The sequence below is a fragment of the Pristiophorus japonicus genome, chromosome 13 (assembly GCF_044704955.1).
Source record: "Pristiophorus japonicus isolate sPriJap1 chromosome 13, sPriJap1.hap1, whole genome shotgun sequence".
Lineage (NCBI taxonomy): Eukaryota > Metazoa > Chordata > Chondrichthyes > Pristiophoridae > Pristiophorus > Pristiophorus japonicus.
The window spans coordinates 141382451-141526629 of NC_091989.1; the positions used below are offsets into that span (position 1 = coordinate 141382451).

The following is a 144179-nucleotide window of genomic DNA, read 5'->3' on the forward strand; positions in this document are numbered from 1 at the left end:
AATGGTATGTTGGCCTTCATAGCTAGGGGATTTAAGTATAGGAGCAGGGTGGTCTTACTGCAGTTGTACAGGGCCTTGGTGAGGCTTCACCTGGAATATTGTGTTCAGTTTTGATCTCCTAATCTGAGGAAGGTCGTTCATGCTATTGAGGGAGTGCAGCGAAGGTTCACGAGACTGATTCCTGGGATGGCAGGACTGACATATGAGGAGAGACTGGATCGACTGGGCCTGTATTCACTGGAGTTTAGAAGGATGAGGGGGGAATCTCATAGAAACATATAAAATTCTGATGGGACTGGACAGGTTAGATGTAGGAAGATTGTTCCTGATGTTGTGGAAGTCCAGAACCAGGGGACATAGTCTAAGGATAAGGGCTAAGCCATTTAGGACTGAGATGAGGAGAAACTTCTTCACTCAGAGAGTTGTTAACCTGTGGAATTCCCTACCGCAGAGAGTTGTTGATGCCAGTTCATTGGATATATTCAAGAGGGAGTTAGATATGGCCCTTACGGCTAAAGGGATCAAAGGGTTTGGAGTGAAAGCAGGAAAGGGGTACTGAGGTGAATGATCAGCCTTGATCTTATTGAATGGTGGTGCAGGCTCGAAGGGCCGAATGGCCTGCTCCTGCACCTATTTTCTATGTTTCTATGATAATGTCTTATGTTCATTATATTTGTTCAGCATGCAAAAGTTTCTAACGAAATTTCATTGTAAAAACAAATCTATAGTTCAAAGTTGATTAAAAAATATTCTTTCTTAACTCTACAGATGATTATTTCAAGTCATCAGTCTTTATGCAAGACCCATACCATCAGTAAGGAGAAGACTGAGATAACAAAAATGATGATGATACAGCTGGAAAAGGCAACCACACTGCAGCTCCCATAGGCAAACAAAGGTGAGGTCCAATTTATATACTGTGCTGTCAAACAGCAGAAAGACCTTTGGCAGGGTAGTCTACAGCACAGTACCATACTTGCTGGTAAATCTAGTGAAATAGGATAAGGATGTGTCATCCATAGTGATCCCACTACACTAATATCATGCTGTAAGATGGCATTGACCAGATACATTGAGCCAAATTATGGCCGAAACTGTGTACTTTCAATTCCCTTTTATAGTTAATATGTTCACCACAGTGGTGATGAACCAGCAATCCTCCTCGCATTTCAGGATTTTTCCATTTAAAACTCACTTCAGTCTCTGAAGCACCATCCTCAACACTGAACTCCACTGTGACTGATGTGCTACCATGTCAAGACCGTGATCTGGTGAGTAATGGGCCTTCACAAAGTCTGGCAGACAGTTTGTTGCAGATTCCGTAAAAATAAAAACTATGTCTGGCTTCATGAAAACTAATACGGTAAAAATGAATTCATTTCCTAACACAAATTTTTACACATTTATTCAGTTTGCATGTAACTTCGAAATTATATATCTTTCAAATAAATGTATTCTTTGTTAATTAATTTGATAAAGTTATATAGGGGTCACACACATTCTCAATAAACAATTTGTTACAATACAGTTTTTATATAATTATTTCATGAATTTTTTTCTTCATAGTAATTCCTCCAAATCAGTGAGGGCGACATTCCCCTGCTGTGCACCTCCCATTAGTGCCTCCATGGGCCCAAACGGGACGCAAACCTGTTTTTGCCCGGGGGGGGGGGTGTGGGGGGAGCGTGGGGGGGGGGGGCAGGGGGTGGGGGGAGGCACTACCGGCTTCAGCAAATTTGTGGGAAGTTAGCACAGATGCTAACACGGTAGCGCCGCATCCCGTTAGTAGTGCCCTCTGCCGCCACGCAACCGACGATCATGTCCTCACCATGCGCGGCGACCCTTTACCACCCTGCGAGGCTGCCGCGAGCGGGTCGTGAACTGGGCTGACCTCTGCTCTCGGGGCAGAAGTTAAAGGGGAGGTGCGCTGTGCTGCACACAGCCATTTTGCCATTTTAGCTGGCTCACTGGTCTGCCCGTCTTGCTGCTCCGCGCCATGGTCTGGACCGCCATCGTGCAGCCCGGCATTCCGTTTTGGGTGCCAGGTTGCGGCCACGGCACCACACTGTCTCGGTGGCCCAATGGAGGCCATCAGAGGCCCTGCAGAGTGCGCAATGTCCCCCCCCGCCTTTAACGGAAGGGGAGGGACATTGAAACGCGCCAGCACTACTCGGAGAAGCCCTGTAGTGCTGCCGATCCCGCCCGACTAGTGTCCCGGATACTGCCCCAACAGGAAGTGGAGTGTGCGACATTGCGCTCCACTTCCTGTGAGGGGCGGTAACCCCAATTTCGCGGCCAGGGCGGGATTTCCGCGCCAGGTACAGGAAGTCCCTCCCCGACTAGGTTACCACCCCCAAACAGGGCGCTGGGAATTTCTCCCCCAGTGTATTTTACTATTTCACATACAGAGAGCCTGCCAACATCATGAACTGCTCCACCTCTGGCACAAAAACCATGACAAGCATTGAGCATCATGGCTACACATCAGGCTCCTAGGTCAGAAATTGGATAGAATATATTTAGTAATAAGCTGCTATGTAGACGTTAAAATTGGGATGCCAGCTGTTATGTCTTTAATACTCTTATGAATGACTCCATGAGGACTAGTATTATACTTGAGCTGTTGTGACCTTAGTCCCATTTATTGTAACTCCAGAATGAGCCACAAGCATGGTAGGCAGCCTTTTATACTGGGCCCTACACACCTATGCAGGTGACCCTCAGGTCTTCCACTGCAGTGTCCTCTGGTGGCACCCTTATGTGACTATACAGTTAGTATACATGGTCTACATACATGACACCAGCAGTGACACGAGTACTTCTTTGCTCTATGATTTGGTAGCTCATCATTGAGGTGCAGTGACCTCCCAACGGGACAGGGTATATAATAAATGTTAATGATGTCCATTAAGATTTTTTTAAATTTGTAGTGTGAATAGCAATGGTTTACTTTCAAACTAATCATTTTAAAAGTACTAAGTTTTAAGCCATTTGGTTACATATTTAGCATCTCATTGAAACATATAAAATTCTAGAGGGCTTGACAGGGTAGATGCTGAAAGGCTGTGTGCCCTGATTGGAGAGTCTCGAATTAGGACGCATAATCTCAGGATAAGGGGTTGGCCATTTAGGACTGAGATGAGGAGAAATCTCTTCATTCAGCGGGTTGTGAATCTTTGGAATTCTCTACCCCAGAGGCCTGTAGATGCTCAGTCATTGAAAATATTCAAGACTGAGGTCAATAGATTGTGGATTCGAGGGGAATCAAGTGATATCGGGATAGGGTGTGAAAGTGAAGTTCAAGTAGATGGTCAGCCATGATCTTATTGAATGGCAGAGAAGGCTTGAGGGGCCACATGGCCTATTCCTGCTCCTATTTCTTATGTTCTTATGTTCCATGGTAATATGTCCTTACAATACAGTATAAATGCACACGAGGCCCATACTTGAGAAAAGGTCACTCTGTGACCAGATACCTTTATTACCAAGATCTCAAGGGACAGACGGTGGGTGGAGCTTCCCCTTTTATACTGGAAAGTTCAGGACTGTCTCCCACAAGTTCACCCCTGTGGTCAGTGTTCTCAAGGTATACAACTTAGGTCAGCTTATACATGGGTTACAATGACAGTTGAACACATGACATCACCTCCCCCCCAAAGTCTTATTGGGATCACAGGTTAAGTCTCTCTGGTGGTTTACGCTCCCTTGTAGAGCGCCTGAGTTGTGGCTCCGGTTGTTGGGCACTGGCCTGAGTGTCTGCTGTTTGCGGTGCCTCAGGTCTGTCCGCATTGCCCACAGTGACTGGGCTCTCCGCCACTTGGTTCCGGTATTCGGTCACCTGTGGTCGAGTAAACTCTATATCGTGTTCTTCCTCTGCTTCCTCTATGGGGTTGCTGGACCTCCTTTTAGTTTGATCCACGTGTTTGCGGCAGATTTGTCCATTGGCAAGTTTAATTACCAAAACACTGTTTGGCAATCACAGTGCCTGCGAGCCATTTGGGTCCTGCAGCGTAATTAAGGACAAAAACAGGGTCATTGACATCAATACATCACGCCCTTGCATTCCTGTCATGGTAATCACATTGTGACTGAAGCCTGCCATCAACAATTTCATTCATAGTGGGGTGTATAAGGGATAACCTGGTTTTGAGCGTCCTTTTCATTAGCAGCTCGGCGAGTGGAACCCCTGTGAGTGAGTGTGGTCGGGATCTATTGGCCAACAGGAGGCATGATAAGTGGCTTTGTAGGGAACCCTCTTGGATTCTGAGCATCCCCTGTTTGATTATCTGCACTGCTCATTCCGCCTGGCCGTTTGAGGCCAGCTTGAACGGTGCCGTTCTGTCATGGTTGATTCCATTGCCTGCCATGAAGTTCTGGAATACAGTGCTTGTGAAGCACGGGCCATTGTCGCTGACCAAGACATCCGGTAGACCATGGGCGGCGAACATTGCTAGTAGACTTTCTACCGTGGCAGAGGATGTGCTTGAATTTAAAATGGCACACTCAATCCATTTGGAGTAGGCGTCTACTACAACCAAAAACATTTTTCCCATGAAAGGACCTGGGTAGTCCACATGGATGCGTGACCATGGCTTGGCGGGCCATGGCCAGGGGCTAAGGGGGGCTTCCCTGGGTGCGTTGCCCAGCTGAGCACACGTGTTGCACCCGTGAACACAAAGTTCCAGGTCTGCATCTATCCCTGGCCACCAAACGTGTGACCTAGCAATTGCCTTCATCATGACAATGCCAGGGTGCTCATTGTGAAGTTCTCTGATAAACACCTGTCTGCCCCTCTGGGGCATGACTACTCAGTTTCCCCACAGTAGGCAATCGGCCTGAAACGAGAGTTCGTCCTTGCGCCTATGAAACAGTTTAAACTCCTCAGGGCATGCCCCGTACGTGGCTGCCCAGTCCCCATTCAGGACTCATTTCTTAACTAAAGACAGTAGCGGGTCTTTATTTGTCCAGACTTTAATTTGGCGGGCTGTCACAGGTGAGCCTTCGCTTTCGAAAGCTTCAATAGCCATGACCATCTCAGCACCATGCTCAGCTGCCCCCACAGTGGTGGCTAGTGGGGGCCTGCTGAGTGCATCGGCACAGTTTTCAGTGCCCGGTCTGTGCCAAATTGTGTAGTCATAGGCGGCTAACCTAAGTGCCCACCTCTGTATGCGGGCCGATGCGTTTGCATTTATGGCCTTGTTGTTGACCAAAAGGGACGTTAGGGGTTTGTGATCTGTCTCCAGCTCAAATTTCCTGCCAAACAGGTACTGGTACATTTTTTTTACTGCATATACACATGCTAGCGCTTCCTTTTCTATCATCCTGTAGCCCCTATCTGCCCGGGACAGACTTCTGGAGGCATAAGCTACCGGCTGTAACTGACCATTGGCATTTAGATGCTGCAACACACACCCGACACCATAGGACGACGCATCACACGTTAAAACTAGTTTCTTACACGGGTCATATAATGGTAACAGTTTGTTGGAGCATAACAAATTGCGTGCTCTATACAAAGCCCTTTCCTGGCTGTCCCCCCAGATCCATTCGCGACCTTTGCATAGGAGAACGTGTAGCGGCTCTAACAGCATGCTCAATTTGAGGCGAAAGTTGCCAAAATAGTTCAGGAGCCCCAGGAACGAACGCAGCTCCGTCGTGTTACGGGGTCTGGGTGCTCGCTGGATCGCTTCCGTTTTGGACGCAGTCGGTCTGCTCCCGTCTGCTGCTATGCTCCTCCCCAGGAATTCTACCTCTGGGGCTAAGAAGATGCACTTCGTCTTTTTCAGTCACAGCCCTACCTGGTCCAGTCTGCAGAGCACCTCCTCCAGGTTGTGGAGGTGTTCTTCAGTATCGCGACCCGTGATGAGGATGTCGTCTTGAAAAACCACCGTCCTTGGAATCGACTTGAGGAGGCTTTCCATATTTCGCTGAAAGATCGCGGCGGCAGAACGAATCCCGAATGGACATCTGTTATGCTCAAACACCCCCTTGTGTGTCGTGATGGTGGTCAGCTTCTTCGACTCACTCGCCAGCTTCTGGGTCATGTAAGCTGAGGTCAGGTCCAATTTTGAAAAAAGTTTGTCACTGGATAGCGTCGCAAAGAAGTCCCCCGCTCTCGGTAGCGGGTACTGGTCTTGGAGTGACACCCGATTGATGGTGGCCTTGTAATCGCCACATATTCTGACCAATGCATCCGTCTTGAGCACCGGCATGATCGGGCTCGCCCAGTCACTGAATTCGACTGGCGAGATGATGCCTTCCCTCATCAGGCGGTCCTACTCGCAATCTATCTTTTCCTGCATCACGTACGACACCGCTCTGGCCTTGTGGTGTACTGGCCTGGCGTCCGGGTTTATGTGAATCACGACCTTGGCCCCCATGAAAGTGCTGATGCCGCTTTGAAATAATGAGTCAAATTTATCCAGGACCTGTGAGCATGATACTCGCTCCACAGAAGAAATTGCATTGACATCGCCCCATTTCCAGTTCATGACAGCAAGCCAAGTCCTCCCCAGTAGTTCGGGACTGTCCCCCAGGACAATCTAGAGTGGCAACCTGTTCTCCAAATCTTTGTGGGTCATGACTACCGTTGCGCTGCCTAGCACCGGAATGATCTCCTTTGTGTATGTCCGTAGCAGTGCGTCAATCAGCAATAATTTTGGCCTCCTGGCCTTGGACACCCACAACCTTTCAAACTGTTTGATACTCATCAGGGACTGGCTGGCCCCTGTGTCTAGCTCCATTAATACTGGGATGCCTTTGAGGAGCACTTTCATCATTATCGGTGGCGTCCTGGTATATGAACTGTATATGTGCTCCACATGAACTCGCTGAACTTCAGCTTCCAGCAATTTCCCCCAGTATTCATTTGGCCTTGTCGGGCTTATAGCGGGCCCGTCCTCCTCGTACATCAACCTGGCTGCAGGCTTCCTGCACATACGTGCCAAGTGACCGCTGACGTTGCAGTTTCTGCAGGTATATTGCTGATACCTGCAAGCTCTGGTTGGGTGTTTGCCTCCACACCTCCAGCATGAGCTGGAGGTCCCATTGTTAGAAACATAAGGTCCATTACCAGTCGATCGTCTCTGACTGTCTCTGTGACTGTCCTTAAGCGCACCATTATCAGGTGTTGATGGTCCCATTACTGGTCGCATTGTCCACTGTGATGGCACGAATCGCCGTTCAGCTAGCCATTGTCTCTGTTGAATTTCCCCTTTGGGTTCGACTGTATGCTGGGGCATGTCCGATTGCCCTTGTCTGCCTATAGAACTGTGTGCCGCATTAACAATGTTGATTCCCTGGTCGTTTGCCGCATTTGAACCAAGACTTTTGCCATAAATCATTCTGGTCTCTTCCTCCCCTGAGATAATTGTCTGGGCTATCATAGCCGCTTCCAACGTCAAGTCTTTGGTCTCAATCAGTTTCCTGAAAACCCCAGCGTGCCCGATGCCCTCAATAAAAAAGTCTCGCAGCATCTCTGCTCTGCATGCATCTGGGAACTTACATAGGCTTGCCAGTCGCCTGAGATTTGCCACGAAGTCTGGAATGCTTTGCCCTTCTCGCCACTGGTGCGTGTAAAACCGGTGTCTCGCCATGTGCATGCTGCTCGCCGGTCTAAGGTGTTCCCCGATCAACTTACTGAGCTCTTCGAATGTCTGTCCGCCGGCTTCTTTAGCGCTAAAAGGTCCTTCATCAGGGAGTACATTCTGGATCCACAAACCGTCAGGAGATGAGCCCTGCGTTTGTTGGCTGAATCCTTTCTCAGCCATTCCTTAGTGACAAAACTTTGCTGTGGTCTCTCAATAAAATCGTCCCAATCATCACCAACACAGCACCTCTCGTCTGTGCTGCAAGTGGCCATGCTCGCGTGGTTTAAATCCCAGTTTCTCGTCGCCAATAATATGTCCTTACTATACAGTATAAATGCACACGAGGCTCATACTTGAGAAAAGATCGCTCTGTGACCAGTTACCTTTATTACCAAGACCTCAAGAGGCAGACAGTGGGTGGAGTTTCCCCTTTTATACCGGAAAGTCCAGGTTAAAAGTGTCTCCCACAAGTTCGCCCCCTGTGGTCAGTGTTCTCAAGGTATACAACTTAGGTCAGCTTATACATGGGTTACAATGACAATTGAACACATGACACATGGAAATCAATGTTTCACCAGCTGCATTTGAGGGGTTTCCAACAAGTGCAAAAAATTGTGTGTAAAGGTGTGTAACACAAATGGATTTCTGCCATGTTGTCATGCAACCAATAGAAACCTAGAGCTCACAAGGTAAGTTGTCATTGTGATCTAATTATATTGTCAAATAATTATTTGACATGGAAACTGATTTTTTTAAATCCTCTTGTAACAGATGGAACGGGATATCAACATTAGATAGACTCAAATATTTCCTTCATATAATTATTTTTGGTGATGTACCAGTGAAATAGTTGATAAATTAATCAATTGTCTGTCCCATGTAGAGATTTTTCTTAATTCATTAATATGGGATCATATTTCACAAATAGTTTGACAAGCAACACAGCGGCAGCTACATCAATGTCTGGTGGTGCCATATAAATCCCCTGGCTGTCAGAACAATATTCCAGTGATCACTCAGAACAAAACAAAATCACATGGGTAGCTACAATACAAACTGTGATCTCTTCTGGCCTAGTTAAAAAATAGAAACCTTAGAAAACCATTTGTACATGTCCAGAGCAGATGATTTTCCTGTTTCAACCTTTGAGATTATTGGAAAGCAAATACAGGAAATTGGGCTGGGAGAGCCAATGACCATAAGGGAGCTGGCATGAGATTTTGTTCATTTTCATTAATGGGCAGAAAATCAGGTAAGCTCCTTCCATCCAATTTTCCTGTATTAATTGCGACTGCTCCATCCAATAGCCCCAGTTCAATAACTTCCATCGGCTCCCATTAGGTTGAGGCTGGACGCACTGCTCAAAACATCCAGCTTGCGTTCAGGCCCCTGGTGGCGTCCAGGTGTCCGGGCCCCTGGCGGCATCCAGGCCTCTCCCCGGTGGCGTCTGGGCGTTTGGGCCCCCTTCGGGGATGACTGGGCCTCTACTTCCCTGTGGTGCTCCGGGTGTGGTCTGGCCAGGGCTTTGTGCAGCTGCAGAGGGTTGGCAGCGCCATGGAGCTTGGCCATCAAAAATGAGCTGGTCAACCACCTCAAAGACTCCCCCTGCGAGGTTAACGAATGCCTCATGACTCTTCGACACACCCTATCTCAGAACCAATGCGCCACAGTCATCAGTGCGTACACCCCAACACTCCATGCAATGGATGAGACCAAAGAGAGTTTTTATTCCAACCTCGAAACATCCCTGTCCCGCGTCCCTGCGGGCGAAAAATTGATCCTCCTAGGTGACTTCAACGCCAGGGTCAGCAAAGACACAGCCCTCTGGGGAGGCGTGATTGGCAGAGAAGGGGTAGGGAAAGCCAACTCCAGCGGTACCCTACTCCTGACAAAATGTCTAGAACATGAACTTCTCATCACCAGCACCCTGTTCCGCCAGAGGGACAAATACAAGGCATCGTGGCAACACCTTTGCTTCAAATACTGGCACCTGCTCAACTATGTCATCGTCTGAGCCGGGAATTGTAAGGATGTGCGCATCACCCGTGCCATGACAGGAGCTGACGACTGCTGGACGGACCACCGCCTAATCCGATCCATCATCGACATTAACAAAGCCCTAAAGTGGAGGGGGGCAGCAGAAGCAGTGCCGCAAAAAAGTCAATGCCGGGGCACTTAAAGACCCAGCTAAGAGAGCCCTTTACAGCCAGCGCCTCACAGTTAATCTGGCGTGCCTTGAAGACCCTGAGATGCTGAATGGCCACAGCGCATGGTCTGCCCTCCAGGCCTCCATAACCAGTGCCTGTGAAGAGATACTCGGTCACTCAACCAGAAGACACCAGGATTGGTTTGATGAGAATGATCAGGAGATTCAAGAACAGGAGAAGCAAGCACAGAGTATTTCTGAGTCTCAAGCAACAACCCAACTCGGGAGCAGCAAAGCAACATTACAGGCGGCTCAAGGCTGAGGTCCAACAAAATAACCGGGACCTAAAGAACAGGTGGTGGATGGAGAAAGCACATGAGATACAACAACTGGCCGACAGTCACGATATGCGAGGATTCTTCATCGCAGTCATAGAAACATAGAAAATAGGTGCAGGAGTAAGTCATTTGGCCCTTCGAGCCTGCACCACCATTCAATAAGATCATGGCTGATCATTCACCTCAGTACCCCTTTCCTGCTTTCTCTCCATACTCCTTAATCCCTTTAGTCGTAAGGGCCACATCTAACTCCCTCTTGAATATATCCAATGAACTGGCATCAACAACTCTCTGTGGTAGGGAATTCCACAGGTTGATAACTCTCTGATTGAAGAAGTTTCTCCTCATCTCAGTCCTAAATGACTTACCCTTTATCCTTAAACTGTGTCCCCTGGTTCTGGACTTCCCCAACATCGGGAACATTCTTCCTGCATCTAACCTGTCCTGTTCCGTCAGAATTTTATATGTTTCTATGAGATCCCCTCTCATCCTTCTAAACTCCAGTGAATAAAAGCCCAGTTGATCCAGTCTCTCCTCATATGTCTGTCCAGCCATCCCGGGAATCAGTCTGGTGAACCTTTGCTGCATTCCCTCAATAGCAAGAACGTCCTTCCTCAGATTAGGAGACCAAAACTGAACACAATATTCCGGGTGAGTCCTCACCAAGGCCCTGTACAACTGCAGTAAGACCTCCCTGCTCCTATACTCAAATCCCCTAGCTATGAAGGCCAATATGCCATTTGCCTTCTTCACCGCCTGCTGTACCTGTATGCCAACTTTCAATGACTGATGAACCATGACACCAAGGTCTCGTTGCACCTCCCCTTTTCCTAATCTGCCGCCATTCAGATAATATTCTGCCTTTGTGTTTTTGCCCCTTAAGTGGATAACCTCACATTTATCCACATTATACTGCATCTGCCATGCATTTGCCCACTCACCTAACCTCTTACCCTGCAGCCTCTTAGCATCTTCCTCACAGCTCACACTGTCACCCAGTTTAGTGTCATCTGCAAACTTGGAGATATTACACTCAATTCCTTCATCTAAATCATTAATGTATATTGTAAATAGCTGGGCACACCACGAGTCATTGCCTGCCATTCAGAAAAGGACCCGTTTATCCCGACTCTCTGCTTCCTGTATGCCAACCAGTTCTCTATCCACGTCAGTACATTACCCCCAATACCAAGTGCTTTAATTTTTCACACCAATCTCTTGCGTGGGACTTTGTCAAAAGTCTTTTGAAAGTCCAAATACACCACATCCACTGGTTCTCCCTTGTCCACTCTTCTAGTTACATCCTCAAAAAATTCCAGAAGATTTGTCAAGCATGATTTCCCTTTCATAAATCCAAGTTGACTTGGACCGATTCTGTCACTGCTTTCCAAATGCGGTGTTATTTCATCCTTAATAATTGATTCCAACATTTTCCCCACTACTGATGTCAGGCTAACCAGTCTATAATTACCCGTTTTCTCTCTCCCTCCTTTTTTAAAAAGTGATGTTACATTAGCTACCCTCCAGTCCATAGAAACTGATCCAGAGTCGAAAGACTGTTGGAAAATGATCACCAATGCATCCATTATTTCTAGGGCCACTTCCTTAAGTACGCTGGGATGCAGACTATCAGGCCCCGGGGATTTATCGGCCTTCAATCCCATCAATTTCCCTAACACAATTTCCTGCCTAATAAGGATATCCTTCAGTTTCTCCTTCTCACTAGACCCTAGGTCCCCTAGTACTTCCGGAAGGTTATTTGTGTCTTCCTTCGTGAAGACAGAACCAAAGTATTTGTTCAATTGGTCTGCCATTTCTTTGTTCCCAATTATAAATTCATCTGAATCTGACTGCAAGGGACCTAGTCAAGTCCACCTATGGTCCAAACTCCCAAGGCCCCACCCCACTGCTGGCCAAGAACGGGGAAACCCTCATTAAGGGCACCGAGGTTGTCAGGGCCCGCTGGAAGGAGCACTTCGAAGATCTCCTCAATCGAGACTCTGCCTTTGACACGAGTGTTCTTCACTCCATCCCGCAGCATGCAACCCACCATCATCTCAGTGAAACTTCAACATTGCACGAGGTAGGATAAGCCATAAAGCAGCTCAAGAACAACAAGGCTACAGGAGCGGATGGATTCTCCGCTGAGGCACTAAAGTATGGCGGAGAGGCGCTATTGGCGCGGATACATGACCTCATCTCTCTCTTCTGGAGGGAGGAGAGAATGCCGGGAGATCTCAGAGATGCAGTGTTCGTGACCATCTTTAAAAAAGGGGACAAGTCCAACTGCGGCAACTACAGGGGAATCACACTGCTATCAGCCACTGAGAAAGTTATCACTAGAGTTCTCCTCAACCGTCTTCTCCCTGTGGCTGAGGAGCTCCTCACAGTGCCCTACGGGATTTCATCCCCTACGGGGCGGACATGATTTTTGCAGCGTGACAGCTGCAGGAAAAATGCAGGGAGTAGCCCTAGCCCTTATACATGGTCTTTTTTGACCTTACAAAGGCCTTTGACACTGTCAACCGCGAGGGTCTATGGAGCGTCCTCCTCCGTTTCAGATGCCCCCAAAAGTTTGTCAACATCCTTCGCCTGCTGCACGATGACATGCAGGTCATGATCTTTACCAACGGATCCATTACAGACCCAATCCGCATCCGGATCGGGGTCAAACAGGGCTGCGTCATCGCCCCAACCCTCTTCTCAATCTTCCTCGCTGCCATGTTCCACCTCACAGTCAACAAGCTCCCCGCTGGAGTGGAACTAAACTACAGAACCAGTGGGAAGCTGTTCAACCTGCGCCATCTCCAGGACCAAGATCTGTCATTGAGCTGCATTACGCTGACGACGCCTGCATCTGCGCACATTCTGACGCTGAACTCTAGGATATAGTCAACGTATTTACTGAGACATATGAAAGCATGGGCCTTATGCTAAACATCCACTAGCTTGTCCTCGCCACACAGCACTGCCCCCCAGTCATCAAGATCCACGGCACGGCCCTCGACAACGTGGACCATTTGCCATATCTCAGTAACATGGCCTGGGCCTCTCTTATCTGACTGTCCTTGGATGCTGGCATTGGGTAGCCTCTTTATTAGAGTTACATATTCGGTTCTTGTCAGCTCGGGCTGATTCATGCCCTCGTTATGTGATGTAGGCCCCTCTTATCTCTATTTCTCGGGGCTCTGCTGTGTGGAGTTATCATGGTTTGTTATAGTTATCTTGTATCCAAGGCATTCCTGGCAGTGGGCATCACAGGGTTATTGCTCGGTCAGCCTCAGTCAATAGTTCACAGCTTGACTACCTGATTTACCATCATGCCTGGGCAGCCATTTTATGTGTGGCCACTTTAAACTTATATGAGTTTCGATATATTCAGCAGGTGCCTCATGCCTACAACAAGCCCCAGTGCAGAAACAGGAAAATTTGCCTTGTAGATTCACACAGTCAGATTATCTGTGCATTGTACGTACCAGTGATAAAAGTATACAGAGGCCGGAATCTTTACCTTGGAGTTGTGTTGCGTGTGTGTGGTCCGCATAGGGAGCCGTACCCGATGTTGTGAACAGCCCATTCTTCAGTGCGACTGTTACATAATGGCCCCAATTAAACCAGTAATGTGCATTTCCCAGCCATTTTAAATGGAGCGGTTCTGATGACATCATCGATGACTCGTTTCCAGCGCTGATATTTAAAGCAGCCTTGCACACATCTCATTTGAAGGTTGATGAAGGAGTGTTCAAGGTGATTTCCAGAGGTGTGAGTAATGTTGCAAAGCAGATCAAAGTGTGGGTCATGGATACACAAAGGCAGAGGGCCACACCAAGATTTAACGATGCTTCCCTCGATGTTCTGGTGCAGGCAGTGAGAGCAGGCAGGGAGGTCCTCTTCCCTGCTATAGCTGCAAAACACCATCAACTACACCAAAAGGGCATGGTTGGAGATCACAGATTCGGTCAGCAGCGAGGATGTGGTCAGGTGGACGTGGATCCAGTGCAGGAAAATATTCAGGCCTAGAAATTCTATATCACTCCGTTTGGGGCCGGTAATATCTGGGAGGTGCAAAACATTGCGGCAGGCACGGAAGTCCCACCTCACTCCACTTCCTTCTGGGAGCGGTAATGGGGCGCCACCTCACCAGTGTTACGCACTTGGCCGTGTAGCACTGCCGCGTCCGAGGGACTCTTCCCTCAATTAAAGGTAAGGGCCCAAGCTGCTTACTCTGCCAAAGAAGAATACACCTACCTGGACCACCGGACGAGCGAAGGTGCCGCGCGATCAGCGCAGCACTCAAGTAGAGTGTCGGGCTGAGCGATTGCGGACTGGACCAGACGAAGAAAGGGCATCAAGAGCGGCAACAAAAAGGTGAGGTTTTTTTTCAGCAGTTGGCCACCTCTCCGTTAATATTCATCCTGGTAGCAGCCGGTGGCCCGGTATGCGCCCCCTGAAGCTGTCGCTGTTATCGTCCGGTGCGACTGCAGGGGGTGAAACCACATTTAGGGGCCGGGGCGCTAACGGCCGATGCGCACCACGATGACGTCACAATTGCTGGCCGCAGGAGATTGGGGTGCAACGTCTCTTGGGGGCACTAACAGGAAGCGCAATGTAGCCCAATTTCTCCCCCTCAATGAGCTCATGAGGTCAGGGAAGGTGAGTGCAATGCCACACTCACCTTCATCCTGAAAGCCCACAACAATAGGGAGAGGCAGACACCGGAGGTGGCCCTCGAATATTTACTCAATTGACTGCAGCAGAGGAGATCTCTGGAGTTGCAGAGCTGCTGGCGAAGGAAGAGGGAGAGAGAGGGAATTCCCAGCAACCTGGTGACAGAATTCCATTTCATACAGCCAAATGACATACAACAGTTGTGATTGTTGTCAGCAGCCAGAGAAATGTCATGATGTTCATAATGGTAACATTAGCCATTCTTAATGTAAGACATCTAATTCATCTCTTCAGTCTCCCACAGGTCCATCAAGTGCTCCCCCTGCCCACCCATTGTCCAGCCAGAGGAGGAAGACGACTCCTCAGAGGAAGCTCCAGCCTCTGAGGCTGCACTATCACCAGACCCAAAGGTACTCAGCAACAACGTAGATACACACAACTTGGTGAGTCCTGTGCGATATAGAGTAGTTTTGTCACCTGGTATCTCTTGCATCACAAGTGAGCAAGAGCAGATGGTGTTGACAGGGACAGCAGTGGAGACTCCTTGGCAGAGGATGCAAGACGCTCCCAGCTCTGCTCAGCTGCATGCAGACGTTGAGCCTCGGTAACCATCGAGAAAGAGGGTGATCTTGGAGGAACAGCAACAATTTCATGAGGCTGTGGCAGCTTTTGCATCTGCGATGTCTGAAAATGTGCAGAGAATGGAGGAATCCATCTCGGACATGAGCACCACCATGTCGCAGGCGATGCTGATGATGTGCAGTTCCCTGGAATGCATGCCACATGCATGTTGCAGCAAATGCACCAATCACACGAGCACATGCTAGCTGTGGAAAACAGATGGCAGAGACTCATAGACCTCGGGGTCAAAATTCAGGCCCGCCAGAAAGCTGGCACACCTACCTTTTTCTAGATGATTTTACCACCGGGTACCTCGAGATGGACTCTTGATCCAATTTCACCTATTTGGCAATTTTTTTAGAGCGGACCGGAGGTCGTTCATAATGGTGTTGGAAGTGCAGCGGTAAGTGCTGGTGAGGGGCGGAAGTTGGGGTGGGACTGAGTCTCCACTGCTGTCAGTCAGCAGCAGAGCGATGGTGACGTCAGTGCGCATGTGCGTCACCACATCTCTCCCCTCATTTAAAGGGGTGAGAAGCAGCGATTTTTTTAGGTTCGACCATTGGGCCACCAGGGAGGGATTTGGCCGGTCCAGCGGCCTGGCACCCAAGAGGGGATGCCAGCCTGCTTGTTGGCGGCCCGGCCGAACCCGGGGCTATAACTGTCCGGCCGATCGGGAAGTCAGACGGAAAAAAAAACATGCCGGTCGCGGCAGTGCGCCCTTCCGTAGAATCCACTCGAATCCGCCGCATGGCTGCCGTAAAACGGTGATAATGGGCCGATCCAGACCCTGAATTTCGGCCCCCTAATCTCTGGGGGGGAAATGAACATAGGCTTGGGCGTTCATTGCCCCACTGCTGGGCAGCAAGGTGCTCTCCAGTTCCTTGCTAGCAGGGAAGTGAGGGTGGCCCATGAGAGGGATGATGGTGAGAGTGGACATAGAAGTGGGGGCTCTTCTCAAAGCACTCCCACTTCTCCTTTGTTGCCTCCCCCTCAGTCAGAGCCCTACATGCATTCTCATATCTCAATGGTCGAGTCTGCCCTTGCACAGTCATAGGAGGAGCAGGTTTTGGCAGGGACCTCACAGGCTCCAAAACCCAGAGGACGTCTGCCACAATTGTCTATTCAATCGCAGCAGGGAAGTGAGCAGCCTGCCTCTACCTCTGTTGAAGCCAGAGGGGTTGCACCTCGTAGAAATACTCAGAAAAGAACAAAGTCACAATCATAGATACACATTGGTATATGAAAAAATGTTAGTGATAAATTTCAGTTATTTTTATGACAGATAAATTTATGTCTTTGCATCATTTTTGCCTGTTACCTGGGAAGTGGCTTTGTTATATGGCTGCATTGGAGTAAGTTAAATAAATCTGGCCATTATAAAGCTGTCCCGGGCCTCCCGGGCAGCAATGTGCGCTGCTGCTGGTGCCATCTCCACCTCAGGTTCCTCCTCCTCCTCAACTCCCACATGTTCCTCCTACTCCTCTGAAGAGACTGTGCGCTCTGTGTCTTGTTCCTCCTGCAGCTCCAATCCTCATTGCTGCGCTATGTTATGCAGTGCATAGCAAATGACAATGATTCTGGAGACCCTGACTGGTGCGTACTGAAGGGCTCCTCCAGATCTGTCAAGGCATCTAAAGCATATCTTCAGCATGCCGATTTCTCTATGACACATCTGGTGAACATGTGAATGTCATCATAATGCTCCTGGGCCTCAGTACTTGACCTCCTCAAGGATGCCATGGGTCACATCTTCAATGGATAACCTTTGTCTCCAAGCAGCCAGCTGGTAAGTCTGGTTGGAGGTGCAAAGAACTGAGCGAGGGTGGACTGGCACAGGATGAAAGAGTCATGACAGCTGCCAAGGAATCTGGTGCACACATGCATGATTTAGACAAGCTCACATTGAGAGAGTGGAAGCCCTTGCGGTTCACAAACCCTCCTGGTTGATGTTGGGGTGCCCTGATGGCCACCTCTGTGTAGTCAATGGTTCTCTGCACCTGTGGAAAGCCAGCCTGAGCCTCAAAGCCAAGTAACACTGGCTTCATCAGTTGACATAAGTGGCTGACTTATGAAACATGACATCAGCGATGCATCTGTGGGCGGCCAACGGCGAGGTCCTGCAAATGTCTGCTGCAGATCCCTGGAAGGAGCCTGAGGTGAAAAAGTTGAGGGTGGTGGTGACTTTGACAGCCACTGGAAAGGAGTGTCTACCAGGCCCTCTGGGCAGCAGGTCTTGTTCCAGCAAGCTACAAATGTCTGCGACGACCTGGCGTGATAGCCTGAGCTTCCTAAAGCATTGCTGCTCAGTCATGTTGAGGAAGCTTTTCCTCTGCTGACCCCCTCTCTCCTGTGCTGCATCATGTCGGTGAGGAGAATGCTGCTGGTGTTGTGGTGTTGCTGGTGCTGCTGATGTGTCTGGTGTTGGTGCTGGTGCTGATGCTCAACTTGGTCCGATTATGAGGTTCAAGCTGAGACAGCATAAGAGCCACCCATGCTGATGTAATAGATGGCAAGTAAAGCAGAGATCAGAGCCACATCCTTCAGTGTTGTGATAGTGACTAGCAATGTGGTGAGAGTGGCTTCCAAGGTTGCTGAAATGAGCTGCAAACTGCAGGTAGCTAAATCTCTGCACAAAATGGAATCAGCAACAGCCTTTCCATTAGTCAAGTAATCAGGTGTAGTGTGGGAGTATTTATGTGTTTTTCACAGCTCTCAATAAATGGACTTGCAGAATGGCCATTGAGTTCTGGCTCACCTTCACAGGCGAGGTTCCCAAGTTGCATGAATCCTGAGCTCCTGAAGTTAAAGTCAAAAGCTGTTGTTAAAAACCCACTTAAGGGTTTCTGAACAAGCACTTAATACTTGATTGAGGTCGCCTACCTCTGCCAAGCAGGTCCGTGGCGCTCCTCCAAACCCGCCCGAGTTAATCGTGGAAGTTGGCAAGATGGCAACGGGTTCCCAATGCAATTTCTGCAAATTTAACTGCCTCACTCGCTCCCAAACTCACATGATTGACACCGGGAAAATTCTGGCCATGCTTTCACGGAACAAAGCTTCTTGCTGGATTCTTGTTTGATAATATTATATTTTAAGTAGTACTACCTTCGGTTTGAAAAATGTAACCAGGCAAAGCAGATAGGCCGGAATTTTCCCAATGTCATGCTTACAGGTTTGGGGGTGGGACAGCAGATCAGCAACAGCAACCACAACAGCAATGACCTGATGCTGCACAGGAGAGAGGGTCAGCACAGGGCTGCACCGCCCCGGAGCCGATAGCCCCAACACAGGGTGTGCAGGCAGAGGATGAACTTCCTCAACATGATTGAGCAGCAGTGCTGCCCAGAGGGCCTGGTGGACATGCCTTACCAGTGACTATCAAAGTCACCACTGCCCTCAACTTCTTCACCTCAGGCCCCTTCCAGGGATCTGCAGCAAACATTTGCAGGATTTCGCAGACAGCCGCCCACCGATCACTTAGATCACTGATGTCATGTTTCACAAATCAGTCAATTATGTCAACTCTGCCACTGATGAAGCCAGTGTTGCTGGGTGGGCACTCGGTTTTGCAGCTCTGGTTGGCTTCCCACAGGTACAGGCCATCATCGCTTCCACTATCTCAATGTGCAGCTCGTCTGCAACCATAAAACGATCATCATGCATATGTGCGCCAGATTCCCTGGCAGCTGTCATGAATGTGTCATGCTGCACCAGTTCCCCCTCCCTCAGCTCTTTGCTCCAGACAAACATACCGGCTGGCTACTAGGAGACAAGGGCTATCCATTGAAGATGTGGCCCATGGCACCCTTGAGGAGGCCAAATACTGAGGCTCAGGAGCATTATAATGACACATGTCCACCAGATGTGACATAGAGCAAGCAATCAGCATGCTGAAGATGCGCTTCAGATGCCTCGATAGATCTGGAGGAGCCCTTCAGTACGCACCAACCAGGGTCTCCAGAATCATCGGCATTTGCTGTGCACTGCACAACATAGTGCAGCAGTGAGGACTGGAGCTGCAGGCGGAGCAAGGCACAGAGCGCATAGCCTCTTCCGAGGAGGAGGAGGAACCTGTGGTGGAGATGGCACCAGCAACAGTGCACATTGCTGCCCGAGAGGCCCAGGACAGCCTCATAAGGATCTGAATTACTTAATTTTCTCCAATGCACCCATAAGTTCCGCCCCCCAATCTGCCCCCTGCCCAAACAACAACATAAATCATCCCTACAATGACCAAGCCATTGCTGTCACCCAAACCCCTATTGCTCGAGGTTAAGTAATGTCTCACTATTTACTCCAAGTGACAAAGCACTTCCCAGTTGCCAGGCAAAAATGGACAAGACCAGAAAGTGGTGCAAAGAAACAAATTTATGCCTATCAGAAAAATAACTGAAACTTATCACTAACATTGTTCATACATCGATATGCATACCTTTGAGCATCTAGGATTGTGTCTTTGTTCTTTTCCAAGTGCTTCTACCATCTGCTACTCCTGTGGCTTCAGCAGACATAGAGGCAGGCTGCTCACTTCCTTGCTGCAACTGCATAGATACTTTTGGCAGGCATCCTCTGGGTTTTGGTGCCTGCGATGTCACCGCCACAGTCTGCTCCTCCTGCAACTGTGCCATCGGGATCAGAGGCAGCATGTGGGGCTCTGATTAAGGGGAGGCAACGGGACATAAGTGTGAGCACTTTGAGCAGAGCTCCCACTTCCATATCCCCTCTCACCATCATCCCTCTCATGGGCCAGCCACACTTCGCTGCTAGCAGGGAGCTGGAGAGCATCTTGCTGCCCAGCAGTGGGGCAATGAATGCTCAATTCTACATTCATTTCCCCCACAGAGATGAGGTCTATGAGTCTCTGACATCTGTTTTCCATAGCTAGCATGTGCTCATGTGACTGGTGCATTTGCTACTCCATGTAGGTGGACATCCTTTCCAGGGAATAGCACATCGTCACCATCGCCCACGACATAGTGGTGCTCATGTTGAAGATGAACTCCTCCATTCTCTGGACACTTGTAGACATCATGGCTGCAAAAGCTGCCATAGCCTCCTACAATTGGTGCTCCAAGATTACCCTCTTTCTCGATTGCCCCTGAGGCTCAGCATCTGCATGCAGCTGAACAGAGCTTGGAGCATCCTGCATCCTCTGGCAAGGAGTTTCTACTGATCCTGTCAACACCATCTGCTCTTGCTCACTTGCGATGGGAGAGACACCAGGTGACACTACTCTATCTCGCACAGGACTCACCAGGGTTCTTGGGTCTCCTGACAGTGCACCCTCAGAGGCTGAAGCTTCCTCTGAGGAGTCATCTTCCTCCTTCGGACAGTGGGTGGGGGGGGCGGGGGCACTTGATAATCCTGTGGAAGAATTAAGAGATGAATTAGATTAAGAATGGCTAACGTTACCATTATGCATATGATAGCATTTTTCTGGTTGCTGACAACAGTCACCATATGAGTGACTGTTATATGCCATGTGGCTATAATGTAATTCTGTCACCAGGTTTCTGGGAGGTCACCCTCTCTCCATTTCCCTTCGCCAGCAGCTCTGCAACTCAAGAGATCTCCAGGGCCTCCTCCTCTGCTGGAGTCAATTGAGTGAATATTCGAGGGCCACCTCCCGTTCTCTGCCTCTTCCTATTGTTGTGGGCTCTCTTATCCTGCGAGGAGGGAAAGAGGAAGACTTTAATGGAATGACTGTAAGGAATTGGTGGACTACATCTGTAGAGGGTGACTATAAGGGAGTGGTGTGACATTGCCAAATGGCCCCCTTCTGTGGCATTACTTGATATGATTGCATTAGAACGAGGATGCGTGTCAGGGGTGGTTAGTCAGATGGGGATGTGAGTATGAACATGGGCAGAGAGGGATGGGTGGACCTGGAAGATAGGTTGGTGTGAGAAATGATGTGCAGGAATAGGCTTGGGAAGGCAGGGTGATGGGGTTGGGGTGACATGCACATCAGGATGTAGTTGAGTGTGGCATTGCACTCACCTTTCCTGACCTCATGAGATCATTGAATCTTTTCCTGCACTGGATCCATGTCCTCCTGACCACATCCCTGCTGCTGACATCCTCTGCGATATCCAACCTTGCCCTTTTGGTGTCTTAATTAGGGCCATTAAATAAAAGTCGCACTGAAGAACGCGCTGCTCACAACATCGGGTTTGACCAGCTACATGGCCGCTGCATGCAACCCAACTGCAAGGTAAAGATTCCGGCCCATGAGTTTTCAAGGGAGTTTTAATTTGTTTTTTGAAATTATGTATTTTTGGAATCTAGTTCTGTGTTGCTGAATCCAGCTCTTAAGAATGGTTTGGTATACATTCTAGACTGATCTACTTATCAAGTACCTCCAATAGCTGAGAAAAATTAAAGGTCCTGGACACAGAATATGTAAAAGGGATCCAGCAAAAGTAAAAATTGAAGATATTTAGGATGATTGTTGCATTAATGTTAACGAATACATTGAAAGCACAAATGTTATCTCAATTAACAGCAGGTACAAATGTCTCTGCATAGTTTTGACATTAATTGGATGGTCCTCTCTGATTCTGAGGATCAAGACACCAATTTAGCTGATGATTGACATTTGTGCTAAAAGATGTGATCAAGTTAATTTAGATTAATGCTAAAGCCAATTATTTTGTGACAGTAAAATATTCATATTTCACTTCACAACTTGTATATCTGTTTATTTCTACTTTACATAACTCTACAAATATAAAAATGTCAAATTAGTAGTTGTGTCTTGCACAGACTGTTTATGTAGAAGACATTCAAAAAGTAGGAATCCAGTCATTATTTAATTAAAGCTCAGAGATATTAATTTCCTGTATAATTTTGTTCCCATCAGATTTGCAGAAATGAGTTTCCATGAATTTCAAATATTTAATTGCTTGATAGCAAAAATCCAACTACAATTCCTAAGGAGTTAATTGAAAGCAATTTCTATCTAACACTTTGCTTGCAACAAAAATACTGTCATTACTTTATAGATAATAGAAAATAACCCAAAATCATGTCATTATTGTTTACAAACAGCCTAATATTCTATAAAATAACACACTATCCTGACAGCCATTCTACAACTCCTGTTGAAAGATGAATCAGACACTGGCTACAGCACTGAGGCAATATATTATGTTTTATTTCACTTAACCTCGATGCTGCAGCTCTAAGGTTACTGCAGTACTATTGGTTCTGTCTCTCTTCATTTGTGTTAGTCTCTCCCATCATACCACCCAGTATGGCTCAGAGACGTGGACCATGTATAGTAGACACCTCAAGTCGCTGGAGAAATACCACCAGTGATGTCTCCGCAAGATCCTGCAAATCCCCTGGAAGGACAGATGCACAAACATTAACGTTCTCGTCCAGACCAACATCCCCAGCATTGAAACACTGACCACACTTTATCAGCTCCACTGGGCAGGCCACATAGTCCGCAAGCCAGATACGAGACTCCCAAAGCAAGCGCTCTACTCGGAACTCGTCCACGGCAAATGAGCCAAAGGTGAGCAGAGGAAACGTTACAAGAACACCCTCAAATTCTCCCGATAAAGTGCGACATCCCCACTGACACCTGAGAGTCCTTGGCCATAGACCGCCCTAATTGGAGGAAGTGCATTCGGGAGGCCGCTGAGCTCCTCGAGTATCGTCGCCAAGAGCATGCAGAAATCAAGCGCAGGCAGTGGAAGGAGCGTGCGGCAAACCAGGCTCACTGCCCAACCTTTCCCTCAATGACTATCTGTCCGACCCTGTGACAGAGACTGTGATTCTCGTATTGGACTGTACAGCCACCTAAGAACTCATGCTAAGAGTTGAAGCAAGTCTTCCTTGATTCCGAGGGACTGCCTATGATGATGATGACCACCCTGCATACCTAAAAAGCTTCACTATTAAGTGTTACCCCATCCTTTTTGAAATGAATGCTTTTGCATCAAACTTCATCAGTGCAATACCAGAGGGCTACTGTTCCTTCCCTAAATGCAACAATTCTTATTTGTGTGGTATGTCAATAGCTGGATGTAATATAAATTGGAATAACTTTTGGTTGTGAATCTGGCCCATCAAAATCCACATATACCAATGTTATTGGAAATCAGAATATCAGCTGCAACAGCCCTAGTAGATTCCAAATCAACATCTCATTGAATGAAACACCAATGGTCCAACATTCCTTCTTTTCACCAATGGGAGAAATGCCTGGTTTCATCATCATTAACAAAGTCCGAATGAAATTGCAGAAATGCAAGACTCAAACATGTGCCAGTTCTGCAGCGAAGCACTTGGGGAGTGGTCCCAGGCCCAGCAGAGACACGACTCATGGAACCAAGTGGGCAGGCCTCAGCACATTTGCAGTTGAACCCCTGATCCTGCAGAAGCTTTAGAAGCAGTTTTTGGCCTTGCCTCATTGCACATTATGTTAATTAATATCAATTGGGCCTGCTCCATTTCCTCGTGTTTTTTTTTCTTTTTTATATAGCTTCATTCATGACTTCAGGACATTCCAAAGCATTTTACAGAAGTGGAGGGGCCAATGCTGGAGAACATCGGCAAGTGTGATCCCAACGGGAAGCTTGTGGACTTTCAAGCTGTAATAATGGTCTTAGTTACAAGGTACAGTGGAATTCCAATTCTATCTTTTCAATGTGTAGAAGATATGTAATATTCTATTCAAGAACAGCATCACTTATCTTTTTTCTCATTTTTTGCTCCCACACTCAATACTTCCAAGCTCTGGAACTCCCTGCCTAAACTTCTCTGCCTCTCTACCTCTTTTTCCTCCTTCAAGACGCTCCTTAAAACATATTTCCATGGCCGAGATTTTGGTCGCATGCGCTAATTTCTACTTATGCGGCTCGGTGTCAAATTTTTATCTCATAATACTCCTGTGAAGCACCTTGGGACATTTCCCTATGTTAAAAGCACTATATAAATACAAGTTGTTGTTGCTTGCTCCAAAATGATTTGCCAAAATACTGCTTAGAGAATCAGAAATCTACTTTAAGTCAGAGTTATAAATTGTCACCAGCCACAATATAGCATATCACAAGTGTTCAATAATGGGCAGTTTCTTTATCCCTGCTGGAGATTTCATTTGGATCAAGTCAGAGAAGTCTGCTTGTTTAACCTCAGTTGTTTTTATGCACACTGAATGTTTGCTTTGCATTTTCCTTGGTAGCCATCAAAGTCATCATTTGTTCAAGTGGATTAGCGAAATAATAAGTTATAGATTGAGCAAGTAAAACTGCACAGCATCTACATCCTTAGAAAGCTTAAGCAAAGGGCAGCTTTGTGGCTTATATAAAATCCTTTCTATGTTCTTTACCTGTATTCATTTTAAGCTTGTTTGCAAAGCGCCACAGAGATAAAGAAAGAAAGGCTTGCATTTAAAGAGTGCTTGTAATGGCCTCAGGACTTCCCAAAGCACTTTACAGCCAATTAAGTACTTTTTGTCGTGTAGTCACTGTTGTAATGTAGGATAGAAGTAATAATGATACAACTGTGTTCTGACTTCTTTTCTCAATGTAACAATTATCCCGAGTTATTTTGGTATCTTCTGTGAGCAGCAAACATGAAGAAAAATGATAAAGAGAGGGAAGATAGTTTATGAGAGTAAACTAGCACGAAATATAAAAACAGACAGTAAGAGTTTCTACAGGTACATAAAAAGGAAAAGAGTGGCTAAAGTAAATATTGGTCCACCAGAGGATAAAACTGGTAGAAGACACTAAAAACATCCCAATAATGGATAATCAAGGGGCTATAGGGTGGGAGGAACTTAATACTATCACTAATGAAGTAGTACTCGGTAAAATAATGGGATTAAAGGTGGACAAGTCCCCTGGACCAGGTGGCTTACATCCGAGGGTCTTGAAAGAGGTTGCTGCAGAGATAGTGGATGCATTGGTTGTAATCTATCAAAATTCCTTGGATTCTGGGGCAGTCCCAGTGGATTGGAAAACTACAAATGTAACATTCCTATTTAAAAAGGAAGAAGACAAAAAGCAGGAAACATAGAAACATAAAAAATAGGTGCAGGAGGAGGCCATTTGACCCTTCATGCCTGCACCACCATTCAATATGATCATGGCTGATCATGCAAGTTCAATACCCCATTCCTGCTTTCTCTCCATACCCCTTGATCCCTTTAGCCGTAAGGGCCACATCTAACTCCCTTTTGCATATATCCAACGAACTGGCCTCAACGACTTTCTGTGGTAGAGAATTCCATAGGTTCACAATTCTCTGAGTGAAGAAGTTTCTCCTCGTCTCGGTCCTAAATGGCTTACCCCTTATCCTAAGATAGTGACCCCTGGTTCTGGACTTCCCCAACATCAGGAACATTCTTCCTGCATCTAACCTGTCCAATCCCATCAGAATTTTATATGTTTCTTTGAGATCCCCTCTCATTCTTCTAAATTCCAGTGAATATAAGCCTAGTTGATCCAGCCTTTCTTCATATGTCAGTCCTGCCATCCCAGGAATCCCTGGTGAACCTTCGCTGCACTCTCTCAATAGCAAAAATGCCCTTCCTCAGATTAGGAGACCAAAACTGTACATAATATTCAAGGTGTGGCCTCACCAAGGCCCTGTACAATTGCAGTAAGACCTCCCTGCTCCTTTACTCAAATCCTCTCGCTATGAATGCCAACATACCATTTGCCTTCTTCACCACCTGCTGTACCTGCATGTCAACTTTCAATGACTGATGTACCATGTTACCCAGGTCCCCTTTTCCTAATCTGTCATCATTCAGATAATATTCTGCCTTCCTGTTTTTGTCACCAAAGCGGATAACTTCATATTTATCTACATTATACTGCATCTGCCATGCATTTTCCCACTCACCTGACCTGTCCAAGTCACCCTGCAGCCTCTTAGCATCCTCCTCACAGTTCACACTGCCACCCAGCTTAGTATCATCTGCAAACTTGGAGGTATTACATTCAATTCCTTCATCTAAATCATTAATGTATATTGTAAATAGCGGGGTCCCAGCACTGAACCTTGTGGTACCCCTACAGTCACTGCCTGCCATTCTGAAAAGGACCTGTTTATTGCTACTCTTTGCTTTTTGTCTGCCAACCAGTTCTCTATCCACGTCAATACATTACACCCAGTACCATGTGCTTTAATTTTGTACACTAATCTCTTGTGTGGGACCTTATCAAAAACCTTTTGAAAGTCCAAATATACCACATCCACTGGTTCTCCCTTGTCCACTCTACTAGTTACATCCTCAAGAAATTCTAGAAGATTTGTCAAGCATGATTTCCCTTTCATAAATCCATGCTGACTTGGACCGATCCTGTCACTGCTTTCCAAATGCGCTGCTATTATATCTTTAATAATTGATTCCAACATTTTCCCCACTACTGATGTCAGGCTAACCGGCCTATAATTCCCTGTTTTCTTTCTCCCTCCTTTTTTAAAAAGTGGGATTACATTAGCTACCCTCCAATCCATAGGAACTGATCCAGAGTCTATAGAATGTTGGAAAATGACCACCAATGCATCCACTATTTCTAGGGTCACTTCCTTAAGTACTCTGGGATGCAGACTATCAGGCCCTGGGGACTTATCGGCCTTCAATCCCATAAATTTCCCTAACACAATTTCCTGACTAATAAGGATTTCCTTCTGTTCCTCCTTCTAGCTAGACCCTCGGTCCCCTAGTATTTCCAGAAGGTTATTTGTGTCTTTCTTAGTGAAGACAGAACCAAAGTATTTGTTCTATAGTCCCCAGGGCCTGATAGTCTGCATCCCAGAGTACTTAAGGAAGTGACCCTAGAAATAGTGGATGCATTGGTGGTCATTTTCCAACATTCTATAGACTCTGGATCAGTTCCTATGGATTGGAGGGTAGCTAATGTTCCCCATTATAAATACATCTGATTCTGACTGCAAGGGACCTACGTTTATCTTCACTAATCTTTTTCTCTTCACATGTCTATAGAAGCTTTTGCAGTCCTCAGGTTTGCTGCTTTTTCTGGCCAATTTATACACCTCTTCCTTGGATTTAACACTATCCCTAATTTCCCTTGTTGGCCATGTTTGAGCCATCTTCTCCGTTTTATTTTTATGCCAGACAGGGATTTACAATTGTTGAAGTTCATCCATGTGATCTCTAAATGCTGCCATTGCCTATCCACTATCAACCCTTTAAGTATCATTCGTCAGTCTATCCTAGCTAATTCACATCTCATACCATCGAAGTTACCTTTCTTTAAGTTCAGGACCCTCGTCTCTGAATTAACTGTGTCACTCTCCATCTTAATGAAGAATTCTACCATATTATGGTCACTCTTCCCCAAGGGGCCTCGCACCACAAGATTGCTAATTAAGGAAACTATAGACCAGTCAGGCTAACATCTGTCGTTGGGAAAATGCTCGAGTCCATTATTAAGGAAGCAATAGCGGGACATTTGGAAAAGCATAATTCAATAAAGCAGAGCCAGCATGGTTTTATGAAAGGGAAATCATGTTTGACAAATTTACTGGAGTTCTTTGAGGATGTAATGAACAGGGTGAATAAGAGGGAACCAGTGGATGTGGTGTATTTGGATTTCCAGATTCGATAAGGTGCCACATAAAAGGTTACTGAACAAGGTAAAAGGTCACAGGGTAGGGGGTAATTTATTAGCATGGATAGAGGATTGGCTAACTAACAGAAAACAGAGAGTCGGGATAAATCAGTCATTTTTGGTTGGAAAACAGTGACTAGTGGGGTGCCGCAGTGATCGGTGCTCGGTCCTCAATTAGTTACAACGTATATTAATGACTTGGATGAATGGGCCAAGGGCTAGACTTTCCACTAGGTGGCCATCCCTCCAAAAAATGGGCCTTATTCCAGCAATGTAGGACATCTCAGCCTTACTGATCGCTGGTACATGGCCCATATTTCTTTTGCGATTTTCCACTCGGTCTTAGGCCGGCGATGTGGAATGGGCAATCTGATTTTTTTGGCGAAGTCGTGTTCGCCCACCGAAAGAGGAAGTCAAAAGCTTCCCTAGCAACGGCCTTCTGTGCATGTGTGAGATTTGTTTTTCGGCCGACTGGTTTTACCGCGTTTCTGGAGGTCAGGGGTCATCACACATGCTCAGAAGGGGAAGAGAAAGAGAGAGAGAGAGAAGATTGATAGAGGAGGAAGCAGGAAGGTTAGACTTGATATATTTGCAGCGATTCCAATTGAAAAATCAAATTTAAATCTAAATAATTGTATAATAGTATATCCATTCTGAAAATGACTTCGGAGACTGAATCAGAGAGGAAAAGGGCTAAACCCTTTAGTGATGAGGCAAACGAGGCCCTGATCGATGAGGTGCATGCAAGGTGGGCCAATTTAACAAGGGGTGTGCACCGCCACCCCTTGTCTACCGAAAAATCTGGGCGGAGATTGCAGCCGTGGTTTCGTCTGCATCCCATGAGGCGAGGGGGGCTGACCAGTGCAGAATAGCTTGGTGGCTGCAGCAAGAGTAAGTTGCATATTATATTTTATATTTTACTGATGCATGCAAACTTTTATTAGAACAATGAATCTCCTGCATTGAATCTAATTCTTGAATGTATTGGTTAAACTATGTTAACGATAATTTGCACTTAGTATTTTATAATTAATATGTAATGTTTTACTTTTGCATGGAAATTTGTATTAGAGCAATGAATGTCCTGCATTTAATTCAAGTTGGACATTTGTGATTGTATTAATGAAACCATGTTAACAATAAGTTCAATTTTCTATTTCAAATTTTATATTTAATATTTTGCTGATGCATGCATGCAAATTTTTATTGTAACGATGAATCTTCTGCATTGAATTTAAATTTGTCATTCTTAAATGTGTAACGTAAACCATGTTAAGATCCAGACAGTGATCTGAACCAGCAGCATGTAACATTTTAAACATATTAAACTGTTGTGACCTCAAGATACGACCTCATCTATTAGCTTATGCCATGCCATGCCATGCTCTTTTCTCATTTGCAGAAGAAGATATCTATCAACCATGCCGAGCAACGGCGGACGGGGGAGCGGCATTGCTCAGCTGCAGCCATTATCCGAAATCGAAGAACGTGCGGTCGCGCTGGTTGGCCGTGATAACCGTTCGGGCACCACCCGTAGTCTGGCTGAACCCAGCCATGAGTCTCGTGAGTAATTTGTAATTTGTCAAACTGTACTAAAAACAGTAATAAAAACTTAAGTATGTAACTGATCTAATGTCCTGTAATTATAATGCAAAATGCAATATACTTGTAATGTGCTTATGATGTACTAATGATGTCATGTCATTTCATGCATGCATAAGAAGCAGGGCATAAGAAGCAGGGATTGCAGCAGTACAGCTTTCTGGGGTAGTGAAAAGTATTGATATGTAACGTCTCTTGGTAATGTTCACCGTTATGTTCTAATAAACTGTGTAAATATGTCATCATATGTGTTTTTAAGGTAAACCTGATACATTGGTACAGGTGCAGTCGGCACCAGCACCTTCACCTTCTCAATCAGTGGAGCAGGAGGAACTTGAGGAGCTGTAGCTGGAGGAACCTGAGCACTTTCCTCACCTAGAGGAGGAGGAGGAGCAGGAGGATGAAGAAGAGCTGGAGCTCCTGCACGAGGCGGCTGTTGATGTGGGGTGGGAAGAACCTGCGGTCATCTCAATTGAGAGTGATGAGACACCAGGACCAAGTGGTGTGTAGCTGGCGACGCCAAGGCGTGACATATTGCACATGCTGACCACACGGAGATCGGGTCAGCGAGGTGAGCAATCGTCTACCTTGGAAGGGCAGACGGAGTGCTTGATCTCCATGTGCAGGGAGACAGTCGCAATAGGTAGCTTATCCAGGGGTTCCATCAGTTCTCCACGAACTTCTTCAAGTTTATTTAACTTAAGCATTAATGCAAATGCCAGGCCACTGCAGGCAAGGCAGTAACGTAACTCTACGCAAATGCAACTTTTGCTTAACGTTAAATGTAAATGTAAATGGTAAATAAGACTATCCACAATGAAAGGTCATGAAAACCGTTCATAAATGAGCTGCTAACGCAACAGCTCAGCAGCCGCGTAACTGCCACTGGGTACTGGTCTTCGGCCGGGAGAGGGAACAGGGCTAGATCGTTAGGCTGATTGCCCTCCCCTAGGCCCTCACCAGCTGTCTCTTCCTCCTCTTGCTCCTCGCTGGCTGGCTCTTCCATCTCCCCTCCTTCTGGAGGTGGACCTGCAGCCCCATCTGGCATTAGTTGTCCTCTCCTTATAGCTAGGTTATGCAGCATGCAACATGTTACATATGTAATAACTCGATACACTGAATACTGTAAACTAACACAGGTACAAACCTGGCTCTGCTTTATTAGGGCCCAAAGTGATTACATTACTTGATGGCTTGCCTTTTATACCTGGGCCGCACACACGTGCGTGCAGCCAAATGACCTCCGACAGTGGTGCCACCTGGTGGCTAGTAACCCCAATGACAATACCCCCCTTTAAGATATTAGTAACAATCTTTTTACAAATTGAGATGGTCTGGGGCTTTCTGCTCCCAAGTTGATCGCCTCAGTTCAACTCCAGCCTTGGGTAAGCGTTCTGAGTCTGTTATAACTGGGGGCTGGCTGGCCGATTTGATGGGAGTGGCAATGACCATGTCAGGGATTGAAAGTCTAGATTCATTGATGCCAGCAGATTCCTCTGATGACTGAGGATAGGTTGTTTAGTCACTGATTGTGTCTTTCTCAGACTGTTCCAGTTCATCCGTGTGCTACAGCTTTATCTGATCAACATGTTTCCTCCATGTTTTCCCATTCTTGAGCTTGACAATAAACACTCTGTTACCCTCCTTGGCTGTAACAGTACCGGCGATCCATTTGGGATCTTGACCATAATTTAGTACATACACAGGATCATTAACAGAAATGTTGCGTGACATAGCTGACTTTGACGTCTGTATTCAACATGATCGTTCAAGTCAGGGTGGACAAGAGAAAGCTTGGTCTTAAGACTTCTCTTCATCAATAGTTCAGCAGGGAGGACCCTGGTAAGTGTGTCAGGTCTTGTCCTGTGACTAAGCAATATGCATGGTAAGCGAGTCTGCAGTGAACCTTGAGTTACATGTTTCATACTCTGCTTGAGGGTTTGGACAGCACGCCCTGCTTGACCATTAGATATGGGTTTGAATGGTGCTGGCCACACCTGTTTGATACCATTGAGTTTCATGAACTCTTGAAACTCCAGACTAGTGAAGCAAGGTCCGTTTTCACTTACAACGATGTCGGGCAGACCATGAGTGGCAAACATGACTCGAAGACTCTCAATGGTAACTGTGGATGTACTGGATGACATGATTATACACTCTATCCACTTGTAATATGCATCCACCACAACTAAAAACATCTTTCCCAGGAAGGGACCTACAAAGTCAATGTGGATCCTGGACCATGGTTTAGATGGCCATGACTCAGACTCAGCGGCAATTCTGCTGGTGCTTAACTTAGCTGCATGCAAGTGTTGCACTGATGCACACATGATTCCAGATCAGAGTCAATTCCAGCCCACCATACATGAGACCTGGCAATAGTTTTCATTATGACAATATTGGGATGAGTGTTATGCAGATCATGTACGAATTTCTCTCTGCCTTTCTTCGGCATAACACCACGATTACCCCACAGTAAATCTAACTGAATGGATAGTTCATCTTTGCGACGGTTGTAAGGTTTGGTCTCATCACTCTTTTGCTTTGGTATGGCAGACCAATCACCACTAAGGACACAACATTTCACAACCAAAAATATCGGGTCCTGGCTGGTCCAGGTCTTAACTTGTTGAGCCGTGACAGGGTTTCCTTCACTTTCAAAAGCATCCATAACTAACAGTAGGTCTGCAGGTTGTGGCGTCTCCACCTCCAGTGTGGGTAACGGCAGACAGTTCAGTGCATCAGCACAATTCTCGGTGCCAGGTCTATGGCGACTGACATAATCATAGGCAGATAATGTCAGCGCCCACCTCTGGATGCAGGACGATGCATTGGTATTGATACCTTTGTTTTCTGAAAACAATGAAATGAGTGGCTTGTGACCTGTTTCTAGTTCAAACTGAAGACCAAATAGCATCTTTTTAACCCCATGCATACAGGCTAATGCTTCTTTTTCTGGCATGCTGTAGGCTCTCTCCGCCTTTGACAAACGTTTTGAAGCATACGCAACAGGTTATAGTTTACCCGACTCATTAGTTTGTTGGAGCACGCAACCATATGACGAAGCATTACAGGCCAATCCGCTTACACGGATCATAATGTACCAGGAGCTTGTTCGAGCAAAGCAGATTAGTAGCTTTCTCAAAAGCTCTATCTTGAAATGCAGTGGCTCTAATGAAATGCTCAATCTAGGTAGGAAATTACCGAAGTAGTTGAATAGACCAAGGAACGAACGCAGCTCCGTCACATTCTGAGGCTTGGGTGCATTTTTGATGGCCTTGATTTTTGAGTCCGTAGGCCTGTTGCTGTCAGCAACAATTTTCCTCCCAAGGAATTCGACTTCCGGTGCCATGAAGACGCACTGCGAATGTTTCAGTCTGAGTCCCACTTTGCCCAGACGATGTAGAACCTCTTCCAGGTTGTTCAGATGTTCGGCGGTGTCATGACCTGTGATCAGGATGTCATCTTGGAACACGACAGTTCTAGGGACGGACTTCAGTAGACTCTCCATGTTCCTCTGAAATATGATTGCAGCCAAGCGAATTACAAAAGGACACCTGTTGTAGATAAACAGTTCTTTATGAGTGTCGATGCATGTAAGTTTCTTCGACGTCTCGACAAGCTCCTGTGTCATGTAGACCGATGTCAGATCCAGTTGAGTGAATGACTTCCATTCGGCTAGTGTTGCAAACAGGTCATCAGTCTTTGGTAATGGTTATTGATCCTGTTTCGAAACTCGGTTGATCGTAACCTTTTAGTCTCCACAAATCCTGACAGTGCCATCACTCTTCAACACAGGAACAATGGGGCTGGCCCATTCATTAAATTTGACCGGTGATATGACCCCTTCACGTTGGAGTCTGTCCAGTTCGATTTCAACCTTCTCCCTCATCATGTATGGAACCGCCAGAGCTTTATGATGGACGGGTCTTGCATCCGAGTCCACATGGATCTGCACCTGGGCTCACATGAAATGGCCGATGCCTGGTTCAAACAGCGAGGGGAACTTGCACAGCATTTGAGCACATGAAGTATCATCCTCCGACGACAACGCTTTGATATCGTTCCAATTCCATTTGATTTTTTCTAGCCAATTTCTGCCGAACAGCATTGGATCATTGCCTCGAACAATCCATAACGGTAAATCATGAACCGCACCATCAAAAAACACCTTGACTACTGCACTGCCAATCACCGTTATGAGTTCTTTCGTGTGCGAATGCTCCCAAGATATGGGAAATGGTCCATGCTGTCCAGGGCCGCGCCATAGATCTTGATGATTGGAGGGAAGTGCTGTGCGGCGGTGACAGGCTGGTGGAGGACCTTTGTCTTACGATATTAAGCATAAGGCCCGTGCTTTCATATGCCTCAGTGAATACATTGACTATATCCTGGAGTTCAGCCTCTGAATGTGCACAGACGCAGGCGTCGTCCGCATACTGCAGCTCAACGACAGAGGCTGGGGTGATCTTGGATCTGGCCTGGAGGCGGCGTAGGTTTAACAGCTTCCCACTGGTTCTGTAGTTTAGTTCCACTCCAGCGGGGAGCTTGCTGATTGTGAGGTGCAGCATGGCTGCGGGGAAGATTGAGAAGAGGGTTGGAGCGATAATGCAGCCCTGTTTGACCCCGGTCCGGACATGGATTGGGTCTGTAATGGATCCGTTGGTAAGGGTCACGGCCTGCATGTCATCGTGAAGCAGGCGAAGGATGTTGACAAACTTTTGGGGGCATCCGAAATGGAGGAGGACACTCCATAGACCGTCACAGTTGATAGTGTCAAAGGCCTTTGTAAGATCGAAAAAGGCCATGTATAAGGGCTGGCGCTGCTGCCTGCATTTTTTCTGCAACTGGTGCGCTGCAAAGATCATGTCTGTTGTTACCCGTACGGGACAAAATCCACATTGTGATTCCGGGAGGAGCTCCTCGGCCACAGGGAAAAGATAATTGAGGAGAACGCGAGAGACAACTTTCCAAGTGGCTGAAAGCAGGGAGATTTCCCTGCTGCCACAGTCGGACTAATCCCCCTTTTTAAAAATGGACATAATCACTGCATCTCTCAGATCTCCCTGCATGCTCTCCTCCCTCCAGATGAGCGAGATGAGGTCATGTATCCGCGCCAACAGTGCCTCTCCGCCATATTGTCAACAAGGGCAGACATTGATGCGGAAGTTCAGCATCACCTCCAGTGTGCCAGTGCAGCCTTTGGCCGTCTGAGGAGAAGAGTGTTTGAAGGCCAGGCCCTCAAGTCTACCACCAAGCTCATGGTCTACAGAGCTGTAGTGGCACCCGCCCTCCTGTATGGATCTGAGGCATGGACAATGTATAGAAGGCACCTCAAGTTGCTAGAGATATATCACCAGTGGCGCCACCTGGTGGCCAGTAACTCCAAGCATACATACATGACAACACACCACAATAAACTCAGCGACCTGGTCAGGGTGGTACTGCAGGCTGCCACCAGAATGGTCCAGGAAACTGAAGCACTGCTTTCGGACTCCAATTGTCTTTTCGACAATGTTGTATGTCATTATGTGGCTTTCATTATAACGTTTCTCTGCTTCAGTTACGGGATTATGCAGTGGGGTCATCAGCCAACTGACAAGTCCATATCCCTTATCTCCCAGCATCCTGCCGTGACCTTCTGGCTGATTGAGAAACAGGTCAGGGATAGCACTCTCACGTGGGATGTGCACATCATGGATGCTGCCAGGAAATGCAACATTTACTGTCATGATTATTTGTTTGTGGTCCACAACAAGCTGCACATTTAGGGAGTGGAATTCCTTTCTATTACGAAACACCTCCACGTTCTTTAAGGGGGCTTTCAGGGCAATGTGCATGCAGTCTATTGCTCCTTGCACCTTGTGGAAGTCTACTATTCTGGAGAAACCCAAAGCCCTCCCTGTCTGTGCCTCCCTGGTCGTAGGGAAGCTTATAAAGTCCATCCTGCGAGCGTAAAGGGCTTCAGTCACCTGCCGAATACAGCAGTGTGTGGCGTGCTGAGATATATGACAGATGTCGTCAGCTGAAGCCTGAAAAGATCCCGAAGCATAGAAAGCTAGGACTGTAGTAATCTTCACCTCAACGGACAGTATGGTTCTGATGGTGCTGAAAGGCTGAAGATCCCCCTTGATGAGCTGGCAAATCTCATCAATGACCTCCTTCCGGAAGTGCAGCCTCCTAAGACACGCGTTTTCAGACAAGTTGAGGTAAGATTGTGTTTCTTTGTACCTTCGTTGGCTGTATGCTCGTCTCCTCTGTCTCCGCCTATGCATTTCTCTGCCACCTCTTTGATTGATCCTTTCAAAAACCAGCTTGTGAGCAGTTATGAGTAATGGCGCAGAAATATAGGCCCCATCACTATCAATAATTATTTTCAATTGCTATAAATGCACTTTTCACTGAAGAATGTACATCTATTAAACTACTCTCTCTATATAAGCCCCAGTCTGTATAACAATCTCAGTCTAATACTCTCTCTATTCCAGCCCCAGTCTAACTCTAGGCCCCATCACTTTCAATAATTATTTTCACTTGGTATAGATGCACTTTTCATAAAAAAATGCCTAATCCACTAGGCCACTATTATTAAAATTAAATATAATTATTTGAGTAGATCTATCTATACAGCTCCGATAAATAACTCACAACTATCTAAGTACGATGTTTTAGCTGCCTCCACTCTTCCTCCGATCTTCAAAATGGCGCCTTAATGCCCATTTCCTTCAGTAAAGCCCGGGAGAAGCAACTATTACCCAGCCATGTTCTCGGCGAGTGATCAACCTGGCAAAGTGCTGGCGATGTGCCGAAAGTTTGGATGGGCGATGTGCGGGCGATCAGCTCGCCGATCAGTTCGGCAAAGTGAGCCGAAACTTGGGGGCTTATTTTTCCAGCGATTTTTCTGGCCTAGTTTCCACTTTTTCCTCAAAATGGATGATCGAGGTCCATTTTGGGTGATATATGGCCCATAGATGGGCGATGTGAAGTGGAAAGTCTCGTAGCCAAGTTTGGTGATGATATAAAGATGGGTGGAAAAGCAAACTGTGAGGAGGACACATCAAATCTGCAGAGGGATATAGGCAGGTTAAGTGAGTTGGCAAAAATCTGGCAGATGGCATATAATGTTGGAAAATATGAGGTTATCCACTCTGGCAGTAAGAATAGAAAAGCAAATGTTGGAAAATATGAGGTTATCCACTCTGGCAGTAAGAATAGAAAAGCAAATTACAATTTAAATGGAGAAAAATTGCAAAGTTTTGTAGTACATAGAGACCTGGGGGTCCTTGTGCATGAAACACAAAAAGTTAGTTTGCAGGTACAGCAAGTAATTAGGAAGGCAAATGGAATGTTGGCCTTTATTGCAAGGGGGATAGAATATAAAAGCAGAAAAGTCCTGGGTATTGGTAAGGCCACATCTAGAGTACTGCGTACAGTTTTGGTCTCCGTATTTAAGGAAGGATATATTTGCATTGGAGGCTGTTCAGAGAAGGTTCACTAGGTTCATTCCAGAGATGAGGGAGTTGACTTATGAAGATAGGTTGGGGAGGTTGGGCCTATACACATTGGAGTTCAGAAGAATGAGAGGTGATCTAATCAAAACATATAAGATAATGAGGGGGCTCGACAAGGTGAATGCAGAAAGGATATTTCCACTCATAGGGGAAACTAAAACTAGGGGACATCATCATCATCATACGCAGCCCCTCGAAATCGAGGAAGACTTGCTTCCACTCTAAAAGTGAGTTCTTAGGTGACTGAGCAGTCCAATATGGGAATTACAGTCTCTGTCACAGGTGGGATAGACAGTTGTTGAAGGAAAGGGAGGGTGGGAAGACTGGTTTTCCACATGCTCCTTCCGCTGCCTGCGTTGCTTTCTGTATGCTCTCGGCAACAAGACTCAAGGTGCTCTGCGCCCTCCCAGATGCTGTTCCTCCACTTAGGGCAGTATTTGGCCAGGGACTTCCAGGTGTCGGTGGGGGTGTTGCATTTTATCAAGCAGGCTTTGAGGGTGTCCTTGAAGCATTTCCTCTGCCCAATTGGGGCTTGCTTGCCATGTAGGAGTTCCGAGTAGATTGCTTGCTTTAGGAGTCTTGTGTCAGGCATGTGAACAATGAGGCCCGCCCAACGGAGCTGGTCGAGTGGCAAGTGGGACATAGTCTCAGAGTAAGGGGCCGCCCATTTAAAACTGAGATAATGAGGAATTTCTTCTCTCAGAGGGTTGTAAATCTATGGAATTCTCTGCCCCAGGGAGCTGTGGATGCTGGGTCTTTGAATATATTTAAGGCGGAGATAGACAGATTTTTGAGCGATAAGGGAGTAAAGGGTTATGGGGAGCAGGCAGGGAAGTGGATCTGTGTCCATGATCAGATCAGCCATGATCTTATTGAATGGTGGAGCAGGCTCGATGGGTCGAATGGCCTAATCCTGCTCCTATTTCTTATGATAAGAAATCTCTGCATTTTTTTAGAGCTAAAGTGCCATAATTTCAGCCAATTAGCGTTTATTCATTTGGGTATGAAGTCAGTGGGCAGCCTTATAGAATTATCTAAATTTTGTCTGTCATCCTTATGCTGGTGCCAGCTCCCTCACCAGAGCTATTTCTCTAATCCTACTTTTAGTTCATTGCTGTGTTTATCTAATGCATCCTTGGATACTATAATTGACAAGTTCAATAGTCAGTTGTGGTCATCATCAGCCTTTGTACTGAGAGACTCCTCATCCTCAGTGATTTCAATCTCAATCTCAGCTCCCCTTGCCTTTCCTAAACTTCTCCCTCCCTGTAAACTCTCCTTTCCTTCATCGTGGCCAACCCCCTAACCATGCCATCTTACATGGTCTTCCATGTAATCAATCACAGACAGGACCACTTCCTTGTATCCTTCACCAACTGCATCCCCTTACCCCATTGGGAAAGATAGGTGCATAAGCAGGAAATGTTGGAGATTAAATAAAGCAGTTTTTTTGATGGAATAGCTTTGGGAGAGAAAACACAACCTAGCATTTTGCAGGATGTGGAATTTGTGAAACATAAAACAAGAGAACATTTGGGCAGGTCAATTGAATCAGGCCAGAGGCACACAAATGCTGATGGGAGCCACAAATAAGACTATGTTCTTGACAATTTTGAAGTTGTGACTCATCCAAAACCGAATATCTTGGAACCTTGCAAAAGCCTTGGACACCATGGTGAAAATTGAGAGGTTGGAGTACAAAATGTGATGAAACAATCAATCATTTGTAGATTTTATCAAAGGATACCACAGAAGGATTATCTTTAACAAAAGGTATTCTCCATCCATATAATGCCAAAATTGCGTAAAAATAATATTAATTCTATATTAGCTTTGTGAGCAGGAACAAGTCCATAAGACCTAGGATCAGCAAGGGCAGAGCGAGGAGAATTTTGGGCGGCTGTGCATTGAAAAGGCAATGCTTTTTGCAGTTTAAGTGCAATAAAACCAGCCCTAAATGACAATTTCAGTATTATTCAGTTGTGGTATTGTAATATGTTCTTGCACATCTTCTTGAATATATTTTATGCTCTACAGATAAGTTTCAAAGTGAAAAATAATGAAGATTAATTGGAGAAAACTAATGGGGAAGAAATTCCGATGTCCCCGGGCCCGTATGAAGTTTCTACAGACCCAGGAAGGCATCGGAAAAGCCGGTTTTCAGTTTGCAATGCGCATGCGCTGAAAACCGGCTTTTCCGATCTGTCAAGCAGGAACATATCTTGCCCAGCAAATGTCCTACTTTTACAGGTGCAAGTGTTTTAAAACTCACAAACATAATAAAAATAAAGTTAAGAAAAAATATGTTATTGTTTAAAACCCTTCCCACAACAGTAAGTTTATTTTAAGGCATAATTAAAAAAACTTTTTTTTTTAAATCAGGAAAATATATTTTTTATAAGACATTAATAATTTTAATTTAAATGAATCTTAAATATGTAGTGTATAGTTTCTAATTTTTATTAGTGTTTTGGGTGTTGTGGGGTTTCTCATTCATAGTAATAGGAGTTTCGGACTTACGAAACTCTTATTACTATGAATGAGAATATACAATACCTGATTGGCTGCCCAGAGCCATGTGACTCCAGCTCCAGACGTGTGCACGTCCTGACGTGCAAGTGCTGCGGTGCGCATGGAGAGGAGGCCTGTGGATCGCGAAGTCGAGCGGGCACAGCAGCTTCAGGTAGGTGCGCATTTATTCTCTAAAATCTAGTCGAACGCTCGCGGGAAGGAGAAAGCGGAATTTCTACGCCAATATTTTAGAAAGAGATAATAATCAAAGATAAATGTACTAATTTTGTAACACTGATTGTATAGGGTTTGACTCACAACCGGATGATGCATGCGTTTGGAGCCTAGCTTCAATGTCAGTTGCTTACATGGCCTCACAAATCGCATAATCCTGGGAGCATGTCAATGGAAGGCAACTGTAATAAACTTCACAATGATAACTTTAAAGACAGGAGAGGGCAAAACATGAAAATAATAGGCAAAGTTCTAGGGCTGGATTATCGAGGGATTTGCGACCAGTTTAGTGCCTGGGTGAAGCCCTAAATCACCGTTTTTTGGGCGCTAAACGAGTCGCACAATATTTTGCGCCCAGGCGGAACTTTCGGCGGTGGTTTTGCATTTTTTTTTCCCGCATTTTTTTTCTGCACGTTTTTTTATTCGCATGGGCCAAAGAAAAGTATCATGAAGGAGAGATACAAATTTTGTCAAAAGGGGCAAGGGAACGGTGAACCAATCAAACAGTACCTCATTTCATTAACTGAACTGGCCGCTACGTGTAACTTTGGAGCATTCACAGAGGAAATGACCAGGAATCAAATTATTGAGAAAACAACGATCCCCCACATTCGGGAACGTTTGTTAATGGAGGATGATAAAATTATATTGGATAAAGCAACTGATTTGGCCATCCAAATCGATCAGTGCTTTCCGATTCAAAAACAATCGGATCCCCTGCTTCCCCTGTGCAGCTGCAGCCCATGTGCAAGGCATTTGTCCAAAGCGGAAATCACAGCAGAGACCCAGGGCTAGCAATAAGCCACCCACTATGGATCACAGGCCTAACTTCCAGTGCTTTAACTGTGGGGACAAATCAGCTTCAGCAAAGAGTCCTAACTACCCTGCACATGGGAAGAAACACTCTGCATGTGATAAAATGAACCATTTTGTTAATGTCTGTCGCTCATCGCAGCATATTCGACATATGGACAACCCCGATAGTGATGAACCCAGTATGGTTTACACCATTAGTGACATTTCGCACATTGAAAATTCAAGGACTGTGATGTAAACAGTGATGGCACGCCCATCTGTCTCCTCATTGACCTTGGAGCCAAGTCTTCATATTGAGTGAGGCTGTGTATAAAACCACTTCACGCACTGTCAACTGCAGCCTGCAACTTCCACTCTACATGCGTACTCTGACTCTAAAATTGAGGCACTTGGGGTCATATCTGTCCCGATATACTACAAGGACATAACATTGGAGAACTTTTCCTTTCATGCCGCGAAGGGACGAAGCCTCATGGGTGTTAACCTTTTTGACAAGCTCAGGTTCAAAGTTTACGACCCAACCGGCACATCTGTGTACACGGTGGACTTTGACAAGCAGTATCCCTCAATTTTCACAGGGTTTGGAGTGACAACAAAATTCTGCCATCGTCCCCGCGTACACCCTTCCATCAAACTGGTTACGCAGTGAATTCACCGTCTCCCATTCGCGGTTCGCGACCAAGTATCCGCAGAATTAATGCAACTCGAATCTCAGGGAATCATTGAGAACATCGACTTCTCATCCTGGATCTCGAACTTAGTCATTGCTTGCCGTAAAAATGGGGAGATCTACCTATGCATCGACTTGAAAGAGGTCAACAAGGCCATCATCCCCGACAAGTACCCTCTTTTTGCCATCGACGAACTGTCTTCAGAATTCCACGGCTCAATAATTTTGAGCAGCAGTTGCCTGTAAATATCCTTAGCGGAGGACAGCAAACCGCTCTCGGCATTCACGACGCATGATGGTCTGTATCAATATCGACGCATGCCCTACGAATTATCTTCTGCACTAAGTGCATTTCAGAAGATTGTCACTACTATGCTAACAGGCATAGAGGGAGCCCTCAATCTGCTTGACTGTATCGTCGTCCATGGATGGACAATGGAAGAACATGACCAGTGACTTCACGCAATTATGGCTAGATTTGCTACACATAACATTGCACTTAATGCCGATAAGTGTACATTCGCTGCTGGAGAAGTAAACTTTCTGGGCTACAGAGTCACAGCACAAGGTGTCAAGCCAATCAGCCGTGATCATATTGAATGGTGGTGCAGGCTCGAAGGGCCGAATGGCCTGCTCTTGCACTATTTTCTATGTTTCTATGTTTGACAACATTGACGCCATCCAGCAAATGCAGGAGGCTACCAACGTCAAAGAACCTTCATCATTCCTCGGCACTTGCAGCTTCTATGTGAAGTTCATCCCGCACTACGCGCACATTGTCAAACCACTTCGCAAGTTGCTGCGCAAGGACGTCCCTTGGGAATGGACAGATTCCCAAGCTCAGGCATTCATCACGCTTAAGGAGAAAATCACATCCCCTCCTATCCTCATGCACTTTGATCCGAATACCACTATATATGTCACCACGGATGCATCAGGCACTGCCATCGGTGCTGTGCTCTTGCAATGGATTGATGGCCTGGAACGTCCAGTCGCCTTCACCTTTCATACACTCTCGTCTGCTGAATGTGAAGCACTCGCTTGCATCTACGCATGTGAATGCTGGCACACCTACCTCTATGGCAGGAAATGTATCCTCCGTACGGATCACCAAGCACTAACTACGCTACTTGCTACAACTGGATCGGGGCACAGACCACTACGAATCAACCGATGGTCAGATCACCTTCATCAGTATAACTTTGATGTACAGTACATTGCTGGCAATCGCAACCACATAGCTGACATGCTCAGCCACTCGACACCTGCTTCAGACTCTGGTGCTGACTTGTTCACAGACGGCGACGCATATCTCACGTCGATCATCACTCAGTCCATCAGAAACCTTGTCTCCTGCAACAAACTCAAAACTGAATCACAGCGTGATGCTATGCTCCAGTACATGTACCACTTCCTCCAGACTGAGTGGCCTAAGCAAATTCTGGATGAGCTGAAAACCTTCCACAGACTTCGCGATTAATTATCCATTTGGAACGATGGCTGCCTAGCTCATGGTGACAGAGCAGTAATTACCAAGTTGCTTCAACAGCACGTTCTATCATTGGCACACGATGGACACCCTGGCATTGTCTACATGAAGCAGAGATGTCGCGATTCAGTATGGTGGCCTGGGATTGACACTCGCATCGATGTATTTGTCTCACACTTCGAAGCATGCAGTCTGAGTGAAAAGGCCACAAACATCCGACCAGCATCAATGAAGCCCATTCCATGGCCATAAAAACCATGGCAACAACTTCAGTTGGATATCTTCAGTCCATTTGAAGCAGCTCCACAGCACCAGCGTTTCCTTGTTGTAGTGCATGACTGCATTCCAAATGGCCAAAAATCACGACAAGTTCAGTGACCTCATCAACAATCGTCACTATTCTGTTCATGAAGTGAGGTCATAATTATTGACATAGGACCATAATTTGTGTCTGACCAGTTCACGGACTTCCTCACTCGTCATGCTATCGAGCATCCCCTTACTGATCGGTACAATCCTCAAAGCAACTGAGGTATTGAGCGATTTAACCATGTCATCAAAGAGGGTTTGAAAGCCAACCTCACAGCAGGCTAAACATTCAAACCATTCATGTACCACATGTACCACTTCCTCCAGACTGAGTGGCCAATCAGCCGCGGTTCAGACCATTCTCCGCACATACCATTCGACAAAGCACTCGCTAATGGGGAAGACACCCGCTGAGCTCATGATTAGGCGGAATCTTCGTTGGCTACTGGACATTCTCAAACCCCCAGTCAAACCTAGCGCAAAGATAACCACATCCCAGATTTCGAAACGGCAACGAAAAACAAAGTCGTAGACTGACACAAAACGATGCGCTCAAAAGCCCCAACTGAAGAACGGAGATTGGGTCAGAGTTAAAAGCCCAAACCATAGTCATAAGCTTGCATCTTCACTTTTACCTCCAAAATAGATCGAGCGAAAGTTCAGCCCTCACACTTACGAGCTCAATGATGGAACTCGATAGAACGCTTGTAGACTGATCCCAATTCACAGGCCACCAGACCAGCAGGATAGAACAGAGGCACCATTCTGTTTCCCAACTGAAAACCTCAATCAAACACCATAAGCTCCACGCCGGACTCAGCATATCAGAACATGGTCTGGCTAACTCAAAGACTTTGACTGTTCATAGACTGTGTTTTCAGAAGGGAGGAAGTATGTTGTGTTCATACTCTATTTGTTTGTCATACGAACTCTCACCAAACAGGCATTAGGATCCTGCGGGAGCTATTCACAGTTGCTGTAAATATGCTGGTTCATGCTGGTTTTGGGACACCATTTTGGGAGTTGCTATAAAGGACACAGTTAATTTACCTTACTCCTGTTTCAGTTAGTCTGTTATTTACGTACACAACAATGTACTTCATAAACTTCCCAATGACTAAGGAGGCACTGAATGAGAGGGCTGTGAGTTTTAGATGAATTGCTGGCGTCTTCAAGGTTCAGGGTGCCATTGACTGTGCACATCGCCCTGCGAGCACCTTTACTCAATCCAGAGGTTTATCAAAACCGAAAGGGATTCCAATCCATGAGCGTACAGATCGTCTGCGACCATACTCAGCACATCATGGCAGTCAATGCCCAATATCCAGGGAGCATCCATGATGCTTTCATCTTGTGTGAGAGCTGTGTCTCATGCCTGTTTCTCTCAGCAGTCTAGTCCTGTAGTTTTAGTTGGTTTTTGTTGCGTAATAAAACTGACACTGGGTTAAGCCTAAGCTTTTGTGCCACATGTTGTCCTTTTCCACTATAAGTTCCGAGGTCTAAGAATCAGAGTAGAGCGAAAAACAAACATCCTACAACCCACACCACCACCACAGGGGAGGCCTCGTGGAGCTTTCGCCACTGCAAAAGCCTTACGTCAGCAGCTCATAATTCAACACTTTGCTTGAAGAGTGAACGGCACGTTTGACCATTGCCTGGCCACTCTATCCCACCATGTTGACTACTCCCACTCTTATTCTGTAAATGACACACTACATAGGAATGGTTAAGGTGAACAAAATAATTTAATAAACATTGTAAACTTGTTAAAAATTATTTTCAAATTTAAATAAAAATTATTAAACACTGAACTTGAACAGAATTTTTAAACTTTTCAAACTTTTATAAATTAACAACAAAACAACAACAAAACAACAACCCCTTTACTGAACGTCTTTTACATCCGGGTCTTCCCCCTTCACACTAACCCCCTTCCCTCGCTTCATGACCCTACCCAAGTTGGCACAGTGTTCGTGCAGCACGGTGGCTTGAGTCCTGCTGTATTGGGGGGAGAGACAATGGAGACGCCATGTGTGGATCCACTGGAGAAGTTTGGGCTATGGAAGGCCCGGCTTCTGAATGACGAACCTCTTGCTCGGCCTCACCATTCACAGGTGATGTGGGTCTGGGTGTGACACTGGGGACTGTAGTGTCAAAGATGGAGGCCATCAATTGCACGTGGGCATTGACAGCCTCGCAGGTTTCGCGGCTCGCACGGACAATCTGTGACCCGATCTCCGTCATGTTCGCAGATAGTGTCGCGATGTTTGCGGGAATCCTGCCCAATACCTTTATGAGCTGTCGGGTGAGCTGGACGCTCTCCCTGGACAGTCCCACCATGTCCAGTTGTGCGTTCACCTGTCTGTCAGCAGACCGGCTTTACCGACTCACCCTCCGGAGAGACGGCATACAGGATTCAGTCCCGGGATTGCGTTGCTCCATGTCACTAGTACACGGGGCCTCGGAAGGATGAAAGCCCGAGAATGTTTCATCCTCGGACGAGGTGTTGATCGGTGGTATAAGAGGTGTCGAGTGCATTGGCTCCCCCACTCTCCCAGAGTAAGCTGCTCCGTCCGCTCCTCTCCTTCAAGTTCCTCGTCCTCCTCCTCCCTCCTCACCTGACGGCCTGAGGTGGAGGCTTCCATTGAAGGATTTGGCGCATGCGACTCCTCATCTGGAAATAGAAAACAACAGACGTGTGGTTAGCAGCAGGGGAGGGGGTAGGGTGACATGAGTAAGGTCACATAGCACAGGCTCATTTGAAAGACCACCACTACTCTATTATATGTAGTCCAGAGATACTGAATCACATTGCCCCAACCCTAGTCCACAAACACTACATCACATTGCCCCAACCCTGCCCAGGGTGTATGCAGGACTCACCCTCACTATCGAACAGTGGGGTCAGCACCCCCATAGGCAGTTGTCCTCCCTGAGGCACCGATCAGACCAGCCAGATTTGCTTCACTTAACATTGTACATCCTGGCTGCTACATGATATGCTACGTTGGCACCACCCCATACCAGCACTATAAAGCCATTCCTTTCACACTCATCACCATGAGTGGGTTATGTCTTAACATTCACTGGAACTTCCCTGCATGCTGTGACTCCCTCCATAAGCATCTGGAGAGAGTCATGGGAGAGCCTGGGTGCAGTTGTGCACCTTTGTGCAGTGCTTGTCAGTATTTGCAGCACCTCAATGCTGTTGAATGCTGACAGCACAACTCTGAAAATTAATGTAGATATGATCCCTTTAAGGAAACCGGCTGATGACATGTCATCAGATGACATCATCAGACCCGCTTCCTTTTAATTGGCCGGGAACCTTGCAGGGCGGGCTTAATAAGCCCAATCAGGGCAAAATCATTGGGAGGAGGCGGAATAAAGACAGGAGGGGGGTTTGGGGCTGCTATCTGCCCCGACCATTCCGGTCTTGCCACAGATGGCGAGATCACGGCCATAAATTCTGAAAACTGTTAGGAAAATGTATGCTATTAAAACCATGATTGACAATTGGAAATATCGCAATTACTTTTTATTCTTAACGTATCATTACAGCTTTCTAAGGCCTGGACACAGATGCACACAAAGGCATGCTCTCACAAGGTGTAAACTGACAGGGCAGTGATAATGGGGTGGATTTTGTGGTGGGTATGACGATGTTCTCTGGGAGTAGGCCATCATACCGCCTTTGAAATTGACCGTAAGTTCGGGATTTCCACATGCGTTTGCGCTAAATCCCAAACTTGCAATCTGTCAAGGTAAATCGATGGGGAAATACAGAGTTGGGCTAATTGCCCAACAACTGCCCAACAGTTACCGATTAAAATGTTACAGTTTGTGAAAGCAGGCGAAGGAGCCTGTTTCACTGTGAAAGGAACCTGGAAGATCTTGCATGCATTTCTGTTATGGTTCCTGACAGGGTGCACCTTGAAAGTTGACAAAAAAGTTTGCACTTACGATCGATTTTACATTATTAATGATGTACATTCACATGATTTCACTAACTGTAATGGTGCTAGTTACATACGTGCTCCGTTTCAAAGAATTTGAGAATTCATATTTCAAATAAAAATAAAACTTTAAACATTTTAGTCAGGGAAATGCTAATAAAGAAAATTTTAAGGCAAAGATGTTGATATTGTCTGTAAGCATGATTGTGTGCAAGACTCAAAAATCAACATGCTGGTATTTTGTTACATAATTTTAACAAAATGCTGATATATGAAATAAGTCCAAGTACCAGTTTTGTAAGTATGCAGTTCGACATATTTTGCCAACAATTCTATTTTCTCTATTTGTTTTCGTTCGATGCTTTCAGCCTATATTCAAATTGGAGATTCTGTCTGTAGCCTTCAGGGAATGTTGTGCCAATGCTAGTGCTCACTTATTCTTTTACTGCTGAACAGTTTTGTTTGGCAGTTAATGCCTAAATCATGAACTAATGTAGTGATATTCCGCTGCCTTCCAAAGTCAAGGATGATTACATCAGGTCATGTAATAAAACTAGAAACATAGAAACTTAGAAAATAGGTGCAGGAGCAGGCCATTCGGCCCTTCTAGCCTGCACCACCATTCAATATGATCATGGCTGATCATGCAACTTCAGTACCCCATTCCTCCTTTCTCTCCATATCTCTTGATCCCTTTAGCCGTAAGGGTCACATCTAACTCCCTTTTGAATATTTCTAACGAACTGGCCTCAACAACTTTTTGTGGTAGAGAATTCCACAGGTTCACAATTCTCTGAGTGAAGAAGTTTCTCCTCATCTCGGTCCTAAATGGCTTACCCCTTATCCTTAGACTGTGACCCCTGGTTCTGGATTTCCCCAACATTGGGAACATTCTTCCTGCATCTAACCTGTCCAATCCCGTTAGAATTTTATATGTTTCGATGAGATCCTCTCTCATTCTTCTAAATTCCTGTGAATATAACCTAGTCGATTCAATCTTCCTTCATATGTCAGTTCTGCCATCCCGGGAATCCATCTGGTGAACCTTTGCTGCACTCCCTCAATAGCAAGAATGTCCTTCCTCAGATTAGGAGACCAAAACTGTACACAATATTCAAGGTGGGGCCTCACCCAGGCCGTCTACAACTGCAGTAAGACCTCCCTGCTCCTATACTCAAATCCTCTCGCTATGAAGGCCAACATGACATTTGCCTTCTTCACCACCTGCTGTACCTGCATGCCAACTTTCAATGACTGATGTACCATGACACCCAGGTCTCATTGCACCTCCCCTTTTCCTAATCTGTTACCATTCAGATAATATTCTGCCTTCCTGTTTTTGCCACCAAAGTGAATAACCTCACATTTATCGACATTATACTGCATCTGCCATGCATTTGCCCAGTCACCTAACCTGTCCAAGTCACCCTGCAGCCTCTTAGCATCCTCAATACTTAATCAGTTTGGATCCTTTGAATGTGAGTTAACTTTGACTACTTTTCTACTTTTACTTGGGCAGACCTGAATAGCATGTGGTTTATACAACAGTGGAAACTTCTTACTCGTGTCTGTTCAATTTTATTTCCTCAACCACCTCCCCCTCGCACCCTCCACTGCCCGCTTCCCCCCCCCCACCCCCGCCCCAACTATCATGTCAAAAGGATTTAATTTTAGAGAAAACTTAGGAACCATTTGAGATCTCACAATTCACACAAATTAAGCTATTTGAAAACTAAAGAAAACTACCCAGTCAATGTTCCAAATCTGACATATTTGTAAGTTTTGGTACACTGCATTAATATCAGCAGGATTCTTTTCAGCATTGGCTCTCAGGTACAGTTGAAAACACATCCATTTTCATGGAAACATTGCACTCAGTGTACCATTGGGAAGATATGGATTTTTAATGCAGACATACTTCAGTCTTGATTGCAGCAATTTCATGCTTGTTTATATGTTAGTAACCACCAAGGGAAAAATAGGGATTCAGTGTACTGAGCAAAAGTACTTGGAAAAGCCTTGTACTTGGATTTTGATTATAAGATTTAAAATGTGAGGTGTCTGGATGAAGGATTTTCTGCCAGGGAAGTGAATGTGAAGCGCTTGTATATTGGAAAATATCCTTGAAGCAGAATTATACTAGGTGTAAGTAATTTATCTGCAAATTGGCAATTTTTAGAAATATTTGGAAATACTTTTCACAACTTGCAAATATTTCTGCAACTCAAAATTCATACATTTCTGCAACCCAACATTCATAAAATATCATGCAGATCAAAAGCTTTGCAACTACAACTTATGTCAAAGCTTCCTCCTTTTTCTCCAACAAAATCTTCAAGCAACATTGAAGGTGTGCACTTAAAAGCTGTTGTAAATCCAGCCACAGATCCATTTATGACCAATGGAATGAGTTTGGCTTGAAAGCTGACTCACCTTTGCAAACATATAACTTCTTTCAGAGTGTAACAAAATCATATGAAATCTTCACTGACTATGTCTTCATTTCAGTTTTCCTGAGCATCAGATTTCTTACAGCTCTGAGAACCCCCATTTTGAAATGATGAGTTTGGAATTGCTTTTGGTCAACACACCAAATGGAAGGTTACTGAGTAACGGGGAGCTAAAAGATCAGTATATATACCATGGGGTAGATTTTTAACTTGGTTTCTGGCCATAAAACAGGCGTTACACATTGTTATAGAAATGTTCATTTCCATTGATATCAATATTTTATTTTCCCAGACCAATGATGACACTAAAGGGAACAAATTCCACTGTGCTGCTCAGAACATATCATAATACTGCAATCCCAGCTTGGAGAGACACAGTTTTTAATCTCTCCAGTATATTGTGGTGTATGTGGCAGCTTCAGATGATTTGCACCACAAGCCCTTCTGCAAGAGGAACAAAGACTTGTTTTTGCTCCTGGCATGGTTGCTGCAATGGCTGGCATAGATGCCTTGGACAGCAGAGTGAAGAATGCTATCTCTCACCCTTTCACTGATCTTATTGTCACTGTTCGGCCTGCTTTCCCAAGGATCAGTGTCGAAGCAGAGTCACAGCCAAGTACAAATGGCAAGGCTGCACATGCATTATGATGCTGTCTCAGAACAGTACCATGCCCTCCTGCCCGTCTCCCCAGATACCTGCACAAGTGACAGAAAATGGACAGGATGCTCTTGCAACATTAGTCACCACACAGCCTGCAACAAGTCCCTCTGGAGCCTTTGCTGCGTTAAGACAAGAGTCGCTTTAAGATCCAATGACTATGCTGCAGAATAAATCACCAGTCAGCTACTCAGAACCTTCAGCCACTGCAAGGAGAAGGAGGAAACTAGATTTGAAAGGGCACACCACTTCAGACAGAAGAGTAACAGAGACAAAAAAACCAGAGGATGGCACAGATATTTCTGTCGATTAAAGAATTGTTAGTACTGACGGGCTGAATCTTAACTCCCCAAAATAGGTGGGTTCGAGTCATGTCATGGGTTAAAATGCAAACACATCTGAAACATGAACCCGACCTGCTTCGAACCCACCCACTTCTGGTTTTAACGGAGGCGGGATAAGAGGCAGGTGACCAATCCGCTTGTGGGAAGTGGGTTGATCATTTAAATATGATAATGATGCTGTCTGCTTTCATTTTAACAGCGATTCTATGTTTTACTCATTTCGGCTGGGTTTCCCAGGCCTCAGGAAACCCAGCAGTTGCAAGAAGGGCTGAATCCAACAGGCAAATGCCTTTGCAGCACTGCTTATGGGCCAGGAGGAGCAGGAGTGTTTCCTCCAGGCCCAACAAGCTACCTAGTAAATCATGCCCCCGTCCCGCCCCCCACCACCCCCCCATCATGATCTGTCTGCTCCCCCACCTCGGCCACCATCAGAGCCCCCTGACGACCATCAGAGCCCCCTGCGATCACTCTCACTCCCCCCACTGTGCCTACCTGCTCTTGTAGGCTGCGGCCTACTAAAGCAGGTTTCCCACCAAATAGGCCTTCAGCCTGTCAATCAGGCTGCCTATGGTCGGGAACCTGGCAGAAAAAAATTTAAAGGAGACCTGCAGTTAAAAACTGCAGTACATTTGGGAGATCCATTCTTTTGGGTTTTCTAACCTCACAACAGCCCCTCCATCCCCAGCACAGATCTCGCTACTGGGTTAAAATCCAACCCAATATACGTAGACTGATTTGGGGCACTGTGGGAGAATGCCTGGGAGAATAAGTTGCTGAATGTTGCCCTGGTATTTGTACAGGAGAGCTAATTGTCAACAAATGAATAATTTGAAATACTTGTAAAAAGAAGGCCACTTTTGTATGACATTATTATGGAAGATGTGATGGAACAAGAGAGGACGGAGGAAAGGGGATTGAAGCACCATTTGTTGAGGATATACCATTCAGGATATTAACTGCTTCCCCAAAGAATATACAGGCAACATGGGACATCTGAAAGCCTTCTTGTCCACAGCTGTTTGGACCCTATGCTTTGGAATTCCTTCCCTAAACCTCTCTGCCTCTCCACCTCCCTCTCCTCCTTTAAGGCCTTTCTTCAGACCTAACTTTTGATTAAACTTTTGTTAGCCCTCCTCATATTTCCTCCTTTGGCTCTGTTGTGCATCTGTAAAGCACACACTCCCATGTTCCGCCAACAGGGAGCGTATCCCCTGAAGTCCCAAGGGATCCCAGCATCCCTTGGGAGCACTGTATATAAGCCGGCCCCTAAGGCCTGTTCCTCACTCTGTAGTGTCTTAATAAAGACTGAGGTCACTGTTACTTTAGCCTCCCTGTGTGCAGCCTCAGCTGTGTTTGGAAAACAACAACTGGTGACGATTATACGAATCCAACGCAAAGAAGCTGCAAACTGTGGGCATCCTGGAGAAGTTCTCAGAGGGTGAGGACTGGGAAGCCTATGTCAAATGACTAGACCAGTACTTTGTAGCCAGCGAGCTGGACGGAGAAGGAAACGCTGCAAAAAGGAGAGCGGTCCTCCTCACAGTCTGCGGGGCACCGACCTACAGCCTCATGAAGAATCTTCTGGCTCCAGTGAAACCCACAGATAAGTTGTATGAGGAGCTGTTTACACTGGTTCGGGAGCATCTAAACCCAAGGGAGAGCATGCTGATGGGGAGGTATCGGTTCTACACATGCCAGCGATCTGAAGGTCAGGAAGTGGCGAGCTACGTCGCCGAGCTAAGGCGACTTGCAGGACAATGTGAGTTTGATGGCTACCTGGAGCAAATGCTCAGAGACTTTTTTGTACTGGGCATTGGCCACGAGACCACCCTATGAAAACTTTTGACTGTAGAGACACCGACCCTCAGGAAGACCATTGCGATAGCACAGGCGTTTATGTCCACCAGTGATAACACAAAACAAATCTCTCAACAAACAAGTGGCAGCAATGTTCATAAATTAACTGGAACTGTGTTTGCGAGCAGAAATGTACAGGGCAGAACCCACAAGTCTGCAACTGCCAGCAGGCCTCAGGTGACCCAGGACATTAACAACCTTCCGGATATAAGAGGGGTCAGAGGGTCTACTAAGGAGGAGGAACTGAGGGAAATCCTTATTAGTCGGGAAATTGTGTTGGGGAAATTAATGGGATTGAAGGCCGATAAATCCCCAGGGCCTGATGGACTGCATTCCAGAGTATTTAAGGAGGTGGCCTTGGAAATAGCGGATGCATTGACAGTCATTTTCCAGCATTCCATTGACTTTGGATCAGTTCCTATCGAGTGGAGGGTAGCCAATGTAACCCCACTTTTTAAAAAAGGAGGGAGAGACAAAACAGGGAATTATAGACTGGTCAGCCTGACATCGGTAGTGGGTAAGATGATGGAATCAATTATTAAGGATGTCATAGCAGCGCATTTTGAAAGAGGTGACATGATAGGTCCAAGTCAGCATGGATTTGTGAAAGGGAAATCATGCTTGACAAATCTTCTGGAATTTTTTGAGGATGTTTCCAGTAGAATGGACAAGGGAGAACCAGTTGATGTGGTATATTTGGACTTTCAGAAGGCTTTCGACAAGGTCCCACACAAGAGATTAATGTGCAAAGTTAAAGCACATGGGATTGGGGGTAGTGTGCTGACATGGATTGAGAACTGGTTGTCAGACAGGAAGCAAAGAGTAGGAGTAAATGGGGACTTTTCAGAATGGCAGGCGGTGACTAGTGGGGTACCGCAAGGTTCTGTGCTGGGGCCCCAGCTGTTTACACTGTACATTAATGATTTAGACAAGGGGATTAAATGTAGTATCTCCAAATTTGCAGATGACACTAAGTTAGGTGGCAGTGCGAGCTGCAAGGAGGATGCTATGAGGCTGCAGAGTGACTTGGATAGGTGAGGTGAGTGGACAAATGCATGGCAGATGAAGTATAATGTGGATAAATGTGAGGTTATCCACTTTGGTGGTTAAAAACAGAGAGACAGACTATTATCTGAATGGTGACAGATTAGGAAAAGGGGAGGTGCAACGAGACCTGAGTTTCATGGTACATCAGTCATTGAAGGTTGGCATGCAGGTACAGCAGGCAGTTAAGAAAGCAAATGGCATGTTGGCCTTCATAGCGAGGGGATTTGAGTACAGGGGCAGGGAGGTGTTGCTACAGTTGTACAGGGCATTGGTGAGGCCACACCTGGAGTATTGTGTACAGTTTTGGTCTCCTAACCTGAGGAAGGACATTCTTGCTATTGAGGGAGTGCAGCGAAGGTTCACCAGACTGATTCCCGGGATGGCGGGACTGACCTATCAAGAAAGACCGGATCAACTGGGCTTGTATTCACTGGAGTTCAGAAGAATGAGAGGAGACCTCATAGAAACGTTTAAAATTCTGATGGGTTTAGACAGGTTAGATGCAGGAAGAATGTTCCCAATGTTGGGGAAGTCCAGAACCAGGGGTCACAGTCTAAGGATAAGGGGTAAGCCATTTAGGACCAAGATGAGGAGGAACTTCTTCACCCAGAGAGTGGTGAACCTGTGGAATTCTCTACCACAGAAAGTTGTTGAGGCCAATTCACTAAATATATTCAAAAAGGAGTTAGATGTAGTCCTTACTACTAAGGGGATCAAGGGGTATGGTGAGAAAGCAGTAATGGGGTACTGAAGTTGCATGTTCAGCCATGAACTCATTGAATGGCGGTGCAGGCTAGAAGGGCCGAATGGCCTGCTCCTGCACCTATTTTCTATGTTTCTATGTTTCTATGACTCAAGAGTCCCCAACAAAGAATGAATGCAAAGCAATTCACACCTTGTTGGCATTGTTGAGGCTTCCATTCAGCCTATTCATGCCACTTCAAATGGTATGTTCACAAGAGCTGTGGAACAATGGGGCACCTCCAACGAGCTTGCAGACGAGCTGTAAGCTCTGCAAAACCTGTAACCACCACATGGCAGAGGAAGATCGGTCCATGGTGGATCAAAGCAATTTCGAGTCTCAGAGAGGAGGCAGATGCTGAAGTACACAGGGGTGCACACATTTTCGATGAAATGTCCAACTATAATGCTGAATGTAAAGTTGAATTGCTAACCCGTAGCCATGGAACTGGACACTGGCACTAGCAAATCCATCATGAGTAAAAAGATGTTTGAGAGACTGTGGTGCAACAAGGCACTCAGACCAGCCCTGAGCCCCATCCACACGAAACTGAAAACGTACACCAAAGAGCTCATCACTGTCCTGGGCAGCGCCATGGTCAAGGTCACTTACAAGGGCACGGTGCATGAACTACCACTCTGGATTGTCCTGGGAGATGGCCCCACACTGCTTGGAAGGAGCTGGCTGGGTAAAATCCGCTGGAAGTGGGATGACATCCGACGTTATCACATGTCGATGAGGCCTCATGTACCTAGGTTCTTCACAAATTTCCTTCCCTTTTTGAGCCAGGCATTAGAAACTTTTCCGGGGTGAATGTACGGATCCATTTGGTCCCAGAGGCACCACCCATTCACCACAAGGCGCGAGCGGTACCTCACATGATGAGGGAGAGAGTGGAAATCAAGCTGGACAGGCTGCAACGCGACGGCGTCATCTCCCCAGTGGAATTCAGTGAGTGGGCCAGCCTGATTGTTCCAGCACTCAAAAGTGATGGCACAGTCAGGATTTATGGCGATTATAAAGTAACTGTTAATCGTTTCTCATTACACGACCAATACCCGCTACCTAAAGCAGACGACCTATTTGCAACGCTGGCAGGAGGCAAGACGATCACCAAGCTCGACCTGACTTCGGCCTACATAATGGTGGAGCTGGAGGAGTCTTCGAAGCGCGTCACCTGCATCAACACGCACAAGGGACTGTTCATCTACAATAGATGCCAGTTTGGAATTCGGTCGGCTGCAGCGATCTTCCAGAGAAACTTGGAGTGCCTACTCAAGTCGGTACCACGCACGGTGGTTTTTCAGGACGACATATTGGTCACGAGTTGGGACACCGTTGAGCACCTACAAAACCTGGAGAAGGTCCTCCAGCAACTGGATCGCATAGGGCTGGGGCTGAAGAGGTCGAGATGCGTCTTCATGGCAACAGAAGTGGAGTTTTTGGGGAGAAAGATCGTGACGGACGGCATTCGGCCCACAGATGCCAAAACAGAGACTATCAGGAATGCGCCCAGGCCACAGAATGTCACGGAGCTGCGATCGCTCCTGGGACTCCTCAACTATCTTGGTAACTTCCTACCGGGGTTAAGCATCCTCTTCGAGCTCCTACATGTGTTATTGCATAAAGGTGAGAACTGGATATGGGGAAAAAACAAGTAATTGCTTTTGAGAAAGCCAGAAACATTTTTTTCTCCAACAAGCTTCTTGTATTGTAGAACCCATGTAAAAGACTTGTGCTAGCATGTGATGCGTCGTCGTATGGTGTCGGGTGTGTATTACAACAAGCTAACATTGCGGGGAAGTTGCAACCTGTCGCCTATGCTTCTAGGAGCTTGTCTAAGGCCGAGAGGGCCAACAGCATGATTCAGAAAGAGGCATTAGCATGTGTGTTCAGGGTAAAGAAAATGCATCAGTACCTGTTTGGCCTCAAATTTGAACTGGAAACCGATCACAAGCCCCTCATATCCCTGTTCGCTGAAAACAAGGGGATAAATACTAATGCCTCAGCCCGCATACAAAGGTGGGCGCTCGCGCTATCAGCATATAACTATACCATCCGCCACAGGCCAGGCACCGAGAACTGTGCGAATGCTCTCAGTCGGCTACCATTGCCCACCATGGGGGTGGAAATGGCGCAGCCTGCAAACTTGTTGATGGTGGCGCAGCCCACAGACTTGTTGATGGTTATGGAAGCATTTGAAAGTGATAAATCACCTGTCACGGCCCGCCAGATTAGTACTTGGAGCAGCCAAGATCCTCTGCTGTTCCTAGTAAAAAAAAACTGTGTACTGCATGGGAGCTGGGCCAGCATCCCCGTTGAAATGCAAGAGCTAATCAAGCTGTTCCAGCGGCGAAAGGACGAGCTATCCATTCAGGCAGACTGCCTGTTGTGGGGTAACCGTGTAGTGCTACCCAAAAAGGGTAGGGAGACATTCATCTCGGATCTCCACAGCACACACCCGGGTATAGTAATGATGAAAGCGATAGCCAGATCCCACGTCTGGTGGCCCGGTATCGACTCTGAGTTAAGAATCCTGTGTACGGCAATGCAGCATGTGTGCTCAGTTGAGCAACGCGCCCAGAGAGGCAATACTAAGTTTGTAGTCCTGGTCCTCCAGACCATGGTCGAGGATCCATGTCGACTATGCGGGCCCATTTCTCGGTAAAATGTTCCTGGTGGTGGTGGATGCTTTTTCAAAATGGATTGAATAGAAACATAGAAACATAGAAACATAGAAAATAGGTGCAGGAGTAGGCCATTCGGCCCTTCTAGCCTGCACCGCCATTCAATGAGTTCATGGCTGAACATGCAACTTCAGTACCCATTCCTGCTTTCTCGCCATACCCCTTGATCCCCCTAGTAATAGAAACATGAATGTGAAATAATGTCGGGAAGCAACGCCACCGCCATCATTGAAAGCCTGAGGGCCATGTTTGCCACCCACGGCCTGCCTGACATACTAGTCAGTGACAATGGGCCATGTTTCACCAGTGCCGAATTTAAAGAATTCATGACCCGCAATGGGATCAAACATGGCTCTACGGCCACGTTTAAACCAGCCTCCAATGGGCAGGCAGAGCGGGCAGTACAAACAATCAAACAGAGCCTTAAACGAGTCACAGAAGGCTCACTCCAAACCCGCCTGTCCCGAGTACTGCTCAGCTACCGCACGAGACCCCACTCGCTTACAGGGGTGCCCCTGGCTGAGCTACTCATGAAAAGGACACTTAAAACCAGACACTCGCTGGTTCACCCCAACCTGCATGATCAGGTAGAGAGCAGGCGACAGCAACAAAATGTAAACGATGGTCGCGCCACTGTGTCACGGGAAATTGATCTGAATGACCCTGTTTATGTGCTAAACTATGGACATGGTCCCAAGTGGATCGTGGGCACGGTGATAGCTAAAGAAGGGAGTAGGGTGTTTGTAGTCAAACTAGACAATGGACAAATTTGCAGAAAGTACCTGGACCAAACGAGGCTGCAGTTCACAGACTGCCCTGAACAACTCACAGCAGACACCACCTTTTTCGAGCCCACAACACACACCCAAAGGATCAACGACACCACGCCGGACCAGGAAATTGAACCATCATGCCCAACAGCCCAGCAAGACCAGGCTCACCCAGCAGCCCTGCAAGCCCAACAACACGCCAGCCCAGCGAAGCCACAGCCAACACACCAGAACAGACATTTGTACCGAGGCAGTCCACCAGGGAAAGAAAGGCTCCCAACTGCCTCACCTTGTAAATAGTTTTCACTTTGACTTTGGGGGGGGAGTGATGTTGTGTATCTGTAAAGCATACGCTCCCATGTTCCGCCACCAGGGAGCGCATCTCCTGAAGTCCCAAGGGATCCCAGCATCCCTTAGGAGCACTGTATATAAGCTGGCCCCTAAGGCCTGTTCCTCACTCTGGAGTGTCTTAATAAAGACTAAGGTCACTGTTACTTTAACCATCCTGTGTGCAGTCTCATCTGTGTTAGGAACACAACAGGCTCGACATCTATTTTTGTCTGATTATGCTTCTGTGTAGAACCTTGGGACATTTTTCTACATTAAGGCACTATATAAATGCAAACTGTTGTTGTTGTAGTAAAGAGACCAACAACCAAAAAATTCCCCATGCCAATGTAAGATTTGTTGGAAGATGGCACGATGCTTTCGTCCTTCAGAATTCAGCCCTCCTTGAGTTCTTCCAGTCTTGTGGGTGATGACATTTTCCCATGCTGCCGCGGATAATGATCCCTCTAAGAGTTGCATGAATAGCAGCAGAAGAGCATTAAAATGAGGCATATTCCTCTACTAGAGTGGTCATCAAGAGGACCATCAGGATCTTAAAGGGATGCTCTCGCTGCCTACCTCGTCAAAAAGGGGCTCTGCAATATGTTCCAAATTGTGTGTGATTCCCCCTACCTGGGTGGGGTGAAGGTGGGAGATGGCCGTGGCGGGTGACGAACCCGCTCCTGCGGCGATCCTGGCCAAAAATAAGATTTTACATAATGGTCCTTGTTGGGCCTGTCCTGCGTGTTTCCCGTTCCATTTAATGGGGGCAAGTCTGGTGACATCACCGGATGACCAGCTTCTTGCCAATATATTTACAGGGGCCATGGGCCCGTTTGCTGAGAGTTGGATTTTCTTTTGTGAAGCTTGTGTTATTGAGTGGAGATCTGTATTCTGACGTCTGAAAGGCAGAAATCTGCACCTCATTTCAATGATGAGTCCCTCCAGCATCTTGTTGAGGGAATGAGGGCATGTAGGGAGCTTCTCTTCCCTGCGGATGGCAGGAAGAGGCCTCCCCAACAGACTAAATCAGCGTGGCTTACTATAGCTGAAGAGATTACGGTGAATTCAGTAGTGCCTTACATCTGGGTACAGTGCAGGAAAAGGTTAAATGATCTTCTAAGATCAGAAAAAGTGAGTATAAACATACATTTATCTTGATGATGCTGTGCCTGTCATCACATCCCCACCACTGTGCATTGCCAACAATACTCCTGCACAAAGTTACTCAGCCCAAGATCCCTTAGACCTTCATCCATCCTTCTCTCTCTATTTACATTATAAGCTCCCCATCTTTATTTCCACCCCTCACACTCAGCATCATCATTATGCAATGAAAGCAAGTAACAGCACAAAAGGAGGCGACGGTATCGCCAAGCCACTCTGTCAAAGTCTCCCCGTGAAGCTGTATGTCATTCCATTAATGACAGTCATTCCATCAGTTTCTTTAAACCTTCTCTTCTTTGCCTCCTTGCAGAAAAAGATTGCCCACAATAAGAGGGAGAGGGAGAGAACGGGAGGAGGCCCTTGGTGTGTATTGCTCTGGTACATTAAATGTATGATAAGTACAATGGTGCACCACAGAGGGCGCTGTGGTGGGAGACCTGAAAGTACCTGCATGAGGCAGTATAAAAGGCTGCCCACCACACCTGTGGAGCACTCTGGAGTTACACAATAAAGGACTAAGGTCACAGCAGTTAGATTTACACCAGACCGTGTGGAGTCAGTGATTTGTGTGCTACATACACCACATTGGCAACGAGGAAGCGGACGAACTCCATGCAACCATGGCTACTCTGGGCTCGCTAAAGAATTTTACCATGGGCAATGATTGGGAAGGCCTTTACGGAAAGACTCGAGTACTACTTCGCAGCAAACGACCTGACGGGAAGCACGGACGCAATGAAGACAAGCGTAAGGTGATATTGCTTTCCAGTTATGGCGATGAGGTTTACTGTCTCGTCAGCAATTTGCTGGCACCCGGGAGCGCCAGGGACAAGTAATATGAGGAGCTGGTCGCACTCATTCGTGACCAGTTGAAACCGAAGGAGAGCATCCTCATGGCCAGATACAAATTTTACCATCACTGCAGACCCGAGGGCCAGGATGTCACCAAATATGCTGCGGACCTCAGGAGACTCACGGCGCCGTGTGATTTTGGCACACACCTTGACTAGGTGTTGCAGGACGTTTTCGTTATGGGGATTGGCCACAAAGGCCTCCTTCACAAGCTGCTAGCCATGGAACCCACAGTCACCTTGACAAAGGCCATCACCATCAGCCGGGCATATATGACCTTGACTTGCAGCACCAAACAAATGATCCACACAGTCTCGAACCCGGCAGGCACTGTCCACAGGATAGCACCCACCACAGACAAAACTGCAGAACATGGCTCTGCCCGGGGCATAGAGCACGGACCGCGAGGTCCTGGAACTCAGAGTGCGCTGAAAGGGGGCTAATCGAGTAGCACCATGCTGGCGCTGCGGAGGAAGCCATGGGGCTCACCGGTGCAGGTTTGCGGAGCATACGTGCAATACCTGGAACACGAAAGGCCACCTTCAGCGTATGTGCAAAAGAAATCGGACTCACCGCGTGGCTGAGGAGCTGGGGGATGATCTACTGTTCACCGAGGAGCAGGCAGAAGAAGATGAGGTGTTGGGACTGTATATGTGCACCGACGATTCGCCCCCAGTGATAATGGAAGCAAAAATTGACGGCGCCCCAGTGAGTATGGCAGTGGATATGGGATCGGGTCCGTCGTTGATGAGTCAGAGAACTTTTGATGAACTGTGGGGTAACCCGGCCGCACGACCCATGCTGGTCCTGGTCTCGGCAAAGCTGCATACCTACACCAAGGAACTGATACCTGTTCTCGGCAGAGCGGATGTGCAGGTATCTCATGGGGGCGAAACGCACGGTTTGCCCTTATGGGTCATTGCAGGTGATGGGCCAACGCTACTCGGCAAAAGATGGATGGGAAAAGTCCGTGGGAGCTGGGAAGACTTCACTCCTCCACAGACTGCTGCTCCTCGGGTCCCCAAAGAGCAGCGCCAACCGAGCTGGAGCTGCAGCCTAAATCCACACACAGGCGACAGCAGCCCAGAACTCCTGACCCCAAACAATCCTGCAGCCTCAGCCTCCACAGATAAGCAGACCCTGGAAGAACAAAGTTCCAGGTGAGCCTTCACCCTGGAAGAACAGGTATTGCTGAGGTGCAGGCCTATTGCTGGGATGCGGGCTGGTGGGGCGCTGCGGGCGAGAAGTGGGAGGCCCATCAATGGCCGGCGGATCCGGGGGGCCCATGAGAAACAGTCGGGTGGCGGCAGCGGCTGCGATGGTGGCGGCCACGGCGGCCTCAGGAGAGGAGGCCACGGCGGCCTCAGGAGAGGAGGCCACGGCGGCCTCAGGAGAGGCGACCACGGCGGCCTCAGGAGAGGAGGCCACGTCAGGAGAGGCGACCACGGCGGCCTCAGGAGAGGAGGCCACGGCGGCCTCAAGAGAGGAGGCCACGGCGGCCGCAGGAGAGGAGGCCACGGCGGCCGCAGGAGAGGCGGCCACGGCGGCCGCAGGAGAGGAGGCCACGGCGGCCTCAGGAGAGGCGGCCACGGCGGCCTCAGGAGAGGGGGCCCCGGCGGCCGCAGGAGAGGAGGCCACGGCGGCCTCAGGAGAGGGGGCCCCGGCGGCCTCAGGAGAGGAGGCCACGGCGGCCTCAGGAGAGGCGGCCACGGCGGCCTCAGGAGAGGGGGCCCCGGCGGCCGCAGGAGAGGAGGCCACGGCGGCCTCAGGAGAGGAGGCCACGGCGGCCTCAGGAGAGGCGGCCACGGCGGCCTCAGGAGAGGAGGCCACGGCGGCCTCAGGAGAGGAGGCCACGGCGGCCGCAGGAGAGGCGGCCACGGCGGCCTCAGGAGAGGAGGCCACGGCGGCCTCAGGAGAGGAGGCCACGGCGGCCTCAGGAGAGGGGGCCCCGGCGGCCTCAGGAGAGGAGGCCATGGCGGCCTCAGGAGAGGAGGCCACGGCGGCCTCAGGAGAGGAGGCCACGTTGGGAGTGGAGGCTGCAGCGGCGGCGGGCGCGACTCGGAGGGACGTGGGGCAGAGCGGCGGATGCGGCAGCAAGCACGGAGCGACTCACTGTGACTGATCGAGTCCAGGGAGCCACTGCTGCAAGAGGGATTGATCTGGGCCGTTTTGCTTTTTCCCTTTCCCTCCTTCCTTGTTTCTCCTTCTTTCTTTGCCAGCGAGCTCAAGATGGTGGGGAGCCTCGTGGCAACGGAGACAAAGGCCAGCAGAACACCCAAGATGGCGGTGCCTAAAAGGAAGCCTCGTGGGAGCCACAAGATGGCGTCTTAAAAGGGAAATGCTCCCGGGAGTCTTAAAAGGGCCTTACACCACTGCGGTCCCCACATAAAGACTTTTGGAGTTTTGTAATGCTAGAGCGAGTCTAAGTGTGCTATGTGAATGTAGAATGATGGATTTATGACAAGAATTAATATTTTAATGCTGCGTGGTCACTATGTTTAAAATAATGGACATGAATTGCGAATTACGATAAGAGTTAATATCTCAATGCTGAATGGTCACTGTGTTTAAATTCAGGGACATGGATCCGTGACCAACATTACCAATGGGCTAATGCATTTTTCGATTTAGGGGATTCAAGCAACGGCTTTTTGAATTGGGGGGGGGGAAGTGATGTTGTGTATTGCTCTGGTACATTAAATGTATGATAAGTACAATGGTGCACCACAGAGGGCGCTGTGATGGGAGACCTGAAAGTACCTGCACGAGGCAGTATAAAAGGCTGCCCACCACACCTGTGGAGCACTCTGGAGCTGTTCAATAAAGGACTAAGGTCACAGCAGTTAGATCAACACCAGACCGTGTGGAGTCAGTGATTTGTGTGCTACATACGCCACAGCCCTTAGTTGATCTTTCATTTTTCAAGTGCGGAGGAGGCAGCACTCGATATTGGTGTTGTGGTGGAGGTTCGGGAAGTGGGGGACGGAGAGAGGGGTTTAAGAGAAGAAGTTAGTGACAGAATTATTATTCATACAGTTGCATGCCTTTCATCAGTCACTCACATGGGGCGTTTTGTGATCAGAAAATGAATGGTGATGATGTGCATAATGGTATGTGTCTGCAATTGAGATGTCATCTATTTAAATCTTTACACTCCAACAGGTTAATCAGGAGCACCCCCCCCCCCTCCCCCCACCCCACCTTCCCTCCCACTGCAGGTCCAAGAGGAACAAGAATCCTCAGAGGAGCCTCCTGCCTCTGAGAGCGCTGCGTCACCTCACAGAACGCAAACCAGCACCAGCGCAATTCGCACACCTCGGTGGGATCATCGCGGGATAGAGTAATGTTGTCACAGATCACAAGTAAGCAAGAACAGATGGTGGAGACAGTGACAGCAGTGGAAACTTCTCTTCGGAGGGCCATTTTATAAGCACTGCAAACACAGTGCACCAGCAGAAAAAGCTGATGGTTGGCACCGAGCGGCGGCAGCAAGATGTTCTCGGCGGAATTTCAGGATTGGGGGAGAACATCGGCGGTGCACGCTCTGATGATGCACTTAGGACCGATCGGCAGCAGCGGAGCGGCAGTGGGGGGAGTGGGTCACTGCCAGGATATCACAGGAGTGGAATTTCCAAATTGGCGGCCATTGTACTCCACAGCATGGCCACCGATTTCCAGCAGCAACAGGTCTTCAGGGCAGGTGCAATTTCGGCCCAGGTTTCTCTTTTAAATAGATGGACACCTATGGAGGATAGATGGTCATGTATGGAGGATAGATGGATATGTATGGAGGAAAGAAACCAGAGGCACATAGATGTCTTTTCTAGGAGGGATGTCAGTATAGACATGAGCCTTAATGTCTGCACTGAAGTGTAGCACGGTGCTCTCTAGCTCCTTGCTAGCAGGTGTCACATGAGAGGGATGATGGTGGGAGGGGACATGTAAGTGGTAGCTCTGCTCCAAGCACTCAGACCTCCACCCCTTTGCCAGCACCTCGGTCAGAGCCCCAGATGCATCCCCGGACAGTGATGGCCAAGTCTGCCCCTGCACAGTCGCAGGAGGAGCAGACTTTAGTGGGACCCTCGCTGGCCCCAAAACCCAGAGAACGACCGCCAAATGTGTCAGCAGAGAAGTGAACAGGCTGCCTCTACCTCTGCTGAAGACACAGGGGTAGCACCACGTAGAAGCACCCGGAAAAGAAAGATCCCACACAAATAGTCACAAATGTTATCACTCGGGTGTGTTTATCAGTATCATCATGATGGTTGTAAAATATGGAGTTATGTAATTAAATCATTTCTTTGTCACACTTTTGCCGTCGCAGCCAGATGTGTGGGATAGAATGGAGGTGGCTGAGTGTAGGGTCAGGGCTGATTTGACATGCAGCAATGATGATGATGAAAAGGAGGAAGTAGTCATTGATTGAATGGCTTATGGTGCTGGTGTGGGATGATGCCAACATGTGTACGCCTGTGCCAGGCGAATGTGGGACATCCACAAAGTTACTGGAACCTGGCATTTATGGGGGCGTCCCTGGTGGTACGAGCAGCAACCTTCTCATGCACTGGTCTTAATGGCAGTGCCAGCTTCTCCAGGTCTTCCTCATCGATGTTGCCAATCTCATGTGGCTGCTCCTCTGATGAGGCTCTTCACTCTGTGCCATCTTCATCATCTACCACTAGTCCTCGCTGCTGAGTGATGTTGTGCAGGGTGCAGCAGACCACGACTATTCTGGATACCCTCGTTGGTGCATACTGAAGGGCCCCTCCAGATTTTCCAGGCATTTGAACCACATTTTAAGCAACCGTATAGTTTGGTCGATTATACTTTTCGTGGAGATGAGGTTCTGATTGTACCGTCCATCAGCCTCGTTTGCTGGCCTCCTAAAAGGTGTCATCAGCCACATCTTGAGGGGATAGCCCTTGTCCCGAAGCAGCCAACCTGCAAGACTGGTTGGTGGTGTGAACAGCTGAGGGACGATGGAGTGGCGCAAGATGTACCAATCATGGCAGCTGCCAGGGAACTTGGTGCACATATGTATGATGGCTTTACTGTGGTTACACACCGGCTGAACGGTCAGGGAGTGGAAACCCTAGCAGTTCACAAAAGCTCTCGGATTTTGATGGGGTGCCCTGATCACCACATGTGTGCAGTCAATCATTCTCTGGACCCATGGGAAGTCAGCCAGAGTGGCAATGACAATCGCCCGCTCAGTCACACTGCCTTGGTCAGTGGCAAACTTTATATAGTTGGCCAACTTGTTAAACAGGGCATCGGTGACATGTGTGATGCATCTGTGGGCGGCAGACTGAGAAATTCCTGAGGCGAAGATGTTGAGGGCAAGGATGACTACTAATGGGTATCTACCCCTTCCTCTGAGCTGCAGGTCTTCCTCCAGCAATACACAAAGGTCGGTGACCACCTGGCGCGACAGGCCGAGTTCCCTTCGGTACTGCTGCTCCGTCATGTTCAGATAGCTGATCCTCTGCCTGTAGACCCTGTGCTGGTGGTAATGCCTCCGGCATGGTGCATCTCTGCGCTGATGCTTTCCACCCTATTCACCATCAGGTGGCTCAGGGGATGGTTGGAGATCCTGTAGCTGCTGCTGGTGTGGCTGGCTCTGCTGCTCCTGCAGCTGTTCCTCATCAGACTCGGAGGACCAAGATGAGAGAGCATAAATTGTTCCCATTTCGATTCTTGATATGCCAGATCCATTTGAGTTGACAGAAGCAATCTGTCAATGGTCAGAAACGTTCCTTCAAGAAAATTACAGTGAATATAGAGTTCATTACAAACTACTCCAAAGTGTATGAAGCTGAAAAGACTCTTCCAAACACTAAAGGCTACAGCTTCTGCGATTGGAAAGTTAATAGCTGCGAAATGGTAGCATTCATACCACTTTTGCAGCTGCCACCTATTGAAAGCAATGGAGAGTCGCTGAGAACCTGATACACTTACCTGGCGTGTTCCCCGAGGGATGGCAAACTCATCAAAAAGTTGGTAAAACGGTAAGTGCGTGGTTATAATCCTCATAAATACCTTTAAACTACCTGTTAAGTACCTTAATTGACTGGCCCACCGCTTGCTGTTGGGTCTGTGAGCCACAGGCAGACTCGACTGTTAAGAAACTGATACGGAGACTGTCATGTATTCAACTAACATTGTAACCCATGTATAAGCTGACCTAAGTTGTACACCTTGAGAACATTAACCACAGGGGGTGAACTTGCGGGAGACACTCCTAAACTGGACTTTCAGGTATAAAAGGGGAAGCTCCACCCACCTTCATCACTTGAGGTCAATAAAGGTAACTGGTCACAGAGTGACCTTCTCTCAAGTATGGATCTCGTGTGCATTTATACTGTATAGTAAGGACATACCATTTGGACATATCAGAGATGGATTAAGAGCGGGCTTCCGACCCGCTGTCAATCAGGGCCATTTTGACAGCGGGCCTTCAAACCCACATCGCAGGGCTGGGAAGATTCTGGTGTATGTGTGACTGCCATAATTCATACTTCCCCACCTTCAAATAAAGGACAAAACCTTCAATCCAGTACTCATTCTAGAACATCTTTGGCCATACATAACCATGAAAATAATAATCACCTGACAAGTTAGCATGAAATTAGCGTCATTTACCATATATTCACAAAATTGAGAAAATACATCCCAATACCTCTTTATTCTTAGAACTTTAGTATTCACAATGCCTGTGTCCCCACACCAGCTTGCACACCCTGGCCCTGCAACAGGTAATAATTCTACAGTCCAAACCACACAGGAATCACTGTTGCATGAAGTGTTTGACTATTTCTCTCTAAACTTTTGATTCAACGAGATATGTGATATTGTACATTCCCTTTCCCTGCAAACGTAATTACAATTGAATAAGTTATGTGTTGCTTAATGTAATTCTGCAGGTTATTTGTCATTGACAATTTACATTATATACTTTGTCAATTTGGTCTAACTAAAAATAAATGCTATTGCACCCAATTTAATTAAAAGATGACGGCCTCATTAAAAAAATAAAATTTATTTTAAGTTCATTACAAACTTAAATACACAGAACATAATTATACTCAAACAGTATTAATCAACTACACAAACCTATGTCTGGAGCAAAGCTTTCTTCATTGCCACTCTCTACATGTAATAATTATTTAAGAACAATGAATTGTAACCTGTCCTCTGAGAACTAGTCTGCTATATCAGGTTAATTTTGATTAAATGTGGATTTATTTTCAAACATATCCCAATGGCCTCATTTACAAAGAAAAGTGAATGCAATCAGAATTCATTGAATCAAGCTTTAGTGTATGGCTTCAGCTGAATACCAGCTGCCTACTGTGCAAACATGCCCTGAAATTCCAGTAACACCATTCCCACGGGCAATCTGGTAAAATAAAGAAAAAAAATGCGCACTTACCTTTCTCTCCTGCGCCCTCTTGAACTTCCGATAGAGTGATGAAGATTCCCGGGCAGCGTATGACGTCACGCCGCCCGGGAACGCAGAGCACGCGAAGCCTGTGGCTTCTTTTGGAGTCTGCCCCCACCCACAGGAGCTGTCTAAAGGAGCTCATTTACGTAAGCCACGTCCCCGATTTATTTTACCTTCAGTGCTGCAGCTGGTTTAGAGATCACTACAAGTCTTTGAAAGGTGAGATTTTTCAATGATTTTTTAATCTTTTAGAATAGCTTAAAGATTGTCGAATATAAAAGACTTTAAAAATGTCTTGCATTTCTGAACGGGTCGTGGTTGTGCAGTGTGTAATAGCATGGCCAGCAAATAAAAAATAGCGACTTCTAAACTACATGTACAAATGAAAGGAGAAGAAAATGTTTATAAGATTGATGCCCACAAAATTTCTGGTTTGGGGGAGGATGTAAGTTGGCGGGGATAGGAATTGTTGGCTGGGCCGATGTATGACAGAACACACTGAAGAAGCAACTGCCCTCCGAGAGCAGCAGCATACAACTGACGGAATTAGGATGGGATGACAGCACTTGTCCTGAATTCCAAAACTCCTGCCCTCCCTTCTGTTCGAGAAGCTGAGCCTCTATGTAAAAGATTTGTCGGGACCCATTCACCAAGGTGGAAGTACGTGGTTGAAAGTACGCTGTTCAACTGAGATTGTTTGTGGAAACGTTTGGCTATTTTGGGACTCACAACAATTGCTGGAAAGCCTTTGCACTATTATTCTCAAGAAGCCATCCTCTACATTCTGCATTACCCGTGGAAAGCATTCTATCAACACAATTACTGAGCTAGTTACTGAGTGTCTGACTTTAAAGTTGATCATAGACAACACGGTACCTCAAATGTTATAAAAATTGGAAGATTTGAATCTCTCATTACTTTGCGAGGAAGCTGCTTGTTTCCATTTCTGCTGTTAATTTAGTTTATGTTAATGAACTCCTCAGCATCGACTGCTGCTTATGCTAAAGGCTATTGAGCTGTTTGAAGCAAAGTTTCAGGTAGATGCGTACAGAATGCAGGCTGTATGCCTGCTTTATCTCACACAGAACTTTTATGCCCTATTCCTGGGCAGAAGATCTCTAAAAGTCGGAATTTTGCACGAGAACTCATCGCACGGGCAAGACCTGTCAAGCTACAGCTAGACAGGTCGGAAAAGCCGGTTTTCAGAGCATACGCATTGCATGCTGAAAACCGGCTTTTCCGATGCCTTCCCGGGTCCATAGAAACTTCATATGGATCCGAGACATCAGAATTTCAGGGCCAATATGAAGGAGGTGGCACAATAGCATAAGTGCTCACAGCTGTAAGCTCTGTAGATGCTAATGAGTTAACCTGTCAACCAATATTTAGAATGAGTTGCACCGTTTCTCAGCTGTGTCATTAGAAATTAAATCCCACCAAAGGCAAATAACGAACAAGTATTCAATTACACAGCCTCACCCCAAGAAAGATTGTTGAATAATCCATGGAATGCCATGTGATCAAAGCATGGAAAGAGTCCACAACCTGTATGGTCACTCAAAAAATGAGAGAAATTGTCTCATAGCATGTATAAAGGAAGATAATTAAGGAAAAACAAGAGGTATTGAAATACTGAAATAGGAATTTAAACTATTGCTCTCTGTGGGGAGAAATTTCCTCTTTTAGAATGCAAATACAATTTAGCAAGATATAGCAATTATAGGAAAGCTTCTCACTACGTTCATTATGTCACTAACATAGATTGATAGACGATATCCTCGCCATGCCCCCTCTACCTCCTGTGTTTGTTCCTCAGCATGACTGTAATTAAAAATATGGCATGATTTTCCACACAAATTTACATACATTTGCAAAAAAACCCAGTAAAAACTAGTTTTACCTCATATAAATACAGAAAATGCTGGAAATACTCAGCAGGTCAGGCAGCATCTGTGGAGGGAGAACAGAGCTCTGTTCTGACGAAGGGTCATCAACCTGAAACGATCCTCTGGCATATCTAAAAAGAAGATCTTTTTAGAAAATCATACACATCAGCGTCCAGTTCCAAGGATTATGCTTCTATTGTACATTAAATGGAATACGTGGGGCACACATTTCTTTAAATCTCGTCAGGAGTACCTGCACTACTTGTTACTCCTGGCACTGCGATTGATACTTTCAATGTTCTGGTGTCATGCTGTGCGACAAATAATAGCTGTTATTTTATAGTGAAAATATATCACCCTGTGATTGTGCAACGGCTGCGAGCTCTCACAAATTGCTCAAAATGCTTTCTGATTTGATTTTCTTCCACCGTTTTTCTCGATAACTAAATATGGTCCAAACATAAGGATTTAAACAAAAATGAAGAAAAACATATTTGAACTGGATATTTTTTCCCATAACTGTGATTCTGTGAGCTGAATTTGCATTGTGCAATCTGAGCATGTGCAGTGTGCTTAATTTCACTGGGTGCATCAGTACTGTTCAGTTAGCTTTCGCTCTGAGCACATTCTACTCAATATTTTTTCCTCAAATAGTTTTGAAACAGAAGAGTACAAATTTCAAATGATTTTTGAAGTAAAATTTATATTGAGTGTGTTTTGTTAAAAAAAACAGAAAGGCTACATATTGGTATGTGAATGAGAAAAAGTAACAGCATTCTGATTACAGTTCTTTGGTGTTTATATTGGGTTCTATAAAGCTGAGGGAGGGGAGAGAGACTGGAGTCAGAGAGGAGGAGAGAGAGATTTCATGCTAACATTCGTTCAATTTACAAAAAAAACACCAGTTGAACTTTGTAGCTATCTAATTATCTCACCTCTGTTTTATTGACAAAAATGTAATTGCCAATTATTGTTTATGTGTGTTTGAGAGAGATTTGGGTCAGAGACAGACAGACAGTGAAAACAGGGGCAAAGTGGGAGAGAGAGAGAAAGAGAGAGAGAAATAGAAAAAGAGAAATAAATAGTGAAAGAGAGAAAGAGGGAGAGAGAAAGAGAGCGAGAGAGAAAGCGAGCGAGAGAGAGAAAGAGAATAAATGATGGAAAGGCGATGGAATAGGGGATATAACGGAATTGAGGGGGTGGGGGGAGCCATGAATGACTGGGGACGGGATGAAAAAGGAGACACTGGGGGCTACATTTGCCCTGTATCCTCCACCCAAATATTATGCCACATCACCCTATCATCTCCCACCTCGAAAGAAAGAAGAAAAGGACAGAAAGCGAAGCAAAAAAATAAAGGGGGAGAAGCGGAAGAGAAAAGAAAAAGAGAGACAGAAACAGAAGAGGAGGGATAGAGAGAACAAGCAACACAAAGAAACCAGAGGCAAGGAAGAGAGTGACATGGTGACTGTTCGACTTGTATAGGTAACATCCACAAGTCTGCACCAGTGATAAAGTATCTTGCCCACTACTGGTGCCCATAGGAAAAGTGCGGGCAAGTTGCCTGTAATTTTTCAATAGGTGTTGGTGGCAGATCCTTACATTCTGAGGCAATCAAACGTCACACAGCTCTTTGAAGGAGAATGAAGGATTGAGGGCTCTGCACTGCAGTAGAGAATAGATACAAAGAGGCACATGGGCTTACCAGGTGCTCACTGAGCCAACATTTGGGGTGCTAACATAACAATGTGGGTGCTTGGACCAGTCTGTGATGTGCTCCAACAAATGTTGGCAAATCCTATTTATATATGTGTGCAGAGGCCTGCCATAGCCCTGAAACTAACAAGCCACAGAGGACCAAGAAGGATAGTGATGAACAAACCTCACCAGCAGGTGAGCAGCTAGTATAGACCGAGAGCCAGCATGTGAGGAGTCAATTGCTCGTTCTTCCAGTAAGATTAACACCTGGGCCCTGGAACGTTTCATTGGAGATATGTACGATGACATGAACATTTATTTACTTTATCAGTTTAGTTTATGCAGAAAACTGCATACATGCTGTTCATTTTGGTCCACTGGCATAATATTTTCTGTTTAATGAAAGCAATGTGAAAACTGGAAGTAATTTAAAACCATGCAATGCATAATATTATTGTTATTAAGGTGGATGTGTGTCCTTTTAAGGCTACAAGATCTAATTACAGTAAATAGGGACATTCTGTGGTTAATTCTAAATGAATTCTTCTGAAGCACATCTTGCAGCTACCTTTCTGTAGATTGACAGGTGATTTTAAATCTCTGGGTCTCTCCTAGGTCTGAAAAAACCAACAGGAGATAACTTGTTTTTGCTTTGTATTTATTGCTCAGTGTGATGTCTGAGGTGTGATGTTTGTAGTGTGACATTTGCAGTGTGCCATCTGAAGGGCAAGGGATGCAAAACTTGAATATTTGAAGATAGATAACGGCAATGAATGAGATATAATTTATGAAGGAATATAAAAATAATAAAGTGTTCTATGGACACATAAATAACAAAAGGAAAATTAAAGTAGGGATAGGGCCACTAAAGGATGAGCAAGATAAACTCATAGGTAATGACAGTGAAATGGGAGATGTATTGAGCAACTACTTCGTCTCAGTTTTTACGATAGAAGGTAACAAAATAGACACTTCACAAAATTATGAGCTTAAGAATATTAATACAGTTGGGATAGAAAGGGAAAAAATAATTGATAAACTCGCAAAATTCCAGGTTCAGATGATATGCACACACGCATACTCAAGGAAACTAGGGAGGAGATAGCAGAGGTATTAGTTTATATATACAAAAGTTTCATCGAAGAGGAGATACTGCCAGAGGACTGGTCGACAGCTAATAGTGTTCCTATATACAAAAAGGGAGATAGAATCTATACTAAAAGTAATATAAGAGCATCTAGAGACAAAATTTAATAAAAACATAAGTCAGCATGGATTCCGAAAGGATAAATAATGCTTAACTAAGCTGATAAAATTATTTGAAGATATAATGGAAAGAGTAGACAAGGTAGTGCAGTCGATGTCATATACGTGGATTTTCAAAAAGCATTTGATATGGTACCATACAGTAGGATCATGACAAAAGGTTAGGGTATGTGAATTCAGGAAAAATAGCTGAATGGATAGCAAATTGACTAAAAAATAAAAAAGCTGAGTTTAAGGGTAAAGGATAGTTATTCAGATTGGAGGAAAGTAGTAATTGTGTTCCCCACAGATCAGTGTTAGAAACACTATTGTTCATAAATTACATTAATGATCTGGACTTAGGAATAAGTAACTCAATATCAAACTTTGTAGATGATACCAAACTGGGGGCATAGAAACATAGAAACATAGAAAATAGGTGCAGGAGTAGGCCATTCAGCCCTTCTAGCCTGCACCGCCATTCAATGAGTTCATGGCTGAACATGAAACTTCAGTACCCCCTTCCTGCTTTCTCGCCATAACCCTTGATCCCCCGAGTAGTAAGGACTTCATCTAACTCCCTTTTGAATATATTTAGTGAATTGGCCTCAACTACTTTCTGTGGTAGAGAATTCCACAGGTTCACCACTCTCTGGGTGAAGAAGTTTCTCCTCATCTCGGTCCTAAATGGCTTACCCCTTATCCTCAGACTGTGACCCCTGGTTCTGGACTTCCCCAACATTGGGAACATTCTTTCTGCATCTAACCTGTCTAAACCCGTCAGAATTTTAAACGTTTCTATGAGATCCCCTCTCATTCTTCTGAACTCCAGTGAATACAAGCCCAGTTGATCCAATCTTTCTTGATAGGTCAGTCCCGCCATCCCGGGAATCAGTCTGGTGAACCTTCGCTGCACTCCCTCAATAGCAAGAATGTCCTTCCTCAAGTTAGGAGACCAAAACTGTACACAATACTCCAGGTGTGGCCTCACCAAGGCCCTGTACAACTGTAGCAACACCTCCCTGCCCCTGTATTCAAATCCCCTCGCTATGAAGGCCAACATGCCATTTGCTTTCTTAACCGCCTGCTGTACCTGCATGCCAACCTTCAATGACTGATGTACCATGACACCCAGGTCTCGTTGCACCTTCCCTTTTCCTAATCTGTCACCATTCAGATAATAGTCTGTCTCTCTGTTTTTACCACCAAAGTGGATAACCTCACATTTATCCACATTATACTTCATCTGCCATGCATTTGCCCACTCACCTAACCTATCCAAGTCACTCTGCAGCCTAATAGCATCCTCCTCGCAGCTCACACTGCCACCCAACTTAGTATCATCTGCAAATTTGGAGATACTGCATTTAATCCCTTCGTCTAAATCATTAATGTACAATGTAAACAGCTGGGGCCCCAGCACAGAACCTTGCGGCACTCCACTAGTCACTGCCTGCCATTCTGAAAAGTACCCGTTTACTCCTACTCTTTGCTTCCTGTCTGACAACCAGTTCTCAATCCACATCAGCACACTACCCCCAATCCCATGTGCTTTAACTTTGCACATTAATCTCTTGTGTGGGACCTTGTCGAAAGCCTTCTGAAAGTCCAAATATACCACATCAACTGGTTCTCCTTTGTCCACTTTACTGGAAACATCCTCAAAAAATTCCAGAAGATTTGTCAAGCATGATTTCCCTTTCACAAATCCATGCTGACTTGGACCTATCATGTCACCATTTTCCAGATGCACTGCTATGACATCCTTAATAATTGATTCCATCATTTTACCCACTACTGAGGTCAGGCTGACCGGTCTATAATTCCCTGTTTTCTCTCTCCCTCCTTTTTTAAAAAGTGGGGTTACATTGGCTACCCTCCACTCCATAGGAACTGATCCAGAGTCAATGGAATGTTGGAAAATGACTGTCAATGCATCCGCTATTTCCAAGGCCACCTCCTTAAGTACTCTAGGATGCAATCCATCAGGCCCTGGGGATTTATCGGCCTTCAATCCCATCAATTTCCCCAAAACAATTTCCCGACTAATAAAGATTTCCCTCAGTTCCCCCTCCTTACTAGACCCTCTGACCCCTTTTATATCCGGAAGGTTGTTTGTATCCTCCTTAGTGAATACCGAACCAAAGTACTTGTTCAATTGGTCCGCCATTTCTTTGTTCCCCGTTATGACTTCCCCTGATTCTGACTGCAGTGGACCTACGTTTGTCTTCACCAACCTTTTTCTCTTTACATACCTATAGAAACTTTTGCAATCCGCCTTAATGTTCCCTGCAAGCTTCTTCTCGTACTCCATTTTCCCTGTCCTAATCAAACCCTTTGTCCTCCTCTGCTGAGTTCTAAATTTCTCCCAGTCCCCAGGTTCGCTGCTATTTCTGGCCAATTTGTATGCCACTTCCTTGGCTTTAATACTATCCCTGATTTCCCTAGATAGCCACGGTTGAGCCACCTTCCCCTTTTTATTTTTACGCCAGACAGGAATGTACAATTGTTGTACTTCATCCATGCGGTCTCTAAATGTCTGCCATTGCCCATCCACAGTCAACCCCCTAAGTATCATTCGCCAATCTATCCTAGCCAATTCACGCCTCATACCTTCAAAGTTACCCTTCTTTAAGTTCTGGACCATGGTCTCTGAAATTACTGTTTCATTCTCCATCCTAATGCAGAATTCCACCATATTATGGTCACTCTTCCCCAAGGGGCCTCGCACAATGAGATTGCTAATTAATCCTCTCTCATTACACAACACCCAGTCTAAGATGGCCTCCCCCCTAGTTGGTTCCTCAACATATTGGTCTAGAAAACCATCCCTTATGCACTCCAGGAAATCCTCCTCCACCGTATTGCTTCCAGTTTGGCTAGCCCAATCTATGTGCATATTAAAGTCACCCATTATAACTGCTACACCTTTATTGCATGCACCCCTAATTTCCTGTTTGATGCCCTCCCCAACATCCCTATTACTGTTTGGAGGTCTGTACACAACTCCTACTAACGTTTTTTGCCCTTTGGTGTTCTGCAGCTCTACCCATATAGATTCCACATCATCCAAGCTAATGTCTTTCCTAACTATTGCATTAATCTCCTCTTTAACCAGCAATGCTACCCCACCTCCTTTTCCTTTTATTCTATCCTTCCTGAATGTTGAATACCCCTGAACTGAGGAAGAATGCAACATAATACAAGAAGATATTGGAAAACTTGCAGACTAGGCAGTTAAGTGGCAAATGAGCTTTAACATAGATACATGTGAGGTGATACACTTTGGTAGGAAAAACAGAAACATCACCTACACCTTAGAAAACAAGAAACTGAACGAGGCAGAAGAGCAAAGAGATCCAAGGTTACAGGTGAACAAATCATTAAAAGCAGCATCACATACCAGTAAAGCAATTAAAAATGCTAACAATGTACTAAGATTTATTTCTAGGGGTATAGAGTTCAAAACTAGTGAAGTTATGTTAAACTTCTGTAGGACCTGGTCAGGCTACATTTAGAGTACTATGCACAGTTGTGGTCTCCATACAAAATAAAAGAGATTGAAGCACTGGATAAAGTGCAGAAACAATTTACAAGGATGATACCAGAACTGAGGGATTATTTTTTTTTATTCATTCATGGGATGTGGGCATCACTGGCAAGGCCACTATTTATTGCTCATCCCTAATTGCCCTTGAGAAGATGGTGGTAAGCAACTTCTTGAACCACTGCAGTCCTTGTGGTAAAAGTACTCCATAGTGCTGTTAAGGAGCGAGTACCAGGATTTGATGAAGGAACGGCCGATATACTTCCAAGTCAGGATGGTGTGTTACTTGCAGGGGAACTTGCAGGTGATGGTGCTCCCATGCGCCTGCTGCCCTTATCCTTCTAGGTGGTAGAGTTTGTGGATTTGGGAGGCGCTGCTGAAGAAGCCTTGGCGTGTTGCTGCAGTGCATCTTGTAGATGGTACTTACTGCAGCCATGGTGCACTGATGATGGAGGGAGTGAATGTTGAAGGTGGTGGATGGGGTGCCAATCAAGCAGACTGTTTTGTCCTGGATGGTGTCGAGTTGCTTCAGTGTTGGTGTAGCTGCACTCATCCAGGCAAGTGGAGAGTATTCCATCACCATCATAGGCGGTCCCTTGCATTGAGGATGACTTGTTTCCACGCCAAAAAGGATGAGTTCACAGGTCTTTCAATGAAGGACCTAATATTCCAGATCCTGAACTATATGTTGAAGGGTGGGATGATGCCTGTGCGTGAATTTTTTTAACGTGTGGTGGCCATTGCACACCAGCCACCACACGGTCTTGACAGAACTAGGTCTTGGTCCAGTGGCAAGGATTACCCAAGACGACTGGAGACCAGCTCTGCTGCATGGACTTAGTGCGCACACCTATTGCAGTGTGGGCTGGCTCGTGCTGCCCCTGGGCCCTCGCCTCTGCTGGGCCCCGAACTCATGCCTCTCCTAGGCTCCGTATCTAACCCCATGCTGTACCTTCCCTAGGAGTGTTTGATGGGACAGTGTAGAGGGGGCTTTACTCTGCATCTCACCTGGCTGGGGTGTTTGAGCAGCGAGTGATTGTGGAAGGTATTCCATCACACTCCTGACTTGTACCTTGTAGATGTTGGAAAGACTCTCGGGAGTCAGGAGGTGAGTCACTTCTTGCAGAATACTCAAATTCTGGCCTGCTCTTGAAACCACAGTATTTATGTGGCTGATCCAGTTAACTTTCTGGTCAATGATGACCCCCCAGAATGTTGATGGAGGGAAATTTGTCGATGGTAATGTCATTGAATGTCAAGGGGAGGTGGTTTGACTCTCTCTTGTGGATATTCACCACCTGGCACTTGTGTGGCACAAATGTTCATCATCATCATCATCATCATAGGCAGTCCCTCGGAATCGAGGAAGACGTGCTTCCACTCTTAGAATGAGTCCTTAGGTGGCTGAACAGTCCAATATGAGAGCCACAGTCCCTGCCACAGGTGGGACAGACAGTGTTGAGGGTAAAGGAGGGTGGGACAGGTTTGCCGCGCATTCCTTCCGCTGCCTGCGCTTGTTTTCTGCATGCACTCGGCGATGAGATTTGAGGTGCTCAATGCCCTCCCGGATGCACTTCCTCCATTCAGGACGGTCTTTGGCCAGGAACTCCCAGGTGTCAGTGGGGATGATGCACTTTATCAGGGAGGCTTTGAGAGTGTCCTTGTAACGTTTGCTCTGTCCACCCTTGGCTCATTTGTCATGAAGGAGTTCCGAGTAGAGCGCTTGCTTTGGGAGTCTCATGTCTGGCATGCGTACAATATGGTCTGCCCAGCGGAGCTGATCAAGTGTGGTCAGTGCTTCAATGCTGGGGATGTTAGCCTGGGCGAGGACGCTAATGTTGGTGCGTCTGTCCTCCCAGGGGATTTGTAGGATCTTGCGGAAGCATCGTTGATGGTATTTCTCCATCAACTATACATGGTCCATGTCTCTGAGCCATACAGGAGAGCGGGTATTATACAGTCCTGTAGGCCATGAATTTGGTGGTAGATTTGAGGGCCTGGTCTTCAAACACTCTTTTCTTCAGGCGGCCGAAAGCTGCGCTGGCGCACTGGAGGTGGTGTTGAATCTCCTCATCAATGTCTGCTTTTGTTGATAAGAGGCTCCCAAGGTATGGGAAATGGTCCACGTTGTCCAGGGCCCGCCGTGGATCTTGATGATTGGGGGGCTGTGCTGTGTGGCAAGGACAGGCTGGTGGAGGACCTTTGTCTTATGGATGTTTAGCGTAAGGCCTATGCTTTCATATGCCTCAGTAAATACGTCAACTATGTCCTGGAGTTCAGCCTCTGAATGTGTGCAGGCGCAGGCATCGTCCGCGTACTGTAGCTCGACAACAGAGGTTGGGGTGGTCTTGGACCTGGCCTGGAGGTGGCGAATGTTAAACAGCTTCTCACTGGTTCTGTAGTTTAGTTCCATTCCAGCGGGGAGCTTGTTGACTGTGAGTTGGAGCATGGCAGCGAGGAAGATTGAGAAGAGGGTTGGAGCGATGACGCAGCCCTATTGGACCCTGGTCCGGATATGGATTGGGTTACTTGCCACTTGTTACATGCCACTTATCAGCCTAAATCTAAATGTTGTCTAGGTCTTGCTCCAGGCGGGCATGATCTGCTCCATTATCTGAGGAATTACAAATGGAACTGAACACTGCAATCATCAGCAAACATCCCCACTGCTGACCTTATGTTGGAGGGAAAGTTATTGATGAAGCAGCTGAAGCTAGTTGGGCCAAGGACACAACACTGAGGAACTCATGCAGCAATGTCTTGGGGCTGAGGTGATTGATCTCCAACCACCACAAACATCTTCCTTTGTGCTAAGTATGACTCTAGCCAGTGGAGATTTTCCCCCGATTCCCATTGACTTCAATTTTACTTGGGCTCCTTGATGCCATACTCGGTCAAATGTTGCCTTGATGTCAAAGGCAGTCACTCTCATCTCATCTCTGGCATTCAGCTCTTTTGTCCACGATTGGACTAAGGCTATAATGAGATCTGGAGCTGAGTGGTCCTGGCGGAACATAAACTGAGCATCAGTGAGCAGGTTATTAGTGAGTAAGTGCCATTTGATAGCACTATCAACAACACCTTCCATCACTTTGCTGATGACTGAGAGTAGACTGATAGGGTGATAATTGGATGGATTGGATTTGTCCTGTATTTTTGTGGACAAGACATACCTGGACAGTTTTTCACTTTGTCGGATAGATGCCAGCATTGTAGTTGTACTGGAACAGCTTGGCAAGAGGCACAGCTTTCTGGAGCACAAATCTTCAGCACGACAGCCAAGATATTGTTGGTGTAAGGGGCAAAAAAGTACACTTGAGTAAAAAGCATAAGGGAATTAAGAGGTTCTGAGGAATCGGGAGTTCCCCTGTCTGTCAGTATGAATTGTAATATTGACCGATTATGTAAAATTAATTTATGTATGTAAAGCACACTTATACACTCGCTTACATTGGGTTAAGAAGAGGGAGGCAGCAATGCCTGATGGTTAGAGAACCATCTGAAGTAGCCAACACTGCATTGACCCTTAGCATAGAAAATAGAAGATGAAAGATATCATGTATGTAACCTTTACGTTACAACACTGCAATACTGTATATACGTAAGAAATGCACACCTTGACCACAGGGGATGAACTTGTGGGAAACACTCCTCACCTGGTCATCCAGGTATATAAAGGGAGGTCCCATGCAGGGTCATCACTTCTTGGTCCTGTGAATAAAGGTTCAGGTCATGGAGAGACCTTGCCATAGAATGTGCCTCATGTGGATTTGTGGTATTGTGTAAGAACTTTACATTGGCAACGAGAAACGGGAATCAACGACCCACGAGAATGGCCACCGGCAGCACAGATGAACGGTACTGTGTCGGTGAGGATTGGGACGATTTCATTGAGAGGTTCCAGCAGAGTTTTGTCATGACGGACTGGCTGGGAGACGCAGCGGTAGACAAGCGAAGGGCTCATCTGCTGACCAGTTGCGGACCTAAGACTTACGCGCTCATGAAAGACCCGCTAGCACCCGAGAAGCCGGCAGACAAAACCTTCGAAGAGCTCAGCAAACTAATCGGTGAGCACCTCAAACTGGCGAGCAGTGTACACATGGCTCGACACAGATTCCATACCCACCGACGTCAGGAAGGACAGAGCATACCGGATTTCGTTTGTGGAGCTCCGGCGCTTGGCCAGCCTCTAAGTTCACAGACGCCTGCAGGGGGGAGATGCTAAGGGATTTCTTTATTGAGGGCATCGGTCATGCTGGGATTTTCAGAAAGCTAATTGATACCAAGGACTTGACCTTGTAAGCGGTGGCGTTGATGGCTCAGACTTTTATGGCGGGGGAGGAGGAAACCAAGATAATATACGCGCGCAATTCTGCCTCTAACGTGGCGATGGATCAGGGAGTCAATATCATAAACGCAACACAGAGCCCTGCAGGCAGACGAGGGCAGTTCGAGATACCCCAGGCAGCAATAGACCCAAGAGTAAGTCTCCAACAGAGACAATGTCAGGCTGAACGGACATTTATGCCCCCCACAGTGGACAATGCGGCCCAGGATGGGGCCATTGACACCCACTAACAGGTGCTCAAGAGCAGTCAAAGGGACAATCAGCGAGGAATGCCTTGTAACAGCTCTTTTGTTCACAACAATGGGAATCTCAGTTCATGCTGGAGGTGTGGGGGCAGACATGCTGCCAGGACTTGCAGGTTTCAACATTTGTAACAAATTGTAACCTCAGTGGCCACTTAGCCAGAATGTGCAGAAAGCCTGTAACCAGGCTAATATACGAGGCGGATGAACCACATGAGGGATCTGCGAGGCAGGATGACGCTTGGGGCAAATCAATGGACGCTGAAGTTCAGCGGGTTCATGTGGCAAACATTTACAGCTCATATACCAAAACGCCACCTATGATGATGAAAGTCCTATTAAACGGCATCCCTGTACGTATGGAGCTGGACACGGGGGCCAGCCAGTCACTCATGAGTGTTCAACAATTCTAAAAGCTGTGGCCACTCAAAGCCAGCAGTCCCAAACTAGAACGCATTGAGACGCAATTACGGACGTACACCAAAGAAATCATTTCAGTGCTAGGCAGTGCAATGTTGGTGGTCACACACACTGGATCGGTGAACTGGCTATCCCTCTGGATTGTCCCGGGCAATGGTCCCGCACTGTTGGGGAGGAGCTGGTCAGCTGAGATGAACTGGAAATTGGGGGATGTGCACGCCATGTCATCTGTGGAGCGAAGTTCATGCTCACAGGTCCTACAGCAATTTGATCACTATTTCAACCTGGCGTCGGGACGTTCAAAGGTACCAAAGTAGTGATACGCATCACCCCGGACACCAGACCAGTGCACCACAAAGCCAGAGCTGTGCCGTATGTGATGAGGGAGAAAATTGAGAGCGAGTTGGACTGGTTGCTGAGAGAGGGCATCATCTTGCCCGTTGAATTCAGCGACTGGGCAAGCCCCATCGTTCCCGTCCTAAAAGCGGATGGCTCGATCAGAATCTGTGGCGACTACAAGGCCACTGTCAACCGGGTGTCCCTTTTCAGAATGGCAGGCAGTGACTAGTGGAGTGCTGCAGGCCTCAGTGCTGGGACCTCAGCTCTTTACAATATACATTAAAGATTTAGATGAAGGAATTAAGTGTAATATCTCCAAGTTTGCAGATGACAGTAAACTAGGTGGTGGTATGAGTTGTGAGGAGGACGCTAAGAGGCTGCAGGGTGACTTGGACAGGTTAGTTGAGTGGGCAAATGCATGGCAGATGCAATATAATGTGGATAAATGTGAGGTTATCCATTTTGGGGGCAAAAATACGAAGGCAGAATATTATCTGGATGGCGGCAGATTAGGAAAAGGGGAGGTGCAAAGAGACCTGGGTGTCATGGTTCATCAGTCATTGAAGGTCGGCATACAGGTACATAGAAACATAGAAACATAGAAAATAGGTGCAGGAGTCGGCCATTCGGCCCTTCAAGCCTGCACCGCCATTCAATGAGTTCATGGCTGAACATGCAACTTCAGTACCCCATTCCTGCTTTCTCGCCATACCCCTTGGTCCCCCTAGTAGTAAGGACTACATCTAACTCCTTTTTGAATATATTTAGTGAATTGGCCTCAACAACTTTCTGTGGCAGAGGATTCCACAGGTTCACCACTCTCTGGGTGAAGAAGTTTCTCCTCATCTCGGTCTTAAATGGCTTACCCCTTATCCTTAGACTGTGACCCCTGGTTCTGGACTTCCTCAACATTGGGAACATTCTTCCTGCATCTAACCTGTCTAAACCTGTCAGAATTTTAAATGTTTCTATGAGATCCCCTCTCATTCTTCTGAACTCCAGTGAATACAAGCCCAGTTGATCCAATCTTTCTTGATATGTCAGTCCCGCCATCCCGGGAATCAGTCTGGTGAACCTTCGCTGCACTCCCTCAATAGCAAGAATGTCCTTCCTCAAGTTAGGAGACCAAAACTGTACACAACTGTAGTAACACCTCCCTGCTCCTGTACTCAAATCCCCTCACTATGAAGGTCAATATGCCATTTGCTTTCTTAACCGCCTGCTGTACCTGCATGCCAACCTTCAATGACTGATGTACTATGACACCCAGGTCTCGTTGCACCTCCCCTTTTCCTAATCTGTCACCATTCAGATAATAGTCTGTCTCTCTGTTTTTACCACCAAAGTGGATAACCTCACATTTATCCACATTATACTTCATCTGCCATGCATTTGCCCACTCACCTAACCTATCCAAGTCACTCTGCAGCCTCATAGCATCCTCCTCGCAGCTCACACTGCCACCCAACTTAGTGTCATCCGCAAATTTGGAGATACTACATTTAATCTCCTTGTCTAAATCATTAATGTACAATGTAAACAGCTGGGGCCTCAGCACAGAACCTTACGGTACCCCACTAGTCACTGCCTGCCATTCTGAAAAGTACCCATTTACTCCTACTCTTTGCTTCCTGTCTGACAACCAGTTCTCAATTCATGTCAGCACACCATCCCCAATTCCATGTGCTTTAACTTTGCACATTAATCTCTTGTGTGGGACCTTGTCGAAAGCCATCTGAAAGTCCAAATACACCACATCAACTGGTTCTCCCTTGTCCACTCTACTGGAAACATCCTCAAAAAATTCCAGAAGATTTGTCAAGCATGATTTCCCTTTCACAAATCCATGCTGACTTGGACCTATCATGTACAGCAGGCGGTGAAGAAGGCAAATGGTATGTTGGCCTTCATAGCTAGGGGATTTGAGTATCGGAGCAGGGAGGTCTTACTGCAGTTGTACAGGGCCTTAGTGAGGCCTCACCTGGAATATTGTGTTCAGTTTTGTTCTCCTAATCTGAGGAAGGATGTTCTTGCTATTGAGGGAGTGCAGCAAAGGTTCACCAGACTGATTCCAGGGATGGCTGGGCTGTCATATGAGGAGAGACTGGATCAACTGGGCCTGTATTCACTGGAGTTTAGAAGGATGAGAGGGGATCTCATAGAAATGTATAAGATTCTGACGGGACTGGACAGGTTAGATGCGGGAAGAATATTCCCGATGTTGGGGAAGTCCAGAACCAAGGGACATAGTCTTAGGATAAGGGGTAGGCCATTTAGGACTGAGATGAGGAGAAACTTCATCACTCAGAGAGTTGTTAACCTATGGAATTACCCGCAGAGATTTGTTGATGCCAGTTTATTGGATATATTCAAGAGGGAGTTCGACATGGCCCTTACGGCTAAGGGGATCAAGGGGTATGGAGAGAAAGCAGGAAAGGGGTACTGAGGGAATGATCAGCCATGATCTTATTGAATGGCGGTGCAGGCTCAAAGGGCCGAATGGCCTACTCCTGCACCTATTTTCTATGTTTCTATGTAAGATCAATACCCGCTCCCGAGAACGGAGGACCTTTTTGCCACGCTGGCAGGCGGCAAGCTGTTCACTAAGTTGGACCTCACTTCAGCCTACATGACCTAAGAACTGGCCAACGAATCTAAACTACTGAACACCATCACCACGCACAAGGGACTGTTTGTTTACAACAGGTGTCCGTTTGGCATTCGTTCAACGGCCGCGATTTTTCAAAGAAACATGGAAAGCCTGCTCAAATCCATTCCCGGAACAATCGTATTTCAGGACGACATCCTCATCACCGGTCGTGACACCGAGGGACACCTCCACAACCTGGAGGAGATGCTACGCCAACTGGACCGGGTAGGTCTGCGACTCAAGAAGTCTAAGTGTGTGTTTTTGGTTCCCGAGGTCGAATTTCTGGGCAGAAGGGTTGCTGCAGACGGGATTCGGCCTACCAAATCCAAAATGGAGGCGATTCGACGAGCGCCCAGGCCCTGCAACACATCGGAGTTGCGTTCATTTCTGGGACTCTTGAACTATTTCGGGAATATTCTGCCGAACCTAAGCACATTGTTGGAGCCGCTACACGTGCTCCTGCGTAAGGGTTGTGATTGGTTTTGGGGGGGGACTGTCAGGAACAGGCTTTCAATCGGGCGCGGAACCTACTTTTTTCAAAAAGTTGTTGACCATGTACGACCCCCATAAGAAATTGGTTCTGACATGTGATGCATCGTCCTATAGGGTTGGGTGCGTGTTGCAGCAGGGTAATGCTGAGGGCAAACTACAACCTGTGACTTATGCCTCCAGGTCGCTCTCTCAAGCTGACTGGGGATATGGGATGGTTGAGAAGGAAGCACTCGCATGTGTCTATGGGGTGAAAAAGATGCATCAGTACCTTTTTGGCAGGAGGTTCGAATTAGAAATGGACCACAAGCCGTTAACATCCCTGCTGTCAGACAGCAAGGCTTTCAATGCCAATGCGTCAGCTCGCATACAGCGATGGGCTCTCACGCTCGCTGCGTATGACTACACCATCCGGGACCGGCCCGGCACGGAAAATTGCGCTGACGCGCTCAGCAGGCTTCCACTGGCCACCACCGAGGGGGCAGCGGAGCAAAGCGCTGAGATGGTCATGGCTGTCGATGCCTTTGACAGCGCAGGCTTCCCCAACACAGCCTGCCAGATCAAAATCTGGACCAACAGAGATCCCCTCCTATCCTTGATTAAGAAATGTGTCCTGACTGGGGATTGGGCGCACGCACACGGAGCATGCCCTGAGGAGGTCAGACCATTTCACAGACGGATGGATAAGCTCTCCATCCAAGCCGACTGCCTACTATGGGGCAGCCGGGTAGTCATGCCCCAGAGGGGCAGGGAAGCATTTATCAGGGAACTGCACAGCGAGCACCCAGGCATCGTGCTGGTGAAGGCCATTGCCCGATCACATGTGTGGTGGCCGGGAATTGATTCAGACCTGGAACACTGTGTTCGCAGGTGCACGACGTGTGCCCAGCTAGGTAATGCCCCCAGGGAGGCTCCGCTCAGCCTGTGGCCCTGGCCCACCAGGCCATGGTCACGCATTCACGTAGACTACGCGGGCCCGTTCATGGGAAAAATGTTTCTCATTGTGGTTGATGTGTACTCGAAATGGATCGAGTGCATCATTTTGAATTCGTGCATGACATCCACCACCGTGGAGAGTCTGCGCGCGGTCTTTGCGACCCACGGCTTGCTGGACACCCTTGTTAGCGTTAATGGCCCATGTTTCACAAGCTACGAATTCTAGGAGTTCATGTCGGGTAATGGCATTAACCATGTGAGGACAGCACCATTCAAGCCGGTCTCCAATGGCCAGGTGGAACGTGCGGTCCAAATCATAAAGCAAGGCATGCTCCGGATTCAAGGACCCTCCCTTCAATGCCGCCTACCGTGCCTCCTGCTGGCCTATAGGTCCCGACTGCACTTGCTCACGGGGGTCCCGCCCGTGGAGCTATTCATGAAATGAACACTCAAAACTCGGCTGTCCCTCATTCAACCAGTCCTGTGCGACATTGTTGAGGGCAAGCGCCAGTCCCAAAGCGAGTACCATGACCGAAATTCAAGGGGGAGATGTATAGAAATTGATGACCCCGTATTTGTTCTCAATCACGCTTTTGGGCCCAAATGGCTTGAGGGTACTGTAACAGACAAAGAGGGAAATAGGATCATAACGGTAAAACTTAACAATGGACAGATATGCCGCAAGCATCTGGACCAAGTAAAAAAAAGGTTCAGCATGGACACTGAGGAACCTGAGGAAGATCATGAGATGGTATTCACATCACCGCCAGTGAACGAGCAATAAGCACATTCAGCAGCATGCACAGTCCCTACGGTCAGCCCGGAATCACCACAGGTGACAGACACGCATACCACGCACAACAACCAGAGCTCCAACTGCGGCGCTCCACAAGAGAGCACAGACCATCCGAGAGGCTTAAGCTATGATCCCAATAAGATTTTGAGGGGGAGGTGATGTCATGTATGTAACCTTTATGTAACAACACTGCATACACCTAAGAAATGCACACCTTGACCACAGGGGGTGAACTTGTGGGAGACACTCCTCACCTGGTCACCCAGGTATATAAAGGGAGGTCCCACGCAGGGTCATCACTTCTTGGTCCTGTGAATAAAGGTTCAGGTCATGGAGTGACCTTGCCCATAGAATTTGCCTCGTGTGGATTTGTGGTATTGTGTAAGGACTTTACAAAAACATACACTCAGTACTAAAACACAAGGGCAGTGGAGAATCAATATCCTAGAAAGGTACCATATCCTGGGAAGCAAGGTCAATCAACACGTCACGAGAAACTGAGGCAAAGTTGAACTCATTCCAGAATGGTGACACCATGGGAGATGGACAGGTGGGGGAGGACCACTCAGAGCCAGTCTGAGCAGTAGGCCAATCGGTGGTTTTGTGGAGGGTCGCACACCTCAAAAACTCATACAACTATGCTTGTAGAACTCTTGTACTTTGAAGCGTTCATCGGAACATTTCCCGAGCATGTTCAAATAATAAAGCCGGTGAACTGAAGGTTTCGTCTGAGTGAATCCGTGGTCGCTATTTTACCCCAACAGTCGGGACCCATAGCTTTTGCTGTGTCCAGTGCACTCAACCGTTTCTTGATATCACGTGGAGTGATTCAAGTTGGCTGAAGACTGCCTTCTGTGATGGTGGGTCCTCATGAGGAGGGAGAGATGGATCATCCACTTGGCACTTCTGGCTGAAGATGATTGCAAACTCTTCAGCCTTGTCTTTTGCACTCACATGTTGGGCTCTGCCATCAGTGAGGAATATAGTTATCGAGAAAGGTTGAATAGATCGTGGCTTTTTCTTTAGAAAAGAGAAGACTTAGAGGAGACCTGATAGAGGTCATTAAACATATGAATGGGTTAGATAGGGTAGATGTGGAGAGAGTGTTTCCACTTGTGGGAGAATCCAAAACTAAGGGCCATAAATACAAGAGTTACTAATAAATCGAATCGGGAAATAAGGAGACATTTCCTTACTCAGCGAGTGATTAGAATGTGGAGCTTGCTACCACAGATACTGTTTGCGGCAAATATCTTAGATGCTTTCAAAAGGAAACTAGATGAGTACAGGGGAGAGATGGGAAAAAGTGACACGCTGAAAGGCTGAGATGAGATGGATGGAATGGGAGGAGACTCATGTGGAGTATAAACACCAGCACAGACTAGTTGGGCCAAATGGCTTGTTTCTGTGCTATATATTCTATGTAATTCTATGATACATTGTAAATATCGGTAACAGGAAATTAAGGGATGATGATTTGTGCATGGAATTCTTTACAACAAAAGCAAACGGGAGGCAATTTTGCAAGTCGTGTATTTATTATGTTTTGGTACTGTGCTATCCCTTTGTAATCCATAGGGCTTTGTGTTGAACTACCTAACATATCCTTTTATTCACTTAGTACCATGGAGAGTGAAATTGCAAACCGTAATGAGGAACTGCAGGAGATGCAGAAGGCTCACTATTTCTATCTGTGACTAATCTTGATGGACCTGCATCAGTCCGACTGTTCTCCTGTGATGTCGTCACTCTGATCTCTATTTTCGTGAGGCAGAGCCTACTAACATTTTTGGTGCATTTTGTGATGACACCGAACTGTCAGACACTCAAGTGCTAACCAGCACGTCCATGCACAATGCAATAGATAACACAAGTGGATGAAATTACTTCACAGTGTCTACTGATCATGCCGGACACCTATGAGTTCTCTGAATTATTCCCTCTGTTAAACTATTTGAAAAGTGAAAACTGAGCATTATAACAGTTCTGGTTGTCTAGGTTTGTCACTAATCCTAATGAAAGCGTGTTTCATTAAATCATTCAGTGGTAAAGGGAGGTGAGATGCCATTTTAATTTGTTACTATTTAGTTGTAAAAAAAAATTAACACTTTCCTTTACAAAATTGGAAAATATATCACCTGATGACTTCTTGTTGTAGTACTCAGGAGTAAGTATGGCAGGAGAGCTTGAATTTACATTTAAATAGATTATCCCATTAAATAACAATCAACAACATACCTTTGTCTCTGATGTTAGTGGGAGCAAAAAAACTGAAAAAGCCAAAATGATACCAAGATTATCAGTCTGACTGTACAGCTACTTATGTTAGGTGATTTGTGCAGTGAGGGAAACAATTACTGTTTCCATTGTCCATAGCTAGAAATAGAAGCTCTACCACTTTACTGCAACATTCAAAGGAATAGTGCAACCTCATTATTTTAAATTGTCATTACAACCAGGCTAACCAACATTTTTGCACTCTTTCTGATAGGTACATTGTAGCAGAAAGTAAGCTTGGGCTCCACTAAAAGATGATCATATTGATGGGAAGAATAGCTTTGCCAGAGCCTGTGGACTTATAGCAGTGAGATGTGGTTTCACATTTGTACATGCAAGTATGAAGCTGATTTTACATAAAATCCTTTAATAGGTAGGTACTGAGCCTCTTGCATGGCTTTGGGCACACTAACTAAAACTATCCATTACACTATGATGCAGTAGGCTATCATTTTTAACAAATGTCCTGTCCAATAAGAGAATTTAAAGTAGTACAGAGAGATGTTGGTGGAAACTGGCCGGGACCAGAGTTAAAATCCAAGGATACATTTATTGTTCTTTTATTAATCTTCAGCCATTTTAATGTTTTCTTGGGCAATTGAGGCGCCCATCTGATTAAACAGGTCATTCATGATTTAAGTAAATCAGGATCCTATGATCTACAAAGGGCCTGTTGTGTATGCAATAACTGTTAGACTGAGTACTGTTTAACTCCAAGAGGTATGATCTTGGCTCTGCTTTATTAAGGCCCAAGGTGCCTAATATACAAAATGGCTGGACTTTTATACTTGGGCTGCACACATGTGCAACCCAATGGCCTCCAACAGTGACGCCATCAAGTGGCTAGTGATCCCAAAAGTACATACATGACAGGGCCCCAAAACTATTTTAACTACCTATGGGGAGCAATATTCACCATGGACATTCCTCTCAGTTTAACCAGGTAGGCAAAAACCTTTATAGGTTAAAGGTAAAAAATTATCTTTACAGGGTCAGGAGAAGCAGCAATGCTCCTCAGAACCCTACAAATAAAGTTTGCGCCACTGGCATCCTGGGCACCACCCCTCCCCTCATTCTATGATCATGAAACCCTCCATCAACAACTTACATTGGTGTCGGTTGCCCGATATTCACTGTCTAGAACCTAGTGAGCTGCCTCTGGGCATCTGTTTCAGGCAGCTTGCTACATCTAGGCTAATGAGGCCTCGCTGTTAAAATGGACCAGGCCTCTTGCAGTACCTTCCAGGCAGCAAGATACATTCTGCTGGCCGACCACCAGAATAGGGAGTTAAAATTCTCCCTATGGTCTTTGACTCATAGGGCCCGAAATTCATGTCTCCGAAGGGACGGTTACGGCGGAGTTTGGGCAGTCGATCGAAAAATCGATCAGCCGCCGTGGTCGGGTAATTTTCCCTCCCCGAGCCATATTCAGTTCGGGAAGGATTTGAGCAGTGTTCACTTCCACTGGAAATGGCACGGTGAAGTTTCAAGCAGAGAGGGCAGCAGCGTGCAGGCCGCTGAAAGCCATCAGGACAGCGAAATTCACCGAGGAAAAGCGAAATTTGCCGGCAGTGCCCCCGTGAAGTTTTCAATGTGGTACTCGAACGCGACACCGCTGGGGCTCTTTGGTAGGTAAATACTTTTATTGCATATTAGTGTTTTTATTTCATTTTCCAGCATCCGCAGTATTTATCTTGTGATATAGTTTTATTAATTGTTTTGGCTCCATTAAACCTGCTGAGTGCTGCTCAGAGGTTTGCACATACCCCTTTAGTGGAGTCCTGTGGGCTGTAGAGACCTGCTTGGCAGGGTTCAGCCTGAGGATGGGAGGTGTGTTGGGAGGGTGACACCTGGTACACCTGCTCAGAAGCAGGGCAGCATGCAGGAGAAGATGTCGCCATCAGCACCGTGCAGACAGGCAGCGGGCAAGGGAGGAAGCAGCCATGATTCGTTCATTCTGCGCCAGACCAGTATGCCCGCCGTCTTGACCAGCCCAAATCAGGATTGCAGTTGGCTGCTTGGGGACAAGGGATATCTCCTGTCCATTTGGCTGCTCACTCCTCTGCGGAACCCCAGGACAGTGTCAGATCATGCATACAATCATCATCGAGCAGTGCGTAGGCATCCTTAAGCAGAGATTCCGGTGCCTGGATTGCTCTGTTGGCAAGTTGCTCAACGGGTCACCATAATCGTCGTGGTCTGCTGCATGCTGCACAACCTGGCCATCATCAGGGAACAGCCACTGGAGGTCGAGCCAGCAGTACCAGCCAAGGAGGAGGAGGAGGATCCCCATCGCCTCAGAGCTAGGAGGTGTCAATCCATCGCCACCCTGGAAGGGTCGAGTACAGACTGGCCAGCACCCTCCTGGGAGCGCTTCCCCTGAAGTCTCAAGGGATCGCAGCATCCCTTGGGAGCACTGTATATAAGCCGGCCCCTAATGCCTGTTCCTTACTCTGGAGTATCTTAATAAAGACTGAGGTCACTGTTACTTTAACCACTCTGTGTGCAGTCTCATCTGTGTTAGGAACACAATAACTGGCGATGAGGATAAAAATCCAAAGCAAAGATGCAACAAACTGTGGGCATCCTGGAGAAGTTCTCGGAGGGTGAGGACTGGGAAGCCTATGTCGAACAGCTAGGCCAGTACTTTGTAGCCAACGAGCTGGACGGAGAAGGAAGCGCTGCAAAAAGGAGAGCGGTCCTCCTCATGGTCTGCGGGGCACCGACCTACAGGCTCATGAAGAATCTTCTGGCTCTAGTGAAACCCACAGATAAGTCGTATGAGGAGCTGTGTACACTGGTTCAGGAGCATCATAACCGAGGGAGAGCGTGCTGATGGCGAGGTATTGGTTCTACACTTGCCAGTGATCTGAAGGTCAGGAAGTGGCAAGCTATGTCGCCGAGCTAAGGCAACTTGCAGTGCAATGTGAGTTTGATGGCTACCTGGAGCTAATGCTCAAAGACTTTTTTGCACTAGGCATTGGCCACGAGACCATCCTACGAAAACTTTTGACTGTAGAGACACCAACCCTCAGTAAGGCCATTGCGATAGCACAGGTGTTTATGTCCACCAGCGATAACACCAAACAAAGCTCTTAGCACACAAATGCTAGCAATGTTCATAAATTAACTAGAACTGTGTTTGCGAGCAGAAATGTACAGGGCAGAAGCCACAAGTCTGCAACTGCCAGCAGGCCTCATGTGACCCAGATGACTCAGAGTCCGCAACAAAGGATGAATGCAAGGCAATTCATACCTTGTTGGCGTTGTGGAGGCTTCTATTCAGCCTATTCATGCTGCTTCAAACGATATGTTTGCAACAGCTGTGGAACAATGGGGCACCTCCAACGAGCTTGCAGATGAGTTGCAAGCTCTGCAAAACCTGCTAACCACCACGTGGCAGAGGAAGATCGGTCCATGGTGGATCAAAGCAATTTCGAGCCTCAGAGAGAGGAGGCAGATGCTGAAGTACATGGGGTACACACATTTTCAACGAAATGTCCACCTATAATGCTAAATGTAAAATTGAATGGCTTACCCGTAGCCATGGAACTGGACACTGGCGCTAGCCAATCCATCATGAGTAAAAAGATGTTTGAGAGACAGTGGTGCAACAAGGCACTCAGACCAGCCCTGAGCCCCATCCACACGAAACTGAGAACGTACACCAAAGAGCTTATCACTGTCCTGGGCAACGCCATGGTCAAAGTCACCTACGAGGGCATGGTGCATAAACTGCCACTCTGGATTGTCCTGAGCGATGGCCCCAAACTGCTTGGAAGGAGCTGGCTGGGCAAAATCCGCTGGAACTGAGATGACATCCAAGCGCTATCACATGTCGATGAGGCCTCATGTACCCAGGTTCTCAACAAATTTCCTTCCCTTTCTAAGCCAGGCATTAGAAACTTTTCTGGGGCGAAGGTACGGATCCACTTGGTCCCAGAGGCATGACCCATTCACCACAAGGCGCGAGCAGTACCTCGCATGATGCGGGAGAGAGTGGAAATCGAGCTGGACAGGCTGCAATGCGAGGGCATCATCGCCCCAGTGGAATTCAGCGAGTGGGCCAGCCCGATTGTTCCAGTACTCAAAAGTGATGGGACGGTCAGGATTTGCGGCGATTATAAAGTAACTATTAATCGTTTCTCGCTGCAGGACCAATACCCACTACCTAAGGCAGACAACTTATTTATGACGCTGGCAGGAGGCAAGACATTCACCAAGCTCGACCTGACTTTGGCCTACATGACGCAAGAGCTGGAGGAGTCTTCGAAGGGCCTCACCTGCACAAGGGACTGTTTATCTACAACAGATGCCCGTTTGGAATTTGGTCGGCTGCAGCGATCTTCCAGAGTAACATGGAGAGCCTACTGATGTCAGTACCACGCACGATGGTTTTTCAGGACAACATATTGGTCACGGGTCGGGACACCATCGAGCACCTACAGAACCTGGAGAAGGTCCTCCAGCGACTGGATCGCGTTGGGCTGCGGCTAAAGAGGTCAAAATGCATCTTCATGGCAACAGAAGTGGAGGTTTTGGGGAGAAAGATGACGGCGGATGGCATTCGGCCCACAGACGCCAAGACAGAGGTGATCAGGAACGCGCCCAGGTCACAGAACGTCACGGAGCTGCGGTCATTCCTGGGACTCCTCAACTATTTTGGTAACTTCCTACTGGGGTTACACACCCTCTTAGAGCCCCTACATGTGTTATTGCATAAAGGTGAGAACTGGGTATGGGGAAAAAAAACTTTTGAGAAAGCCAAAAACATTTTATGCACCGACAAGCTGCTTGTATTGTATAACCCATGTAAAAGACTTGTGCTAGCATGTGATGCATCGCCGTACGGAGTCGGGTGTGCATTACAACAAGCTAACGTTGCGGGGAGGTTGCAACCTGTCGCCTATGCCTCCAGGAGCTTGTCTAAGGCCAAGTGGGCCTACAGCATGATTGAGAAAGAGGCATTAGCGTGTGTTTTCGGGGTAAAGAAAATGCATCAGTACCTGTTTGGCCTCAAATTTGAGCTTGAAACTGATCACAAGCCCCTCATATTCCTGTTCGCTGAAAACAAGGGGATAAATACTAATGCCTCAGCCTGCATACAAAGGTGGGCACTCGGGCTATCAGCGTATAACTATAGCATCCGCCACAGGCCAGGCACCGAGAACTGTGCGGATGCTCTCAGTCGGCTACCATTGCCCACCACGGGGGTGGAAATTGCGCAGCCTGCAAACTTGTTGATGGTGGCGCAGCCCGCAGACTTGTTGATGGTCATGGAAGCGTTTGAAAATGATAAATCACCTATCACGGCCCGCCAGATTAGGACTTCGACCAGCCAAGATCCTCTGCTGTCCCTAGTAAAAAAACTGTGTACTGCATGGGAGCTGGGCTAGCATCCCCATTGAAATGCAAGAGTTAATCAAGCCGTCCCAGTGGCGAAAGGATGAGCTGTCCATTCAGGCAGACTGCCTGTTGTGGGGTAACCGCATAGTGCTACCAAAAAAGGGCAGGGAGACGTTCATCTCGGATCTCCACAGCACACACCCGGGTATAGTAATGATGAAAGCGAGATCCCACGTGTGGTGGCCCGGTATCGACTCTGAATTAGAGTCCTGTGTACGGCAATGCAGCGTATGTGCTCAGTTGAGCAATGTGCCCAGAGAGGCACCACTAAGTTTGTGGTCCTGGCCCTCCCGACCATGGTCGAGGATACATGTCGACTATGCGGGCCCATTTCTCGGTAAAATGTTCCTGGTGGTGGTGAATACTTTTTCAAAATGGATTGAATGTGAAATAATGTCGGAAAGCACTGCCACTGCCACCATTGAAAGCCTGAGGGCCATGTTTGTCAACCATGGCCTGCCTGACATACTGGTCAGTGACAACGGGCCATGTTTCACCAGTGCCAAATTTAAAGAATTCATGATCCGCAGTGGGATCAAACATGTCACTCAGCCCCGTTTAAAGCAGCCTCCAATGGGCAGGCAGAGCGGGCAGTACAAACAATCAAACAGAGCCTTAAACGAGTCACAGAAGGCTCACTCCAAACCTGCCTGTCCCGAGTACTGCTCAGCTACTGCACGAGACCACACTTGCTCACAGGGATGCCCCTGGCTGAGCTACTCATGAAAAGGACACTTAAAACCAGACTCTCGCTGGTTCACCCCAACCTGCATGATCAGGTAGAGAGCAGGCGGCAGCAACAAAATGTAAACGATGGTCGCGCCACTGTGTCACGGGAAATTGATCTGAATGATCCTGTGTATGTGCTAAACTATGGACATGGTCCCAAGTGGATAGCGGGCACGGTGATAGCTAAAGAAGGGAATAGGGTGTTTGTAGTCAAACTAGACAATGGATAAATTTGCAGAAAGCACCTGGACTATACAAGGCTGCAATTCACAGACAGCCCTGAACACCCCACAGCAGACACCACCTTTTTCGAGCCCACACATACCCAAAGAATCAACGACACCACCCCAGACCAGGAAATCGAACCTATCACACCCAATAGCCCAGCAAGGCCAGGCTCACCCAGCAGCCCTGCAGGGCCAACAACACGTCAGCCCAGCGAGGGCACAGCCAACACACCAGAACAGACAATTGTACTGAGGCGGTCCACCAGGGAAAGAAAGGCTCCCGACCGCCTCACCTTCACTTTGACTTGGGGGGGGGGGGGGGGGAAAGAGTGATGTTGTGTATCTGTAAAGCATGCACTCCCATGTTCTGCCACCAGGGAGCACATCCCCTGAAGTCCCAAGGGATCTCAGCATCCTTTGGGAGCACTGTATACAAGCCTGCCCCTGGAGCCTGTTCCTCACTCTGGAGTGTCTTATTAAAGACTGAGGTCACTGTTACTTTAACTTCCCTGTGTGCAGTCTCATCTGTGTTAGGAACCCAATAACATATATGGAGGTGCCTGACACCTCCCCTGCAATCTCCCTCTATGCATGATGTACCGGCGGTCTGCCAGATCTTTCCACGACAGTATTCTTCTTCTGTCCTCCACACCGTCCATCAGTGTCTCCAGCTCCATATCAGTGAACCTTTTGGCTCTCCTTGCACCTCTTACACCAGCCATCCTTCCAACCTCCTTTTTCCCTCAGGGCGTTGCTGCAAATCCTGGCCTTTAAAAAGGCCAGGGGACAGCTGGCTCATTAGAAACCCTTACCTGCATGCTGAATTTCTCAGTGGTGATAACGCTCAAATTAAGACAGCCACATCGCTGAAAAATCCACTTTGGAAGGTTAATTAGCGCTGGAACCCATTTGTTCACTTTTCGAGCTGAATATGGGGTGGCCCAGCCACTCAGAAATGTTGGCGCTAATGGCCACAAAAAGGTTGGTGGGGGGGGGCACCAGCTGTCCAGCGGTACTGAATTTCGGGCCCATAGATTCATACTTCTGTAGATCAATCCTTTAACTTCTGCAATTCAAACTACAATTCCAACTGACTGAATGGATAATGGCTACTTTCAGTTATGGATTTAAAGAACCTTAAGTGAAATGAATTGTTTCTAAAACAAATTTCCAATGGATTACAGCAATCTCAAACAACTTGAGATTGGTTGTGTTCAAAGACCTAGCTGCGCTATGAAACATAGAAACATAGAAAATAGGTGCAGGAGCAGGCGATTCGGCCCTTCGAGCATGCACCGCCATTCAATATGATCATGGCTGATCATACAACCTCAGTACCCCACCCCTGCCTTCTCTCCATACCCCCACATCCCTTTTGAATATGTCCAACGAATTGGACTCACAACTTTCTGCGTCAGAGAATTCCACAAGTTCACAACTCTCTGGGTGAAAAAGTTTCTCCTCATCTCAGTCCTATATGGCTTACCCCCTTATCTTTAGACGGTGACCCCTGGTTCTGGACTTCCCCAACATCAGGAACATTCTACCTGCATCTAACTTGTCCAGTCCGGTCAGAATTTTATAAGTTTCTATGAGATCCCCTCTCATTCTTCTAAATTCCAGTGAGTATTGTAAAGTCCTGTCCCCTCAGTACAGATTCACATGAGGCATGTAGTGAAGTCAAGGTCACTCTGGACCTGCACCTTTATTTCAAGCTCTGGAATGCTGCACTTGCCTGAGACCTGCCCTTATAGAAACATAGAAAATAGGTGCAGGAGTAGGCCATTTGGCCCTTCGAGCCTGCACCGCCATTCAATAAGAGCATGGCTGATCATTCACCTCAGTACCCCTTTCCTGCTTTTGCTCCATACCCCTTGATCCCTTTAGCTGTAAGGGCCATATCTAACTCCCTCTTGAATATATTCAATGAACTGGCATCAACAACTCTCTGCGGTAGAGAATTCCACAGGTTAACAACTCTCTGAGTGAAGAAGTTTCTCCTCATCTCAGTCCTAAATGGCTTACCCCTTATCCTAAGACTGTGTCCTCTGGTTCTTGACTTCCCCAACATAGGAACATTCTTCCTGCATCTAACCTGTCCCGTCCCGTCAGAATTTTATATGTTTCTATGAGATCCCCTTTCATCCTTCTAAACTCCAGTGAATACAGGCCCAGTCGATCCAGTCTCTCCTCATAGGTCAGTCCTGCCATCCCGGGAATCAGTCTAGTGAACCTTCGCTGCACTCCCTCAATAACAAGCACGTCCTTCCTCAGATTAGGAGACCAAAACTGCACACAATACTCAAGGTGTGGTCTCTCCAAGGCCCTGTACAACTGCAGTAAGACCTCCCTGCTCTTATACTCAAATCCCCTCGCTATGAAGGCCAGCATGCCATTTGCTTTCTTTACTGCCTGCTGTACCTGCATGCCTACCTTCAATGACTGATGTACCATGACACCCAGGTCTCTTTGCACCTCCCCTTTTACAATGCAATAAAGGCTTATTCAAAAGCTGGTATCGTCACAAATCAGCAGGGTGAATAGAGCACTATACCCAGTCAAAGCAGGTACTGTTCCTGATTTAGCATTGCTTAGCAGTCACCATGCAGCAATATGGAATACATTCCTCTCTCCAGCATTATCCTCCTTTTAAATCTTAATGATACAAAAAATTCATTTCAATAATTGTACACGAGAGAAGAGCTGCAAGGAAAGGATGGATTTTCTCTTCTGTTACTCAAACTTAAGACCAGGTTTATTTTCAGATAAACGTGTGATTTGGGATCTTGTTTGAGTTACCCATTCATTGCATCTTACCTGGAATTATAATTCCATTGTTATAAAAGTTAAATGCACAGTTCAATCAACAACAACAACAATTTGCATTTATAGAGTGCCTTTAACGTAGTAAAACGTCCCAAGGTGCTTCACAGGAGCATTATCAAACAAAATTTGACACCGAGGCATATAAGGAGATAGGACAGGTGACCAAAAGCTTGGTCAAAGAGGTATATTTTAAGGAGCAGCTTAAAGGAGGAGAGAGAGATAGAGAGGCAGAAAGGTTTAGGAAGGGGGTTCCAGAGCTTACCAGACAGCTGAAGGCATGGCCGTCAATGGCGGAGTGATTAAAATTGAGGATGCTCAAGATGGCAGATTTGGAGGAGCACAGAGATCTCAGAAGGTTGTAGGGCTGGAGGAGGTTAGAGAGATAGGGAGGGATTTGAAAACAAGGATGAGAATTTTAAATCGAGGTGTTGCTGGACCAAGAGCCAATGTAGGTCAGCGAGCACAGTGATAATGGGTGAACAGGATTTGGAGCGAGTTAGTATACCTGCAGAGAGTTTTGGATGAGTTCAAGTTTATGGAGGTTGAAAGATAATGAGGCTGGCCAGGAGAGCATTGGAATAGTGAAGTCTAGAGGTAGCAATAGCATGGATGAGGATATCAGATGAGATGAGACAGGGGCAGAGACTGGCAATGTTATGGAGGTGGAAGTAGGCAGTCTTGGTGATGGAGTGGACATGGAGACGGAAGCTCATCTCGGGGTCAAATAGAACACCAAGTTGTGAACGGTCTGGTTCTGTCTCAGACTGTGATCAGCCAACTTATTTCTTTCTGTGCTCAAGTAAAATACATCATAATCAAATGAATCTCCCGAGACAGCACTTTTTCAGCATGAGAAATAAGCACATTGAACCAGCAGCCAGAGATGTGGGGAGGAGGCACATAAGTCATTTATATTATCTGCAGTTCATTCTTATATACTGTAGTCCCCATGGTAATAGTCTTTGACCATATTTTAGTATTCACAAGAAGTACTTAAGTGTTCTAAGCTCCAATTCCCCCATGTATTCATAGAACTGCAGCGGGTTTAAATTCAGGGGTTTTTATATGTAAGAAAGCACAGGCATTGTTTTGGAAGTGAGGAACAAGGTTTCACCTCATACTTTGCATGTTACAGATAAAGCCACTGGCCATACTGAGTATTGTTTAAGCAGCAATGGGTGGCGTTATGATTGAACTCCTTTTCTGATGCTTGTCCAGGAATTGCAATTGAAGTTATGTAAGGAATTAAAAGAAAAGACAATTTTTGTTACAAAAAGAATGTGAAATGTGACATTATTATTAGTAGCAATAGTTTTCCTTGGAGAATTGCTTTTGCCAAGCAGTTTGCTTTACAATTGTGCTTTTTCTCTTCAGACAATATAGGACTTCAGGATGTTTAGCATATTTTCTTAGAACCTTTACACTGAAATTCAAAGATAACAGAAATTCCATGGTGCATATTTTTAACTCGCAAGTACTTCCTGTATTCGTAACTAACAATTAAAACTGAAATATTTTAAACTATTGCTCCCTTTTGTGTCTAAGGTAGCTTGTGGATAACATGAAAATCGTCCTGACAAATAGCTTTGAAAACTGTAGTCTATTGCTACGAATCCAACAAAAGCATAATGGTCTTGCCAGAAATAGAAACTTCTTGTCAAATGTTATCAAATTATTGAAAAATGTATAGATTCAGCATAATTATGCATTCCATAAATTGCAGTTATCTAATCAAAGTGATTATCTGCACAAACATTTTTGTGTCCTTTTGCACATGCGCAGTCCGATATATGAGGAAGGTGGAAGTGGGGCCGAACCACATTGCCGAGCCTGGAGCTGCTGCTTGAGCCTAAGCCTCCTACAAGGGCTTTGGGTTATCTTTTGAAAATCAATGACTGTACTAAAGCAGCCTCCAGGATTTTTGCCAAGAAAAACATTGTGATTATCAACATGAACATTTCTGTGACCTTCTATGAGAGAGAAAGGAAATCAGAGGTTGGAGAGAGAGAGCGAATGGGAGGAGGCAGAGAGAGAGAGGACAGGGAGAGGGGATCGGAGGGGAGAGAGAGTGAGGGGAGGGGAGAGGAGGTCAGGAACTCGGTAGGGGATACAGAGCACAGTGGGGATGGCAAACGAACATGATCTAGGCCTAAAGGGGGGGCTTGACAGCGAGAATGTGATCCAGATGTTAAGATGGATCGCATTCTTCCAACCCCACCCCCTTTACACTTGCACCATGTTCTTCTGCTCTTCCCCCTGCACCTGGTTGATTTTTCGTAAAGCTTGGTATGTGTGTGGTAAGTGACATAATTGAACTGGATGAAATCCGGAAATCACAAAACTGTCACTATTCACTTCATACCCAATAACCTGTTAACAATCTGTGACTCACACACAATGCACTCATCTATGGCGGGGAGGTCAGGAACTTGTTGGGGGAAGGTGGTCATGATTCCATGGGTCAGAAATTTGGGCAGTGGGGAAGGTCAGGAATTTGGGCAGGGGAGTAGGTCAGGAATTTGGGCAAGGGGAGTAGGTCAGGAAGGCCGGGATGGGAGGGAGGTGGTCAGAAACTCATTGTGGGGAGGTCAGCAACATGGGCTGGGGGGGGGGTTCAGAAACTTGGTGGGGGAGGAGGTCAGGAACATGGGGGATGGGGGCAGGAACCTGTTTGGGGGGTGGGAGAAGGTCTAACATGAGAGTGAGCCCTGTCTGTTCCAAGTGATCTCTGTTCTGTCTGGAGTAGGCAATCAGAATGGCTCAAAGAAAAACTGCTGACTGTGTCTTATCCTCCACGGGGACCAATTAGCAATCAGCATTTGTCATCAAGAGCTTTAGGTGTTGCAAATTAACGCATTCTTATCTAATTCACTAAGGGACTGAGATTCAAGCCTTCACTAATTTTTGTGAAAAATAGGCACATAATAAAAGTAATGAAGGTAGACTGAATGGGCCAGTAGAGTACTTGTCTGTCATTTTTTTTCTTTTCCAAAATATGCCTCCACCAATTTTTTCATTTATCCAACTTGCCTGACCATGTTGACTCTGCTGACACATATCCTACAGTTTTTCATGATCTCACAGAAATGGCCATTTTTCATGACTCCTCGACAATATCAGCGGGGTATTCAGTTGTTGGGTGGGGACGGAGAGGCATCACAGCTGAGCTCGATCAGTCCTCACCCAATTTCCATGCAGACACACTTCCAGTAGGGGTCACTGCATAGCGATCAGGAACAGGAACCATTGGTGATTTTTCTCCACTCTAACCCTGAGTGTTGAACCCAATTATAATACTCCTGACTATGGTGAAATTAGCTACCTCAGTACAGATCAAAAATCAAACCTGGGATGCACTTAGTCTGCATGGCTCAGCAATTTGCTGGATAAGATCACTGTACTGTTCTTCTGTGTTTCGCATTACTCGATTCCTGCACATTTAAAAATGGATTAAGAACATAAGAAATAGGAGCAGGAGTAGTCCACCTGGCCCCTCGAGCCTGCTCTGCCATTTAATAAGATCATGGCTGATCTGATCATGGACTCAGCTCCACTTCCCCACCCACTCCCCATAACCCTTTATTCCCTTATCGTTCAAAACTGTCAGTCTCCGCTTTAAATATATTCAATGACCCAGCCTCCACAGCTCTCTGGGGCAGAGAATTCCATAGATTTACAACCTTGTGAGAGAAGAAATTCCTCCTCATCTCAGTATTAAATGGATTGAATGGACATTAGCTAAAAATGAGTAAAAGTTCTGCTATCTTGTTTGTAGAATCATGTGAAGATTATTAATGCAGCTCCACCTCTACCTCACCAGCCAGGTAACAGTGCTCTGGCCCTTGTTCCAGCTTTTGCAATACCAACATCAATTATTATATTAAAAATACAAGCATTTCCCATCCCAAAACATTTCCTGTTGTCATAATTTTACATCTATATTCTGTCAACATTTCAAATCAACATTTATAATGGCAATCTCCAACTGCTCCACTGTTTATCTCCCAGCAGCTTGAGTTGTAGTACTTTCACCTGTGACTCTCCTTCATCCTGCTCCGATTTTTAATATCATCTCATTTGTGTCCTTCAACTTTTCCTTTTTCATTTTTCGGTGGAACTCTGATCTTTAACCAAGCTCCATCCTTCAAGTACCATGGGCAGTACTTTGTAAATGCTACCAACACAATCCGTTCAGTTTTACCCATTGCTTCTTTAAGGGCTGCTTTCAAACAATTAGGAGTCAACTTCGCTCAGCGTTAGAAGCTTTGGGGCGCACAGGTATAAGTACAGACTCACCAACACAAGTATGACTACAGACTCACCAACACTGGCAACTGCCTGAGGCTGAAACAGACTGTTCGTAACCTTGGTGTCGTATTTGACCCTGAGATCAGCTTACAATATCTGCACCCTTATTATGACCGCCTACTTCCACCTCCGTAACATCGCCCGATTCTACCCCGCCTCAGCTCATCGGCTGCTGAAACCCTCATCTATGCCTTTGTTACTTTGTGACTCGACTATTCCAACACACTGCTGGCTGACCTTGCATCTTCCACCTTCCATAAACTTAAGCTCATCCAAAACTCTGCTGCCCATGTCCTATCCTAACTTGTACCAAGACCTATTCACCCATCATCCTTGTGCTCACTGACCTACATTGACTCCCTGTTGAGCAACATCCGGGTTTAAAAATTTGTATCCTTGTTTTCAAACCATCTATGGCCACACCCTTCCCTTTCTCTGCAACCTCCTCCAGCCCTAGAACCAACGTTCACGCTAATTTTTTTTGCACTGTCCTTTTAAATTTGCTGCGCGGTCACACGGTATCTTAGAAGGAACAGCTTGTCAGTGGCCTGCGCGGTATCTTCTCGATTGTGTAGCCACGTGCACAGCTCAGAGGGAACATTGCCTGCAACCCTCTGAGATATCTGCACTCTTCCAATTCTAGCCTCTTGCGCATCCCTCATTTTAATCCCTCCACCATTGGTGGCTGTGCCTTCAGCTGCAGAGGCGCTAAGCTCTGGAATTCCCTTCCTAAACCTCTCTACCTCTCTCTCATCCTTTAAGCTGCTCCTTAAAACCTACCTCTTTGACCAAGCTTTTGGTCATCTGTCCTAATACCCCTCTTCCCTGTCAGCTGTCTCCTCTCCCTTCCCCTCCCCTCCTTAACCCAGACCCTCACACCCCATATAACATCTCGATCCCATTATCCCACCGCCTTCTAATCTGCTTGACTCTTCATATGTAATGCCACAGGAGGTCAACTAATAGTTTAAAATGATCACCCAGCAATGACAAAAGTGAATACAGTAGTACATACAATTCATGGTAGGAAGGAGGTTCAGATAGTTTGTTAATAGCTTGAGTTTGGTTAATAAACAGCCACTGGCGCTGGTTGAGTGTCCACATTAGATTGAGACTGAACAACAACAACAACAACTTGTATTTATATAGCGCTTTTAATGTAGTAAAACATCCCAAGGTGACACCGAGCCACATAAGGAGAAATTAGGGCAGATGACCAAAAGCTTAGACAAAGAGGTGGATTTTAAGGAGCGTCTTAAAGAAGGAAAGAGAGGCGGAGAGGTTTGGGGAAGAAATTCCAGAGCTCAGGGCTAGGCTACCAATGGTTGAGTGATTTCAATCAAGGATGCTCAAGAGGCTAGAACTGGAGCAGCGCAGATATCACGGGAGTTGTGGGACTGGAGGAGATTACAGAGATAGGGAGGGGCGACCTGAGCTTGGTATGTTATTGATAATTAAAATTAAAAATCAATGTATAATTTCGCAAAATGTATTGTATCAAGAAACAGGATTCCAAATCCAAAGTAATCTGTGCCTCAAAATTGAACTCCGTTGTGTAATACGCATGGGTATGAGTCTATAAAGAGTGTATAAGGAATATATAAGTGCATTTCTTTATGATGAATTAGTTTCAAGATTTTAACACTGGGCCAGATATTGCTGTTAAAATAACAGTTCGGTTAACGGCGCTCCTCGTTATTCATGCGCAAAAAGCCAAGCACCTTGGCTGATGCGAGGTTAAACGCAAATATCCAAAGATTGCTGTCTGCATTGCCGCACTTTGCGAAAATGGCATCTCGTTGTCTGCCCCACCGTGGAATTACATTAAATGACGGCAAGTTGTTGTATTTCGGGGGTAGATACAAACTAAATTCGCCATAGGAAGTTAAGTCTTGTCATTTCAAGTCTAAGTACCCTTTTAATGATGTGATAAGTGTTAATTACTGTCAATCAACCTCTCTGGCACTGAAAATTAACCATTACGTGTGGAGTCTCATTCCTCCAGGTTTTAATTGTTGGCGATTTTAAAAATGTATTTCAATTTTATATTTTTTTATTTTCCTTTGTGTCTCTTTTTCTCTCTCTTAATCCAATCTTTCTTCCCGACTGATTTGACATTGAATTCAGCCACTCTAATTTACACTTCCTTCTCAGTCCGTGAGCTGTTTATTTCATAATTCTTCAATCTGATTAGTTAAAGAGATACACAGTTACTTTCCCTGTTCATTCAGGTCCCAGATGCCCTGATTCCCTCGCTGCGATGTTATCAGCTCGCACTTTCAGCAACTTGTCACGCAAAAACCTAAACATGCAAAGGCAAGTCTAACTAACAGCAGATGCTGTTCGATGCTCTGCTACAGCAACATTTAGTTTTCTGTATCTGTAAGCAATGCCATCAAAAAATAAATTGAATTTTGGGTCTACTTTATACTTCCCAAAAGACATGATCCAAGTGAATTTACATTCTCATATTTTAGATGACAACATCATTTGGACATTCTGCAAATAAAACTTTCCCTGGATCATGGTGTGCTCAGTATTAGTTTAGTTCTCACCTTGTTTTTTCTTGTATTAAATAGTCATGGGTATTATGGCATACTAATAATGATATCAACATGCACATCAAGTACAATTTGTAAATCAACTAAAATTGCTAATTTCGTTTTTCATTTTAGTTCTACAGGATTCTTTCGATTATATTAAATTATGGATGTGTTTATTTGTAGTAAAAATGGCTGCCCTTGTCCCTGATTGGCCCCCTTGGAGGATAAGCCATACCCTGAAGTTTCTCTGGACTGTGTAACTGGAACCGCCCAGCCCAACTTCTCACTGACTTCGCAAATTGTAACTCGATCCACTTTGACTTCCAGAAGCCACAGAGGATAGTTCTCCCCAGAAGCCACCAAGTGCCAGCCGAAGTCCCTTAAGCCAGTGCAAGTGCGTTCCTCCCCCCAGCCAAAGTCCCTTGCCCCACAGCACAAGTGCTGCCTCCCGCAGCTGAAGTCCCTTACCCCAGTGCAAGTGCATGATCCACCTCCCCCTGCCATAGATGGGGCATTGTGTGCGGATTGTTAACAGGTTTACTGGGTATGAAGTGAATAGTGAAAGTGTCGTGACTTCTGGATTGGAAGAAACTCTCTCCTCTCCAATCCCATCCATGTCTCTCTCTTCTCCCTCCTCCCCACCCTGTCTCCCTCGCCCCCAAGCTCTCTCTCTCCCCTCCAGGCTCACTCTCTCTCTCTCTCTCTCTCTCTCTCTCTCCCCCTCCCCCAGCTTTCTCTCTCCCCCTAGCTCTCCCCCCCCCCAGCTCCCTTCCCTCCCCAAGCTCTCTCTCCCTCCAAACTCTCTCTCCCCCCCCAGCTTTCTCTCTCCCCCAACTCCCTCCCCCTCAAGCTCCCTCTCCCTCCAAGCTCTCTCTCTCCCCCACAAGCTCTCTCTCCCCCCCAGCTTTCTCTCGCTCCCCCAGCTCCCTACCCCCCCCGCAAGCTCCCTCTTCCCCCAGTCTCTCTCTCTCTCTCTCTCCCCCCAGCTCCCTCCCCCCAAGCTCTCTCTCCCCCCTCTCGCCATTCCCTCTCTCCCCCACAAGCTCTCTCTCCCCCTCAAGTTCTCTCTTCCCCCCCCCCAAGCTCTCTCTCCCCCCACCCCAGCTTTCTCTCTCTCCCCCAGCTCCCTCCCCCCTCCCCAAGCTTTCTCTCTCCCCCCCCAGCTCCCTCCCCCCAAGCTCTCTCTCCCCCCTCTCGCCATTCCCTCTCTCCCCCACAAGCTCTCTCTCCCCCTCAAGTTCTCTCTTCCCCCCCCCCAAGCTCTCTCTCCCCCCACCCCAGCTTTCTCTCTCTCCCCCAGCTCCCTCCCCCCTCCCCAAGCTCTCTCTCCCCCCACCCCAGCTTTCTCTCTCTCCCCCAGCTCCCTCCCCCCTCCCCAAGCTTTCTCTCTCCCCCCCCAGCTCCCTACCCCCCAAGCTCTCTCTTCCCCCAGGCTCTCTCTCTCTTCCCCCCCACCGGCCGCCACTTGCGGTTCAGCTCTCTCTCTCCCCACCCAGGCGCCTCTCTCCTCCCCAGACTCTCTCTCCCCCAGTTGCTCATAGGCTCGCAGAACCTGGTCGGACTTATTGTGTGGCCCCACTTCCTCTTCAGGCTGCACTTCCCATTCCGGCACTTCTGGTTCGGGCGGGAGGCATCGGAGTCTCAACAGGACGCATGTGCGGAAGGATAGAAAAAGTAAATACAAATTGTCAATATATTTGATCTGGATTTAAGTACATTGATTATTTAAATACTGTTCTGGAATGAGTGAACAAATAAAAGTATACATTGTAATCGATGTAGCAATATTTTACACATTAATACTTTCAGAGTATCATTGGTTCATGCTCAAAGTACATTTTATACCTTAATTAGGGTCTCTTGAGAGCTATTCCAATTGGGGCTATTTTCCCTCTGGTCTGTTATTCCTGACAATAACTTATAACAACAAGAGTTCTCCTGTAGAGTGTTTATTTTTCACTCTACTCTGATTCTTAGACCTCGGAACATATAGTGGGAAAGGACAACACATGGCACAAAATTTAGGCTTAATCCAGTGTCAGTCTTATTACGCAACAAAAACCGACTAAAACTACAGGACTAGACTTCTGAGAGAAATTTGACTTTAGACACACAATCACCAGAGATTCATGGTCTTTGATTCCGTGACCTGTTGGTTCTTCGTCTGGCCGCTCTCTGCAGCTTCTGTTCCTTTCCTTGCATGCCTGCTTACTGTTTCTTCTTGTGTTCTTCCTCCTGCTTCTGCGTAACCTGCTTGTGTGTCTGTGTCCGTATATTTATATCCAGCTTTTGAATCGGTTTCCTGCTGGGACGAAATTCGATTATCGATGTAGTAATCTGTTTAACTGGTTGGTGATGAGTTTGAATGGCTACTAATGTGCACACGGAGTCAACAATGCAAAATATATTTCCTTATGCTGAATGCTGTTATTTGCATTCCGTGAGGGTCCTTTGTTGTCTGATCTTATTGCAGACTTGATGTCTCCAGTGGCTGTTTTCCCCACTCTGATCAATCAAGTTCAAAGCCTCACATAACAACTCCATTGTTGTTATGCATGAAGTCAGTTTTATGTCCTTATCAGAATGTTCTTAATGTTTTTTTTTCATCAGAATGTTCTTAATTGTCCAGCTTAATTCAAGAAGCTTGGATCAATCAATTTTTCAGTTCATGGTCTGCGTTTTTCTGAAGATTAGTATCCTTACACACCTCATCATTGAGATGGTTACCAATTGTATGGAAAGCTTGGGTGGTTGGTGGGCAGAATAATCACAACTCCAGCCCGATGTAGCTAGCGAGAAGATTGAACCTTTCTGAATGTTGGGCCACACATGCATGGAAGCAGTAAGCTGTCTGCGATCTGAGCACTGATAGGCTGATGGTCATTCTGGGGAGGATAGGGCAGGAAACTGGGTAGCTCATTTATGGAGCTAAGCTGAGAGAAGTCAATTAAAGGTAATGGCGAGGCCATTCGGTTGAAGGGAGCAGACAAGAAAATTAATATGTGGGAGGATTTTTAGCAAAGTGCAGGAAGAGCAATGGTGTTCAACCTGCTGCCAAAAAATCTTCCCCAATTAATCTTTTAAGCCTCCCAGCATGGCTTCCATCAATCCCTTTAAGGGGCACTGATTGTGAACACTTTCTGCTTGGGGGCAGTGGTGGGCCCTGCATCACAGGGTCAACACACATTTCTAGACTAAAATGGCATTGGGATCCAATCTATAACAGCACGCCATTTACATGGCCGAATGAGGTTCCTACTTGTTTCCAGCAGATGCACTGACTGCATATAATCAAGACCAGCTCGAGAATGGCAGCAGGTAGGCCTCAGGTAAGAAGTGCTGGATTACAAATTGGTCTCATTACTGCCCCAGTTGTGCAAGAAAATGTTCCCTGGTTGGTTCCACAACATAGAGGCCCAGAAATTCAGTTTATCCTTCCGTGGGCATTTGACTGGATTCTAGAAAAAAGAAGCTGACTTACCTGAAGCTGCTGCGCCCTCGCGAGATCCCGATCCGGAGGCCTCTCCTGACTGTGTACGCAGTACGTGCACGTTGGGACATGTGCAGGCCTGGAGCTGGAGTCACATGGCTCTGGGCAGCTAATCAGGTATAGTATATTTCATTCATAGTAGTAGGAGTTTTGTAAGTCCGAAACTCATATCACTATGAATGAGAAACACCCCAAACACTCAAACACTACATAAAACATTAAAAAAACACCTCACATAAATACACTATGGAAATTAAAGTTGATAGAAATGCTTTCATCAAAAAAAATATTTGCCGATTTTAAAAAAAGTTTTAATTATGGTTTAAAATAAAATTACCTGAGTGGGCAGGGTTTTTAACATAAGTATGTATTTTTAAATGTTATTTTAATGTTTTTGATATGGTTTTAAACTCTTACGCTGGTAAAAGTAGGCTATGTGCCTGCTTTTACCAGGCGCAAGAGTTTTAAGGACATGCAAATAGCCCAATCTCTGACGTGGGAAGTCCTTGCTCCCGAGATGCGTGCGATCTGTCAAGCCAGAAATTTGACAGATCAGAAAAGCCAGTTTTCAGCGCATGTGCATTGCCCGCCGAAAACCAGCTTTTCTGATGCTTTCCCGGGTCCGTAGAAACTCCGTACGGACTCGGAGAGGCCACGACTTCTGGGCCATTATTCCAAGAAACTGTCCCAAATACACTCTATGAACTCATCCTCAAGGCTACCTTTGCCAATTTGATTTGTGCAATCTAGATGAAGATTAAAGTCACCCACAATTATTGCAGTACCTCTCTTACAAGCCCCCATTATTTTGTATTTATACTCTGTCCTACAATAAAGGTGCAGCAGTTATAATGGGTGACTTTAATATGCACATAGATTGGGCTAACCAAACTGGAAGCAATACGGTGGAGGAGGATTTCCTGGAGTGCATAAGGGATGGTTTTTTAGACCAATATGTCGAGGAACCAACTAGGGGGGAGGCCATCTTAGACTGGGTGTTATGTAATGAGAGAGGATTAATTAGCAATCTCGTTGTGCGAGGCCCCTTGGGGAAGAGTGATCATAATATGGTGGAATTCTGCATTAGGATGGAGAATGAAACAGTTAATTCAGAGACCATGGTCCAGAACTTAAAGAAGGCTAACTTTGAAGGTATGAGGCGTGAATTGGCTGGGATGGATTGGCGAATGATACTTAAGGGGTTGACTGTGGATGGGCAATGGCAGACATTTAGAGACCGCATGGATGAACTACAACAATTGTACATTCCTGTCTGGCATAAAAATAAAAAAGGGAAGGTGGCTCAACCGTGGCTATCAAGGGAAATCAGGGATAGTATTAAAGCCAAGGAAGTGGCATACAAATTGGCCAGAAATAGCAGGGAACCTGGGGACTGGGAGAAATTTAGAACTCAGCAGAGGAGGACAAAGGGTTTGATTAGGGCAGGGAAAATGGAGTATGAGAAGAAGCTTGCAGGGAACATTAAGACGGATTGCAAAACTTTCTATAGATATGTAAAGAGAAAAAGGTTAGTAAAGACAAACGTAGGTCCCCTGCAGTCAGAATCAGAGGAAATCATAACGGGGAACAAAGAAATGGCGGACCAATTGAACAAGTACTTTGGTTCGGTATTCACGAAGGAGGACACAAACAACCTTCCGGTTATAAAAGGGGTCGGGGGGTCTAGTAAGGAGGAGGAACTGAGGGAAATCCTTATTAGTCGGGAAATTGTGTTGGGGAAATTGATGGGATTGAAGGCCGATAAATTCCCAGGGCCTGATGGACTGCATCCCAGAGTACTTAAGGAGGTGGCCTTGGAAATAGTGGATGCATTGACAGTCATTTTCCAACATTCCATTGACTCTGGATCAGTTCCTATAGAGTGGAGGGTAGCCAATGTAACCCCAATTTTTAAAAAAGGAGGGAGAGAGAAAACAGGGAATTATAGACCGGTCAGCCTGACATCAGTAGTGGGTAAAATGATGGAATCAATTATTAAGGATGTCATAGCAGTGCATTTGGAAAGAGGTGACATGATAGGTCCAAGTCAGCATGGATTTGTGAAAGGGAAATCATGCTTGACAAATCTTCTGGGATTTTTTGAGGATGTTTCCAGTAAAGTGGTCAAGGGAGAACCAGTTGATGTGGTATATTTGGACTTTCAGAAGGCGTTCGACAAGGTCCCACACAAGAGATTGATGTGCAAAGTTAGAGCACATGGGATTGGGGGTAGTGTGCTGACATGGATTGAGAACTGGTTGTCAGACAGGAAGCAAAGAGTAGGAGTAAATGGGTACTTTTCAGAATGGCAGGCAGTGACTAGTGGGGTACCGCAAGGTTCTGTGCTGGGGCCCCAGCTGTTTACACTGTACATTAATGATTTAGATGAGGGGATTAAATGTAGTATCTCCAAATTTGCGGATGACACTAAGTTGGGTGGCAGTGTGAGCTGCGAGGAGGATGCTGTGAGGCTACAGAGCGACTTGGATAGGTTAGGTGAGTGGGCAAATGCTTGGCAGATGAAGTATAATATGGATAAATGTGAGGTTATCCACTTTGGTGGTAAAAACAGAGAGACAGACTATTATCTGAATGGTGACAGATTAGGAAAAGGGGAGGTGCAAAGAGACCTGGGTGCCGTGGTACATCAGTCATTGAAGGTTGGCATGCAGGTGCAGCAGGCGGTTAAGAAAGCAAATGGCATGTTGGCCTTCATAGCAAGGGGATTTGAGTACAGGGGCAGGGAGGTGTTGCTGCAGCTGTACAGGGCATTGGTGAGGCCACACCTGGAGTATTGTGTACAGTTTTGGTCTCCTAACCTGAGGAAGGACATTCTTGCTATTGAGGGAGTGCAGCGAAGGTTCACCAGACTGATTCCCGGGATGGCGGGACTGACCTATCAAGAAAGGCTACATCAACTGGGCTTGTATTCACTGGAGTTCAGAAGAATGAGAGGGGACCTCATAGAAACATTTAAAATTCTGACGGGGTTAGACAGGTTAGATGCAGGAAGAATGTTCCCAATGTTGGGGAAGTCCAGAACCCGAGGTCACAGTCTAAGGATAAGGGGTAAGCCATTTAGGACCGAGATGCGGAGGAACTTCTTCACCCAGAGAGTGGTGAACCTGTGGAATTCTCTACCACAGAAAGTTGTTGAGGCCAATTCACTAAATATATTCAAAAAGGAGTTAGATGAGGTCCTTACTACTAGGGGGATCAAGGGGTATGGCGAGAAAGCAGGAATGGGGTACTGAAGTTGAATGTTCAGCCATGAACTCATTGAATGGCGGTGCAGGCTAGAAGGGCCGAATGGCCTACTCCTGCACCTATTTTCTATGTTTCTATGTTTCTATAGCTACTACTGTTAGGGGGCCTATAGATTACTCCCACCAGTGACTTCTTTCCCTTATTATTTCTCATCTCCACCCAAAATGATTTTACATCTTGATCTTCCGAGCCAAGATCATTTCGTACGACTGGACTGATCTCATCCTTTATTAACAGAGCTACCTCACCTCCTTTTCCTCTCTGCCTATCCTTCCGAACTGTCAAATATCCCTGAATATTCAGTTACCAGTCTTTGTCACCTTGGCTATCCATAATGGTTATCAGATCATACCCACTTATTTCTATTTGTGCCATCAATTTATCTAACTTGTTACGAATGCGGCGTACATTTAGATAAAGAGCCTTTAATTTTGTCTTTTTACCATGACCATTTTTCCTTACTCTGACCCTACTTGCTGATGCTGTCTTATGTTTATATGCTCTGTCCCTTCCTGGCACACTCTGGTTATCATTACCCATATCGCTACCCTGCACTATTGCCTTGTCCTTTCTCTTTAACTTTCAAAATTCCCTTCACCTGAACCCCACCCCCCATCCCTCCCCCATTTTTTAGTTTAAAGCTGTATCTACATCCCTAATTATTCAATTCTCCAGGACACTGGGTCCCATCCCGATTTAAGTGGAGCCTGTCCTGATGGAACAGCTCCCTCTTTCCCCAGTACTGGTGCCAGTGCCCCATGAATTGAAACCCCTTCTTCCCACACCACTCTTTGAGCCATGCATTAAACTCTGATCTGCTTGTCCCTATAACAATTTGCCCGTGGCTCAGAAAATAATATAAGGATTATTACTGTTATATATGTAAACTTGTATTTACTCTGTACAGCCACCAGAGGGCTCATCCCCTGGAGTCCCAAGGGATCCCATAATCCCATGGGAGCACAGGTATTTAAGGAGGCCTCACAGGTTGGAGAGGCACTCTGGAGACCTGCAATAAAAGACTACGGTCACACTTTACTTTGAGCTCACAGTGTTCAGTCTGACTCTTTCTCCATACATAACAACTGGTGATGAGATACAGATAGTGAACCCAAAGATGCAGAGAACAGTGGGCATTCTGGAGAAATTCTCGGAGGGAGATGATTGGGAAACTTTTGTGGAGCGACTTGACCAATACTTCATGGCCAACGAGCTAGATGGGGAAGAGAACATTGCCAAATGAAGGGCAATCCTCCTCATCATCTGTGGGGCACCAATGTATGGCCTCATGAAGAATCTGCTCAATCCAGCGAAACCCACGGAGAAATTGAACGATATTTGTGCACACTGAGAGCATTTGAACCCGAAGGAAAGCCTTCTGATGGCGAGGTACCGGTTCTATACCTACAAAAGTCTGAAGGCCAGGAAGTGGCGAATTATGTCGCCAAGGTAAGACGCTTTGCAGGACATTGCGAAATTGAAGGACATTTGGAACACGTGCTCGGAGACTTTTTCATACTTGGCATTGGTCACGAAACCATACTTAGCAAACTTTTGACTGTAGAGACCCCAACCTTGAGTAAGGCCATAGCGATAGCCCAGGCATTCATTGCCACCAGTGACAATACTAAGCAAATCTCTCAGCACACAAGTGCTGCTACAAGTACTGTGAACAAAGTGATGTTGTTTTCGAATCGCAACGCATAAGACAGGTCACACATGCCTGCAGCTGCACATCTGCAGATGTCTCAGAGTCCACCATCAAGGGTGATGAATGCAAGGCCATTAACACCTTGTTAGCACTGCGGGGGTGATTATCGTTTCCATTCATGCCGATTCAAAGGGTACATTTGCAAGGGCTGTGGAACAATGGGACACCTCCAATGTATGTGCAGGCGAGCTGCAAATCCTGTTAAACCTGCAAACCATCATGTTGCAGAGGAAGACAGATCCACGAAGGATCATGATGAACCAGAGCCTCAGACCGAGGAGGCAGAGGTGCATGGGGTGCACACATTCACCACGAATTGTCCCCCGATAATGCTGAATGTTAAACTAAATGGACTCCCGGTGTCAATGGAGCTGGACGCCGGCATGAGCCAGTCCATCATGGGCAAAAAGACTTTCGAAAGATTGTGGTGCATCAAGGCCTCAAGGCCACTCTTAACTCCAATTCGTACGAAACTAAGAGCTTACACAAAAAAACTGATTCCCATAATCGGCAATGCTACTATTAAGGTCTCCTACGATGGAGCAGTGCACAAGCTATCACTCTGGGTGGTACCGGCGATGGTCCCACGCTGCTCGGCGGGAACTGACTGGGAAAGATACGCTGGAACTGGGACAACGTCCGAGTGCTATCGCCTGCTCATGACCCTTCGTGTGCCCAGGTCTTAAACAAGTTCCCTTCGCTGTTCGAACCAGGCATTGGGAAATTCCAAGGAGCAAAAGTGCAGATCCACCTAATTTCGGGGGCGCGACCCATCCATCACAAGTCGAGAGCATGATGAGAGAAAGGGTAGAGATCGAGCTTGACCGGCTGCAACGAGAGGGCATCACCTCACCGATCGAGTTCAACGAGTGGGCCAACCCGATCATTCCTCTCCTCAAGGGAGATGACACCGTCAGAATCTGTGGCGATTACAAAGTAACTATCAATCGTTTCTCCCTGCAGGACCAATACCCACTACCAAAGACTGACGACCTCTTTGCAATGCTGGCGGGAGGAAAGACGTTCACGAAGCTGGATTTGATGTCAGCCTACATGATGCAGGAACTGGAGGAATCATCGAGGGGTCTCACCTGCATCAACATGCACGAAAGTCTTTTCATTTATAACAGGTGCCCGTTTGGAATTCGATCAGCGGCGATGATATTCCAGAGAAATATGGAAAGCTAACTCAAGTCGGTCCCGTGCTCCGTGGTTTTCCAGGACAATATCTTGGTCACAGGTCAGGACACAGTTGAGCATCTGCAGAACCTGGAGGAGGTCTATCTAAGGCTGAGAGAGCCTACAGCATGATTGAGAAAGAAGAGTTAGCGTGTGTCTATGGGGTAAATAAAATGCAAAAATACCTGTTTGGGCTAAAATTTGAATTGGAAACTGACCATAAGCCACTCATATCCCTGTTTTCCGAGAATAAAGGGATAAATACCAACGCATCGGCCCGCATCCAGAGATGGACGCTCACATTGTCCGCATACAATTATGCCATCCGCCACAGGCCAGGCACAGAAAACTGCACCGATGCTCTCAGTAAGCTGCCATTGCCCACCACGGGAGTGGAAATGGCGCAGCCCGGAGATTTAGCCATGGTTATTGGAAGCATTTGAGAGTGAGCAATCACCTGTCACTGCCCATCAGATCAAAAGCTGGATGAGCCAGGACCCCTTATTGTCCAGAGTCAAAAACTGTGTGCTTCATGGGAGCTGGTCCAGTGACCCAGTGGAAATGCAGCAAGAGATAAAGCGTTCCAGCGGCACAAAGTTGCAATGTCAATACAGGCAGACTGCCTTCTGTGGGGCAATGGAGTAGTGGTTCCCAAGAAGGGCAGAGACACCTTCATCAATGACCTCCACAATACCCACCCAGGCATCGTAATGATGAAAGTGATAGCCAGATCTCACATGTGGTGTCCCGGTATCGATGCAGACTTAAGAGTCCTGCGTTCACAGATGTAATACATGCTCGCAGTTAAGCAATGTACCCAGGGAGGCGCCGCTAAGTTTATGGTCTTGGCCCTCCAAACCGTGGTCTAGGGTACACGTCGACTATGTAGGCCCGTTCTTGGGTAAAATGTTCCTTGTGGTTGTAGATGCGTACTCCAAATGGATTGAATGTGACATAATGTCGGCTTGCACATTCGCTGCCACTACTGAAAGCCTGCAGGCCATGTTTCCATTACACGGCCTACCCGATGTCCTGGTGAGTGAGAACGGGCCATGTTTTACCAGTTTGAGTTCAAAGAATTCATGACCCGTAACAGGATCAAACATGTCACATCTGCCCCGTTTAAACCAGCATCCAATGGTCAGGCAGAGAGAGCAGTGCAAACCATCAAGCAAGGCTTGAAGAGGGTCACTCGTCGGTGATCATGGAATCATCTCTTTACTTGACAGCTGGAAATGTGCTATAAAAGCTCCCATCTCACAACTGTTCAGGTAGGTGTGGGATAGTGCCAACCTGGTACATCATGTGGCAGCCAGAGTGTGCAGCATCAAATGAAGTAAATCTGGCGATGGCGAGGCCATCCCTGGCAGCAACATGGTTGGGTGCTGATGCCCTCTCTCCTGTGCAGCATAAGTTGATTGCGGAGAAGTTTGGTGTTGTTGGTGGTGCTGCTGGTATTGGGATTCTGAGGACCAAGGTGAGAGGGTATAAACCGTACCCATTCTGATGTAATAGATGGCAGGTGAATTTGAGATGACAGAAGCAATCTGTCAGTGGTGAGAGAGGTTGTTGCAATGAGGTTACAGTGGTAGAAAGTTTTCACCAGACACTTGCAAAATGCATATAGCTTAATCTGTCTTCTGAATGCAGTAAGCAACAGCTTCTGAGCTTGGAAACTGAACAGCTATGAGATGAGAGCTTTTATAGCACAATGAGATGATTCCATGGCCATTCAACTCCCGACCTGCTTTCCAGACATGATCCCCGAGCAACGTGGACCCCGTGAGTGACCTGGTAAACTCTGAAGGTGAGCTCAAAATAATTGTTTATCCTCTGTTAACAAGGTCATAATGACCTGAATTTCCTCCCCCGCCACTGCATGTCAGGTCTGCTCAGCACTGACAGACCTGACATTTGGGAAAGACAGAAAGGTCCTGACCCGCTGTCAAAACATTTTTTTTTCCCATCTAACCCACCATCGATTCCACCCACTGACTCCCCAGAAAATCCCCCCCTGTGTTCCTACTTGTGGGGCATCCATAATTAGGGCCATAAATATATGTAAGTCACTAATAAATCCAATGAAAAATTCAGAAGAAACCTCTTTACCCAGAGAATGATTAGAATGTGAAACTTGCTACCACATGGACTATTCGAAGCAAATGGCATAGATGCCTTTAGGGGATGCTAATTAAATACATGAGGGAGAAAGGAATAAAAGGATATGCAGATAGGGTTAGATGAAGTAGGGTGGGAGGAGTCTCATGTGGAGCATAAACACTGGCACAGACCAGTTAGGCTGAATGACCTGTTTATGTGCTGTAAATTCTATGTAATCTACATAATTTATTTTAAATATTTATATGTTGTATTTAAAAACATACCAGTGGTTCTCCCATGACATTCCTAACTGGCTTTGTGGATATACATTCTGATCAAGCCTATACATGCATTGTGGTGAGGGTGAGCTATGCAGGGGCTCATTGAACTCGTTCTCGAGTGCTTGGCACAATTTCTTGGTTCGGAGCTGGGCTTTTAAAAACAAAATACTGGTTCACAATGAATCAGAGGTTTCACTGTTCCAAGGGGCTGGGGTAAGTGTTGGTGTGTGGAATTAGGAAGGGTAGACAGCTATAGTTAACTAATTTAGAATGAAGTGTTAAGAGGCCTTCCTGGAGACAGCAAAATGTTTTGGATTGTTGCATGTAAAGTTATGCAACTGCATAATTAAGCATATTCATATTTTGGGGGTAATTTTCTGACCTGGCGTTGGTGTGGGGAGCCTCATCCACCAGCTGCTGAGCACATTAGAAAACCTCAGGTGTGCTGTTTGTGATTCCTCAATATGTATTTATGGCAGAGGAGGTTCTTTTGTCACTAGGACACACTCAGAAATTTCAGCTCAAATCTACCTATAAAACAATAAATAAATATATGGTGTACCACAGTATGAGCAAGTCTGTATTCGTGATAGGGCTACAACTTTAAGAAGTTATATAAATTGTCAGAATGACCAAAGAAAGTTGCTGTATCTTTTGAGAGTCAAACAATCTATAACTGCTTAATCAGCTTCAAGCTCACAACTGTTTTAAATACAACGATTTACAAATTGAATTCAAACATGTGCCCCCTTGTTAAAAAGGCACAATCACCACAACCTGCAAATTAACAAAAAACGTTAAAGGGAACCTTACCAAATCAAATTAAAATGATGTTCCCTGTTGTAACAATGCATTCCAGTCCCTCCGGTTGCGGTAGGCCTCGCGAGGCCGGTGGACACCGCATGCTCCACCTCCAGGGACACTCGGACACGCAAACGTAGCCGCGGAAGAGAGGTAGGCAGTTGGGCTGAAGGACCCCCTCGACTGCCTGCTGCCTGGACCTGTTAATGTCCACCTTGGCCAGGCCCAGGAGCAGTCCAACGAGATTGCCCTCCGGGGAAGGTGCTGTAGGTTTCAGAAATCATTGACCTTAATCGCCTTTAATCAAAACGACTCCAGGCTGTAGGGATAAAAGGCAGGGTAACAGGCCAATTGGGAGAGGAGTTTGGAGAGAAAGGAACTAAGACTGAGAAGGTGTAGGTGGCAATGTAATCCCTGTTACTGTCTTGTTTCATTGCTGCATGTAAAGACACAATTGATGTGGGTAAATAAACCACAATCGTTTTAAGCTCTAGTCTGTGTGTCTAATTAATCAGGTTGTTACATTGGTTGGTTTGATTAACTTAGAAATTGTCTGAGCATCCATCAACAGCGGTTTGTGAGGAAGTGAAAAGCTGACCCTGAGTAACACTTAATGGCTTAATGCATAAAAAGCTGATTAAAAAAAGCATGAGCAGCCTTAAAATAATCAATTTGTGGCAGGGTATCATGTTTTGAGATTTTTGACCATTTTTCCACAAAGAGTTTGAATAAAAGCTATGTTTAAATGTTGTGTTTTTAAAAGCAAAAGTGTATTTGCACATTTTTTTTTAAAGCACAGATGAAAGATGGTTGGAACGCAAATGATTTGGACACTGAAATTGCTTCCTCAAAGACAATAAGCAATTTGCTTAGTAGTTGACAAACACCTTACGCCCATTGTATTGGGATGTCCCTGCTATGGATGATTTGGCAGGGATTGTTTGGCACAGGTCTACCTCTCTGGTTGTGAACACAGGGCCAGAAACACAGACTGATCAGGTTTTTAACAAGAATAAAGCTGCTGGCTGTGAAATGAATTTGAGCCATCTCAATCCAATTAGAAAACAACACTGCTACTAATTCAGCACTAATTGACAATCTCATTCAGACTGATTTAGTAATGGAGTGCTCTTTTAAAATAAAGGTATCACGTTATGCCATCCCTGACCTAGAAGACGCTCACACTGAATGCCCGAGTTCTAAACTCCAACTCTAATTAATACCTCTTGCCTTGAGTACAAAATTAAAAAAATATATTTTCACATGTAATACTTTTCTGTGATTTAGTTATAAATTTACCAAATTAATTGTTTTTCATAAGTTTTGAGGTGCTTTTGATCAGAATACATTGGCAATTTTTCCCAAGTGAACTATTATGCAAAGTCTATCTAATATAAACAGCAATAAAGCTGCTGGTGGATGTGAAGCCAGATGTTGTTTCCTAATAGTTTTCAGTCATAAATTTTCTTTGACATCGATTGGAAAAAGTGTATTTGGACTTCCAGAAGGCATTTGTCAAGGTGCCACATAAAAGGTTATTGCACAAGATAAAAGTTCACGGGGTTGGGGGTAATATAATAGCATAGATAGAGGATTGGCTAACTAACTGAGAGTCGGAATAAATGGTTCATTCTCTGGTTGGCAACCAGTAACTAGTGGGATGCCGCAGAGATCAGTGCTGGGACCCCAACTATTTAAAATCTATATTAACGACTTGGAAGAAGGGACTGAGTGTAACGTAGCCAAGTTTGCTGATGTTACAAAGATGGGAGGAAAAACAATGTGTGAGGAGGATACAAAAAATCTGCAAAAGGACATAGACAGGCTAAGTGAGTGGACAAAATTTTGGCAGATGGAGTATAATGTTGGAAAGTGTGAGGTCATGCACTTTGGCAGAAAAAAATCAAAGAGCAAGTTATTATTTAAATGGAGAAAGATTGCAAAGTGCTGCAGTACAGTAGGACCTGGGGATACTTGTGCATGAAACATAAAAGGATAGTATGCAGGTACAGCAAGTGATCAGGAAGGCCAATGGTATCTTGGCCTTTATTGCAAAGGGAATGGAGTATAAAAGCAGGGAAGTCTTGCTACAGCTATACAAGGTTTTGGTGAGGCCACACCTGGAATACTGTGGCAGTTTTGATTTCATTATTTACAAAAGGATATACTTCCTTTGGAGGCAGTTCAGAGAAGGTTCACTAGGTTGATTCCGGGGATGAGGGGGTTGACTTATGAGGAAAGGTTGAATAGGTTGGGCCTCTACTCAATGGAATTCAGAAGAATGAGAGGCGATCTTGTCAAAATGTATAAGATTATGAGGGGGCTTGACAAGGTGGATGCAGAGAGGATGTTTCCACTGATGGGGGAGACTAGAACTAGAGGGCATGATCTTAGAATGAGGGGCCGCCCATTTAAAACAGAGATGAGGAGAAATTTCTTCTCTCAGAGGGTTGTGAATCTGTGGAATTCGCTGCCTCGGAGAACTGTGGAAGCTAGGACATTGAATAAATTTAAGACGGAAATGGACAGTTTCTTAAACAATAAGGGATTATGGGGAGCGGGCGAGGAAGTGGAGCTGAGTCCATGATCAGATCAGCCATGATCTTACTGAATGGCAGAGCAGGCTCGAGGGGCCGTATGGCCTAGGCCTGTTCCTATTTCTTATGTTCGTATGTTCTTATGATTAATGAGTACAAGATTTTAAAAATGGATAAGATGACATTTTTCATCCATGAACAAAAATACAATTTTTACTGATATTACAGAGCAAAAGGTACAGGAATTGCTTGGAGTATCACATTGCCGATTAAATACAGGAAGATCCATCCAATTTAATAATGTGGGCAGAATCAAATTTAACATTCCTCTTTTGGGCAAAAAACTAAATAGTGTGGATGCTGGAAATCTGAAATAAAAAGAGAACATGTTGGAAACACTCAGCAGGTCAGGCAGCAGCTGTGGAGGAACAAACATATTTCAGGTCGATATATGCCTGACCTATTGATTGTTTCCAGTATTTTCTGTTTTGGGGATTTACTCATTGTAAAATATAGATCACATCTTGAAAAAGTACAATTAATGAACATAAACCTTTTAAAACAGTTGCTGCAAATGAACTAACTAGTGAGAAGTGTAAAGGATCAAAGGGACCTTGAAGTGCATGTCCACAGATCCCTGAAGGGAGCAGGCCAGGTAGATAAGGTGGTTCAGAAGGCATGCGGAATGCTTGACTTTATTAGCCGAGGCATAGAATACAAGAGCAGGGGGGGTTATGCTTAAACTGTATAAAACACTTATTATGCCACAGCTGAAGTACTGCGTGCATTTCTTGATATATATGCTTATCACTATCATAAATCACACGTGGCCTATTTGCTGGATCTGATCACCTTGTGACCTTTAGGTTTAATGTAAACTCCAAAAGTGAAACCTGCAGGGAGAACCTGCTTTATATAGGGAGGCAACACGAGGTGCAGTAATGTGCGCCTCCTGGGCTTTCCCCATCTGTTGGCTATTACATGTAATTACATGGTACAATGCATGGTACAGAGTATGGCTGCAAATACATCACAACACTTCACCACCCCACCCCCCCCACACCAAGTCTTAGATGCGGTTTACAGGTTGAGCCTGATCAGGAGTCTGCGCTCTCTGGTTGAGCGTCTGAGTTGGATGCTGGGTGTGGGCAGCCTGACCGGAGCGTTGCTGCCTTGCAGTGCTGGGGCTCTGGTCGGACTGTCCAGTGTGACGGGTTCTGTTTCTCGGTGAGCCGCCGGGTCTGTTGCTTATGGTTGGAAGTTGATGTCACTGTAGTCATCCAGCGGTTCTGGATCATTGGTGAACCTCAATTTGGTTTGATCAATGCGCTTCTTGCAGGTTTGGTCATTAGTGAGTCTTACCACAAATCACCTCTTTAGCTATGACAGTGCCTGCGAGCCACTTGGGGCCCGTACCAAAGTTCAGCATGAAAACAGGGTCATCGACTTTGATACAACGCGTTACAGAGTTGCGGTCATGATATGTACATTGCTTAAGACGCCGGTTTTCAACAATCTCACTTAAAACCGGGTGCACGAGGGACAACCTTGTTTTGAGGGTCCTCTTCATGAGGAGTTTGGCGGGCGGAACACCTGTGAGTAAGTAGGGCCTCGTCCGATATGCAAGCAGCACGCGAGACAGACGGGTCTGCAAGGGGCCTTCCGTCACTCGCTGCATGCCCTGCTTTATGATCTTTACTGCCCGTTCAGCTTGGCCATTGGAGGCTGGTTTCAACAGGGCCGACCTGACATGCTTTATGCCGTTGCAGCACATAAATTCACAAAATTCGGAACTCGTAAAGCATGGTCCATTGTCACTAACAAGGACGTCGGGCAGGCCATGGGTGGCGATCATTGTCCGAAGGCTCTCTATTGTAGCGGTGGATGTGCTGGACGACATTATAACACATTCGATCCATTTAGAATAAGCATCAATTACAACCAGGAGCATTTTTCCTGGAAAGGGACCTGCGTAATCTATGTGGATGCGGGACCAGGGTTTGGAGGGCCAGAACTACAGGCTCAGGGGGGCTTCCCGGGGTGTGTTATTGAGTTGCGTGCATGTGTTGCACTAGCGTACGCATGACTTTAAGTCTGCGTCGATGCCGGGCCACCACACATGCGATCTCGCAATGGCTTTCATCATTACGATGCCGGGGTGTGTGCTATGGAGATTATTGATAAATAAATCTCTGCCCTTCTTGGGCAGAACTATGCGATTTCCCTACAAAATGCAGTCGGCCTGGACGGATAACTCCTCCTTGCGCCGGTGAAACAGCTTGAAATCGCCATGCATCTCTCCATATGCGGTTGCCCAGTTTCCGCTTAATATACAGTTTTACCCCTGGAACAGCAGTGGGTCTTGGCTGGTCCAGAAGGTGACAGGTGACCCTTTGCCCTCAAAGGCTTCCATGGCCATGACCAGTTCCACAGGCTGCTCCACTTCACCCTCAGTGGTGGCAAGTGGGAGCCGGCTGAGTGCATCTACGCCTGGTCTGTGGTGGATCGTGTAGTCATAAGCGGACAGCGTTAATGCCCACCTCTGAATGCGAGCTGAGGCATTGGTATTAATGCCTTTGCTCTCAGGGAATAACGACGTGAGCGGCTCGTGATCGGTTTCTAGTTCAAACCGTCGGCCAAATAGGTACTGGTGCATCTTTGTTACCACATCCACACAAGCTAGGGCCTCTTTTTTGACCATGCTGTACCCCTTTTCATCTTGGAAAAGCTGCGGGACACATACGCTACAGGTTGTAGCTTACCCGACACGTTCGCTTGCTGAAGCATACACCCGATCCTGTCGGATGACGCATTGCACGCTAAAACAAGATGCCTACAGGGATCATACAGCGCCAGTAGTTTGTTTGAGCACAATAAGTTTCTGGCCTTCTCGACGGCAGTTTCTTGATTTTTACCCCAGACCCAGTCATCACCTTTACGGAGCAGTATATGTAATGGTTCAAGCAACCTGCTCAGCCCAGACAGAAAGTTACCAAAGTAGTTTAGTAGTCTTAGGAACGAGCACAGCTCCGTCATGTTGCGTGGTCTCGGGGCCTTCTGGATCACCTCCGTATTGGAGTCTGAGGGTCTGATGCCATCTGCTGCGATTCTCCTTCCCAGGAATTCCACCTCTGGTGCCAAGAAGATGCATTTGGTTTGTTTCAATCTTAGAACTACTCGATTTAGTCGGCGTAGCACCTCTTCCAGATTATGGAGGTGTTCATCGGTGTCGTGTCCGGTGATGAAGATGTCGTCTTGGAAGACAACCGTTCCCGGGACAGATTTCAGCAGGCTCTCCATGTTTCATTGGAAGATCGCAGCTGCTGAACGGATCCCGAAGGGGCACTAGTTGTATACGAACAGCCCCTTGTGTGTGTTTATGCACGTCAGCTTCTTGGACGATTCCGCCAGCTCCTGGGTCATGTACGCCAAAGTGAGGTCCAATTTCGAAAACAGTTTTCCGCCCGACAGGGTCGCGAACAAATCCTCCGCCTTGGGTAGCGGGTACTGGTCCTGTAATGATACTCGGTTTATGGTTACCTTATAATCCCCACAGATTCTAATTGTCCCATCACTTTTAAGAATGGGGACAATGGGACTGGCCCAGTCATTAAATTCCACTGGTGATATAATGTCTTCGCGCTGAAGCTGATCTAGCTCGACTTCTACTTTCTCCCGCATAATGTCAGGGGGCTCTGATCTTGTGGTGAACGGGTCTCGCATCTGGGCTGAGGTGAAGTGTCACCTTGGCCCCTGTGAAGCTGCTGACGCCAGGCTGGAACAGTGACAGAAACTTGTCTAAGACTTGCGCACACGTGGCTTTCTCCACCGACGATAATACTTTTACATCGCCCCATTTCCAATTAAAATTCTGTAGCTAGCTTCTGCCAAGCAGCGTGGGCCCGTTACCGGGAACAATTCATGGTAGCAATTTATGTATACAATCATCATACTGCACCTGAACCATTGCACTTCCGAGCACTGGGATAATCTCTTTGGTGTAGGTACGCAGCATCGCGTCGATCGGGCTCAGCTTGGGTCTGTGTGCCTTGTTTGCCCACAACTTCTCGAAGGCCTTCTGGCTCATGATCGATTGGCTCACACCCGGTGTCCAGTTCCAGCGGTACCAGTATGTCGTTCAGTTTAACGTTCATCATAATCGGGGGACTCTTGTTGGTAAAGATGTGCACTTCATGCACGTGCACCCCATGTACCACTTCCTCCTCGATCAACTCTGCACGATCCTCAGGATCTACACTTGACCTCCCATCCTCTGCTACGTATCGAGTTGTAGCACGTTTACACATTCGTTGGAGGTGCCCCATCATTGAGCAACTCTTGCGGACATATTGTTTGAACCTGCACTGGTTTGCGCGATGAGCCCCTCCACAGCGCCAACAGCTTGCTGATGGACTTGCATTCACAGGTACTGATCTCTTCACATTAGTCCACTGTTGTGGTGAGTGAGCCATTTCAGGTCGAGCAGAGGTCACATTAGCCCAGCTGGGGGCACTTCTCCTGTCTGCCGATGAATTTAGCTTAGTCACGGTGTTTGGCCCCGGGTGATTCCGAAGTTGTGAGTAGAGTAGCTTTGTTTCTTCCTCTCTGGCCATGTATGCCTGAGCAATCAGGGTGGCTTTGGCTTAGTCCAAGTCTTCCTCCGCTAGCAATTTGCGGAAAATCCCTCCGTGCCCGATTCCCAAAACAAAGAAGTCTCATAACATTTCTTCAAGAACTGTCCCGAATTTGCACGACCCAGCAAGACGCCTTAGCTCAGCGATGAATGCTGTCATGTCTTGGCCTACTCCACGTCAGTGGGTGTAGAAATGGTACCTCGCCATGAGCGCACTGCATTTCGGCTTTAGGTGATTTCGAATTAGCTCGCACAGTTCTTCGTAACTTTTCTCAGCGGGTTTCGTCGGGGCCAGTAGGTCCTTGATCAGTGCGTATGTCCATGATCCGCAGACCATCAGGAGGATGGCCCTGCGTTTGCTGGCATTCGCATCTCCCTCTAAGTCTTTCGCGACAAAGCATTGATCCAGCCAGTAAATGAAGTCATCCCAGTCTTCCCCAATGCACTATCGCTCAATGTCGTCAACGGTGGCCATAGCTGCATGTTAGTATCCTATTCTTGTCGCCAGTTGATATATATGCTTATCACTGTAATAAATCACATGTGGCCCATTTGCTGGAGCTGATCACCTTGTGACCTTTAGGTTTAATGTAAACTCCAAAAGTGAAACCTGCAGGAGGAGCCTGCTTTATATCGGGAAGCAGCATGAGATGCAGTAATGTGTGCCTCCCAGGCTTTCCCCATCTGTTGGCTATTACATGTAATTACATGGTACAATGCATGGTACAGAGTATTGCTGCAAATACATCACAGTTCTGGTCACCGCATTACAGGAAGGACGTGATTTCACTGGAGAGGATACAGAGGATGTTGCTGGGAGTGGAGAATCTTAGCTATGAGGACAGATTGGATAGGCTGGGTTTGTTTTCCTTCGAATAGAGGAGGCTGCAGAGAGACCTCATTGAAGTGTATAAAATTATGAGGGGCCTAGATATCGTGACTAGAAAGGGCCTATTTCCCTTAACAGAGGGGTCAACAACCAGGGGCCATAAATTTAAAGTAATTGGTGGAAGGTTTAAAAGGGATTTGAGGGGGTCTGGAACTCACTGCCTGAAAAGATGGTAGAGGCAGAAACCCTCACCACATTTAAAAAGTACTTGGATGTGCACCTGAAATGCTGTAACCTGCAGGGCTACGGATCTAGAGCTGGAAAGTGGGATTAGGCTGGATAGCCTCTTGTTGGCCAGCCCGGACACAATGGGCCGAAGTGACCTCCTGACATGCTGTAAATTTCTATGAATCTATGATTCTAAATGCAATGCACTCATATGCTATCAGTGTGGGTAAAATGTGTTTTACCAAGTGCCAATTTTCCACATGATTATTATACACCCTCAGCAAAAATGCTTAATTTCTTCTCAAAATATATATTGGATAAGGTTCATTAACAATTGACAATATGAATTTCTTCTGATTAAACCTCAAAATCTCAGTCGGTCTAAATCAAAATTGCTTTCCTGTTTAGTTGTCAGACCACATGAAGTGCGGAGAGAAAATTGTATAGCTTTCAGCTAAAATTCTGCCCATCAGCAAGAAGCTATTTGTGTCATATTAAAAGAGAAAAAAAACATGTTCATGGCTTTCCGCATGTGGCCGACAATGTGATATGATTAGGGGAAAGTTATCAGCAGCTGCCTTTAATACAACAATTAGCACAGGCCATTTAAGGCAACATTTTAATACTGTGGAGGTCTCTTGATGGACTTACGCTAACGCCTTCAATCATCATACAGAGGTATGTATAACTTTATGGTCCTATCCAATCCAAATAATTCATAAGATTTGGTACAACTTAGTCCGGTATTGACTTTCTGTATATTGCCATTTTGGGCCTCTGCTTCAAACCACAACATTTGCACCATGTTATTTAAAACAATTATAATTAATCATCATTTTCTGGGCAAATTGATTACAAATTGAAAAAAGATCTGCACTTGAACATGCAAAGATTTGTGTGCTACAATTGTACAGGATTTTGAATTTCACAGTTGCAGTGTGCTTCAATTCTACTTAACTGGATTTATAGGTTTAGTAAGCTACCTGAGCAGTTGTTTGCAGTGATTATTGATTTATTTTTACTGACCAGTCTATTTTAAAGCATAAATATCAATTAATTCCTGAATGACGTTTGTTTCAATGACTTTATACAAAAGTTGCTTTACCAGCTGAAATTATCTATTACATAACAAATAAAATCTTTCCATATCAGTGGATAACATCTGTTCTTTAGAAACTTTTCATTCAGCACCAAAAATGACTTATAAATACTGGACAGTAGTTTAATTCAATGGTGTTTCTATCAGACAGCAACTGTTTTGCCTAATCTCTAATGCAGAGCAATCAAAGAAAAGTCTTCACTCACAACATTGTCGAGTCCAGGACTGATGCGCATTAAATCCTGAAGCTATCTGTGACTGGATGCACCATTTAAATTGGTTAGTATTAAAAGATTTCTACAGCCACCTGTGGATAGTACCTTACTCCATTGTCACACACCACCTGGCCCATGCGTAACCTTGGATACACAGGTAGCTTGGTCACTTTTGATGAATTTGAGTCTAGGAGATCTAGGGGGTGAATTCCCCTGCTGCACACCTCCCGTTACTGTCTCCGGGGGCCGTTAATGGGGCGCAAAAGTGTTTTCGGCAGGGGGGTTGGTGTCACCCTTCGTGGAGGCATGAAACCGGTAGTGCCACATCCCTGCTGGTAGCACCCCGGGTCACTGCGCAAAGAAAAGATATTGAGGATGACAATAAACAGATGGCAATGCATCGGTCCCCTGTTATATGCTCCGCCCCACATTCGGTCCCATTGATGTCAGTAGAACTGAATATTGGGAGTGGCGTATAACAGTCGCCAAATGCAATTCCACATGATTTGCGCCCCTGCCCATGTCCACTTTCACCCCTAAAGTATTTCCCTGTCAGTTTACAGGGCTGGGAGTGGAGAGAAACTTATCAGAACGTCATATGGTCCAGTAGGTCACTGCTTATATGCAGGGGGAAGTGCCTATGCTCTGGTTTCTTAGCCAATTAGTGGGGAAGAATGCATCCAAGTTAGTTCCTTGGCAGCTCACTAGAAAAAACTCATTTTTGATAGCATCAAACTGTTTGATTCAAAAATTTCAAAACTGTGGGAAACTAAATCGAAAGTTCATCTCAAATATAAAAGTAACAATTGATAAAATTTAGTGCAATAGTGTTTAATGGGTTTGTAAAATGGGTTTATTGTAAATTAAGCAATATTGGAGTACAAGATAGATTGTTTGATGCAGTAATTGTCTGCCTAGATGCTACCCCCATATAAGTAGCTCAAGAAATGTTACTGACTTTCCATATGGATAGCATAGTGCCCCACACCTATATATAGTGCACAGATTATGGGCCCAAGTTCCCACATGATTTGCGCCTGATTTTTAGGAGCAACTGATGGAAAACGGACTATCTTAGAAATCGCAATTCTCCACACTTTTTTTTCTGCAGTTCTCGTCAGATAGAACAGTTCTACTTTGGAACAGAATTTTTTCTTCAAAAGGGGGCGTGTCCGGCCACTGACGCCTGATTTGAAAGTTTCCACAGTGAAAACGTACTCCAAACTAAAGTAGAATGGAGCAAGTGAAGATTTTTGTAGAACTGAAAAAACCTGTTCTACACATTAAAAAAATCAGGCGCAGGTTACAAATTAGGCGTCCAGAACGAGGTGAGGGGGGGGGAAGGGAACTCATTAAATTCTACAATAAATCCTTATTTATACTTCTACAAATATTATACAAATAAATCCAACCTGAATAAAGATTTATAAGCAAAGAAAAGATTAATTAAACCATCTTCCTACCTGTGTGAAAATGCTTCAGCCAGGGAGAATTCTGCAGCCGTTCGTTGCCGCTGAGCGGGAGGGGGGGGGGGGGAGGAGAAAGCGGTTTGTTGTTGTGGAGGGGAGGGAGAGGAAGGAGACAGCGGTTTGTTGCCGCGGAGGGGAGGGAGGGGAAGGAGACAGCGGTTTGTTGCTGCGGAGGGGAGGGAGGGGAAGGAGACAGTGGGTTGTTGTTGTGGAGGGGAGGGAGGGGAAGGGGAAGGAGACAGCCGTTTGTTGCTGCGGAGGGGAGGGAGGGGAAGGAGACAGCGGTTTGTTGCCGCGGAGGGGAGGGAGGGGAAGGAGACAGCCGTTTGTTGCCGTGGAGGGTGGGGAGGGGAAGGACACAGTGAGAAGGGTAGCCTCAGTGCTGATGGCAATGTGATTTTATTAAAAAATGTTCAAAAATTAAACAGCTACAAAGAACTACAAAAATAGCCGAGTGCCAATGTTTTTTTTCACACTGAGCATGCGCGAACGCTCCAACGCGCACGCGCAGCGTTGCCGGCAGGAAAAAAACTAATTTAAACAGTACCTGCCCCCTCCCACTTACAAAATTGGCGCGAGTGTAGGCTCCGCCCCCCTGGGCGCCACGCCAAACAGACAAGGAGCTGCAAAGCGCTCGAGAATAGCGCGTTTTTTTTCTGGCGCCGTTTTAGACACGAAAAACGGGCGCCCAGCTCGGAGGGGCGCCCGTTTTTTATCCTGTGGAAACTTGGGCCCATAATGTTACTTCTTTCTATATATCTACAGTTCAAAACAAGACAGTCACACATTATAGTCATTTATGTCTCATTGAGGACCAGGTGGGTTCCCAGGAAATGGAGGTTGGCTTGTGTGGTCCCATCATTTCCAAAAGGAAGAGATTGGACCGTGCAAATTATAGGTCTGTGAATTTGACTTAGTTAGAATGGAGCTGTTAGAAAGCATTATATGACACATGGTCAATCAGATATATAGCACAGCTTTAGGAAATATAGCTTCTGCTTTATTGACTTGATTGAATACTTTGAGGTAGTGATCAGAATGGAAGATGATGATTGTCCTGTTCATATAGTATACCTTGATTTTCAAAAATCCTTTGACAAAGTACTAGATATAAACTTATACAAATTATTAATCACATATTAGCTTTATTAATGTCTATGGACTTTATTTTGCTCACATTGAACTGCAAAAGGGATGAGCGATTTTCTGTCAATTTCTCTGCCAATTTGAATATTTATTATATCAGCTTAAATTAAACTTTAAGGGTAAAATCGATGCAGAAATTTGACATTATAAACCAAGTTTATTATTAGATTATTTTTTTGATCAGCATACAGACAGGATTCAGGCCAGTTATTGCTACTGTTTCTGAAAGCTGTGTGGAATGTACATTGTCATCTAGTTAATATGCACACATCAGGTCAAGTCAGAGACTTGCATAGTTCAGGGAGTTATTAGTGTGCATGGTTTGATTGCTCACATTGTATATGTATGGGCAACCCATTTAACAGTCATTCAAAGTATTTGGCATAAATCTCTGAGTCAAGCCATTTCATTCAATTCCAAGCATTCTGTGTGATTGACATCTGGGGAAGGGACTTTTTGGGTTTCTGCTTTTGATTGACAACTGTGTCTGGGATGAAGATGTATTCGTCAATGAGAGGGGCCAGTAATTCTTTGTAGTTTCTTTGATTGACATTTCAGTGTCCAGGAGCTTCTAATTGTGTGCTTATATATGGGGGCTGAAAGTCAGGGTCTGAGAAAGACCCATTACTGTCTATTTGCGGCGGCCATGCAGCGGAATCCCGTGGCCGGCACTTTGTGGTCAACTGGCCGACCCGATCCAAATTCAGGTTGGGGATTTTTCGGCCTTGACCCGATACCACCCAATGCTGATGACCGCTGCAAGCGCGTCATCAGAATGTGCACCGCCGTTTTCCCTCACCTTAAAAATGCACAGACCGAAATTCAGATCGATAAATCGTAGACCCACCGCACGATGCCCTGACAGCTTTCTCTGTCAGTGCAGCTTCTGCTGATTGTGTGTGGCCCGGCAGCATGGCGGCCCTTTAAGGGGAGGGCCCACTGCTGCTGCTAACATGTATTTATTTTTGCCGGCCGACTTCCCAATTGGCCGACAAGATAGTGCCCACGGATTCAGCCGGGCCGTCAAGGGGCAGCCTGTCACCCCTCTAGGGTACCAGGCAGCTGGCCCGGCCGAAACCTTCCCTGGTGACCCAGTAGCCAAAGATTTAAAATACCCAATTTTCTCCCCTTTAATAGAGGGGAGCGAGCATGCTGACACACATGCGATGTGATGTCACCACTACTCCACCCCTGATTCATAGCGGCGGGATCCCGGTCCCGATCCAAATTCAGCCCCTCAGCCTGCCTCAGTATACCTCCTGCCCCACTATGACTGATTTCCTTTGAGACTGTGAAAAAATGTCAAAGTCCTGAAAATTGATCATCCGACCGCATCATGGATCCTTGCGGTAAGATCATTAAAAAAATCATAGGTACGCCAGTTTTCTTGCGCGACTGAATTACGGCCCCATGGCTTCTTGCACCCAGCTCAGTAGTCAATCGGAAACCAGCAGGAACCCTGGGCTAGGCAGAAACACTGCAGTAGCATTTCACCATGTTGGAAGTCAGCAACCATATGTTAAAGATCAATTTTATGTTAAGGATTAGCACGTGATAAACACCTTTGTTGTTTTTGACATTTCAAGGAGAATAGTAAATTTTAGAAATAGCATAAATATACACTTTGTACTGAATAATGTTCATGTTTACTGTTAAATAACATTATTGATTTTTAGCCTGTGACTTAATTTGATAATTACATATATTCATCAGCCTACCAGAGACAAGATTACATGGCGGCATGAGACATATTCCAGTAATCCTGAGCACAGTGACAATGTTGTTCTGATCTTTGTGTCTTGCTATATTTCCATAGATATTGGGTGGGTAAAGGCATACTCTGGTCCATAATAGGTCCTGAGGTCCACTTTTAAGAATGGTCGACGACGTTGAACTCAAGTAGAATATCTAATATAAAACCCGCAAAATGTAACACCAAGCATTAAAGGAAAACAAATATTATGAAATAATTTGATAATGGCAGATGCGAAGTGAACTTAATAACATTGAACATTAGATTATGACTCACAACGCAAGGGAACAGGGAAGTGCTTTATGACATCTCACAGGTACATTTATACATGCACAGTGAAGTCATCTATCCCAGCAATGGTGTTATCTAGGCAGAGAGTTGGCATAAGTCTGGCTGATATAATCAAATATAATCACAAGTTAAAGGACACTGTCTTTGCAAAACTACTTATGGATAAGAAAATAGGGGACAGAGCAGCCACGCATTTTTTTTGTGATGTGTTTAGATGCAATTTACATTTACAGGTTGCATCATTGATTTGTAAACAAGCCAAAAAGGGATTTGCTAAGCACATTTAACAGAGGCTGTGCCCCTTCAAAAAAAAATTCTATGTATGCAGAATCTGTGCATTACAAACATAAAACAAACACACAGGAAGGTATTAATCAAACTGTTCCATTAGAAACACTTTGCTCAAACAATTTGCTTGCAGACTTTATGCAAATCACTACAAAAGATGATTTTCCCCACTAAACAGAGTGCAAAGCAACCCTAGAAACATGGCCAGTCCTACAGATAGTAATTACAGAAAGGCAATGTAGTATGTGCATCTATACATACCATCCACATCAGAAGCGTTAACATAGTCAACGTAATCATTTTTTTTTGTTGACAAGGCAGTACAGTAATATCAAGGGTGCTTTGTTTTGCACCTTTGTAATCATTTATTTTAATCCAGACATAGGCTGTTTACTACTTTGAACATAATTGCTCAGCCAAATATATGGACACCTCAGCAGTTATAAGGGCCTGGGCTAGCGTGTGTTAATTTATGGCCATCAAAATTACTAAAATAAGGGAACACGCATACACTATATCAAATTATAACTATACTGTGGGACCATTTTTCTCACTCCTCATAGGAATGTACTCAAATAATATAAGATATGCAATTAGGTTTCATAGGCTGTAATTTAAATATTTCATATCTAATTAGAACCCAAATCTTCATTGAACTGCAACCCTCTGTGATGTGTCCTGTAATTTAATTTAAACAATGGCATAACAAAATCATAAAATTGTTGATTAAATAAATATCATCTATATAATTAAAAGCCTTGAGGTCTATCATGTTATACCTTTTAAACATGTCATACCTAAAAGTGTCACCGCACCAAAGCATTACATCGCTAAAGAGCAAAAAACACTTATCTGATAGGTTACCTAATATTTCCAATCTACTAAATTGAAAAAATGTAAATAGTATCAATGAGTAACCAGCAGAAAACTGAGAAAGCTCATACGCCATTTTTTTTCAAACCTAATCCACAAAATGAAGCAAATTGCTTACGTAACTTCTTCACGTGGTTTTGTCCACGATTTTTCTTATTCACAGCGGTGAATGTATACAGCTAAAATAATGTTTGTATCAAAAACATCACTAAACTGACCTATAGAATAGGTTAATTTTCAAAATGCCTGTAAAAAGCTTCTCCCAGATAGACCAAAGTAAGAAACAGAGAGAGTGAGAGAGAGAGAGAGAGAGAGAGAGAGAGAGAGAGAGAGAGAAAGATATACAGGGAGTGAGAGGATGAGGCAACTAAAAATTCTAAGCTGACGTTATTGTTTGAAATGAGTTTTATTATGTTGTCAAGGGGGATTGCTGAGGGGGTGTATTTATGTGATGCTTTGCTGCTGACCTTTGGCAGTACAGTTAGACCCATGGGGAAAGACCAGTTGTTCAGGTGCTGGCCATTGGAAACAACAGTGTGGGAAAATCTGCCCTTAGCGTTGCTACACTAATGGTGAATTCAGCAAAACTAAAACTCCATCCATGGGAAGTAAGGCACAAAGAAGAAATATGGCTACTATTTATGTAAATAACTGAGAAAAAGTAGGATTATGAGCAGGGACAAGAGAACAAATAAAGTACTTGTACCTTAAGAAAATAACTGCAAATCTACTGTGGGAATACAGTCAGTTATGAAAGAAAAATATGCAGCATTCATGAGGTTAATTAAAACCAAATTCAGCAGGGAAAGCATGAAAACATGAAATTTAATGAAATTTGATAAATGAATGACTTCATGTTCAGTAATATATTTCTGACATACCATTAATATGTAAAACTATGCAAAACAAATTGCAATCAACCATAAGATCTAAAATCTTTCATCTTTGTAGAATACAAATTTTGTGATACTCGTAAAATTAATATATAATATTAGCACATTTGTTTACAAATAACTGCACAGAGTACATAAAACTTGCAAGTGCTTGCAATTAATTTTGTATTCATTGTTATTTCCAGCAGATCTAGTTAAAGTTGCCAAAGGATTAATGATTTTGTAAATAAAGAATTGCTGATATATACTATAATGAAAGTCACAGTTTAGCCACCCACTGCAAATGCTCTGAACTTTATGATCAATAAAATTCCTTCTTCCACTGAATTTTTCCAAGACTTTAGAGGGAAAAGTACTTATTGCTAATCATAGGTCTCTTGAGATTCCTTCTTTTAGTTTCATTTTGATTTACTTCCTATTAAAGGCAGTTTTCATATCAGCATATTTCTGGCACTCTCACTCAAACATTTTCATTTATAATACAATACATAGATAAAAATGAAATATTGTATTTCATACAGTGACTTTAAACCCAAAGTTATTCAATTACCCAAACTCTGATCAACTCCTCTTGATTGAACGCAACACTCATAAAATATTTAAGTGCATAGAATTATTGAGAATATTTTAGTAGGGTTGTCCACCAAAACAAAACAGAGATTGTGAATCTTGATTTCATATAATAAACTCTAATTATTAATTTTTAAAATTGTTTTGCTTGGTGAGATTAGAAATGCATATTAACACAGAAAGTCTGTATCAATAAATAGCTGCAATTATCTAACTAAACGCACTATCATTTTAATTCTGCTATGTAATCGCGTAGCAAAGCTTATTGAGATTTGGGAAAACTACCCGCCCCCAGGGTTTCATGGCATTTATTGCACCATGTCTAATTATTGTCTGGAAGCAAAATTTCAGCTCCTCCAAACATCTACTTCCAGAATCTATTGACTGCTCTGCAGACAATTACTTAAAGCTTCACTAGTAGTGCAAAATAATAATTTTTTTTTGCCATTCTGCTTACAGGCACTCGAGTTTTTTCTGACTGCTTCTTGCAGGGGCAGACCACCAGCAGATTTTCAGACCCCTCCCCACAGTCAGGGCTTCTCAAGAGCAGGTATGGCATTCCCCATGAGCATATGCTTGCGTGCCATTATCATGGAGTGGGAGCAACATCACAGGATTGAATAAAAGACTCTGACAGCATTTACTGCAAGCAGCATCACAGTACATCATCAATAAAGTCTCCTGTTCTATGACACAAACTCTACCTTTGAAACAACAGCTTTTACCCCACTTTCAAATAAAGGGACATTTCCTCAAACCAATGCCATCCAACCATATGACAACATTTTCTTTTTATTCGTTCATGGGATGTGGGCATCACTGGCAAGGCCAGCATTATTGGCCATCACTAATTGCCCTGGAGAAGGTGGTGGTGAGCCGCCACCTTGAACCGCTGCAGTTTGTGTGGTGAACATAACCCCATAGTGCTCTTAGATATGGAGTTCAAGGATTGTGACCCAACGACAATGAAGGAGCGGCAAAATATTTCCAAGTCTGGATGGTCTGTGACTTGGAGGGGAACTTGGAGGTGCTGGTGCTCCCATGCGCCTGCTGCCCTTGTCCTTGGCAGGCGGTAGAGGTTGCAGGTTTTGAAGGAGCTGCCGAATGAACCTTGGAGAGTTGCTGCAGTGCATCTTGTAGATGGTACACACTGCAGCCACGGTGCGCTGATGGTGGATGGAGTGAATGTTTAAGGTGGTGGATGGGGTGCCAATCAAGCGGGCTGCTTTATCCTGGATGGTATCAAGTTTTTTGAGTGTTGTTAGAGCTACACTCATCCAGGCAAGTGGAGAGTATTCCATCACATTCCTGACTTGTGCCTTGTAGATGGTGGAAAGACTGGGGAGTCAGGAGGTGAGACACTCGCTGCAGAATACCCAGCCTGTGACCTGCTCTTGTAGCCACAGTATTTATGTGTCTGGTTGAGTTCAGTTTCTGGTCAATGGTAACCATCAGGATGTTGATGGTGGGTGATTTGACGATGGTAATGCCGTTGAATGTCAGGGGGCGGTGGTAAGACTCTCTCTTGATGGGGATGATCATTGCCTGGCACTTGTGTAGTGCGAATGGTACTTGCCACTTATCAGCCCAAGCCTGAATGTCGTCTAGGTCTTGCTGCATGCGGACATGGAGTGCTTCATTATCTGAGGAGTTATGAATGGAACTGAACGTTGTGCAATCATCAGTGAACATCCCCACTTCTGACCTTATGATGGAGGGAAGGTCATTCATGAAGCAGCTGAAGATGGTTGGGCCTTAGACACTGCTCTGGAATTTCTGCAGCAATGTCCTGGGGCTGAGGTGACTGGCTTCCAACAACCACAACCATCTTCCTTTGTGCTAGGTATGACTCCAGCCAGTGGAGAGTTATCCCATTGATTCCCATTGACCTCAGTTTTACTAGGACTCCTTGATGCCACACTCGGTCAAATGCTGCCTTGATGTCAAGGGCAGTCACTCTCACCTCACCTCTGGAATTCAGCTCTCTTGTCCATGTTTGGAACAAGGCTGTAATGAGGTCTGGAGCTGAATGGTCCTGGTGGAACACAAACTGGGTATCGGTGAGCAGGTTATTGGTGAGTGATAACACTGTCGATGACACCTTCCATCACTTTGCTGATATCAGCCCTCTTTGCTCTTACATGACCATACCAATCATCATCACCTGAGCGAAGATGTCAACACTACATAAACATAATCTTTCCTGTATGATTCTAGACTCTAACTACCATCAATAATAAAGCATCATGTCAGTTTACATTCGATTTTATTATCGTGAATTCCAAAAGTGCACATAATCAATCTACTTGTACCTAACATCTTGCTTCCCCTGGGTGCCGACATGCACCTTTTTCTTTTGCCCATTTCTTGTGTTTCTTTTCAGTGCAGCCTGAGGGTCAGGATCGTGGGAGGTGGCTGGCTGCTCATGCTACACAGAAGGCTCATGGATTGAGTTGTCAGTTTGCTTTTTGGCAACTTGGTGTAGTTTTTCATATTTCACTGTTTAGAACTATGGGGTCAAGAACGGCGCAGCCCCGCGAGCCATGCCTGATTTCCGCACTCAAAACCGTGCCGAAAACTTACCTCGGAATTCTCCACTCCCTCAGGTCGATCCAGGCCCTCAGCGCAGCGCAGCACAAGATGTGGGGGGCGGAGCCAGGTCCCAGCGCTGAAAACAGTGCCGGGACCTCTGCACATGCGCTCTACAGTGTGCGCACATGTGCAGTAGCTCCAGGCACCCGAAACTGTGTGGGAGGGGCCCGAAGCACGCCGCCCCTAGCCCTGGCCGAATGGGCTCATTGGGGAGGCGAAGATTGGACTGCACCTCCCTCCCCCAGCTCCTGCTCTGGCTGTGGCTCCGGCTGCATCCCCCGTTCAGCTCCCGCTCCCTCTGGCTCTCTCCCGCTCGCGCCCCCCCCCAGCTCCCGCTCCGCTGCCTGCCACTCCCTCCCCACTCAGCTCCAGCTCCCGTTCGCTCCGCTCCGGCTCCCCGCCCGCTCCCCCCCACCCCCTTCAGGTCCGCTCCGCTCCCTCTTCACGTATTCGGCGGGGCCTGCCCGCCCACCCAGCATCTTGCTGGGGGCGGGCCCCGCCCAAAGTCTTCGGCCCGACCCGTTCAGCCTCCCCCCTCTCCTCTCCTCCCCTCCCCTTCCTCTCCCCTTCCTTCCCCACTTCTCCTCTCTCCCTCCCTCTCCTCTCCTCTCCCTCCCTGTCCCCTCCCCCCTCCCTCTTTCCTCTCCCTCCCTCTCCCCCTCTCTCCTCCCTACCCCCTCCCTCTCCTCTCCACCCCCTCCCTCTCCCTCTCCTCCCCTCGGTCAGAAACACATAGACACTGACAGACAGAGAGAGACACACACTGACAGGCAGACAGAGAGAGAGAGGGAGACACTGACAGAGACACAGAGAGACACACTGGGGGGCCCCCTCCCAGCACGTTGTTGGAGGGCTCCCGGTGCTGCAGTCGGTGAGGAGAAACGTAATTTTTTACTTATTGATTTTTAAAATTTTTTTAATTTTAAATTTTTAAATTTTTTTTTGATTGATTTATTGGTTAATTTATTGATTTATTTGTCATTTATTATTGATGATGGCTCTTCATTTGTAAAAGTGGTGTTTCATGTTTGTAAACTTCCCTTTCCACGCCCACCCCCCCATCTCTCTTCCTCTCTTCCCTACACCTGATTTCCAAGTGTAGGCAAGGTTTTTCTGAACGTACAAAAATCTACACTTACTCCATTCTAAGTTAGTTTAGAGTAAGTTTTCGCTGCCTAAACTTGCAAAACAGGCGTAAGTGGCCAGACACGCCCTCTTTTTTTTTAAAAATCTGTTCGAAAATAAAGCTATTCTAACTCACTAGAATTGAAGCAAACGAAATGCCGAGAATTGTAATTTCTAAGATACTCCATTCTAAACTAGTTGCTCCAAAAAAATAGGAGCAACTCAGGCCGAAACTTGATCCCAAAGAGTGGTGGGTGGGAGAGTGGGGGTGGCTGACTGAAATGCAGCTGCAACTCCTGAGTGGCTTGGTCCTCATCATCCTCTTCACCATCATCATTTTTCCCACTCAGTCATCAACTTCTATAGAATTGGTTCCGTGGGGTTTCAGTAAGGTGCACAAAGCTTTGTGGCTTGTACCATTCCAGGATAATGTGGGAGGTCATCTCTGTCAATGTAATCTGCTGCTCCTCACTCTTCTTCCTGGCTCACCATCAAAATATTTCTCCACTGGCTTCTGAAATAAGCTGTGTTTTTGTCCTGCTTCTGATACCTGTATAGTGCCCGTTGGTTCTATTCTCTTAGTTCACTCTGCATTACACTATCACAACTAATTCAATATTATCTGAATGGTGACAGATTAGGAAAAGGGGAGGTGCAACAAGACCTGGGTGTCATGGTACATCAGTCATTGAAAGTTGGTATGCAGGTACAGCAGGCGGTGAAGAAGGCAAATGGTATGTTGGCCTTCATAGCTAGGGGATTTGAGTATAGGAGCAGGGAGGTCTTACTTCAGTTGTACAGGGCCTTGGTGAGGCCACACCATGAATAGTGTGTACAATGTTGGTCTCCTAATCTGAGGAAGGACATTCTTGCTATTGAGGGAGTGTAGCAAAGGTTCACCAGACTGATTCCCGGGATGGCAGGACTGACATATGAAGAAAGACTGGATCGACTAGGCTTATATTCACTGGAATTTAGAAGAATGAGAGGGGATCTCATAGAAACATAGAATTCTGATGGGATTGGACAGGTTAGATGCAAGAAGAATGTTCCCGATGTTGGGGAAGTCTAGAACCAGGAGTCACAGTCTAAGGATAAGGGGTAAGCCATTTAGGACCGAGATGAGGAGAAACTTCTTCATCCAAAGAATTGTGAACTTGTGGAATTCTCTACCACAGGAAGTTGTTGAGGCCAATTCGTTAGATAGATTCAAAAGGGAATTAGATGTGGCCCTTATGGCTAAAGGAATCAAGGAGTATGGAGAGAAAGCAGGAAAGAGGTATTGAAGTTGCATGATCAGCCATGATCATATTGAATGGTGGTGCAGGCTCGAAAGGCCGAATGGCCTACTCCTGCACCTATTTTCTATGTTTCTATATTTCTAAAAGCTATTAACTGTGCCCAGCATCAAAAGATCAAACTGTGAGGGGAGCTAGATCAAGCTGGTGGACTTTGCAGATTGTATCTGAAGTGGTTGCACAAGGTATTGACAGAATGAAGACTCCAGGCTCACTAGACTTTCCAGTATTTGCAAAATTCTGGTGTGCTCAAACTAACTTTATTCATAAATGTTAGATTTGATTGATGCAAAAACTGATGGAACATTTCAAGAAAAAGAGAGGGTATGTTTTAATCACATAAAGCAGTTCCTCCCTAACCCAGCCTGCCCAGTGCAAATGATGCGGGAATGGAGGGGTGAGGGGATGGGCGTTGTGCCATGTTCCTGCCCCCTCCATCATTTTAACTGGTGTGAAAGTAGGCATGGGAAGGACACCCACCCCAGAGGTGCGTGGGAACATGATTTAAATGGAAAAGTCACATCCCATTGACGTCATCAGGACCTCATCAGGACATGCACACCATTTTAACCATCAGCCCGACTATTAACCTGGGTAGTGCCAACCAGAATCACTACTAGATCATTTATATTTACAATTCGGGTCAGTTTACGAGCTTGTGGTGTCAATGTGCAGCCAATTAATTTTAATGGACAGAAACTTTTGGGGAACACCTGCTGGTATTCCTGTCACACACTCCTGATGGGTGAAGCTCTGTGCCGGGAGCATGAACTCATAAAATTGCCCCCTATATCTGCACTTTCAGGTAAAAAATTAAAAAAAACATTTTTTAATCAATTTAATTTTTACAAATACTAACAGTCAAAATTGTTCTAGTGAGCAATTTACACAGGTGAGCCTCAACTTATTGTTGGGTTGGGAATTGGGCAGGCGGAGGTGGGAGCAAGCGGTAAATCCCCCTGATTTCACCAGCATGAAGCCCGGGTGATTTTAACTCCCAGACCTCACTTTAATATGATTGAAGGGCTGCCTACCCAATTGCATCGGGAAATGAGCAGACCACCTATTTGGTGTGCAGGTGAAGCACATACCTATGATCTGAGGGATTCTTTATGGGGCATATTTTAGGGTGCTTCCAGTCCAGTCCACACACTTGAATTGTTGTGCTCAATGATGGTCCCGGTGGTCAGAGTATCTGTGTTGCCCAGGTGTGGTGGGTTTGCGGAGGGCTGTCATGAGCCACGTGTGTACAGGGTATCATTACTCCGCCCCCCCCAATCCCACCCTACCACTCTCATGATAAATGAAGTGGTAGTCTTTCCTAATTACAAAGGCTGATGTTCTGATGGAGAGAGAAAACAGGGAATTATAGACCTGTCAGCCTGACATCGGTAGTGGGTAAAATGATGGAATCAATTATTAAGGATGTTATAGCAGCGCATTTGGAAAGAGGTGACAAGTCATGTTTGACAAATCTTTTGGAATTTTTTGAGGATGTTTCCAGTAGAGTGAACAAGGGAGAACCAGTTGATGTGGTGTATTTGGACTTTCAGAAGGCTTTCGACAAAGTCCCACACAAGAGATTAATGTGCAAAGTTAAAGCACATGGGATTGGGGGTAGTGTGCTGAAATGGATTGAGAACTGGTTGTCAGACAGGAAGCAAAGAGTAGGAGTAAATGGGGATTTTTCAGAATGGCAGGCAGTGACTAGTGGGGTACCGCAAGGTTCTGTGCTGGGGCCCCAGCTGTTTACACTGTACATTTATGATTTAGACGAGAGGATTAAATGTAGTATCTCCAAATTTGCGGATGACACTAAGTTGGGTGGCAGTGTGAGCTGCGAGGAGGATGCTATGAGGCTGCAGAGCGACTTGGATAGGTAGGTGAGTGGGCAAATGCATGGCAGATGAAGTATAATGTGGATAAATGTGAGGTTATCCACTTTGGTGGTAAAAACAGAGAGACAGACTATTATCTGAATGGTGACAGATTAGGAAAAGGGGAGGTGCAACGAGACATGGGTGTCATGGTACATCAGTCATTGAAGGTTGGCATGCAGGTACAGCAGGCGGTTAAGAAAGCAAATGGCATGTTGGCCTTCATAACGAGGGTATTTGAGTACAGGGGCAGGAAGGTGTTGCTACAGTTGTACAGGGCCTTGATGAGGCCACGCCTGGAGCATTGTGTACAGTTTTGGTCTCCTAACCTGAGGAAGGACATTCTTGCTATTGAGGGAGTGCAGCGAAGGTTCACCAGACTGATTCCCGGGATGGCGGGACTGACCTATCAAGAAAGACTGGATCAACTGGGCTTGTATTCACTGGAGTTCAGAAGAATGAGAGGGGACCTCATAGAAACGTTTAAAATTCTGACGGGGTTAGACAGGTTAGATGCAGGAAGAATGTTCCCAATGTTGGGGAAGTCCAGAACCAGGGGACACAGTCTCAGGATATGGGGTAGGAAATTTAGGACCGAGATGAGGAGAAATTTCTTCACCCAGAGAGTGGTGAACCTGTGGAATTCTCTACCACAGAAAGTTGTTGAGGCCAATTCACTAAATATATTCAAAAAGGAGTTAGATGAAGTCCTTACTACTAGGGGGATCAAGGGGTATGGCGAGAAAGCAGGAATGGGGTACTGAAGTTGCATGTTCAGCCATGAACTCATTGAATGGCGGTGCAGGCTAGAAGGGCCAAATGGCCTACTCCTGCACCTATTTTCTATGTTTCTATGTTTCTATGTGTGCAGTCTATCATGCCCAGGATGTGAGGGAAGCCAGCCACTGCTGAAAATCCCTGAGTTCTCTCCTTTTGACTGTTAACGTCAGTTGGGAAAGTGATGTACTGATTAGCGCTGGCGAACACAGCATTGGTGGCCTGCTTAATGCAGTTGTGTACTGCAGACTGAGAGATATGGGAGATGTCTCCTGTAGCAGACTGGAAGGAGCCACTGCCAAAGAAATTAAGGGCTGTGGTGACTTTGACAGCCATTGGCAAAGCAAAGTCCCCTGGTCCAACAGGCAGCAGGTCATGCTGCAGGAGATTGCTGAGGTCTGCAACAACCTGCTAAAACAGCCTCTTGATGGACTGCTCTTCATATAGATCCAAAAGAAGTGACTCAGCCTATACACCCTGGGCAGGACTTACATGATTTTGAGTTAAAATCACATTGGGGTCCAAATAACGTCATGGGACTCTGATTTGCATGTATTCATGAGGCCCCTCTTGGAGGTACCTTCAGTGACTGAAAAAAACTGCTTGGTTAAAATGGCGGTCGGTGGGAATGGAGAACTAAGTACACTACAGAGATTTTAACAACAATAACTTTTATTTATATAGTCCCTTTAATGTAGTAAAACATCCCAAAGCACTTCACAGCAGTGTTATAAGACAAAACAGATACATTTGACACCAAGCCACATAAGAAGAAGTTACAGCAGATGACCAAAAGTTTGGTCAAAGAGGTAGGTTTTAAAGAGCATCTTAAAGGAGGAAAGAGAGGTAGAGAGGTTTAGGGAGGGAGTTCCAGAACTTAGGGCCCAACCAGCTGAAGGCACGGTCACCGATGGTTGAGCAGTTATAGTCAGGGATGCTCAAGAGGGCAGAATTTGAGGAGCGCAGACATCTCATGGGGTTGTGAGGCTGAAAGAAATTACAGAGATAGGGAGGGGCGAGGCCATGGAGCGATTTGAAAATAAGGAAGAGAGTTTTGAAATTGAGGCGTTGCTTAACTGCTGCATTTCAGGGATTTTTAACCGCTCGCCTGACTCGTTCCTGCCGGAAAGGGTAGGTTAAAATTCGCACTGTGATTTTTTTTTGCAGTCAATTCACTGCCATTTCCTTACAGCAATTATACCAGACATTGGCAATTGGAAAGAATTATTACTGAAACATCTGTGTGAACACCTAAATGCATGGGGGACAGAAGGTAGTGTTATTAACTGATGGTATGGTATACCAATATCTTCTCGAGGTACAGGTAATGAATTCGTGCTCAGATACAAATTTCTTTTTTGAGATGAACACTTTGAGTGTACCGTATATTTCGATAAAACTATTAATTATTTTACTTCAGCAGAAAATCGGTAGAAATAAACTTTTCATTAGATTCTAAGACAGCTATTCTCTAACTTATATAAAGATATTGTGCATGAATTGCTTTCAGTTTTTGACTATACTTATTTTTTCTGTCAGTGCAATAAACTGTGAGTGATTATGGCTAATCACATAAGCAGAAAGCAATGGCTGCAGGCATTTCAGCAAAAGCACAAGTTTATTACGTAGGAGTAGTTGACTGAGGTAAGGGGACAGTTACACCAAGGCCTTTGATTTGTTAGATGAACCATGAGTCAATTACTAAACATATAGTAATTTCTTGGAAATGTTACTTGCATATATTTAAAACATTTAGAAAGATGATTGAAAACAATTTATTTAAAAGCGAGCAATTACATTTATAGTCAATGGGCGGAACATGCTTGAACTAGTCCCAAGAAAATACATTGTACTTCATCAATATTTACCATGAAAATATCTGCTACTTTCATAATGTGATGTGAAGGACTTGCGAAGAATGTGAAGATTGATGACATTTTTTTTAAAAAATGGGGATTCAAAATTCCAAAAGAAATGAACGGTGGTCAAGAATTTAGATCAAACTAGTAACTATTAAGAGTTATTATTCTAAGGATGAGTGGAGACCTCCTTTGGGAGATTCCCAAAGAAGCAATTTTTCCTCCCAATTGTGTTTCCTTTATCTTCTCTCCTTAGTGACTGCTGGGCGTCACTTACACTGGCATTGGTAGTCCTCCAATACTTCTTCCAAGTGGCCCTTCTTCAAGTGTGAGTCGAGACAGTGAATTGTTAGCAAGCTACTTGATGATGGAGCACAGCAGAGCTAGTCTGATCCTGTTGTCACTTGATATCCGCACGTACACTTTCCAGCAGAAATTGCTGGATAGCAATCAGGAGTGGAAAACCTAGCTAATTTTGGATCTCCTGAGCCCAAAGCCAGATAAGTAGTCTAACAACACAGAAGTAATAGAGGGGTCGATAGAAGTGGTGGAAAAATAGAGCTGGATGTAATCAACATACATTGCCGGAAATGCATTGGCTATGATCGGAAAAATAGGAATGGAATCAAGCAAGGGCAGTTCCATGGAGATAATCAATGAAGCAAAGGAGTTTGGAAATGGATTG

At 45.9% G+C, this 144179-nt stretch overlaps 1 protein-coding gene and 1 long non-coding RNA gene across 3 annotated transcripts; one reads left to right on the top strand and one right to left on the bottom strand.

Annotated features, from left to right (window-relative positions):
* Positions 1-3808: 3808 nt before the first annotated feature.
* On the bottom strand, positions 3809-116867 carry LOC139278301 (uncharacterized). 2 transcript variants are annotated; one of them, XR_011596240.1, is made up of 5 exons: positions 116724-116867; positions 106434-106615; positions 69302-69418; positions 45492-45774; positions 3809-4003 (listed from the first exon to the last, which is right to left on the bottom strand). It is a non-coding gene; the product is annotated as an uncharacterized lncRNA (long non-coding RNA). The 2 variants fall into 2 exon arrangements; XR_011596239.1 differs by lacking the exon at positions 3809-4003 and having other exon boundaries at positions 44984-45774.
* LOC139279046 (polysialoglycoprotein-like) lies at positions 61219-62079 on the top strand. The gene has a single exon (XM_070898373.1). It carries the CDS (start codon positions 61219-61221, stop codon positions 62077-62079), a length of 861 nt encoding a protein of 286 aa, XP_070754474.1.
* Positions 116868-144179: the final 27312 nt, after the last annotated feature.

Coding starts and splice junctions, on each gene's coding strand:
- LOC139279046 (XM_070898373.1), top strand. CDS start 61,219: ATGGCCGGCGGATCCGGGGGGCCCATGAGAAACAGTCGGGTGGCGGCA.